General features: G+C 38.3%; 2 protein-coding genes across 2 annotated transcripts in view; both read right to left on the bottom strand.

Moving 5' to 3' along the window:
• Positions 1 to 2,685, bottom strand: part of LOC139118170 (neuropilin-1a-like) — a 9,899-nt gene extending 7,214 nt beyond the window's left edge. The window contains exons 1-2 of the mRNA XM_070681464.1: positions 2,601 to 2,685; positions 1,761 to 1,858 (exon numbers count right to left, since the gene is read on the bottom strand). Coding sequence (XP_070537565.1) covers positions 1,761 to 1,833 — 73 coding nt within the window. The 5' untranslated portion in view covers positions 1,834 to 1,858; positions 2,601 to 2,685. The remainder of the gene's footprint in view (positions 1 to 1,760; positions 1,859 to 2,600) is intronic.
• Positions 2,686 to 14,526: 11,841 nt separating this feature from the next.
• On the bottom strand, positions 14,527 to 110,404 carry LOC139119363 (cadherin-23-like). The gene is made up of 37 exons (XM_070683151.1): positions 110,248 to 110,404; positions 102,862 to 102,959; positions 70,401 to 70,651; positions 69,942 to 70,109; positions 69,380 to 69,467; positions 65,459 to 65,791; positions 64,625 to 64,795; positions 63,475 to 64,092; positions 62,489 to 62,680; positions 61,949 to 62,224; positions 60,765 to 61,040; positions 60,001 to 60,117; positions 59,493 to 59,614; positions 58,940 to 58,998; positions 58,292 to 58,440; positions 57,164 to 57,271; positions 53,218 to 54,041; positions 52,612 to 52,710; positions 51,646 to 51,759; positions 49,799 to 51,136; positions 49,460 to 49,567; positions 36,504 to 36,693; positions 35,264 to 35,358; positions 34,808 to 34,951; positions 34,521 to 34,617; positions 32,646 to 32,933; positions 30,867 to 31,021; positions 27,614 to 27,803; positions 25,912 to 26,120; positions 25,587 to 25,805; positions 25,277 to 25,400; positions 23,867 to 23,997; positions 23,422 to 23,540; positions 22,817 to 22,887; positions 21,988 to 22,102; positions 21,443 to 21,509; positions 14,527 to 16,627 (listed from the first exon to the last, which is right to left on the bottom strand). Exons 2-37 carry the CDS (start codon positions 102,932 to 102,934, stop codon positions 16,277 to 16,279), a joined length of 8,049 nt encoding a protein of 2,682 aa, XP_070539252.1. The 5' UTR covers positions 102,935 to 102,959; positions 110,248 to 110,404; the 3' UTR covers positions 14,527 to 16,276.
• Between the last annotated feature and the right edge of the window lie 19,686 nt (positions 110,405 to 130,090).

The following is a 130,090-nucleotide window of genomic DNA, read 5'->3' on the forward strand; positions in this document are numbered from 1 at the left end:
CGTCGCATTTTCATTGTTCAAGCTGAACCACATGACTGACCACAAATACATAGTAATGGTTTGTTTATGCCCATTAAATATGAATAAGAACTTACAGTATCCTAAAGATCGTAACTTTACAGCCAAAACGTAAATTGTTAAATTTGTACAAAGATCATAATCAATCACAAGATAAAATGGAGCACTTGTGTACCAATTTTAAACACTTTTATCAAAGAATCTGCAGATTTGCAGAATTATTACAGTGAACTCGACAGTGCGTTGCGTATTACACAAGGTCAAAGGCCCCGTTGTCTTTCGCTTGGGAAATTTTCGCAAATTTTGACCGTTTTCTTTGGTTCGTTGATGGTATAATGGAAACTTAACAGAAATCGCCCTGACCATTAACGTTGTTTTATGTGCGCGGACGAGAGAAAGGCCAAATTTAACCGGCCCTGCAAGCCTCGCCTGTTAATTTTTGGTTCTCCTCTCGCCCTTGGCCATAAATAAACGTTATTGTTCAGGGGGTCGCCCTGGCCCTATTTGGTGGCAGTACCTGTGTACAGTAAAGTGCTGAACACTTCTGACGGAAAGAGTTAGAATATTGATACTGAAGGCTTTACATTAGTTTTACCGTGACATGTTTTACTATTTTCCTCTAAATGTTGTTTCAGGAAAATGTGCTCATGTAGTCAACAAAGTCGTTATTTGTAGGGTTACTTTTACCGAGATTTTCCCAGTATTGACCTCTAATGAACGACATACCAAAAAGCATCGCGACAAGCGATCCTCTTGGTGGCCCTCTTTTCCATATGGTTGTTTCTTAGATGATCGCAGCACACAGGCTTGGCTGTCTTAAATCAGGTAGGCCATAAACATCAAACTTGATGAAAACGGCCAAAATTTTCACAGTATAACATTGTGATGGTTGAGTAAGACAGAAGCACTAGCATTTGTATTAAAAATGTTATTAAAGGCGGTGGAGCACGAAATACAAAGAATTTTGCTCAAAATCACTTTTTTCAAAGATTCTTTCAATTTTTAAGTAATGGATATTGTTTTGGGTTCACCTTTTAGCTTGACAGGCAATCTTAAGTTGGATGAGAAAGAAGTGTGAATTTATGCAAATTTATTCAAATCACCCGGTTTCCTTGCTTCACTTTTCTCCAAATTTCAGAATTCCAAAGAATTTACCTCTACACTGGCTGGGGCAAATTTTCTGAAATTTTCACGCTACGTTTTTTAAATACTATTTAACACCAGATATAAATGACTCTATTGCTTGGTAATAAAATTCTTACATTTTGAATAAAAGGCATTTTGATTTTGCTTATCATGATTTTAATCACTCTGTTGAGTATCAGTCTTTCAACCCCTGCCATTCTAGGATGAGGATACATAATGCAAAATAAAACTTGTTTTTTTTTCTCCTAGTATATACGATTGTTTCAAGTAAAATATTAAATTTAAGAAATTAGTATCGTTTTTCACTCAATTTTTATCATTAATACAAAAATTGAGGTTTTCTATAAGCTTATATACCTCTTCATTCTTCGAGTAAACTATTGCTATCATACTACACTTTAGATTCTCTGCTATCTGAAAATATACGAAGTATAAGAGTGCTTCCTTGTCATCTTTGATAAAAATATTGCTTTCAAAAGAATTGTGTCGGCTACGTGCACCTCCACCTTAATCTAAGAGCTTCAAAATGAGCTTATAAGTGATGGATCAGAAGAGTATTGTAAAAATTTGAACAATGGTCGGTTAATTGAACTTACCTCCTATTCTGCAAAGCTTCGACGAATACATCACACAAATGAAGATACATGTTATCCACGTGTCAGTAAACATGTCGGTAAGCTTCACAATATTAAACCTGAAAACACACAAATGAGTCCAATGTGATATACCGAGTTCTGGAGATACTAGTTTCACAAAGTCGCCAGATTGGCGAAAACGACCTCCATGCAAATAGCAATTGTTCCAAACAGGAAACTCGGCTTTACAAGTGATAGGGAACATTATAATAGGTTTTCTTCAGAGTTGTCTTAAATAATACCAAAGTTTAAGGATTTCCGTTTCCAAGGTGTGTTAGTTTCGTCTCGAGACATACTAGTATTATCTTAAAGGTCATGTGAGTTGTGGTCGTTGCAATATTATGTACTTCTTCTAAACTTTCGTTACTCTCTTCGAACGATTCTTCGAATAACAACACAATGACAGTTGCAATATCGTGTCAAACTTTCAATATTTGTTAAATGCCCTATGTCTGTAAAGTGACATTGGATATATTATTACAGAGGAATCTGTCACGTTTCACTGCGTAAAAATTCGCTATTTCAAGCGTTGGTAATGCTAAAAAAGCCTCAGTTGAACGATACTTGTTAATTTCAGCTTGCCAAGGGCTTAACCATTTGACCAGAATATCGAGGTTAAAATGTATCGTAGAAAGAAGAAAGGCACATGTTATAACACGCTTCTATAGTGTGTGTGTGTGTGTGTGCGCACGCGCGCGCGACATTTATACATAATTTAGTGATACTGATTGTCAAATAAAAATACGTGTGAACAATAGCGCTTTACGACACAACTAAAAAAAAGTTAATAGGTAATCGTACCTGGGGTATACAGCAGTATTCGCTTTACCTCTACTGTCTAAGTGACTTTGCAATCATTCGAGTAGAGTTGTGAATTTGATCTCTCTCCGTCAGGACAAAAACATCGACAACAGTCACTTTAATTCTAATTTCCTTGACAAAGGCAGCAATCGCTGAGGATATTGGTCGAGAGAAAACAAGAAGTAAACGCATTCGGCGGAAGAAGAAAAAGAGGAAGAAGTGGAACTCGAACAATAACAATAGGGACCTGGCCTATTGAATTGGGCCCCTAAAGAACAAGAAGAATAAGCTAATTTTAAGCTTTATTGAATAAGAGGAGACTAGAATAGCGTATAGTGTTCCCTTTTAACCATAAACGTGTTATTAAGGGCATACGAAATAAAGGCAAAAAGGCAACGGTCTTTCCACACTTGAATGCATTTGTCAACATTGCATGAAATGTCATTTAAACGTAATTTGCTGGTCGACCACGGCACATGGTCGGACAAGGCTAGGACAGTTCGGTTTAATGTGAACAGCCTTATTGTCAATTTCCAACAGGACTCGATGCTCACCTAAGTGTGCTCACAATCGCAATGTTTTGTGATCCTGTTCGATTAGAATTTGACAACTTCTGACCTGTATCCAACGACTTCATGGCACGTGCTCCTAGGAACGAGGAAACAAATCACAATAGACTCGGTAAAGACAAAAAGGAAATACCTGACGATTGACATGCAAGGCTGGTATCAGCCAAGGGCTGATACCAGGGCATCTAAAATGTTTGTTAAAACGGAATTCTAAATTTAGAAGGGTGACATAGTACAACTCACAGCACAATATGTAATAATTATTCCATACTCTCTTTTTAGCTCACGTGTCCACACGCCTGAGCGTATGTCATAGCGATGTCTGTCTGTCTTTCCTTGTGTGTGTGTGTGTGTGTGTGTGTGTTTACACGATAACTAAAAAACGCCTGAACAGATTCAAGTCAGATTTGGTAGACAGGTACCATATGCTTTTTGCAAGAACTGATTAGATTTTGGCTTGTGTGGCTTACATGTCTATGAAATTTTGCAATATCATATTTTCCATACATGAAGTTTTATAATTAGTCATATAACTTCATAAAATGTGATGAAATCTGCTGCATATACTGATCCGACAGATATCTGACTTTGTTTTAAGGCTTTTAGTAGTGTGAAGTTAGTTAAGTGTTCATTTGCATATTTAATAAACTTAGTAATGAAGTATATAAGTCTGAAATTACGGTACCAAATTTGGTGAAACGTGCTACAGATATTGGTCTGATAAATATCTAATTGTGTTATGAAACATTGAGAACATTGTCAAGTTAATGAAGGGTTCATTTGCATATTTAATGAACTCTGTAATTAGTGATATTACTCTAAAATTACAGCTTTAAATTTAATCAAATGTGCGACAAATGTTGATCTAATGTATATCTAATTGTCCCATGAAGCATTGAGCAGTGTCAAGTTAATTAAGAGCTTGTTTGCATATTGAATAAAGTTTTGTAATTAGTGATTTAACTCTCAGAGTACTTTGGGAAAGTTGATACAACCTGCTACATATAGTGATATAACATATATCTGATTGTTCTGTGAAGCGTACTTCTATTAATGAACCTGTTGTAAAACGGTTATGCACATTCAATTCACATCTGGTTACAGTATGTCCCATGCAATCCACAGGCCAAATGTATACTACTTATGAGTTTGAAATCAAAAGCAATATTATCAATTTTCAAAAACTTTACTCGTCCAAGTTGGTGAAGGTGGTGACTATCAAACCTTTGTAATCGCTTAAAGCCTTTTGTTTCTCCGTACTTCGCTGTTGGCATCTTGCCAACCAGGCAGTGTACTGTGATGGTACCTACCATTATTGCATGTCTCTCCAGGGTTCTACGGAAATTAGAGGGAGAAGTAACAAATAGCAGAAGTAGACTGCTATAGAGAATTAACTCGTTTCTATCTTCCTCAAAACCCTATTTATACAGATTGCGACACAGCTTTTGCTCTTAAAACCATTACTAAGGGTGCCCATCCCATACATGAACACTTTTCGCAGAGAAAACTAGGTCGAATTTCACAGACATATTTCAATGGTCCTACCTACGCTGTTTTCAAATCTACCTCTTAGTAGGCAAAATAAAAAGTCTGCCCATGACCATCTTCGAGAACAACTTAAGTACTTATATTGTAATATCATTTTCTGCCATTTTCCACCTCAAATCGTTTTAAACATTTTGTCCATGAACTTTGACAATCTAACGTTCAGTTTTAAGTAGTAGGGGATATTCGTCTTCCTGAAAGTCAGGTTTTCGCGTTCAGAAAAACGGATGATAAGTAGTTATAATGAATCTGAATATGTTAGACCCGTCAACAGGACACTTCAAGCAGGATCACTTAAATCGAAATATGTGCGAAGTGCACCTTTGCCGCGTAACGACCTTGTATATAGCGGACAGGAAAGTACCAATCGCGTTGATGTTCTGCAGAGATGACGTTTTGTCCATACGAACCAAGATGACTACTCAATTCTTGGTGATGAAGCCTTCGACCGATAAAGCAACGTAAATCTAAATTTACCTACCATTAATCAAGCTTTTGCCTTCTCTCAGTCCAAGATACTCACAGGGCAGCCACACTGTCAACGATTTACGGAAACCGAACTCGCCCTCTCAATGGAACGGATGGCCGCACACTGAAATGAAGCACTAGTCACCCATCACTGACCCCTGGTATACTTACCTACAAGGTTCGTTACCCCACCTATACAGATGCAAATTATGAGTGAAAGTTAACCTATTTAGTAGTTAAGTGAGGTTAAACCCGGTTGTCGTATTATGATGGTGCAAAATTTGAGCGTGGTCACATAATAGTTACGCTGTAGTCAGTTTGCTGAACCCGGGAGTTACCTACAAGTGTAAACGTCGGTCTTGATCAGATTGTTGAAATGTGTTCAACATAATATTTCATTTGATAGTTGGACGTGTCTCATCCTGATATATTTCAGCATTTTTGTAATTTGCATAGACTACAACATTTTATCAGCGCATGCTTGAAAAAAGCATGTCCAAATGCGGATGGATTTTGGCATTGTTTCGAGTAGTCCATGGGCGAGGTACCGAGCATCCACAACGATTTTTGCGAAACATAGATTTTGGGAACCTATATATTCAGCTACCAGAATCTGTTGTCTGCCAAAAATATTGCTGGGTTAAGCTGTGAGGAGCTGTTGTAATATTTAACATAGCGTTATTTAAGAACACTGAAAACTGGAATATCTAAGCGTTAAGGAAAGGCATAGGGAAACTTCAAATACTTAGAGTTACTCATTAGTCTACAGGCTTCATTTTGGTAACCACGACTGACACGGTCAAGGGTAAAGGTCACCATCAAAATTAGGGATGAATGTGATAATTTTGTGATTTTTATACACAGCGCTCATCTAAAGTTTAAGTTTACTGAAAAGTGAATCACCCGAAGAGTCTGTTAACTGGTCAACATAGAATGTGTTATATTACCTTCAAATTGCTTGATTTTTAGTTAATTTGTTCTTGATCTATATAATACAATACAATACAATACAATACAATATATTTATTGTCCCAATTCGGTAATTTAAATTGCGACAGTGACAAAAACAACAATAAATAAGACCGCAGAACAAGATAGAACCACAGGAACGTGACAACTTAAAAGCACTTTAAAACTTTTACTCAAAGCAAATAAAACACATAGGCACAAGAATAAAATTGCCAAGGATTGTTAAAAAGTACTACAAATAGCGAAGTTGTTATACATTGTGAATAGGAAAACAGAACTATTTAACTCTATTAAAAGATCCAACTGTTCTGTTTATAAAATGGTGTTTGATCTTTTGGTTTTTGAAATCGGTACTATACAACGACGACCAGATGGAAGCGGATCGAACTCATGACGTAATGGGTGTTTAAATTTAGCATTGAAGATAGAGTTAGTTAATATCAAAAGACATGAAACTTTGTGCAGATCCCGAAAATATGAAAGTGCATGTTATCGTAAATCAAAATCGAACGTTTGACAAAATTTAAGTATAATTTCATAAAGTTTTGGGTTCAGGCAGTAAAATTACGACTTTACTATTAGGACCATAGGTTAAGGTCAGAGTATAAACCACTTGGTTACATAATAACTGGTGACCTGACCATCATTACCAACAGCAAACTTCGGCAACTTTCAATATCGCCCAAAATATCGAGAGCCACAAAATATTGATTGGAAATTTAATTTCACAACTAGAAAGCATTTGCAAGCAAAAGCGAAGTTCCAGAGACCAGAGCAGGGGAAGAACAAGAGAATGTGTGACAAAGATAGGTGCAGAATGAAAGAGTGCTTTGGATTTTAATATTCAGGGCTGATAGCAGTAAACACCAATACAACTAAAAGCAAGGCAGTCCGGGGAATTATAGTACACAGATTACAAATGCCTACATATACGGTAAAAGCGCAACAGATACATACGGGGGCGACAATGCACGGAAATGTTTATCAGACGACATTCTCGCGAGCCAGAGCAATAATTTTTGCTCCGCTGACCAACGCAAAAATCAATCGCTTGACGGGTAGCGCTGAGTTGTTGCCGTAAAGAGGCGTGTGATTTACGACGATGATCAGACGAGAAGAAACATCGGACCTAGGCCGTTGAAATTGCCACATGCATTTTCATTTGATTAAAAGCACAGACTAAAACAATTTTCATTGCTATGTCGCTGTTTTCACAAGATACTGACCGTTTGATCTTGGAAAGTTGAGTTGCTTTTACGTGCAGCCAACGCATGCCGGAGCATGACAGACAGTACGTTCACTATGAATGCCTGGCTCTGCATGGCAGGGCTGTGTGTTACCGGCGTTAAACGGGCTCCCACCACAGCCCCGCAGACTGATATAGGAAAAACCGCTGGTGACTCCTCAGAAATACGGCGGGCAGTTTCTCCGCCAAAACAGCCGATTTTGAGTCCAAATTTTGCATTGATCATCGTTTTCGAGCACACCCACCTCGCCTAGGTACACGATGTGCCCAGCCGCGCTTGTAAACTTACGGAAACCCTAATTTTCTGTCTCTGTGCGGGCGAAGCGAAATACGCCGCCATTGTTAATGTCATTCAACCCATGAGCATTCGGGCGAAACAGTATAGCGCCACGTACGGCGAGTATTTAGAGAAAAATAAAATCAAAAAGCAACAAAAAACAAAGCGAAAGAAAGCTAGAATTATTAATAACTGAACGCAATATGATAGTTGAGCAATGCCAAATAAAAAATAAATAAATAAACACACAAGAAATGCCCGTAAAACCCGTCTGAGCTGAGCGATGACGTCATAAGCGTGTCGCAATGCATTCTGGGTAATTAAGGTAAAATTTGTGTATAGCATGTTCTATGGTAGTAATACCGGAAATAGAGAGAGAAAGAAAGAAAGAAAGAAAGAAAGAAAGAAGGAAAGTGAGCAAAAACTAACAGTTCTAGAGCTGGTCTCTGGAACTAATTAGGGGCCCAAGCCTACCCGCTGGGCCCCTATTGGTTTCGTAGGAATTCAACTTTCTTCTTCTTCTACTTCTTCTTCTTCTTCCGCTCTTTTTTTGTCGACCTAGAACTCAAACACCGCTTACCGCAAACTTCTAAAACTTGCAGGGCTAATAGGTACCTATGAGATCTCGTGCACCTGGGTATACAAATTTCGATTGGTCACGTGACCTGGCGGCCATATTGGATTTTCCAAAAACCTAAAAATGGCTTCTCCAGAAGACCCAGGGGTCTAGTAGATTCGAAATTTTTTGTATAGCAAGCATGACCTAAGGTCTTCAGAATTGCTAATAAAATCGCATGCGGTCACGTGACCTTGGCCGCCATATTGGATTTTTGAAAAATACCCATTTAATCTTTAAAAATCTTCTTCTCCAGAACCAAAACACCGATTGGACTGAAATTTCACATGTAACATCTTTAGTGTGATCTCTTTCAAGTTTGCGAAAGGCGTTTTGATCGGTCACGTGGTTTGGCCGCCATATTGGATTTTGAGAAAATCGTGATTTAATCTTCAAAAATCTTCTACTCCAGAACCGACACCCTGATTCAACTGAAATTTGACATGTAACATCTTTAGTGTGATCTCTTTCAAGTTTGCGAAAGGCGTTTTGATCGGTCACGTGGTTTGGCCGCCATATTGGATTTTGAGAAAATCGTGATTTAATCTTCAAAAATCTTCTTCTCCAGAACCAACACCCTGATTCGAATGAAATTTGACATGTAACATCTTAAGTGTGATCTCTTTCAAGTTTGCGAAAGGCGTTTTGATCGGTCACGTGGTTTGGCCGCCATATTGGATTTTTCGAAAATCGTGATTTAATCTTCAAAAATCTTCTACTCCAGAACCGACACCCTGATTCAACTGAAATTTGACATGTAACATCTTTAGTGTGATCTCTTTCAAGTTTGCAAAAGGCGTTTTGATCGGTCACTTGGTCTGGCCGCCATATTGGATTTTGCGAAAATCGTGATTTAATCTTTAAAAATCTTCTTCTCCAGAACCAACACACCGATTCGACTGAAATTTGACATGTAACATCTTAAGTGTGATCTCTTTCAAGTTTGCGAAAGGCGTTTTGATCGGTCACGTGGTTTGGCCGCCATATTGGATTTTTGTGAAAATCATGATTTAATCTTTAAAAATCTTCTTCTCCAGAACCAACCCACCGATTTGACTGAAATTTGACATGTAACATCTTAAGTGTGATCTCTTTCAAGTTTGCGAAAGGCGTTTTGATCGGTCACGTGGTTTGGCCGCCATATTGGATTTTGCAAAAATCGTGATTTAATCTTTTAAAATCTTCTTCTCAAGAACAAACACACCGATTCAACTGAAATTTGACATGTATTATCTTAAGTGTGATCTCTTTCAAGTTTGCGAAAGGCGTTTTAATCGGTCACGTGGTCTGGCCGCCATATTGGATTTTTGCGAAAATCGTGATTTAATCTTTAAAAATCTTCTTCTCCAGAACCAACACACCGATTCGACTGAAATTTGACATATAACATCTTAAGTGTGATCTCTTTCAAGTTTGCGAAACGCGTTTTGATCGGTCACTTGGTCTGGCCGCCATATTGGATTTTGCTAAAAATCTGATTTAATTGTTGAAAATCTTCTTCTCCAGAACCAACACACCGATTCGACTGAAATTTGACATGTAACATCTTAAGTGTAATCTCTTTCAAGTTTGCGAAAGGCTTTTTGATCGGTCACATGGTTTGGCCGCCATATTGGATTTTGCAAAAATCATGATTTAATCTTTAAAATCTTCTACTCCAGAACCAATACACAGATTCGATTGAAATTTGACATGAAACATCTTTAGTGTGATCTCTTTCAAGTTTGCGAAAGGCCTTTTGATCGGTCACGTGGTTTGGCCGCCATATTGGATTTTTCGAAATCGTGATTTAATCTTTAAAAATCTTCTTCTCCCGAACAAACATAGAATGACTGAAATTTTGCATATACCATCTTTAAAGTGATGTGTTTCAAGTTTGTGAAATAGGTTTTGATCGGTCTCGTGGTTTGGCCGCCATATTTGATTTTCCGTGAAATATTAAATTCCAAGTGAAACGTACAGTAACTATTAGATGATGTTCAAAATCCTACTTTTTCAAGCTCGAATTTTGCACATAATATCATTCTTGCAAGATTTTTCAACCATGTTCACCGCTTGGGCCCCGCCAACGCTGCTTGCAGCTTTAATTATAATGGATGCTGCCGAAAAATATGCAAGACATTGGACTGCAGTTGAGGCAGGTGATGTGGAATGCCTCTCTGACTGGCTGAGCAAAGTCAGAGATAAATTAAAATCACGTATTTCACATTTCCGTTCTCACAGTAAAGATGTAAATACTTCCTCAGTATTTGATTACCCATCTGTCAAAGCATGCGTCGATGCTTTACACAAAGAATATGTTGTAGTTCCTGCAGACAAAGCTTCAAACAACATTACATTTGTCTGTAGGAATTACAACCAATTTCAGTATTAGACAGCGAAGCCACTGCAGTGAACTGCAATAAAACTACTCACACCGATTAGTTTCAGCTATAGCCAGCTTGGAAAGTCGACAACATTGTATGTACCACGCAGGCAGTTTGTCTTAGGAAGTTGAAGTAAACAAGATTTGTAAATGGACCAGTGCATGATAATGTTACATTGTATCTTAACCTTGAACACAGGGTGCCAATCGTAAACTCTCATTTACAACCCCAGACAGAGCTAGTTTTGCCTTTGGACAAGCAGAATCTTTGTCTGTATCAAATAACCTTGATCAACAATATAGTGGCCACGGGTGTAACAGAAACTGCCCAGTTAAACACTACACGCCAATCTGCCTGCTGGCTATAGCTGAAACTAATTAGTGTAAGCAGTAGTTCACTGCAGTAGCTTCGCTGTCTAATACTGAAAGTAGTTGTATTATATCCAGTGTATAATAGATGAATTAAACCTTCATTCAGATAAGAGTAATACAACCTACACTCTTTCCTCCCTCACTGATGAAAACATTTTTTCAAACCATTCATCTGTGCTCAATGAATTCGGCATTCCTTTGAAAGAGAAGGACAAAAAACTGCCTATGTTGTATTGGATACCTAAACTGCACAAGAACCCTTACAAACAACGTTTTATTGAAGTATCAAGCAATAGCGCTACCAAACATCTGTCACAATTATTGACTATAATTTTAACCGCCATCAAAAATGGTCTTTTTCGATATTGTGACAAAAGTTATGAAACAAGTGGGTTGAACCAAATGCGGATACTAAAAAATTCGTAGGAATTGTTGCTTGATTTAAAAGTCAAGAAAAACAAGTTCAGCTCAATCCGAACAATTGACTTTTCCACATTATACACCACATTTCCCCAAGATAAACTTAAAACAAGGCTGTCATCTCTTGTTAAACAAACTTTTCTGCTTAAAAATGGCAGTAGAAGGTACCAATACATTACCATCAAACATAGGTTAGGTTCTTTCAGTAACAATATGGATGCCCAGCATAAATACACAGAAGAAGAAATTATTAAAATGCTTAAATTCTTAATCGACAACATATTTGTTAAGTTTGGCGGTATGACATTTCAACAATCTATTGGCATACCAATGGGTACAAATCGTGCACCCCTTAATTCTTGCTGACTTATTTAAATATGCATATGAAGCAGAGTTCCTATCTCTCTACAAAGCAGGGTCTAAAAACTTGCAAGGCGTTTTAACAACACGCACAGATATATTGATGATCTGATTAGTCTAGACAATCCAGACATATCAAATTACTTACATCATATTTATCCTGTGAGTTGGAAATCACTGAAACAACAGTGGGTAGGAACTCTGCTTCATATCTTGATATGTTCCTTAGTGAGTACAAATGGGCTACACACTAAGCTGTATGGCAAAAGGGATGATTAGAATTTGAAATCATAAATTATCCCCACTTGCCAAGTAATATTACGTCTGCACCTGCTTATGGTGTGTACGTGTCTCAACTTCTCAGGTATTGTAGGACTTGTGATTCCTACTCTGATTTTCAACTGAGACATAGCTTATTGGCATCAAAATTAGTGAGACAGGGATACATAACAAAAAGACTCATTAGGGCTTTCAAAAAGTTCTACGGTCGATATGACGACATTGTGACCAAATATGACACCTCGGTCACTCAAATGATTAGCGACAGCATTTCCGGCTTTGACTTATTACAGTGATTCATATCCTGTATCATTTTATACAATATTTAGACAATTTTGGGACCAATCCTGACGGGTATAGCATGCTAGTAGGGTACGCTTACCCATTCCGGACACCTGGTACCACCACTTACTATCAGTGATTCAGGATGGTCCTACGTAAATTTGTAAATCACGAATGTCCCATGGACCTTGTTATGTATTACTTTGAATGAAAATGTTTATTGGAACAGTTTTATGTCATATTTTTACAAATATGTGGCCAAGGATGCTGTGTATTTTCCACCCGATCGTACCATGTATTACACAGTTGCTTATTTACTTTTTATTTTGTTAAACTTTGTTTAACGAGGGTAGCCTGGTAAGCTTCAGTAGAGACCTTCCCCAGGGCCCTCGTTTAGTTATTAACATCAAATTATGTTACCATAATGAACATCCACAAAATTAAGAAAACTATAATATATCTGCATTAAGGTAAGGTTTGAAAATGATTTTATTAAGTACCTGATAATTTAGTACGGAATACTGGTTATGCATTGATTACGTGATTTTTCAAGTTCAAATTCAAGATCACCTTCAAACTTGGAGGTAAAAATGGTGTATATCAATTTGACACACTTGCCTCACTCTAGGTTGCTAGGAGTTGATGATCGCAAAATAAGATAACTCCCTTTTTGGAGATTGTAGGTTTTTTAAAAAACCGCAAGAAGTCTACTGGTTGTCTTTGGTCCGAAAATAGTATCGATGATACTTTGCGCAGATAGTGATCAAAATATAGGTTGATTTGAGCATAGACTGCAGAGAATACGATTTGAGTGACTTATACTATCATATGCAAAGCGCATTCACTCTCCCAGAAGCCAGAAATGTGAACAGCGCAAGAAGTTCTGCAAGCATGTTTTTTGCTTCTTTGAAAACAATTTATAGCACTTTTTATGAGGACTTCTTGAAGTTTTAACAGCAGGCGATTATGATTTCATCAGTACCTTCAGCTGTTTAGGCTCTGAGACGTGCTAACCTTTTGAACAACACAAAATGCAATAAATCACTAGGAAAGACAGACAAATAAACAGAAAATCGGAGAGATTGCAGAGGAGTGTTACAAGATCTACAAGATGAGAGATCATGAAATCTATTGTTAATACATTGTATTATCAATTCGATTGCTTTCTCGGCATCTCTTACAGCTCTTCTGTTTGCTTTGATGTTTGTGTTATACTTTCATTTCGAATTGGTTTACCTTGCCCTTCCTCAAATGTCACCCCACAAAATACCAGTTTATTTTGACAACCTGAAATATCCTCTTTCATACTCTCTTCGAGTTTCTGTTCAGAAGTGTATTCTTGTAATAACTTCAAGACAGATTAAGCTATACATCTTACTTGATCTCTATGGTTGTCTGATCACCGGGGGGCACAGTGCTGAAATTATTCTTAACTACCAGGACTTTGATGAACATTACATAATTTTGACACTTTTTAGAATTTTTAGGAACTGAGTGTGCCTTGTCCCTCCTTTCGACCATTTATTTTGATATCTTCCAACTATGTAATATGCACTTTGTAGTTTCTTATCACAGCTTGCACATCCCTTTCATGATTAGGCAACCATCTGGCTCCACTAGCATTAGCTGGTCTGACAACATTGATGAGCTTCACCAGTTCTTGGAAAAGTAGACGAGTTCAAGGGGAATACTTGTAAAATTTGTACAAGATGTGTAGAAATTCCTGCATGGTAGTCAAGTTGTATTACCAGAGTTTGAGTTTTCCGACATGCAGAAATTCATGTTCAACTTGAGATTGACATGTGAATGATACGTGATAAAATCCGTTTATACTCCTACGGATGTGTAAAGTGAGACAAGTAGTTAGTGTTAGAAAGTGGTGTCCGTCTCAAGGAAGCAGAGGCGAGTACTCGGCCGTATGAGGGCGTTTTGGGGCACACAAACAAAATAATCTCCGCCGGCGCGGACAAAAAGTTCCCAAAATGGCTGACTTTTCTCGTTTTATCTCTCGAAATTAAAAAAACTGGCTTTGCAGATTTAGTCTAAATTGACGTATATAAAATTGACGTGTTTTCGACATAGAGCCACCTAGCAGGTAAAGTTTTTGATGAAATAAATGGATAGGTAGGTAAGCTATAATCCAGTCAAACAAAGAGTGTTCCATTTTTTCCCCATTTATTTGTTGTCATCAGCAAAAATGCTTAATATGCTTCTCAAAATATAAGTAAAAATTCGCTCACAGAAATCTGAGAGAATAATATTCCAGTATTTTTAATGGTATTGTTTCTCATCAACCTTGCTGGGTAATTATCTATCTTAAGAATGTTATTATGGAAAGAAACCAGTCCGTACAGATCTGGTAATATCCCCTTAAACCTACAATTGAAAATCTTTGTAAACAATAAAATGTTATTCAGAGCTTTCCACACTTCATTTGAGAGGTTATGACGCGGGTCGTTTTTACATACCTAGCAGAATATCAAAGGGAGAAAAACATATAACAATATTACATCTTGCCTGTAAGCGTACCTCAACATCTTTCCATAACTTTAAAATAACATCAGCTTCGAGAAATAGATGCAACAGGCTTTCTTCAAAGTTTCCACAGAAAGTACATTTTTCAGAATTTGTCTTCCCTCAGATCTTCAGAAATTTTTATGATGTACGAATTCTACTAATAATTCTGAACTGGACATTACGCAAAGTACAATCCTTTGTTATGATAAACGGAAGAGCAGAATGTACCTGGGAATCAAAGTTACCAACGACGTTCCCATTTCTGCATACATCTCATTGGATTATTATCGGAAAATATCTTAAGTAATATAGTATGTATAACTCTATTTACACGACCCCTTCTAAAATGCGTTTCGGTAATCATCATCTTCAACAAGATCCGATTGACGAATCTTTTTTAGCCACGATTTTGGAATAGGATTTATCAAGCCTATATATTTACGCCGGTCTGGTGTAAAATATATCGATATAAAACTCTCTAAAGGACAAAAGAAATCCACTGTCATCCACCAGAGCGACTAGATACTGTAGATACGTGACCCATCTATCGTACCACTTGCGATAAAGCACACTACTATTACTGACTGTCACTTCTTGGTTAAACCATATGCATCTTGACAAAAAGTTGTCATGTGACTAGCAGGGCAAAGTTTTGGACCAATTGACTGATACAAAATTATTATGGATGTTTTTGGTAAGCAAAATGCAAGAGGCACGGCCAAAGGAGCTTTAAGCGCTGATTCAGACCACGGGCTGATATAAGGCAGCGCATGCCCAGTACAGCTTTCAAAGGTACCTCGAAGATTTAGGGTTAGACGATTAGTGAGCACATTTGGTAAATATGGTAAACAAAAGTAAAATTATCAACAAGTTATACTGTAAAGTGAAAAATATCCCTGTGGACAAAAGATGATAAAGGGTAAATAGCTGAAAAATACTAGTATACAAAAATCAAGCTGAAGACTACACGAGAAACGAATTCCTAGGATATAAATACCACAAGCATCGAGTGGAAAGAAGTGAAAATCATACGCTTGATAAAAACGATAAAAACAAGTCTGAAGGCATAAAATGTGAGGGTACATAATTCTGTAACTCTTGAAGTATATAAAAATATATTCAATTAATGTAAATTGTATTGAGATATAATATCACCGTGGGGAGTAGACATTAACCAACATTGTCAAGCGGTTGAAAATCTTGAGCGAGAGCGCCTGAACAATTTCTAAAGTTATTAAATTTCCTCGGATCATATCTCGTTGCCCTGCACCGAGGATGCAATAATACTAGTAATGCAATAATAACATTCGCTACATCCAATTTAGTATTGCTTTTTCGTCTCGTGAGTAATACTGAAAGTGGTCCTGCCTCTTGTATCGATATACGGGATACTACGCGGAGAAGTCACGGGAAGGGCTGCCAATTTCGGACTCAGATATTCCGAAAGGATTCGTCTGTGTCGACGTTTCGACAGATGCCATCGTTAAGTAATTATCTGGCTCTGTATACACCATATCCTGTTCGGCTGGAATCTGCTCGTAAGCGCCCTCAACGTCTCCTACATCGAGGTAGTCAGACTCGGCAGTCAACTCACCATCTGTGTTCCTGTTGCCGGCATACCAGGGCCTGTGCACGTATCGTTCCGTCATCTCTGACGTTTTTCCACCGTCTTGGTCTTTGTATTTTGCACCTTTCTTGTTTTTAGTAGCTGCCCGCATGACCAACCATTCGTAGAAGCCGAGCTGGCGAATGAAACCAAAGGAATTGAAAAAACGATATTAAGACCGGTTATCTTTCCTCGTGCACGAAATATGATCGTTGTAATATTCCGCCTCCAGGGCATCACTGACTTCGAAATTTAAAATAAATATTTACACACATCATCGACACGTGCAAAATGCACCGTTACTGTTAAACTTGAATTCTAGTCCGGACCAGAATTCCCTTGTCAACAATAACAATCAAGTTTACAAATGTACAGACTGACTTGACAAGCTGAATACTGTGTATCTGGTTTGAAGAGTAGAACAAGAAACTGAAATTTAAAAACAATGAAAAAATCATCAAAAGTTACAGCTACTGGCCTCTCAAATATACATTTATGTATTAAAAGTGCCTTGAGAAACTTACTACTTTTTCATATCATCATCATCATAAAAACCCCGACAGTCCGATTATCTGATCCAGAGACGTACAGTTGCAGTGTACCGAAGTGACATGGTTTCACTAGCGAAAAAAACACTCGTCCAATTTGCCTCCCAGGTTTAGAGATTTAGCGAGCAAACACTTGCCATATGTTACAAAGCAGGATAGAATTATTTCGTCGTTTCAAAGTAACCGACAAAATGTCAAAAGGGAGCTATTTCATTAATTGATATTTTACTGTGATTGGTTGCACTACACATGTCACTCGAGGGTATCCTTTGTTAAGGAACCAAATACTGAGTATTTCTACGTTCTTTATACAGTATATCCAAATGCTGGCGATGTGTGAATTCATGTCCTACAAGCGAAAAACAATTCTCATTCTTCTTCTTCTTCTAATTATTATTATTATTATTATTATTATTATTATTATTATTATTATTACAAGTTTAGGGGCTATAAGTATTATATAGAAATCTAAAAACAGTTCATTGAAGCTGTGGGACTTCTGAAAAAAAGGTGTTGTTACTCCTGAATGGTTGCCATGGAAACATCTCACATTAAAATGAGTGTGATTTTTTGGTGTGCTAACAAGAAAACCCCTTATTATCAATTTTTTACATCATTTAATAGTTCTTTAATAGGAATTAGGGAAAAAGTAACATTTTCAATCCCAAAATAGTTACTATGGCAACGCGAAACATTAAAATAAGTCTGGCATTTGTGTTCTCTGACCCGAACTCCCCACTAGATAATTTTCATTCAATCAAAGTAACTTTTCATGGGATATTAGAAAAACTGAAATTTTCAACACCTAAAATGGTTACCATGGAAACATGGGGCATCAAAATCGATATCATATTTGGTCTTTTCAACCCAAAATACCCTTATGGTGAAATTTTCACGGAAATTGAACCTATTATTATTCGTGTTATTATTTCTATATAATACTTTATTAATTGTACTTGGGCCTCAGCCCAAGTACATTTGTTTTCATTCCGTGGGAAAAAACTGTAAGGTATAACCATTTCTGGCTGAGACCAGGGAGAGCAAAACGTATTGGCTTCATCTTTCTTGGCATAATAAATGGCGTAATGATGTTAACTGAATGGAAGTGCTGCTCTCAGCCAGTCTTGAATAAGTGAGATGTGAATATAAATGCTTCTCTATCTGAGTTTTTGCCACAAAATCTTCTGAATATAATAAAAATGTGCATCGAAATGCAACAATTAATGCACCCTCCGTTTACTAGGCGATGGCACGACCCTTGCTACACCCACTGGACGAGCCAAAGTGGGAGGGGTAATTTCGGTTTGGTCGAACAGGAGGGCTCGAGACCAGAATTTAACATTTAAACTTGAAACATGTTTAATCACTGACAAGATGTGGATTAGTGTTAATCAAAGAGAAAGGAAAGGTTTTATATCCCGGACACAATGAAAAACATTACGACTGGAAACTGTACCCCCGGTTGGGAATAGTAATGCCCACAGCGATGGAGAACACTTATCCTTGAGCTGAGAAAACCAGACCATCATTTCGAAATAGAGCTGCAGATTCGAGAAGCTCGTTAAAAATAGCTAGGTACACCCCATAAAGGGGTGGTTTCGAGTCTTGAGGGCAAATTTCGCCTCCTTCATTTAGAAATCGTACGTTTGTTTTTTCCAGGGGAACACATCATTTGACACAAAATTTGCATGAAAAGGGGTCGCTAGTAAGCACGTAGTCAAATCTGGCATAAGAAACAATATGAAATGTTGGGTAAAGCCAGTCCAAAATAAACTGATTTGAACTTTTGTGTTTTGTAATTTATACCACTGCAGTAACATGACTTTTTTTGACAACATCACACAATGTAATACGTTTTGAAACTGAATACTCCGACGTATTCTGTGTCCCCTTTGCTAAAAAATACGGTATGCCGATTACCATGTAAGGAGATGATGACGTCAAGACAGATTTGTAGTGCGTTTGGTCTTGGATGGTGCACGAAGTTTTGTCGAGGTAGCTTGTGTATTTATTTCCTAAATGGGAGATATTAGGGTCGATCTAAAAGAAGGCCGAAAAATGTTATGATACTCTAAGCGAGCTGAACTCCAATGCGAATGGTTGGATAATTTGGAGGATGTCTAGACTGATCTCGTCTCATTAAGATTATTTGGCGGTCAGTATTGAATTTCAACTGCGTCACAAGTTTGCGTCGAACGGCCAACGAACGATATTTTAGAAATCTGGAGACATGGCACATCGCAGTTTTATTTTAGTATTTTATATTTTACAAAAGATGCAAGAAGCAATGATTTTGTTGAAAATTCTGAGAAAAATATAGGAAGATTTGATCGCGAACACATTTTCACTTGGGGGTCAACTAGCCCTGCGTACGATGCTGTGTGTTCCGCTACAGCTAACCGCCCCGCTCACCACAGCCCTGCAAAGACCCGTACGTTGGGTCGGTGACTTCAAATCCATTTTGGGACTTGACGTAAAAAGCCAAATTACTGCCGAAATTCAGAGTTCTTGGGCCCAAGTCGTATCCCAGCCTACCTCAGCTACTCGATCGCTTCCAAAAATGACAGTCTTTATTCACTTCTCGTAAATAACCGTCGATGTCGGCAACTCTCTCGCTGGCCCTGCGTACGATGCTGTGTGTTAGCTGTAGCACACAGCATCGTACGCAGGGCTAGGGGTCAACATGGGTCGCAGCCATGTTGCCTCAAAACTTATTTCTGTCTGCACTCAAAACTCAAAAATGTCGCATATGAACCTGAAAAATCGATGTAATTTTGTCAAACTTCGGCGAAATTTCAGCCTATAGACAAAATTTCATCTAGGTAAGGTAAATTTACTGAAATTTGATCGACAAATAATCCTGAGCTTGAATGTGACAGCTCGCCTTCTCCGGGAAGTCATGCATCCGGCCAGCTGCCCATATGGCCGGGTGCATGAGATTGTTTTCAAGCGACGGCGGCAGACCGTACGGGGCTCTGGATATGCGCCGGTGTAGCTGTAATAACTGTTCCGTTGTGTTTAATCACCATGGACGAAGTCCGAGGGGACTTATAGGTTTGGTCATGTCCGTGCGTCCGTCCGTCCGTTCACGCCTAGTACCCAACCCCATACAGATGCACGTCGATTTGTTTCACACTGCTATCAAATTTGGCCGTGTTAGAGGACTTTTTAGTTTACACCTCCATAGACTCCCATGTATAAGGCAGTTCTCCATAGACTCGCATGTATGATGCCAAGAAAAAAAAATTTAGTTTCTCATCGTATTCATATTGCCTAAAGGATGCAGTGACAGTTTTTTTGTCCCCACGGATAAAGTCCAGGGGGCTTATAGATTGGCTCATATCCGTCCGTGAGTCCATCAGTGAGTCCATCGGTTCACACAGATATCTCAGACATTTTGACAAAATATCATGTGACCTTGGTGACCTTTGACCTCAAATATACATTATTGTCCATAACTCAGTAACCACAAGTGCTAAACCTTTCATATTTGGTATGATGGGACACCTTATGATGCCACATACTGTACCCCATTAATTATGTGCATATCTAATTGTGAGCGAGCCAATAGAGCAAGAGGTCTGATTTCTGGTATATAGGGATAAGTTAACAATATAATTTGTTTGACAAAACTTCACGTGACCTCAATGACCTTTGACCTCAAATATACATATTTGTCCACAACTCAGTAACCACAAGTGCTACATCCTTCATATTTGGTATGATAAGACACCTTATGACACCACATATTGTACCTCATTAATTATGCGCATATATAATTTTGAGCGCGCCAATAGAGCTAGAGGTCTGATTTTTGGTATATAGGAATAACTTAGCAATACAATTATTTTGACAAAATGTCACGTGACCTCGATGACCTTTGACCTCAAATATATATATTTGTCCACAACTCAGTAACCACAAGTGCTACACCCTTCATAAATGGTATGATGGGACACCTTATGACACCACATATTGTACCTCATTAATTATGCGCATATCTAATTCTGAGCAAGCCAATAGAGCTGGATGTCCGATTTTTGGTATATAGGGATAACTATAGGGTAGAAATCTAAATATGCCCATCTAAATATTAGACATCTACCATCGAGAACAAAAGAAATTTGCTGTAATTTGAATATTTAAGGAGTTTAAGCAATTCCCGCTATAAATAAAGAACCCCTGCCTCAAACTCCACAAAAGTTGCTAGACATATTTTGCCGTTGTCATGCCATTGCTTCGTTTAATAACCAGTTAATCAAATGCCTCATTGACAGGAGGAAATTCAAGACCATATTTGAATAGTAGTATATATTGTCCTCAAAATTACCCTATCAAGGCCCAAGTACTCATTGCCTTCAGCAATACTGCCTTGTTATTATATTATTTATTATTATTATTACCTTTTTCGACTTCTTTGGCTTGGTTGGCATCAGGCCAGATGCCTTTAGACTGGCACGCAGAGAGGCGCTGTAAGAATGAAAATGTAAACATAGTCGGTATCTCAATCGATATTGAGGGACGAAATTTTACAGACCAAAACCATTTCTCGTTCATTGGTACGTCTGATCGAAAATGTATCGTTATGTTTTCTTCCATTCTGTTGGAAATAGTTCATACAAAGTAGTCAAGCCAACGTCATTATCGCGGTCGCGTTGTCGTTATCATTGTTCGCCACCAATGTCCTCGTCGTCACAACAACAACTGTCTATAGGTCTTTAATCATTATGTCAAGGTCATCAACCCATATAATAGCAATGCTCATATAAATTCTTGCAGACAAGAATATTAAAATTTGGGCAAACATATTTAACATTTCAATAGCCTTTCTCAGGGTCATACAATGGGAAGCTAAAGTTGCTAGTCTCTGTAGTTGATCGGTGTCATTTGCACAACAACAACAGTTACTTAAACAATGTTGACAAAAAAGGACAACCATCGAACTCACTTTTTCCCCCTGTAGATGGTTGCTACTAAGATGACCAGTAAGAATAAAAGAGTTGATACCGCTGACAAGGCAATGATGGCGACCAGTGCAACACTAGACAGATCGTTATCTCTTCCTGTGAATTGTTCACCAAATAGTAATACGTCATAATTTCATAAAATTACTTATTTGTAACGGTATTTCCCTGAAGGGAACAAAGTCAATTTTTTCAAGCTATTTAAAATGAAAAGTTGTTTGTGTTGCTGGACAACTGAAAAACTTTGAAATGCTGTCAACTGCACACAGCCTAAACCCCGCTTGCTGCCAGGGAAGACTAAGCATTCAGCGAAACATTTTGGTGTCTACCCAAAAATCAAGTTCAGTGTACAACTAACGCTGCATTTAGGCTGTTGCACTAAGACGTTTTGCAAGCTTTTGTTACGAAATCTTAATCGCTGATGCCTTGCATAGCAGCTTTCCCTTTAACACGAAGTGGCAACATTTCTTTGTCATCGAAAAGGAAGTCGGAATGGGAAATGTTTATTTTGTATAAATCATAAATAAAACCAGCATTCAGCAAAGGGGTAAATTTAGATATTTTTATGCATCGTCATTATTTTCAGTGACTTCATACAAGTATTCCAGGCATTCTTGATAGCCATGTACAGGTCTAAATATGCAATATGTTATCTTACATAACATATGCTATCTTAGCAGAACCGATTACCAGGAATTCATCATGTGTTCTACAACCTCATGCACCATGGCAAATTTGCAAGTTTACGAACAAAATGACTTGTCTTGTAATGGTAATAAGAATATCGACATGAGGACATATACAATATCTTACCTGAAGGAAGCGTCGTTGAAGAAGGTGGTGCAGTTACAACTTGGAAAACCTCAACAACGACAAAACATGTGCTAAAGAAAAGAGGGGAATATGAGAACAAATATACGATCATACAAGACACATCGAAGGCCGGCTTGACAAAGTGAACGAGTCCGATATTACGTGTCACCAGAGAGGTGAAAGACATCTCTACCTGCAAGTGTTGCGTAGTTTTATTTTGTCGCATTTTCATAAACCCAGTATTATGGAAGTGCGCGTATCCATAACTTGTCACATTTTCAGTACTCTTGAGTTGTGTACATAAGGCGTAAACGTCACTGACTTAGGTTGTTACCGAAGCAAAAGTCACGGTGGCAATTTTCATTGTTAACAAAATAACTGACCGCTAAGCTTACTTCGTCCTGGATGTTAATACCGACACAGAATTTTAATTCACTTAAACATTTTGAAGCTCGCAGATATGTCTTATTATTACATCTATGACAAATCGGGCTGTATCTTTGGATTGTTGTTACGTAGCAGAGTAAACTGCTAAGCTGCTTTTTGAAATGGTCAATTTATTAGTGCGGCAATGCGCATGTCATAGAAAATTCTTAAACGCTTACCCTTTGCCATGGAGTGGATCCGGTGTGCTGACACTGATCGTCAAGTTGTAAGTACGAACGTCAAGGACATTCTGAACTTGAATATCAACAACGGAGTCTCCGATTATTCCAAATGAATTCTGGGAAAAGCAAAAAAATGTACGCGGTTACCAAAGTGCTGGCGGAATTTGTATGCATCAAATTGTGACAAATAGAATGATGTGATAAAAACAGCATACGCTGCAGGCCCCAACAGCCAATCTTCAAAGGAATTCACCTGTTTTCCTTTGCATCTGTTTGAATGAGAAGAGATACACATATGTGGAGACAGATCTACCTTACGCACAATTTTGTGAAATTCCAATGATGCTATAAAGTTGTTCGAAGCAATTACAAGTTCTAATTAATCGTCAAGAGACTCGCACCACGGATATTATCTTGCGATTTTGCACATGTATATACATACCCGATCGTTTCCACTTGTGATAGCATAAGTCAAGGCTGGAATGGGCTTCAAGGAATTAAAATTTTCTTCCAAGGAGATGTTCAGCAGCGTTCCAGGAGAAGTGTCCTCAGGAATAGATACTTGGTACACATCTTTGATTGGTTTGTGAGATACCAACACAGGTAATTATCGGTAAGAAAAATTGACAATGTAGTTTGCGTAAGCAGAGTTAGGTTTCATTATTTGCCTTTCAATGAGAATCCGGCCAAAATTAAGTATATCTTTCCGGTAACTCTGACCTACCCTTGAGTTACTTAAACCCCTCAGGGCCGACCGTGAACGTTGCCCCGCAACTTAAAACACCACGCATGATTTCGCCAAATTTTGCTCTTTGAGAAATCGTGCTCCATTGAAAATAACAAGAAAAGTTCCTTTCTGATCTACCCAATTTCTCGAATCCATATTAACGTATAGAATGAACCTTAAGGACAGTATCTTCAATTCGTTGTGTTCTGTTATGTAATCAACACCACGATCATTCAGTCAATTTATTTCCTGTTCAGTGTACAAGTTTTCACTTTAAACTTTAGTCACTTCCGATAACATCAGCATTTTCCTGGAGAAACGAACACACCCGCTGGCTGTAATTAGGCAGCGTAACTTTTACGAGACTTTTGTGTCAGATAAAAACATCATATCATGTGATCTGTTCACACATTTCGGTATACCCGTCACGGAAATGGCGATCTGAAGAGAAAAGGCCTGGTGACGTTTATAATACATACTTCATTGGTTTACCTCTTGTGGCGGTTCATTTTGAAGCCCATAGAGTAAATAAAGTTTTCATCGTTTTTTTGGGGGGTGTGAAAACTTAATTTTTCTTCTTAGAGTAAACGTTCATTTCTTAAATACAGCAGTATTTTGATTTACTTGGGTTTTACAGTGAAGACGCAGAGGCCATCGAGTAAGGAGCGCCCTCAAGCGACAGATTTTCGTTCTGAACTTAAGTGTTGTACTTAAAAATACTTTTTGAGACCCCCTGTTACAAAAGGACAAACAAAACTAACCCCCCCCCCCCCGAAAAAAACAACAACCAAAAAACCCAACAACAACAAAACTCACTGGAGCAACCCCAGGAAATTTCAACTGCTGTGATTGAGCGATTCGAGAACTACAACTTCCGACAGATAGATGAATTTTGATAAAGTATAAAATAGCTGAACCTCACTTAGGTCCTTAAAATGCGAGAAAAAACATCAATCATGTGAGATCTCACTCAAATGAGCCACGCGTAAAATTGCAACCACGGGAAAACACTCGCCTATATCTGGTTGATGTTACCACTGACCCATAGCTGATAATCAGCTGTGGTGGCCGTTCACAGTGAACAGTTAGTGAAATTGGCGAGTAAGCTTAGATCTCGTCACTTACCTTGACCACAAACCGGTGTGTAATCAAATGTAAACAGGATTGTCAGCCAGGTTACTGCAAGACCTCTCCAATTTTGTGAACTGGTAGCAACCAATGGTTGTCGGTTTTCTGCTATCACCAGTAACTGGAATTAAAGACAAATAGATTTTCTGCAATTCTCGTTTCCCTATGTGTGCAATGGACGCTACAACAGGACGACAGTGAAACAGAGGTCCCGGATGGAAAGGCAAGGAGATGAACAGACAGATAGATATTTTGAAAGACAGGGTACCGTTGGGTAATTTAGTAATCATAAATAGTAGAAGACTACCTCAATTGACACAGTTGAAGCTCCGACAATCCTATAGAGAGCATCCTTCGTTGTAATGTTACCGCTGAAATCATCAATTGCAAAGAGATCATTCGGTTGTTCAACCTTGACCCTATCGACTTTAGCTTCTCCAAGGAAACTGAAGGAACATTCTGTGTTAGGACCGAAGTCGGCATCCGTGGCATTGATAGTTGTGACGAAAGACCCTGGCATGGAATCCTATAAAAATAAAGAACGATGAATGACAAAAAGGATCGAAACTGTCTCAGGAAGAAAGTACGAAATATTTAGGAAGATACTATCATACTTCTATCTCATCAATTACCTGGGATATAACCGCCGTCCCCTGCGGCGGCAGCTCAGGAGCGTTATCATTGACATCATCAATAGTGATCGTTAAATTTGCAGTCGCAGACTTCGGATCCACGGTGCGGTCATGGGCTACTAAAAGCATGTGCACAGAGTCGACGATTTCACGGTCTAGACTGCTTGCCACCTTTATCAGACCAGTCGTGCTATCAATTGAAAAGAAACCTGGAAACGCAAAATATAAGGTGGCATGTCAGAAACAGTGTTTTTCATCTGGAGTATGATAATTTCATTCATGTAAGATGGATCTGCATACATTTGCCATTATTTCCTTAATATACAAATTGTGTGCAATGCAATCACTGTAATTTGGCTAATATTTGACTTAAATATAATGCTGTGGTACATGTACGGATGAATGAATTACGTTTATATAATTTGATAGTTTTGAGCCAAAAACTGTGCATTAAAGGCCGCACACTAGGTAAAGACTGTATTAACTTGCATGATACCTGAAACCCGGGTCCTTGCCGGACAAACTCGGGTGACAAACAGAAAACTTTTAATCCCCCAAGGTGTGAATGTTCCATTGTTATGTTTATCTTATCCAGCTGGTGCCATTTTAGTGCCATTGTAGGAAAGGCAGGTCTGTGAAATTGATCCTCTGATAACTAAGTAGGGAAGTAGGGTATTCCTAAGTTAATGGAGCTTTCCCGTAATGAGTAGTCATTATTTTATTTGATAGGAGAAAGCATCTTCAATAATTTTGAACAGAAAAGATATCTTTGTTGTATTTTTGTGTGTAAAGAAAATTAGACTTATTCTTAAAGAACCCGTGATTTCGATGATATCATTAATGTATGTAATTTTCTTATTACTCAAAGTCAATGCGTCCATAAATGGATTTTTGTGCATTGAATAAAATATATGCAAATACAGAATAAACATAAATAAATAACTCAATAAAAGGCCAGTAGAAAAATAAATATAAAACTACATATTAAACTACACATAAAAAATGATTCAATAACATGTATCGAATATGACCTCCCTGTGATGTACATTGAGGTTTACTATATTTGGTAGAGCTTTGTGAAGTGATTTGCATAAATGTGGTCGATTTGTGTTAGCTAATGAGCATGTTATCTGGTAGACCCGTGTTCACTTATTAGCATACATTTTGTGGAGCTGTGTTGGCTAATTAGCATATCCCTTGGCTGGCAAAGTTAGGTTTAATTTTGTTTTAATGAATACTCCTTTAGTATGGTTAAGGAAGTAAAACAAGATAGATAATGAACGAAAATATTTTCAAAGAGAGCGTCTCGCCCACCACATAGCACCACCTGACACTTTTTAGGAATCTAACATACCATTACATTGATATGATATTGTATAAAACTGCCACTAGGCCAAAGTAATTGAATTCTTTGTTTTGCGTCCACTCTAAATGGAAAAAGGTACGCGTCTAAGCGGCTGAAAAACACATACAAGAAATAAACACAATGTAATTTGATTGCAGCAAATAAAATAATTGTAACAAAATTTTAGTTCAGAAAAGCTAAGCGGTCATGTCCTAAAATTTCCTATTTAAATACACTGTGTGTGTTTTTCATGAAAACCTTAAAAACCTAGGCGGGTGGGGACGCAAAACAAAGAATTTAATTACTTTGGCCTTATGTTAAGCATGTAGTCATGAGTTTGATGGAATACGGGCTCACCATCTTCATTTCCACCCAGAATCCGGTACACTACCTCGGCATTTGGTCCGTGGTCGTCGTCGATGGCCTTGGGTGGGTTTGGAGAGGTGTTGATGTCACTACCAACTGGCTCGTTCTCAGGTACTGTGGCACTGTAGACGTCGGACTCAAACTGTGGTGGGTGGTTCACTTCGGTGATATTAACTTCCACCTAAAACGGGCAAAGTAATTGATAGCAGTGTATTTTAGCGTATGACCAACTCTTCTGGATCAGGAGTTGCATAATAGATTCAATTGACACTGAATTGTTCTATTTTGGGGCAAACGAAACTGACGAAATACTTGATTAGAATATAAAATGTTGACACAGAATAAGCAACGAGACTATACAACCTCTTTAAGCAATAACTCTTGCTGTGTAATATCATATGCCAGATTGAATTTAAAGGGACACTGTAGCTGTGTGACATGTTGCAGTAAGGGCATATATTAGATATGACTGGTGCTGTATCATCACTTACTGTTTGTAGAGTGTCGCTCTTGAAGCTTTTAGCATGGTTAAGGTTTAATACACCTCAGGGATAGATGTTCGGATTCTAAAATTTTATACTACTTTGATGGTATGCTGCTTGCATTGGTTTGTTTTTAAGCTTGTGGAGTAAAATTTCACCCGAAAGGGAAAACCGATTTTTGAAAGGTTATGCAAATTACCTGTCACGTGATAGGTATGTAAACAATGGTGACACTATGATAACCAAAATGTTCTTCTATATCTAGGCTTTCCGAAAATATATAATTTACGGGGATTCTGAGCTTATTCAACACTAGAGAATTGTTAGTTTATAAAGGTTAATTTCTTGTCTTGGAACCTTAAACAATAACGCATAATGATCACTTAACAAAGAAAAATACCGTCAATGACGCTGTACCTTCTCTAATGTGTGGCCAGGTCAGGTAATTGGTTGTTGGCATGGAGTTGTTGGTAAATAGTTGATGATGTAGGAGCATGAGGTGGGATATGGACCCAAAGAACCCAAAAGATGATTAAATACATCAATCAAAAAAATTCTAAGCTACAGTATAACTGCCTAAAGATAGTTCAATGTGGGAAAAAGTTAAATAATTCAGAAATAAGAATTCACAGTCCAAAATAGTAATGACGCACTTCCTTACTGACCCGAGTGCATGAGAAATACACAACCTGGCATCTTTAAATTAAATGTATACCAAGTGATCATTTTAAGTCACTTTTAACTGTTTTTAATGGATTTTCCAAAGAGTCCTGTGAAAATGATGAAAAACGCTTATCTGGTCTTGTGTTTGTATAACCTCATGGCTGATAATTGTCATAGTATTGAAAAAAAATTGAAAGTGAAGAAATTACTGTTTTTAATAGGCATATTTTCCTTGAAATACATGACCGTGTAAAGAATATATGCTAAAAGTGTTTAAGAGTAAATTGCTTTTTAAAAAATAATTAATCTGTGACCAAAGGATTTTTATTCTCTGAGTTTACAAATTCAAACATTGCAATTTGTTCAATCATCTTGTGCAGTGCAAAATTTATAAAATGACTGAAAAACAAAAAAAATTGGCAGAATTACAGTCTTTGTGATGTAAAATTATGGGTTGACATCACGATAACTGTTAATCTGTTTGAAGTACTAATATACTATAATTTAAAAAAGAAAAGTTCATGCAGAAACTCTAAAATATATTGTCAGCAATGTAGTGTTAATTTTGACTTTACATCAAAATATGCCTTTCCTGGATACCAAATATATAGGGCGAAATATTAAAATCAGCCATGTTCAGCAAAATCCACACAACAGCATTGATCCTTTTCTAATTTGATTTGATTTGCTCATGTTATCCTTGTATGACAGTCAGTACAATATGGAACTTGAACACAACACAGTGAATAAGTATGCTGAAATGAAATGGTGTAGCTGCATCCACATGCAGCAATAGGAGTGCCTTTGTCTCTCACCCCTCATTTCCAACCTTTCTCATCCCTGAAAAAATAGTTTGGTCTAATATTTATAATGTTAATAATTTCTGTATTTGTTAAAATGTGCGCATCTCAAAAACTTTTGATCATAAACATTTTCATTGTTTTTTATAGCTGACCAGTCAGTTAACCTGTTTATATTGAATATTTGCGCATTTTTCCGCAGTATTTGACATTTTCTGAATACCTTCTTATTCAGTTTGTCATTTTCTAAAAGTTTAAATGCTCCATTGTGTGGTCAAGCTTTCCACAAGCATCAAATGTGGTACTTCATATAGGAGGGTCTGCCTCTAGAGGGCGGGCATCATGAATAGTGTTTGTTGGTTAATTCCTCCACGTAAACTTCTGATTGTACTGTAAACATTGAACATGGCCGACGTCCGATTTTCCTGTCTAAAACTTTCACTCATTTTCGTTCATATGACTCTGAAACTCCAGGAAACGATTGGGAAGAAAGGGTTATCTTGAAATATTGAGGTACTCGCCGATATTTTGCAAAATTAAATGAGAAAAAATGCAAGGAAAATGCTGACAGGCTTACACAATGACAGTTTTCAGACTCGGAGGCATATGATCATCTCTGCAGATTATGCAACAGGCCAAGATCACGTGAGGCCATGAGGGGATATCCACGCAACTCAGTACCAAACACTAGCGCTCACAGAGTGAGCAAACACAAAGTGAGTACCCCTAACGTCAGCTCAGTAGTCTGTAATAGATTGTAGTCAACTAAGAAACCTTGGAGAAAGGCTTAACACTGTGGCTATGCCGCTAAGTCCCTTTTGATTTTTGTCATAGCTCAAAATCGTTCTCCCACACCTCAACCTGAGCCATGAACACCCCCACCAGTTTATGATATGACCCATCACAATGGCATGACGTCAACGGATCTTGACAGACGGAAGTCTTGACAGGCGGAAGTACTTGACAGCAGCATACTGGTTTTCAACTCTAATACCTTCTCTGTCTATAAATAGACACGAGAAGGTAAAAACTGTTAAATCATAAACAAAGTCGATAATCTGAGCGCATTGTTCAGAACCTCTTTTTAGCTTTGGTATACTTCCCCACAACTTACATCTAGCGTCGCGCTCCGATTTTTCGTTAAAGTAATAATTAAAACATTTTTGGATCGGAGTCCTTTCACAGTTAAAGAAGCAGTAGGGCTTTAACTGAAAATCAGAGTATGTCGTTATACATGAGTTTTGTAGAAGTCTACCAAAACTACGGAGAGGTTCTACACAAAAAACCCGCAGTACTTACAATAGCTATGTCACTCAAGCGCTCCTGTCCATCGTCCATGACTCTGACAGTCAGAAGACACGTACCAGCGGGTTCTTCGTATAAGACACGGGTATGTTTCAGAACTCCGGTGGTCTCATCGATATTAAAAAGATCTAGTCCACACTTGTCCGTTCCTACAATACAAAACATTAGGTAAACTACCTGTCCATATTTGTAATTCAAACTAAAACTGGGGAACTCATAGAGAATTAATTCATTCTCAGAGCTATATGGAAGAATTCATTGAATCGTCGGCGATCACGTGCTTCTTAGGCGACAAATTGAAAACATCGTCTTCCCCGACGAAGTTTTCTTCTTTTTGTGTAAGTGATTTTTCACTGTACCATATAAACGTTCTTCCGTTTTTCTGAAATGAAGGTGGTTTACCAGCTATTGAGAAGAATTTGAAAGTTTCTAATATTTTCTAAAAGACAGAACAAAACACTTCTCTGAATACAAGGCACTGAAACGCGAGTAAAATTTTCTGTTGGATGCCAACTTTTTCAGAAAGGTTTTTCTCGACTGTTCGTTTACAAACAATTTTTACTGTCAATTGAGTGCGGTAATATTAACCCGTTTTAATGTTTTGTGCGACAGAAGAAGATCTCGCTTGCAGACCGCGAACTCAAGTTTGCGCTTTTATTATTTTCGAGGCTCATGGCTAAGGGACCGTCTCAGATTGTCGCATAAGCTCAAGAAAAGAAATTTCTTCTTTTAGATAACCCCTCCCTAAACCGAAGTTCAAAAATGCGAAATGTTGATGTCTGCCTGAGAGAACAATATACTGTGAATTATGCGTCTCGTCAAGACCGCAGAATTCAGTGCTGTTTCATCGACACTGTGAGAGTGAAATGACCAGCTGTGGTTAGAGCAGGCAGACACTTCCAGCACATTTAAAATGATACTTTTATCTCTATCTTTATAATTTGACGAATGAAAGGTTTAGGACACAATGTTACTGTTGGTAAATTGTATTTTGGACGCGAACGAGCTAGAAACAATGACTGTATAATTTGTTAGCGCGAGTGTGCAGTTTTTATAAACACAAAGAACTTGTGATCACAAAATAAAAGTGAGAAAGTGAAGTTAAGTAATTGAATACAGGTCAAACCCCCTGCTCGTAAACAAATGAATTTCGCTCTTACGAACTAATGCAACAATCTGAGACTTTCCCTAACTTTGTGCACACGATAGTGCAGATGCAGATTTGAGGTCTAGCAAGCGAGAGTATAGAAGTACATGTCCAAAACTCTCTAATACACAGTAAATTTTCATCAAACTGAGTTTATTACGTCTGCTGTGCCCTGGACGTTGACTGTTTCTAAGCGACAAACACAAGCTCGGAACCCATGTGAAACAGTCGACCTGCTAAATCTTATATTCTGTTTATTTCGATCATAAAAATTAACTCGCTTTTCCGGTGCCTACATATGTGCCATGAACGGTACAGTTAGTATTGTTTGATACATAGAGGCTGAGAGCGCCGATCAGCGTACGCTGTTTGTACATTGCACGAGTCAAGTAGTTGAGGATATAGCCTCGTTTGAAAAAGTTACTATGTCTAGTCAAAACTACTTTCTACGTTTGAAAAAATCATGAACTTCCAAGGAGAACTTAATAAGGTCATTTTAAGGCATTGAAAAAACTTTGTAAAAAATAAGAATTATATAGGAAAACTTAATATGGCCATTTTAAGTCCTTGACAAAATTTTGTATAGATCAAAATACAATAACTCTTCATGTTCCATAAATACCTACCTATGATTGTGTATGTAAGATCGGCATTCCTCCCACTGTCATCGTCTGTTGCCGAAACCTGAAGAACAGAGCTGCCTGGAGTGGAGTCTTTAGCCAATGATACAGTGTAAGGCTGCCCTGTAAAGTGAGGCGAGTTGTCATTGTAATCGATGACCAAAACCTCGATGCGAAGTGTTTCTGACGTTCGGGATGACGGTAATCCTTTGTCCACGGCGATCACAGCAATATCATATTTCTCCTGAGTCTCGTAGTCCATATCTTGGTTCGTCCGGATCGACCCTGATAATGCTGGAATCATTGTCAACATTTATTAACACGATTAATTCAGCGTGTATCGTCGTGAATACAAGTATGATTATCTGCCATTATCATAACTTGTGTCAAAGTCATCAATAATTATTCAACAAGGACAGCCTTGCTTCAGGTGCAGCCTACAGAGCTATTCATCGAAAAAGCTTTTCCGGGAGCAATTTTTGAGGGCAGGGGAAATTTTAATTTTGCTTGGGCAGGGGACATATTTTTAGGTGTCAGGGGAGCAAATTTTAGGTTTCTCTGTCGGGCTGGGCAGATATTGGTTGATTGTCCTGGGGACCAGGGCTTGGCGAAAATGAGGAGAGGGGGAAGCTACTTTTAAAACGGGGACAGGAAAAGTTGAGCCATGGTGTTTCTGATAGAAGGCCACTGCAGTATGTGTCTGCATGCGAATTTTAATTTTCAGGGGAATTTTTTTCACAGGGCAGGGGAAAATCGACAGGTTTTTCATCTCAGAGTAGGGTAGCTTCATGTCTGCAGGGGAAATGGAATGACAAATATTGAGGGGAACTTTTACAAGGGCAGGGGAAATCTGCAATTTTTTTTCGCCACATGGTAGGCGAGCTTCAAAAATTGACAGTGGGGAGGGGAAACAGGCAAAATAAGTGGGGGAGTGGGAAAAAATGAAGTTTGAGTGCAGGAGGGTAAGTTGACAAAAATTTAGTGGGAGGGCAAATTATGAACAGCTAATTAATTAACCTCATGACTTAAATTAATCAGTTCACATTACTTGTCATGCAAATATATCTTATCATAGTAAAGACCCCCTTTAAAAGTGCATTGTTCGTTGGCTGCATCTGTTGCATTTGTTGGCAATGCTGTGTTTAACAGAAGCGTTCACTAAATAGGCAAATCAATTTGTCGTAATTTTATTCTATTAATTGCAATAACAAATTTTTAACTGTCAATTTACAACTTTTGAATTCCGTCAGTATATGGTTGTGTTATGAGCATGCTGCCTGAAAGTCGACAGGAAGTATTTTTTTACAAAGCTTTGTCGTGTTGCTTGTGTTCAACTTAACCTGCAGTAGTACGAGATCTCGCTAAGCATACAGTAAAAGCGAGACATATGCCAGAATGGTAAATATCCAAAGCGTTCTGATGAGACAAAATAGTATTGCATTGCATTTGGCGTAAACGAATCGTGAAAGTCATGGCGTACATGTCGTGCAAAACAGATGTATGAGCGGATCATTTGCCAGAAATAGTATGAGACTTTTGTTTTCATTGTAATAGATGTTAAGGAATTGTGGAAGATCCCGTTCGTATTTAAATAATTATGATACACTATACTCTCGTACTACTCTACTAATCATAAAATTGAGCGTTGTTCGTGGCTAAGAAAATTCAATGCGGTATTCATGCAGAGTACATCAGGTATAGGATTGACGGTATCCATTATAATTTTTCAGATCTTTGACCTTCATCACGTAAGCAATATGGAAGTCGTAAAATAAAGTGTGTTCTAGGGCGAGAAAGGAAGAACTTAAAGTAAAAGAGCATTTAAGGAGGAGAACCATAGACCTTAAAAACGTTTAAGGTCTATGGGAGAACTAAGCTTACCATCGATTTGAAAATAACCATCCGCGTCATCAATGAGTTCAAATTCGATTTCAGCGTTTTGTCCACTGTCGTCATCTGTAGCTCTGACAAATGCCACCTGAACAATACAACAGACGGAGAAACTGTCAATCAGCAGTACCGGTAGGAAACAAAGATGTGGCTAATCGATGGCTCATCGATGATGTACGGAATACATGTGTATTCATTCATTTGTAACGTATACGTTGCTACCCTGTTTTGATTGCTTGGTTAGCATAGAATTCAGAAAGTTAATCAGTGCTACTTACTTCGGTGCCATTTAGGACGTTCTCTTGCACGACGACATTTGATGAATCTGTGGTAATGTTCGGCGCATTATCATTGTCGTCAACTATTGGTATGAAAATTTGAGTCGTTGAGTTAAGACGGTCGTCCTCCCCCATGTCTTGTGCCTTAATAGAGGAGAACAGATTGAATTGATGATGATTAGGGGTTAGAGTTAGGGTTAGATTGAATTGATGATGATTAGGGGTTAGAGTTAGGGTTAGGGTTCAGTTACTATATTTAGTCTAGTTCCTTCACGAGAGTTCTTTTTGCCAATGGTTGAGCAGAAAATAAAAATGAACCACCGTTCACATTGAACAAATGAGGTCAAAATGGTCTTGAATGTGTCCTTTAATGAAACTTCTGTCGCAGGGAATTCAATTTCGAAGCCGATTGTGAACCAACGAACGAATAATAATGCAATGGACGATAATATTTACCATAATTGTTAATATGTAATGATCCACCATCTCTCTATCGACCTCTGAAATGACTGAGATGACACCCGTGTCACTGTCGACATTAAACTTCGCATCTGAAAGGGCAAGATGAATACCAATGAGATAACTTATGATAGCGAGAGTAACATCACGAATAGATTTTTGCCCATAGCATGGTGCTCTCCATAGTAACATTGATGGTGTCTATGATTAAGGCGGGGATATTATCAAGCATACCTTCATTAACCTCCAGTATCATGCGTTACTGAACAAAGACTCCTGAATCCAAGCGTAGTCATAACATTTAATCTACAAATCGCCAGGCTTGCACTTACAAATGAAATAATTTCTGAACACACAGACAGCTTTATTTGTAGTTAATTTCCATTAGCTGTAACTTTTGTCATTTTTAAAATTTTGTTTTTTCTGTGTATCATCTGCAGTTTCTGGTTTGAATCCCTGAACTATGGAGAAATTCCTAATATTTAGCTCATAAATATACCCTATATGAGTATGTTGTATTCAGGTCCGGACTAGAATATATTTATCAGCAATAACAATGGTCATTTCACGTATACAGGCTGCGTTGGCAAACAGGACACCGGGCATTGGTCATGATGATCGGATAATAGTAAAATTGTGTAGTTGATACATTGAAAGAGAGTAGTGAAAAATTAGTCAAAAGTTACAGCTCATGTCCCTTTAATATTGTGCATTACATGCTCAATAATGCTAGAATGTCATTTAATCAGTTGGCGCTAACTTGGCCTTCCTTTTACGCATGCGCCAAGTGCACTACACTTTATGCGTAGGAAAGCAGCGCATTGAACACAAATGCGTCAAAAGCGGGTGATATCATCACATTGAACGTACAAGCGTTTCGTCAACCATATTGTATCATTTTCTCCATATGCAATGTTACTGTATCTCAGCCATTCTGAATAGTCGCAAAATAGATGAGCTGTTATGACGCTGAATATTAAATATGACTGATATAATACTACGCATGATGCATTATTAACCATTTCTAAATTAATGAGCATTTAAATTGTACTGGATTTTTGTAATATCATTTCTATAACAATGAGCGATTCCATCGGCTACCACTGTACCGCTTAATGTGAGGGATTTCCCGATAAGGTAAGCTACTTTTACAACATATCTGGCCAAATTACGTTCTAAAATATTTCACTTGCAAGTAATAGTGACTGTATGATCACGAGGAGTGACCCAGGCTGACCTTCATTGCCGTCGATTATGCTGTATTGTATCTGGCCGTTGTGACCGCTGTCTTCATCATTTGCTTGCACGGTAAGGAAAGTATCATTCAAATGGTTCTCCCTGAGGCCACCAGCAACCACGTGATATAGCTCATCCGGGTACTCGAAGTATGGCGGGTTGTCATTGACATCTTCGACTGTGATTGTTACCTTCAACGATACAAAGTGAACAACCCAATGTTTACACAAAGGTTATTTTTTGCTTTGTGTGTTTGCCTTATTTTCTTTGACTACCCTATATAATAATCCAGTCATAATAATGAACTCTATGAAGCTAATCTTACCATTAAGGTAGAACACGCCTCAGGGACAGATATTCGGACTCTCAAACTTTTACCATTCTTTTCTGGTCTACCAGTTGTGGGGATTCATTTTAAAGCTCTTGGTGTAAGAAAACTCTTCATCGGCTTAGTTTTTCGAAATTCGAAAATTTTATTTTTCTTCATAGAGTTAACTCAGGGATGGGGGGCCATTTTGAATTTTAAATATTGGTAAATCCTGGATTATTTGTTTCTGTAGTACTAAGATTTTCACGACAACCCCAAATTTTTATTCTTGATTTGGAAAGAGAGTGACTGAAAGATTCATCAAGGAAAGTTTGAGCAAAACTTTTAAATCTCTCACTTACGAGGCGCATACTACCTTAAATTCTCGGTGATTACCCCTTATGGATATGTGCTATAAGAACCCAATATTATTATTATTATTGTACTTGGGCCTCAGCCCAAGTACATTTGTTTTCATTCCGTGGGAAAAAACTCTGTAAGGTATAACCATTTCTGGCTGAGACCAGGGAGGGCAAAATGTCTTGGCTTCATCTTTCTAACTTAATGGAAGTGCTGCTCTCAGCCAGTCATGAATAAGTGAGATGTGAATATAAATGCTTCTCTATCTGAGTTTTGCCACAAAATCTTCTGAATATAATCAAAATGTGCATCGAAATGCAACAATTAATGCACCCTCCGTTTCCTAAGCGATGGCACGACCCTTTCTACACCCACTGGACGAGCCAAAGTGGGAGGGGTAATTTTAGTTTGGTCGAACAGGAGGGCTCGAGACCAGAATTTAACATTTAAACTTGAAACATGTTTAATCACTGACAAGATGTGGACTAGTGTTAATCAAAGTGAAAGTTTGAAAAGGAAAAGTTTTATATCCCGGACACAATGAAAAACATTACGACTGGAAACTGTACCCCCAGTTGAGAATAGTAATGCCCACAGCGATGGAGAACACTTATCCTTGAGCTGAGAAAACCAGACCATCATTTCGAAATAGAGCTGCAGATTCGAGAAGCTCGTTAAAAATAGCTAGGTACACCCCATAAAGGGGTGGTTTCGAGTTTTGAGGGCAAATTTCGCCTCCTTCATATAGAAATCGTACGTTTGTTTTTCCAGGAGAACACACAATTTGACACAAAATTTGCATGTAAAGGGGTCGCCAGTAAGTACGTGGTCAAATCTGGCATAAGAAACAATATGAAATGTTGGGTAAAGCCAGTCCAAAATAAACTGATTTGAACTTTTGTGTTTTGTAATTTATACCACTGCAGTAACATTACCTTTTTTTGACAACATCACACAATGTAATACGTTTTGAAACTGAATACTCCGACGTATTCTGTGTCTCCTTTGCTACAAAATACGGTATGCCGATTACCATGTAAGGAGATGATGACGTCAAGACAGATTTGTAGTGCGTTTGGTCCTGGATGGTGCACGAAGTTTTGTCGAGGTAGCTTGTGTATTTGTTTCCTAAATGGGAGAGATTAGGGTCGATCTAAACGAAGGCCGAAGAATGTTATGATACTCTAAGCGAGCTGAACTCTAACGCGAATGGTTGGATAATTTGGAGGATGTCTTGAACCGGGGTCTAGAATGATCTCGTCTCATTAAGATTATTTGGCGGTCAGTATTGAATTTCAACTGCGTCACAAGTTTGCGAAATGAGTATTGCGTCGAACGGTCAACGAACGATGTTTTAGAAATCTGGAGACATGGCACATCGCATTTTTATTTTAGTATTTTATATTTTACAAAAGATTTAAGAAGCAATGATTTTGTCGAAAATTCTGAAAAAAATATAGGAAGATTTGATCGCGAACACATTTTCACTTGGGGTCAACTAGCCTTACGTACGATGCTGTGTGTCACAAGTTCCGCTACAGCTAATCGCCCCGCTCACCACAGCCCTGCAAAGACCCGTACGTAGGGTCGGTGACTTCAAATCTATTTTGGGACTTCACGTAAAAAGCCAAATTACTGCCGAAATTCAGCGTTCTTGGGCCCAAGTCGTATCCCAGCCTACCTCAGCTACTCGATCGCTTCCAAAAATGACAGTCTTTTATTCACTTCTCGTAAATAACCGTCGATGTCGGCAACTCTCTCGCTAGCCCTGCGTACGATGCTGTGTGTTAGCTGTAGCACATAGCATCGTACGCAGGGCTAGGGGTCAACCGGATGCGCTATTTTGCGGGTTGCGGGTTGTGGGCATGAAAAAATGTGTGTTTTTTGATATCATTTTCGCCCTTCTCACACTTCAGATTAGTTCAACCGCCGATAAAGCACAATTTTCGAAATCGTTTTCAACAATGTTTCAAATAATTTTATTGTGGTGAACACGATTATAGTCCTAGGAAACTTTTCAAAGTCACGCTGGATCAAATGCTTGAAGGGGGCATACCGGCATGGAGCGACTATCATACTGCAGGTGCAAGTCATACGTTCATGATATTAGGAGATAAATTATTGAGAGCTGCAGAACACAAACTCATCCAAAAATATTCCTATTAGATCGATTCCTGAAAAAAAGGCAACGCACCGGCGTGTTTTTCCCACTGAAATTCTCGCGTAAAATGTTAGCAGAATGTCGTTCTCTGAGGTTGCGACCTCGCTTGAACCGAAACGGCAAAGTAAACTAAGTCCTTTGTTGTACGTCTTTTTCTTTTTAAAGATTTCATGAAAAATACACGGCATTTACAATACACATCACTTCTACGCTTTTTTAAGTCAAATCTTTCCTTATGCATTGCATTTAACTAGGCATTGTTTAATTTTCTGTATGAGTTGCCCTGGAACCGAATTGTGAATGGATACATTACAAAGAATTTACTTCCTATGGCCTGATACTAGAAATGTAACAATTTTGATTCCGCGATAAGTGGCGACATTTCCGAGGCGTGATTTTTTTTTTGTCAGTCTGGTATTACGTATATTTCTCACTCACATCCATGGCAAGAAAGAAAATTGATTCAGATCCCTAATTATTTGTAATGGCCAGGCAGCTCGGAATAAATAAATTGGTCCTCGGAATCGCCGCTTTTAGTTTAGCAGATTTTGATTTTTTTCAGAAACATAACGTATTTTCACCCATTTGGTTTGGTCTGTTATAGCATCTTTAGTCCAAAAAAGCAAGTTTACAGCATTGATGTTTTCAACAGCCTTCAAATATACAGTATTACGTTAAAATACACCATATAGTAGTGTTTCATTAATTTTAACCATCTTGACCTGATGGTGAAATATGGACTTTGCAGGAAAAGGGATACTGTACGATAGACCTGATCATCATTATTTATAATAGACACATTCTAAAGGTTTTATTTCTTATATACTATTTGCCATATTACATATATTAGAAATCAAGCCATAATTCTAAAAACCCGCAGCCCGTAGCCCGCAACCCGCACTTTAGCAGATACCGGGGTCAACATGGGGTCGCAGCCATGTTGCCTCAAAACTTATTTCTGTCTGCACTCAAAACTCAAAAATGTCGGATATGAACCTGAAAAATCGATGCAATTTCGTCAAAATTCGGCGAAATTTCAGCCTATAGACAAAATTTCATCTAGGTAAGGTAAATTTACTGAAATTTGATCGACAAATAATCCTGAGCTTGAACGTGACAGCTCGCCTTCTCCAGCTGCCCATACACAGTTGCCCATATGGCCAGGTTTATGAGATTGTTTTCAAGCGAGCGAGCCAATAGAGCTAGAGGTCTGATTTTTGGTATATAGGAATAACTTAGCAATACAATTATTTTGACAAAATGTCACGTGACCTCAATGACCTTTGACCTCAAATAGATATATTTGTCCACAACTCAGTAACCACAAGTGCTACACCCTTCATATTTGGTATGATGGGACACCTACACCACATATTGTACCTCATTAATTATGCGCATATCTAATTCTGAGCAAGCCAATAGAGCTGGATGTCCGATTTTTTGTATATAGGGATAACTATAGGGTAGAAATCTAAATATGCCCATCTAAATATTAGACATCTACCATCGAGAACAAAAGAAATTTGCTGTAATTTGAATATTTAAGGAGTTTAAGCAATTTTCACTATAAATAAAGAACCCCTGCCTCAAACTCCACAAAAGTTGCTACACATATTTTGCCGTTGTCATGCCATTGCTTCGTTTAATAACCAGTTAATCAAATGCCTAATTGACAGGAGGAAATTCAAGACCATATTTGAATAGTAGTATATATTGTCCTCAAAATTACTCTATCACGGCCCAAGTACTCATTGCCTTCAGCAATACTGCCTTGTTATTATTATTATTATTATTATTATTATTATTATTATTATTGTACTTGGGCCTCAGCCCAAGTACATTTGTTTTCATTCCGTGGGAAAAAACTCTGTAAGGTATAACCATTTCTGGCTGAGACCAGGGAGGGCAAAATGTATTGGCTTCATCTTTCTTGGCATAATAAATGGCGTAATGATGTTAACTGAATGGAAGTGCTGCTCTCAGCCAGTCTTGAATAAGTGAGATGTGAATATTAATGCTTCTCTATCTGAGTTTTTGCCACAAAATCTTCTGAATATAATCAAAATGTGCATCGAAATGCAACAATTAATGCACCCTCCGTTTACTAGGCGATGGCACGACCCTTGCTACACCCACTGGACGAGCCAAAGTGGGAGGGGTAATTTCGGTTTGGTCGAACAGGAGGGCTCGAGACCAGAATTTAACATTTAAACTTGAAACATGTTTAATCACTGACAAGATGTGGACTAGTGTTAATCAAAGAGAAAGTTTGAAAAGGAAAGGTTTTATATCCCGGACACAATGAAAAACATTACGACTGGAAACTGTACCCCCGGTTGAGAATAGTAACGCCCACAGCGATGGAGAACACTTATCCTTGAGCTGAGAAAACCAGACCATCATTTCGAAATAGAGCTGCAGATTCGAGAAGCTCGTTAAAAATAGCTAGGTACACCCCATAAAGGGGTGGTTTCGAGTCTTGAGGGCAAATTTCGCCTCCTTCATATAGAAATCGTACGTTTGTTTTTCCAGGAGAACACACATTTGACACAAAATTTGCATGAAAAGGGGTCGCCAGTAAGCACGTGGTCAAATCTGGCATAAGAAACAATATGAAATGTTGGGTAAAGCCAGTCCAAAATAAACTGATTTGAACTTTTGTGTTTTGTAATTTATACCACTGCAGTAACATGACTTTTTTTTGACAACATCACACAATGTAATACGTTTTGAAACTGAATATTCCGACGTATTCTGTGTCCCCTTTGCTAAAAAATACGGTATGCCGATTACCATGTAAGGAGATGATGACGTCAAGACAGATTTGTAGTGCGTTTGGTCTTGGATGGTGCATGGTGCACGAAGTTTTGTCGAGGTAGCTTGTGTATTTAATTCCTAAATGGGAGATATTAGGATCGATCTAAAAGGCCGAAAAATGTTATGATACTCTAAGCGAGCTGAACTCCAATGCGAATGGTTGGATAATTTGGAGGATGTCTAGACTGATCTCGTCTCATTTATTTGGCGGTCAGTATTGAATTTCAACTGCGTCACAAGTTTGTGTCGAACGGTCAACGAACGATATTTTAGAAATCTGGAGACATGGCACATCGCAGTTTTATTTCAGTATTTTATATTTTACAAAAGATGTAAGAAGCAATGATTTTGTTGAAAATTCTGAAAAAAATATAGGAAGATTTGATCGCGAACACATTTTCACTTGGGGGTCAACTAGCCCTGCGTACGATGCTGTGTGTTCCGCTACAGCTAACCGCCCCGCTCACCACAGCCCTGCAAAGACCCGTACGTTGGGTCGGTGACTTCAAATCCATTTTGGGACTTGACGTAAAAAGCCAAATTACTGCCGAAATTCAGCGTTCTTGGGCCCAAGTCGTATCCCAGCCTACCTCAGCTACTCGATCGCTTCCAAAAATGACAGTCTTTTATTCACTTCTCGTAAATAACCGTCGATGTCGGCAACTCTCTCGCTGGCCCTGCGTACGATGCTGTGTGTTAGCTGTAGCACATAGCATCGTACGCAGGGCTAGGGGTCAACATGGGGTCGCAGCCATGTTGCCTCAAAACTTTTTCTGTCTGCACTCAAAACTCAAAAATGTCGCATATGAACCTGAAAAATCGATGTAATTTTGTCAAACTTCGGCGAAATTTCAGCCTATAGACAAAATTTTATCTAGGTAAGGTAAATTTACTGAAATTTGATCGACAAATAATCCTGAGCTTTGAACGTGACAGCTCGCCTTCTCCGGGAAGTCATGCATCCGGCCACAGTCGCTCGAGAGCTATTCAGTTCTGGGACTATTCGCCCCATAGACGAGTATACAGAAGCGAGAAATACCTCGCTTCTGTATACTCGTCTATGGGGCGAATAGTCCCAGAGCTGAATAGCTCTCGAGCGACTGTGATCCGGCCAGCTGCCCATATGGCCGGGTGCATGAGATTGTTTTCAAGCGACGGCGGCAGACCGTACGGGGCTCTGGATATGAACCTACCGCCGGTGTAGCTGTAATAACTGTTGCGTTGTTTTTAATCACCACGGACGAAGTCCGAGGGGACTTATAGGTTTGGTCATGTCCGTGCGTCCGTCCGTCCGTTCACGCCTACAGTACCCAACCCCATACAGATGCACGTCGATTTGTTTCACAATGCTATCAAATTTGGCCGTGTTAGAGGACTTTTTAGTTTACACCTCCATAGACTCCCATGTATAAGGCAGTTCTCCATAGACTCGCATGTATGATGCCAAGAAAAATAAAAATTTAGTTTCTCATCGTATTCATATTGCCTAAAGGATGCAGTGACACAGTTTTTTTGTCCCCACGGATAAAGTCCAGGGGGCTTATAGATTGGCTCATATCCGTCAGTGAGTGCATCAGTGAGTCCATCGGTTCACGCAGATATCTCAGACATTTTGACAAAATATCATGTGACCTTGGTGACCTTTGACCTCAAATATACATTATTGTCCATGACTCAGTAACCACAAGTGCTAAACCTTTCATATTTGGTATGATGGGACACCTTATGATGCCACATATTGTACCCCATTAATTATGTGCATATCTAATTATGAGCGAGCCAATAGAGCAAGAGGTCTGATTTCTGGTATATAGGGATGAGTTAACAATATAATTTGTTTGACAAACTTCACGTGACCTCAATGACCTTTGACCTCAAATATACATATTTGTCCACAACTCAGTAACCACAAGTGCTACACCCTTCATATTTGGTATGAAAGGACACCTTATGACACCATATATTGTACCCCATTAATTATGTGCATATCTTATTTTGAGCGAGCCAATAGAGCTAGAGGTCTGATTTTTGGTATATAGGAATAACTTAGCAATACAATTATTATGACAAAATGTGACGTGACCTCAATGACCTTTGACCTCAAATATATATATTTGTCCACAACTCAGTAACCACAAGTGCTACATCCTTCATATTTGGTATGATAAGACACCTTATGACACCACATATTGTACCTCATTAATTATGCACATATATAATTTTGAGCGCGCCAATAGAGCTGGAGGTCTGATTTTTGGTATATAGGAATAACTTAGCAATACAATTATTTTGACAAAATGTCACGTGACCTCGATGACCTTTGACCTCAAATATATATATTTGTCCACAACTCAGTAACCACAAGTGCTACACCCTTCATAAATGGTATGATGGGACACCTTATGACACCACATATTGTACCTCATTAATTATGCACATATCTAATTCTGAGCAAGCCAATAGAGCTGGATGTCCGATTTTTGGTATATAGGGATAACTATAGGGTAGAAATCTAAATATGCCCATCTAAATATTAGACATCTACCATCGAGAACAAAAGAAATTTGCTGTAATTTGAATATTTAAGAAGTTTAAGCAATTCCCGCTATAAATAAAGAACCCCTGCCTCAAACTCCACAAAAGTTGCTAGACATATTTTGCCGTTGTCATGCCATTGCTTCGTTTAATAACCAGTTAATCAAATGCCTCATTGACAGGAGGAAATTCAAGACCATATTTGAATAGTAGTATATATTGTCCTCAAAATTACTCTATCACGGCCCAAGTACTCATTGCCTTCAGCAATACTGCCTTGTTATTATTATTATTATTATTATTATTATTATTGTACTTGGGCCTCAGCCCAAGTACATTTGTTTTCATTCCGTGGGAAAAAAATGTAAGGTATAACCATTTCTGGCTGAGACCAGGGAGGGCAAAATGTATTGGCTTCATCTTCCTTGGCATAATAAATGGCGTAATGATGTTAACTGAATGGGAGTGCTGCTCTCAGCCAGTCTTGAATAAGTGAGATGTGAATATAAATGCTTCTCTATCTGAGTTTTTGCCATAAAATCTTCTGAATATAATCAAAATGTGCATCGAAATGCAACAATTGATGCACCCTCCGTTTCCTAGGCGATGGCACGACCCTTGCTACACCCACTGGACGAGCCAAAGTGGGAGAGGTAATTTCGGTTTGGTCGAACAGGAGGGCTCGAGACCAGAATTTAACATTTAAACTTGAAACATGTTTAATCACTGACAAGATGTGGATTAGTGTTAATCAAAGAGAAAGTTTGAAAAGGAAAGGTTTTATATCCCGGACACAATGAAAAACATTACGACTGGAAACTGTACCCCCGGTTGAGAATAGTAATGCCCACAGCGATGGAGTACACTTATCCTTGAGCTGAGAAAACCAGACCATCATTTCAAAATAGAGCTGCAGATTCGAGAAGCTCGTTAAAAATAGCTAGGTACACCCCATAAGGGGTGGTTTCGAGTCTTGAGGGCAAATTTCGCCTCCTTCATTTAGAAATCGTACGTTTGTTTTTCCAGGGGAACACATCATTTGACACAAAATTTGCATGAAAAGGGGTCGCCAGTAAGTACGTGGTCAAATCTGGCATAAGAAACAATATGAAATGTTGGGTAAAGCCAGTCCAAAATAAACTGATTTGAACTTTTGTGTTTTGTAATTTATACCACTGCAGTAACATGACTTTTTTTTGACAACATCACACAATGTAATACGTTTTGAAACTGAATACTCCGACGTACTCTGTGTCCCCTTTGCTAAAAAATACGGTATGCCGATTACCATGTAAGGAGATGATGACGTCAAGACAGATTTGTAGTGCGTTTGGTCTTGGATGGTGCACGAAGTTTTGTCGAGGTAGCTTGTGTATTTATTTCCTAAATGGGAGATATTAGGGTCGATCTAAAAGAAGGCCGAAGAATGTTATGATACTCTAAGCGAGCTGAACTCCAATGCGAATGGTTGGATAATTTGGAGGATGTCTAGACTGATCTCGTCTCATTAAGATTATTTGGCGGTCAGTATTGAATTTCAACTGCGTCACAAGTTTGCGAAATGAGTATTCCGTCGAACGGTCAACGAACGATATTTTAGAAATCTGGAGACATGGCACATCGCAGTTTTATTTAGTATTTTATATTTTACAAAGATGTAAGAAGCAATGATTTTGTTGAAAATTCTGAAAAAAAATATAGGAAGATTTGATCGCGAACACATTTTCACTTGGGGGTCAACTAGCCCTGCGTACGATGCTGTGTGTTCCGCTACAGCTAATCGCCCCGCTCACCACAGCCCTGCAAAGACCCGTACGTTGGGTCGGTGACTTCAAATCCATTTTGGGACTTGACGTAAAAAGCCAAATTACTGCCGAAATTCAGCGTTCTTGGGCCCAAGTCGTATCCCAGCCTACCTCAGCTACTCGATCGCTTCAAAAAATGACAGTCTTTTATTCACTGTAGCACATAGCATCGTACGCAGGGCTAGGGGTCAACATGGGGTCGCAGCCTTGTTGCCTCAAAACGTATTTCTGTCTGCACTCAAAACTCAAAATGTCGCATATGAACCTGAAAAATCGATGTAATTTTGTCAAACTTCGGCGAAATTTCAGCCTATAGACAAAATTTCATCTAGGTAAGGTAAATTTACTGAAATTTGATCGACAAATAATCCTGAGCTTGAACGTGACAGCTCGCCTTCTCCGGGAAGTCATGCATCCGGCCAGCTGCCCATATGGCCGGGTGCATGAGATTGTTTTCAAGCGACGGCGGCAGACCGTACGGGGCTCTGGATATGAACCTACCGCCGGTGTAGCTGTAATAACTGTTGCGTTGTTTTTAATCACCATGGACGAAGTCCGAGGGGACTTATAGGTTTGGTCATGTCCGTGCGTCCGTCCGTCCGTTCACGCCTAGTACCCAACCCCATACAGATGCACGTCGATTTGTTTCACAATGCTATCAAATTTGGCCGTGTTAGAGGACTTTTTAGTTTACACCTCCATAGACTCCCATGTATAAGGCAGTTCTCCATAGACTCGCATGTATGATGCCAAGAAAAATAAAAATTTAGTTTCTCATCGTATTCATATTGCCTAAAGGATGCAGTGACACAGTTTTTTTGTCCCCACGGATAAAGTCCAGGGGGCTTATAGATTGCCTCATATCCGTCCGTGAGTCCATCAGTGAGTCCATCAGTTCACGCAGATATCTCAGATATTTTGACAAAATATCATGTGACCTTGGTGACCTTTGACCTCAAATATACATTATTGTCCATAACTCAGTAACCACAAGTGCTAAACCTTTCATATTTGGTATGATGGGACACCTTATGACGCCACATATTGTACCCAATTAATTATGTGCATATCTAATTATGAGCGAGCCAATAGAGCTAGAGGTCTGATTTTGGTATATAGGGATAAGTTAACAATATAATTTGTTTGACAAAACTTCACATGACCTCAATGACCTTTGACCTCAAATATACATATTTGTCCACAACTCAGTAACCACAAGTGCTACACCCTTCATATTTGGTATGATAGGACACCTTATGACACCATATATTGTATCTCATTAATTATGTGCATATCTTATTTTGAGCGAGCCAATAGAGCTAGAGGTCTGATTTTTGGTATATAGGAATAACTTAGCAATACAATTATTATGACAAAATGTGACGTGTCCTCAATGACCTTTGACCTCAAATATATATATTTGTCCACAACTCAGTAACCACAAGTGCTACATCCTTCATATTTGGTATGATAAGACACCTTATGACACCACATATTGTACCTTATTAATTATGCGCATATATAATTTTGGCGCGCCGATAGAGCTAGAGGTCTGATTTTTGGTATATAGGAATAACTTAGCAATACAATTATTTTGACAAAATGTCACGTGACCTCGATGACCTTTGACCTCAAATATATATATCTGTCCACAACTCAGTAACCACAAGTGCTACACCCTTCATAAATGGTATGATGGGACACCTTATGACACCACATATTGTACCTTATTAATTATGCACATATCTAATTCTGAGCAAGCCAATAGAGCTGGATGTCCGATTTTTGGTATATAGGGATAACTATAGGGTAGAAATCTAAATATGCCCATCTAAATATTAGACATCTACCATCGAGAACAAAAGAAATTTGCTGTAATTTGAATATTTAAGGAGTTTAAGCAATTTCCACTATAAATAAAGAACCCCTGCCTCAAACTCCACAAAAGTTGCTAGACATATTTTGCCGTTGTCATGCCATTGCTTCGTTTAATAACCAGTTAATCAAATGCCTCATTGACAGGAGGAAATTCAAGACCATATTTGAATAGTAGTATATATTGTCCTCAAAATTACTCTATCACTGCCCAAGTACTCATTGCCTTCAGCAATACTGCCTTGTTATTATTATTATTACATTTGTTCAGTAGTGAGCCCTTAGTCTATACGTCTGTCCGCCTGGTTTTCAGTTGGTGTGTCGATCTGTTTGCCTCCTGCCAGTCCTCAGTACGCAAAGGGCGAATATTTTCCTACTCTCTTCCTGTAAATATGTCTCTCCACCTAAAACCTATCTATTCCAGCCTGTCCGTCCGCTAATCTAAGTCTGGCTGCCACTGTATGTATGAAGGCGTGACAGTGTACAAAAGAACAATATGGGATACGTGTCGTCTAGAATCGAAAATAGAAATATCGATACCATCGTCTACATTAAAAATAGGAATATCGATCGTTTTGATATTCTTGACAAAGTTTCACGAAACGTTGATTAGTGCCATGATATAATAGGATCAAGTCTTATCTGAAAACGTGGACAATGTTGGATGGCACTGTCGATAATATCTTATTTCGATACTATATGATGTTTATTCGATGTCATAGATATATGCAATTTGGCGCTGTTCCTTTTGGCTGTTTATATAGAGCTATAATCCTGGTCAGTCATTGTTTTTGTCCCTGGCTATGAAAAATCCTCATGAGTTTTGATTTTGAATTGGACTGTTTGTATTTATATCACACAACAAAATTATGCAATGTTGAAAGTGGTTCAGAAGCCCACTTGCGATATTTGATCAGGAGCCCACGTGAGTGATAGTGGTTTGCCAATCATAAACCAGGTGTGTAAATAAGGTGTAGATAATGCACCTATGGATGTAGCACCCATGGTGCGCACATGGTGTATGAGTGGTAAACAGATTAAGTACCCGTGGTTTATAGTGCTGTACTTAAAGTGTACTCAAGACGTGGTCTACTCACTGTTGTAAATGCCAGACCTTCGGCGATGTATTCACTCTCTGCAAATACATTGAAGATGACTTGTGGGTTGATTTCTCTGTCCAGTGGACTGGTCAATGTAATGACACCCTTTTTAAAAGTAAAACAAAAGATATTGAATATCAAATATTGGGTTCTCATCACAAGTGACAAAACGGTCTAGCAAGCAGACGATTGCAAAAATCAAAGCATGGTCAAGATTTTTCTTCCAGGAAAATAAAGAATTATTAGGACAACGTCAGATAAATTCGAAGTTTCCGAACTATCGACTAACCCCCTTTGCCTTCTGAAAAAAGTAGACTGAATGACAGAATTACCCACCGATGTACTGTTGATGTGTATTCCTGGAATATCGAAGGGCAGCTTGTAGGTAATACCTGATGAGTTCAGAACTCGAACGGTTCCCAGATCTGCGATGACATTTTCGGTCACTCTGAACTCGTAGTCCTCAACATCAAAGGCTAATGTTTTTAATGGATGTTCTAAAACAATGACCACGATGGCACGGTCGAACTGTGCCGGGGAAACATCGTTTCTTGCGGTTATGTTGAAGGTTATCAACTCGCTGTTTGTAAGTTTGTCCCGATTCACCCTGACAACTCCACTTGAATCGATTGAAAACGTTTGGCTGTGCTCTGCATCATCGACAGAAAAGGCAACTTTCCCGTTCTCCCCCGAGTCGGGATCAGAAGCGGAGACGATGGTGGCGATCGTTCCATTTCTTAACTTACTGCTTCTAACAAGCAGAGTAGATGTGTACTCCGTCTTGCTGAACTTTGGAATATTGTCATTAACATCATCGATGACAATTCGTACAGTAGCCGTTGAAGACAGCCTGACGTCACCGTTGTCTGTCGCCATGACAACAAGATTGTACGAGTCTACGTTTTCTCTGTCCAGCTGAAGTCTTGTTGTTACTATTCCCGTCATTGGATCTATGACAAATTCTTGCGCGCTGTCAAGGGCATAGGTAACCCTGCCATTGTCGCCCGTGTCCGCGTCACTAGCTGTGACAGAGATGACTTGAAAAGCCAGGGTAGCGTTCTCTACGACATGCGCACTGTAGAAGAGTTCAGTAAACAAGGGCGAATTGTCATTGACGTCGGTCACATTTATAAGAACATGGACAGCATTATCCAGAACGTGGAGGCCTTGGTCTCGCACAATTATTTCAAGATCATAAAATTCTGTAGTTTCTCTGTCCAAATGACCGAGCACGGAGAGTTCACCAGTGTGTAAATCCACCTTAAACTTGCCTTGGCTACCTTCACTAATAAAGTATAGTAAAGCTGCATTGAGACCCTCATCGGCATCCGTAGCATTGATGGAGGTTATCGACGTTCCAGGTTGCGTCGCCTCAGAAAGCTGAAGGCTTAAATTCGGGTGTGAAAACAACGGTTTGTTGTCGTTGTAGTCTGTGATGTAGATGATCAAGGGAACGCTGTTCCACTGACCACCTGCATCACCATTCATGTCTCGTGCCGTCAAGGTTAAGCTGTACATCTTGGTCGTCTCATAATCAAGGTTGTTGTTCTCACTAGTCTTAACTGTTCCAGTTTCAGGGTCAATCGTGAATTGTTCGTGACCTTGTCCGGACAGAGAGAATGCTATCTCAGCGTTTGTGCCAATGTCTTTGTCGGTTGCTCTGATAGGTGGTTGCTGAAACGATAAAACTTTGTATCATTTTGATGTTGTCGAGGAGAAGCCATGTGTTATGGATATTTTGAAGGCATGGATGGAAAAGCAAATTTCAATTTCAAATGTATGGATTTACCCTGAATGATATTGAGCTGCCGATGCCAAGTTCAGAGCTGAAAACTTCCAAGGCGATTGAACATCAGTATTGAACCCTCTCCAAATCGACTGCAGTAGCTGGAATTTGAGAATGCACGATACTTCTTGAAGGTTTTTTTCGCATTGTACAAAGTTTGAAAATGTATATTCATCGCAGACGTTTCTGTATTGCATTATATCTCAGGTGATATTCTTGATATCGAGCACCGTGGCTTAGTCAGCGAAACGACTTACTAAGGGGAGCAAAATACTAGTAAGCAAGCAGATAAATCTGCTGCACGCCGAAAAGATGCAAATTTGGCCTCAACATGATTTTAGTTGTGAAAAAGGCTCTGTCACCCTACTACTTTTATGACCATGTGCGCAATACTTACTACAAACACAGTCTGGGCACTGGTGGCGTCTTCTCGAATCTCTGCGCTGTACGAGGTTTCTGGAAACTCAGGTGCGTTGTCGTTCACATCTTCCACACGAAGTTCAATATACACCTGCCAAGTGGAACCACATTGAAGCCTTGGTAATGTTACAGAAAATGTCAATCACAGTTTTGTGCGCATCTTGATTCACAAGCAGCATTTCTACAGAATGCATGATATATAGGTTACACCAGAGCAAGACTTGTCTCTACATTCAAACGCTTTTTTGGCAGGTATCGCAAGCTGGTAGATAAATACAATATCTCTCTTCGACAAATGATCACTGATGGCATCGGTGACATTGGGCCTTAGTTAGTGACCACTACCTATCTGACTTACAGATTGATATATGGCGGGTGCCACATGTGGGGCAGGATGCGCTTACTATTTTCGAAACACCTGACATCACTTCTTGGTCTTTTGGCCAGAGGTCCATATATCTTTCTTTCATGAATTTGACTTTGTTTGTACCTTCTATTTACTGTCTGTCCTGTGCTGTTTTGTGTCTATGTTTACAACTATTGTCTTACAAATTTTGACCTAGTGTTATTGGATTATGGATTGGTATGATTGCGATTATATGTCTGCATGTGGAACCACCTCGTCAAATGTAGAGTTCCTTATCCACCTTACTGCTCCCCATTCCCCCATTTTCCCTCTCGATGTCTTTCTCTAGAAATTGATACAATCACTTCATACTGCATCTTTAAAAATAGACACTCGTTCATTCATCCGACCATTTGCCCGTTTGACAGACAGACATTGATATAGACAGATATTGACAGAGGTAATTACATTTACAATAAAGACATTCCAGATAATTATCTTTCTTCAAGCAAATTAGATACAAGATGTAATACTACGCTTCATAAGAAAATCGTACTGCTATTTCTAAAAGAGGGCGTTTTCAGCTTTTGAACTCACCTCAGTGCTTGTCAGACAGTGGTTGTCGAGGGCAAACACGTAAAACCCATAATCGTCCCTCTCCTCTCTGTCAAGTGTCTGCGTCGTCCTAACCACTCCCTGAAAGGTGAAAGGAATGTTACAAATGAGAATTAACGAACTCACAAACGCGAGTGAAACATGAGTAAAGAAAAGTAGTTTTGTTTACGCAATATAAGCTTAGCGTATACTTGGTAAGGTTTTTCATACGATTGCTTTAAGAAAGCTTAAGGACAAGAGGTTACTTTTGCATTGTTGTAATAATTAAATGTAGTTATGTCATATCATATTACAGAATTGTCAATATCAGTTAATTTTGTGACGTCACCTCAAGATTATTACTGATAATGTATCAATTTATCAAGCATTCTCGCCCCAGATGTTTTCTACTTACCAAAACTATAAAATAATAGCAATATTGTAACCCCTACGGGCCCTTAATGGACTCAAGCAAGCTTTGCACTCCATAATGTAATCGGATTTGCCTCGTATATTATAGTTTTGCAAAAGTTCATAAAAGTGTATAAAACGGCGAAAGGTCTAAGGTACTGTATGCCTTGTAATAGCGTTGTAATGATCACTACTGACCGACGTTTCATTGACGGCGAAACTGAAGTTATTATAGTTATCGGCTTTAAATATTCTGTAGGTATATTCCACGTCATCGCTCTCAGGAAGTCTAACGTCGGCTACAAAGGATCCGACTGCTGCGTCTTCCGGCAGTGAAAGCCGTAACCTAGTGGTTTCATTGCTCGTTACAGTTGGTCTGACAAACAGTGGTACTACATCCAGGAATATTGTGCCACGCGTGCTCGTCGCCCCGTCACTCACTGCTATCGGTATGGCAACGTTCTCATTCTCGACCAGGTAGCCGTCTTCTTTCAACAATTTCCTGTTGAGGGTGCCTGTCAGAATTACTCGACCAGTTTTGCTTTCAACTGACACCAGGTTCGAGAAGTACTTCAGGGAGCTTTGGTCAGATGAGAGAGAATAATTCAGGTCGTCGTTTTGATCTGGATCTGCAGCCGTTAAAGTCGTTATCAGTGTCCCAACTGGAGAATATTCCATAACTTTGGGATAATAAGGCGTATTATGGAAAACAGGATTGTTGTCATTAATGTCCTCGACATGAATAGTGATATCAAGAACAGACCGGGACGCACGTCCTGTCAAAGTGATTCCAAGTTGGTAATTCTCGCGAGATTCTCTGTCGAAACTTCCAAGTGTTGTGTTCAATTGACCCGTCTTTGTGTCCAATTTGAAGAAGACACTGTCAGCGGTATTTTTCAGCCCGTATTCCAGAACAGATTCTGGATTTCTGACCAGAGATCGTATCTCCATAATTGGGTTTATCACTTTCTCTTCCTCCAAGAACCACATAGTCTGACTTCCTCTATCGAGTACAATATACTCTGTGTGGACAGCAAAGAAACTGTTAGTTCTTGTGTCAGCGGAAACAGCTAGTCTTTTAATGGAGCTGGCAAAGCGCTATATAACATTGCTCAATTTATGAATTATTAATTATGTTAATTTTCAACACTGAGGCAAAGTACAACATTCATTTGTTCTTTCTCGTTACATGCCGGAAAATGCCAAGAGAGTTTGACCGGTTAAGAAGGGCTTGACTACGCAGTTTCTGCGTAGTGAAGCTTCATTACGTATTCATGGTGACCCCTGGCCAGCTGTCAATAACTTTGGGGGCTTTTGTCTTTTGGCCTGCTTTGCATATGCGTCGTTGGACACGACCTGCCAATCACCCAGGTAGCAATTAAACTATTAATTGACTGTTTACCGACCCAATTAACACTATCCAGCAGTATCAGTCATATTTTAATCGCGTGGCCCGGGTGGGCACAACGTAGGAACGCGTGTATTTCTATGTGTACGTTTCACTTGTGGTGTTGTTTGTACCATCGTGTGTTTGAAGTCCTTGTTTCACCTACAGCATTACCTTCAAGGTGACAGGCTTACTATTAATGTTCAGTATCATTGCACCGAGTTCTACCCACGGTGAAAACCACCTGTTTTGCCTACTAATTACTGCCCGTCGCTGCCCGTCCTGATTGTAGCCTATCTATAGCTACAGTAATCACATAAATCATTTATCAGTTTTGATATATACTCCTTAATTGTAAGTTTGATCAAAATCGAGACCACATTCAAGGGCTATGCAACTGTCCATGTACGCACACACAGTGACAAGAAGGCGGCAAACACCTACTCACCAAGCACATCGAATCGGCGAAAAGAAGCATAAAAAAGCCAGGCTCATTGCCAAAACAAACGCGCCAAGTGCTAACAAAAACCCATACCAAGCGGCCCTTTTCAGGGCCACCAAATACTCCAAAAAGGGAACTACCATAAAATACGATAAAATGACATAGAACACACAAACACTTAAAAGAAATAACAAAAATCGTACACATAACAAACAACTGAAACACAAGATTAAATACAAAATAAACAATCACCATAACGTAACAGAAAACATGGCCGTGGAAATAAATCAGCTATTTCCAAAGAAAAGCCGACAACAACATGAAATTCAACAACAACCTATCATCGCTCAAACTATGAAACTCCGAAAAATAGTACTACGCAAAAGCCTTAAAATTAATTCGGACACCAACAATACCAAACAGAATAAAACCACCTCAGGATTTCAACAAATAAAGTCGTAAAATGTGACTACGCTACATTGTGAGACACAAACAATCGCAACAACACCAATTCAAAGAAAAGTCAAATTGAACTCCACGAACAACAAAAAAACCAAAAACTTGAAAGCTATCTGAAGCTTCTAAACTCGCACTTCTAGAGATACCCTTTCAAACAAGGAAACAAAACATGTCGCGTACCAAAAGAATCGCGATAAACCAGCTTGCAAACATTGGACAAATTTTGGGAAAATAACCCTTCGACAAGGGTCGGTTTTTCGTTATTGTCAACACAAACGATTACGTACTCGAATGCGAAAGGCAATTACGTAACACTCAGTATTATACACAACAAGCCAGAACAAACAGTAAACAAAGTAAATGAACTATTAATTAAAATGTACGAGAACAAGCACATCAACCAGGATACTTGTAAGTATCTTGATCCAATAAACATAAAATCCGTACCCCGCAGTGGTACTTATTGCCTAAAAATTCACAAACCTCCGCAAAAATCTAAAAGACACACCAGTCAAAACAAAATTTACCGAAGTAAAGAAATATAGAACAAACAAACCGAACCACCAAACGGACTCACAACGTGACCAAAATTAATATACTTGCCTCGCTAATCGGAAAGCAAGACCACTAAAATGCATTAAAATAATTTTCACAAACACAAACTAAGGAAAGAATCTACACTGCGACTGATGAGAAACCACACTCGGGTTTCGAAATGCAAGCGTCAAAGGGCGACTCTATCAACTTTTGTAACAACATAGGTCCGGCTGCGTCTCGCCATAAGCTTTCCCAACACAAACAAAACATTACCGTATACACTAATCCAAACTTCTCTACAAATATCCAAAGCGAAACAAACATTTCATTAACACAAACAATCGGATAAATGTAGGAACACATTTTCGAAACGAATCAAACACAAACTCGACACAAAAACATTTAGGATAGTTAGGTGGGGAGCCTGTTTCACATTTTTTATATCTCGCTATACTGTCTATGATTCTAAAAATAAAGTCATCTGCCACTTTTTCTGTATACGCGGTTTGGCAAAACTCATCTCTTCAATCGAAAGTCGGGCGATTTCATGGTTCTTTGGGGCACTTAAGTGTACGTCGAGCTTAAGGAATGTAGTTACATTCGCGATGTTTTATTCGAAAATTATTTATTCCTTCAAGGGCAAATGCACATAATTTATGCTGTTGGAAAAATGCACATAATTTATGCTGTTGGAAATACTGGCCGCTCATAAACAAGACAATAAACTCAATATATGTGCATCTTTACTTATATTGTCAAAGTACCACCGACACCCACAAAAAATCAAATGGTTCAGTCCAGGTATTTGCAACTCTGCCATCCGACTGGTCAACAGGAAATCAACCATAGGTGTCTTTTGGCACGCGTATACGCCAGTCACCTAGGCGACGGTAATCTGCACCACTTATCACCATCGGGAAGGTACTCCTCCCCATATACCACTGGTGATCCCACCCTCAAGGCACTGCGTCATTCGACCAAGCATTGTTATTGTAATTTCCTGCATAAAATTAACAGCGAGGTCAACCGGTCAAACTCTCTTGGCATTTTCTCTCATGGTTAGATTCATTTTTCCTCTATACTAGTAACTTTGAATCAAATATATGTCAAATAATCATGCACTGCTAGATTGAAAATGATATATATATATAATATATATATATATATATATATATATATAATATAGACTCAATAGTGTAGCCGATAGTCTGCATACCTTTTTACAAGAAATCTCATTCAATTTTCATCTATGTGAAAAAGGAAACTGCACAAATTGAGAAAAAAATGTTTACAAAGTCGTCTGATTTGCTTTTACCTACCATGTTCGCATCTCTTTCCGATGTAGTTATCTCGACAGTAACATACGTAATCGGCAGACCCAGAAACACAAATCCCATCATTCTGGCAGGGCTTACCATAACAGTAGTCTGAAATAAAATGACGTTATAGACTAGAAAACTATTCTGCTCATTTAAACATGTGAATAAAATGGATTTTTGGTATATATATATATATATATATATAATATATATATATAAAACTATTTCTATATATATAGATAGATAAAAGCCATATTTGCTCTTTCGTTTTGCTTTTTTACTACAGTGTGCCAGCTTGCTCCAGTTGAAACCAATTAGTGTAAACAGTTTAATTTCTAATTCTGAAAAAGGTTGTATATTGTGTATCACTTGGTTGCTTGTCAGATCGGCAAGGCTGATATTTCGATTTTGAAAGGGTGCCAGGAAGACGAGAGCCACAAAACTGTTTCATAAGTAAGCTTACCTGGCTTATCCACTACATCCTGGCCAGCAGGTACACACAAATGTGGTCTCGGGAATAATAGACACAGCATTATGTCACATTATAAAATCAAATTCTATATCCTAGATCCGGTTACGTTGCATTCAGAAATAAAGTAGCAATTGTTTTAATTAAGGTAGTACGCGCCTTGGAGACAGATATTCGCACTCTAAAAGTTTACAATTCTTTTCTGATCTACCACTTGTGGGGCGCATTTTACAAAGCTTTTGGAGTACGAAAGATTTTCATTCTCTTCGATTTTTGAAAATCGCAAATTTTATCATTCTCCATAGAGTTAACACGGGAATGGCGGCCATTTTTAATTGCAAATATCGGTAAATATTAGGTAATTTGTTTCTCTAGTACCAAACTTTGCACGGTGACCCCTGTCTTTATTCTTGATTCGGTAAGTCGAGTGTTGAAAGTTCAATTGAGGAAAGTTTGCGCAAAAATTCAAGTTTTTTACGTTCGAGGTGCATACTACCTTAATGTGTGCATCAGTCCGATCAATTTAGGCGGAATTTCTCTATTACTATGGTGCAAGAAATGACTCTGCTATGTACAACCACTGCACATTTGCATGTGCGAAATAGGGTCTCATATAAAATTAAACGTCACGAGTAATTGTGAGACATTATTCCCATTACCTTTCTGACGTGTCACATTTGATGTCATGTAATTCAAGATGCCGTTCATGCTCAGATGAGACGTCGCACTTTCAACAGCGCTCTCTATGGCAGATTCGGTGGCATTGTCATGCAACACGATATTCATTACCACAACAATTGATCCCGGCCTGAAATTATATATCGACGATTATTATTGTCAAGCCTCGTTCAGATCTGTCGAAATTACTCCTTGACCCGGACGTTTTTTCATTAAATTAAAAAACAAACAAACAAACAAACAAACAAACAAAAACATTTGATACAAAACTCTTACCCAGATCGATGTCATTTTGAATGACAAACTTACAAACTTGAAAGCATCCTCAAGCATTAAAATGTTAATTCCGTGTCCTTTATTTTGCGCAGAAATAATTCATCTACCACAATTATATCGCTTTCTTAACAACGAATTCTCACAGAAGGTACAGTGTTTCCGCATGTGTTTCCTCGACATCAACGATTACAAAACCAAACTCTGCTACAATCTATACAATAAACCTTGGACTGTATCAGCATCAGTAGCGCTAACTCTTATCTCAGTAGTGTCGGACAGTTTGCGAAAGTTATAACTCACGTCGACAAAGATTATTGAAATCAGGTCGTGGGCTGACAAACATTTATACTCACCGAAATTCTGTTATTTCAACTCTTTCGAAGTCACTATTGTTAGCATAAAGCTGACTTATCTGAAGGATAACAAAAGTATACATATGCAAGATTGACATTGACAGTTGAACACGTGAAGGGTATGTCATTACATTAATTGTAAAGTGCAGTGAAGTAAAGTGAATTTTATTTCACAATAAATATATAGACATAATATATGCATGTGCATGTTCGAAAGATCTTAGATCTAGTAAGGATTACGGAAATAGTTCTCGATGAACTAGTCGGGTCCGTATCGGGTGCATTCATAACAAATGCTGGGGATTCACTGATTTTGAAATAAAGGTGTCGCCACATAATGCCACATAATGCCACAGGGTCTCACTACGTGCCTTAGGTGTATATCGCCTCATAACGCCATAGTTGTTATACACGTTTGCTTGGCAATCGCCGTTATGTTCCCTAGCATTGTTCCCTGTAAAGGAACTAATTTCCAGACCATGTGGTATGAAGGAACAATCCAATAATTATTATCTGAGGGGGATATAAATCAATTCAATAAAAGCTACCTCACCTCTCCGATAATGTCTTTTTCTAGTTGTTTGAATTTTGGTGATGTCCGATCGGCCAGTTCTTCAGAGTATTCAGCATTCTCCAGTGTGAACGACATGGGAACTGAATTTTCTTGTTTGCCATCTAAGAAAATGGAATGAATCGATATATAGGCCACCTAGACCTCTGAGTAGTGATTTTATTTCAAGTTTTTGAGATAAGTGTTGATTTTTGGACTTTCTTTAAAAAATATCTCCTTTATAAAAGCCGCATTGATCAGTCACATCCAGACATAAACTTTACGTGCCGTCAATGTGAATATTAGTGAGTGGCTGACAGTAAGCTGTGTGATGAGGTAAACCTCCCTTGAGTAATTGGATAAAATATCATGATCAAAATTAAACACAATAATTTTATCATTTGTCTTCACAAAGTATTTTGAAAACCTCTCCATAGAAATGAATTCATCTACATTTTTAAAATTGCGTCAGATGTTTAAAGTTTCGGGAACATTCTCGTTTTGTACAAACCTGATTTCTGCCAACACTGCTCAGCATCTCCCGATGGACAGTTACAGAAATAGCCGGCAGAAGAACTGATGCAAGTGGTACTCCCTGGACACGGGTCGGATGCACAATAATCGAGAGCTGGAACCGAAAATGAACGCTATATTACTGGAGAGTTTCAGAGGTAGACAATTAGTTTATCTTTGTAAGTTAAGTTAAAGGTAAAGAAACGGTTCGGAAATTTCAATATGAAGCAAGCTAACAATAAACTCTGTCTGGTACGATATAGCAGCTTGAAGCGCCATGAAACACGACGACACATGCCAGTATCATATAGGACTGATTACCGCCAATTAGGTGTACTGTAAGATGTATGTTGTAACCAAAGTTAGAGTAAATTTTGTCTGTACTTATAATTGATGAAATGTATGAGATGACATGATATGGCATCGTATGGGTGAAACGACTTGAAAGCATGACATGACATGGTATTTATGATGAGGTACGATACCATATGATACAATATAAGATAATTTGATGTGATATGATATGTAGTGCCATATGATATGATATAAGTTAAATTGATGTAACGGTGATGTGATATGGTATGATTATGATATGATATGATATGATATGATATGATATGATATGATATGATATGATATGGTATGACATAATTAATACATAGTAAACAAATCTTTAGTGTCGTTGAGTGACACTTTTTATTATTTAGCGTAAAATACCATCAAGAATGCACATAAATCATTGACCCGCGCTACAAGCCCTACCTGTACTATTAACAACAGTTTTTGATCTAGAGCTTTCAAAGGTATTGCCACCGATGTTCACCACAGTTTTCACACTTATTTCGTAGAGTGTCTCCGGAACAAGCTGTTCTAATGTGACCTTTGGTGAGGTAGCATCGATCTCAACATAGTCACCACCAGTTTTCTTCTGAATTGAGACTCTGAAGAAATCATACTTGGACCAACCAACTTGAAACCACAATTGAATACTGTCTGAATCGAAGTCGATTACATCAATCCATAATGGCGGCTCGGGATCTGTCAGTTCAAAGATAATTCGGAGAGAGAGAGAGAGAGAGAGAGAGAGAGAGAGAGAGAGCTCTAGTACTGTGGAATACATATGATCAAGTCACTCAGTTTTCCTTTATCCATAGATTATTTAGAAGTTTGATAAATTATGTTTGTGTTGGAGGCAACATTTTGAGGTTAGCTCAGAGTGCTTTTTTCAGTAAGAAATATTTTACTTTTTTTTGATAAACAAAGATTGCATCTCTGAGTAATAATCTTCAAGGAAATGGCTGCTCTGATCATCCACCATGACATATCACTTACCAGGTCATCTTTTTTATTCGCGTCGAAACAAACAGAATTAATTCAGAGTTGTTCTCAATGCTTTGTTGCGAAATGACTGGGTATCTTGAAGGTGTTATCAGTGATACTTTTGTAAGCTCCTTCCTTGTTGCTTTGTAGTGAGAATTTCGCCTTATTTATAATATTGGAAAGTCTTCACTTAAGTGGCTTTCCTAGAATCTCTCTCTCTCTCTCTCTCTCTCTCTCTCTCTCTCTCTCTCTCTCTCTCTCTCACACACACACACACACACACACACACACACAAAACCAAAGCCATAGCCTTTCAAGGCCATGACAGAAACTTACTTTTTACTGACAAAAGAGCTCCGCCATCACATAAAACAACGAAACGGTTAAAAAGCTAAAGAGAGACTTCTGAACTGAAATTCAGAATGGCCATATCTCTCGGTTAAGTATCTCTGCAAAATTGTATCATCTATTATATCACGAAAATAGGACAGTGGAGTGCATAGATGATTCGACATGATTCAATACATGCGGTCGACCAGAAAATACTTTCAATACCGAAAAAGCTATCTTCGAGACGCAGTCTACATATATGTCCTGCATAGAGAATGTAATGTTCACTACCTTACCGGTAACAAACTGGACTTCGTTGCTTGTATTGCTTCCAATAACAGTGTTTCCAGTAACAGATACCATGTATTGCGTACCAGGCCTCAAATCCATTAATATCACGGTCGAGTGGGAGGATAAAGAGTACAACATTTGGGTTTCTCCGTCGGCAGTGTATCTGACCTGGTAGTCTAGAATTTCCACTTGACGGCCATTTTGAAACTGATCTTGCCATGCAATGGTTGCACTTCTCGAGGTGGAGTTTACAATTCGCAGATTTATAGAATACGCAAAATCTAAAGTGAAAAAATTTAAACACAGCTACATAGAATTTGTCAATTGTTCGATAAATAAGGGATCTATTTGCTTCCGACGGGTGGTGCATTGTTAAATACTCCCTCGTACAGAGACATTTCTGATATAGGAAAATAAAAGATGAACAGGCAAGGCTTTTGTTGCTGTCAAACAAATGGAATATGACAACAACGCTTTTAATACCAAGCCATTGCAGCCATAGCCTGCACAGTATATCGAACCTACATAATGTTAATAGTACATACCAGGTATGTGCGTAGTGTCTGTCGTCACTGATTCACTGGTTGTCACTCGCTCAGGCAGTCTAGTAGTTTGTTCTGTGGAAAGCCGTAGACGACTGCTTCCAGGTTGGTCATATACTGCTGTCGTAGCATCATATCGACCAGGTGTGGTGTACACATATCTTTCATCGCGAGTAGAAACGCTATCCGTGCTTGCTGGAATGACAAGTGTTGAGTTTCCGAGAGAATATTCCATGCCATCAAGGCAAAACATTTCAAAATATGTTTGCATGCGCAAAGATTAACAAGTTTAGGAGGATTTTACGATGTGTAAGTTTATAGTTTATGGAAAATCTTCAACTAACATGAAACGTTAAAAATATGATGAGGTAATTGTCTCTGGCTAAAATTAAAAGAAAATCATTCATGCTTGTTTGATTATAGGTTGAATTTCATTTTTAAAAGAAAATGTCAGATACTATTAATAAATCGTTGTAATCAATTAGACCAAATGTACATTCATTTCCGTTTCATAGAAATCACGAATACATACACACATATGTAAACTGCATATGTATGTATGTATGTATGTATGTATGTATGTATGTATGTATGTATGTATGTATGTATGTATGTATGTATGTATGTATGTATGTATGTATGTATGTATGTATGTATGTATGTATGTATGTATGTATGTATGTGTGTATGTATGAATGTTAGAGTCCTAAAGATATAATACCGTGTACATTTCATGAAAAAACAACTTATTTTCATCGAAGGAATTTCGGTCACAACTCTATGCATGGCGTAAAAATATGCTATTAAAATGGTACTTATAGAAATGTTTTGAAACAGGTTTTTCAGTCTAGATTATAACAATTTTGTTGAACGCAAGGCACATCGCGTTCAATATATTTGCTGTGACTGTAGTTGACAAATATGCCAATTTTCACGCATTATTCGGTCGATGAGTGAGAATGTCCTGCGATAGCGAGTAAAATACTAACCAATTAAATTTTTGGTTGTGCCTACTATTGGTGACGTCATCACTCTCATTGATTGTTTAGTAGACTCTTCAACAGGCTGGGTCGTTGTTTCGTGTAAAGCTTCAGTATTTCTCGTCTCAGATGGAGTTGGACTTCTCACTACGTTTTGATCTTGGGTAGAAACTATCATCGGTGCAGTTGGCGTTCCGTTTGAATCATGGGTAGTCTCTGGCATGGGTTGCGTCATTACTCGAATAGGATCATTGGTGGTCATATCTATTGGTTGAGTTGACGTTGCAATTGAATCATGGGAAGTCCCTGCCTCTGGCGGATTTGACGTCCACATGAAATCGGGGGTAGTCCCTAACATTGGTCGAGCTGATGTTCCAATTGGATCATGGGTAGTCCCTAACATTGGTCGAGCTGATGTTCCAATTTGATCATGGGTAGTTTCTACCATTGGTTGAGCTGATGTTCCAAATTGATCATGGGTCGATCCAACCATTGGTCGTGCTGATGTTCCAAATGGATCATGGGTAGTTCTTATCATTGGTCGTGCTGATGTTCCCATTGGATAATGGGTAGTTCCTACCATTGGTTTAGCTGATGTTCCAAATTGATCATGGGTAGATCCTACCACTGAATCAATAAAAGAGTATTCACATTACGGAAATATGATTATACTAGAGAAGACGGACTCTCGTGATCCAAGGATCTATAGGAACTGATACCCTTATGTTGAAAAAGATTTCATATTGTTTTAAATAAATTTATGAAACTGATGAAATACTTATATCTGCATTGTGATCTCAATTTGAATATTGAAACATTTAAAAGCCTTTGGTTTTATGATTGTAGCCAATAGCGTTCTTGTTTTTATGAAAGCGCCTATATACATGTAGTATGATATGATCGGTGAATTTTCACAACAAATGTGCAACAAACGCCCAAATATACGAATGGCTGAAATATCTTGAAGGTATCCTGTACCAGTATATATATATATATATATATATATATATATATATATATATATATATATATATATATATATATATATATATATATTCTTTCGCGTAATTCGTTAGCCATGGGGGGAGTAAGATATTAGACAACTCATTTCACATTATCATTTCAAATCGTGAATTTGTTATTTATTTTAAAAACTTACCAGAGCAAATCGGTATATGTGCACTCCAGGTGCCATCGTTACAGGATATTGAACTTGAACCCTCTATTTCGTATCCGCTGCTACAAACGAAAGTCACATCCGAGCCGTGAGAAAAGTCTGGTGAACCAGTCTGTCGACCATTGGTAGGAGTACCAGGGTCCACACAGCCCTCTGAAATGGGCATTTGATGTGATGTTATGCGTAACATATATATGTAGAGGTAAAATGTTAATATTGCTCCTTTGCGACTTTATTACAAAATGTTCATGAATTTATTTCCAAACTAATTTAATGGCATCTTTGCTTGTAAAAACATGTTTATCGACTCTTCTTTGCATTGCACTTGTAAAAGTTACATGTATGAGTTTAATTCTGATGTACAAAGAATATCTTGGAGTGAGACCATAACATGGCTATGAACATTCAATGCCTACTCAGCCAAATAACATGAACGCTGTGATAAACTGACCATGAGTATGCTTTCTTTTTGTGCGAGTTTCATTAACCATATATTATTTTGAGTAATTTTGCTATTGTGTAAAAAATCTGTTTCTGACTGGGTCTGAATACTGGTATAGACTGGTTGGCGGAGCTCTAGAACTGAAACTAACACAAAGAAGATATTTTGACATCACATTCCCTTTAGTGCAGTTAAGAGTACCAAAGGTCATCGAAATCGTCTGTTCAAAGTAAAGGGAGCACCATTTTATCATCGTTCAATGAAATTTGGTGGCGTTACTTCAAATTAAACCGCGCGATATCTCCCGAGAGCAAGCAAAAAGTCAAATCTCGAGTTTGTGCATCTGAAAAATAAATCGTTAGAATAAAAGTTACCTAAACACTGCAAAGTGATATCGTAAAGATGAGTGCATCGCGAATCAACGACACCGTACCCATCATGGCTGCAGTCTACCAGAGCTGCCTCGGTACCGTTGCACTGGACATTATCTAGCAGAATTGGCGTCGTGTCTGGGGCGGGATAGATCGATCGAGTCCACTCGGCGCTCTGATACCCAAGCTGTCGACACACGACTTTCCCTTCTTTTTCCAAGTTCCAGCTGGTTCCAAAACTGCATATTGACCCCCACTGGCCCTGTAGGAAAATCTCTACTCGTCCTTCTTTCTGGGAACCAGAGACCGGATTGACCAAACGTAAACTGCCTTCGTCTTTTTTTTTTAGAGAGAGAGAGAGAGAGAGAGAGAGAGAGAGAGAGAGAGAGAGAGAGAGAGAAATTAATTCTTCCGGGTTGAATATAGTAACTAAAAATTTTACCGTATTCCTCCGATTCTAAAACCCCGCCCGTTTATAACACCCCCAGGTTTATTTTATCGATTCGTAATTGGCCATTAGTTCGTTTATAACACCCCCAGAGGGTACACCCAAATTCTGACTTGAACAATAGAGCCATTGTCATGTAATGAGACAAGGATATCCTAGACACCTACGTTGCTTATCAAAGTCACAAATAAGTGCCAAAGTGAAGTATCAAACCTCAAAACAAGCACACTATTGTTGGCGTTTGGAACGTGTCAATCGGGAACGGTTCTATTGTTCCTGGCGATAAAATCCCACTTGGATTTCGCTACGTAAATGAACATTAAAAGAGTTGGATTTTTGAGCGTCTCGATCTAGTACAATGCCGTCTTTTCGTCACTGTCCTTTTGTTACCGTCAAAATAAGCAGATTTTTTAACATCTTGATCAAGTACGAATCGAATATTTCGATGCCATTTGGCTACCATAACATGAACATTACGATAGTCGGGTTTTTGAACATGTCGATCAAGTACGATTTGCTCATTTCACGTGTTGAAAAAATCGTTCCTTTCCACGGGTATCGCGAATGCGCTCGACGGACTCGAATTGAAGACAAAATGATTTCCGAGGAGATTCCTGTACTCGATGACGACTTATCAAATGAAGCCGTGGGACTCGTGTTTGATTACGAGGGGGAATATGACGATATAGACTTCGATGGGTTTGACTTCGATGAAGAGGACAATTGTATCGACAAACGCGACATCCGAAGTTTCTTCCGCGCATGAACTGAAAATTCTTTGAATTTCTTCAAAGTTCGTTAATGTTTTATCAATTTTGTACATAGTTTTTTCTCATGTAATAAAGGTATTTATTGTTTGAACGGCATTTCTTGTTTGTGTGTGTCCTTTTCCTGAGCTAGTCCCGGCAATGAGTAGGCGATAGTGTACAGATTTTCAAGATTATGCATGCTTTCGAAGCCTTGCGAGGGGAAAATACCCAACTTCATAAACGGCCCTATACACTTACAGTTAGAACAAAACCGTGCATATTCGTACCATATTCCGAACAGTTGATCATAGATGACTGAATTCCACATCAAGAGACATTTCGTTCATCCATACAAGTAATAAAAAAAAAATTCAAAGATTTATTGCAAAAAATTCAATTCATCGAATTGTAAGCAAATTGGCGTAGCAATCTTTCGTCTCGGCCAGCCGATGCTTCAACACTTTATCAGTTCGAGCCCAAAGGTACGAGTGTAGTGATACATAGCGGCCGCCGCGTTGTATGCATAGAATAAAGGGAAGTTGGGCAACGAAATGGCCGTTATACGCACCCATCACCGAGTTCGGAGGCCGATTTCCTTCACAATAAGCCTCAATTATTCACTAAACCAGCATCGATGGCCTCCAATACATCTTAGAATTCATACCTACTAGCGTCTTTGCGTCAAAAACGATCTTCTGTCTGTAATAAAGGAAAATGAGGGCAACTCCACACATCGGCTCTACTAAGATAGTTTAATATGGTGAATAAAAGCACCATTGCATTTATTTTGTGTGGAATACATGGCGAGACACCGGTGAATCGACAGTGCTTTGACCCTAGTCATGTGATCTGGGTCCCGTTAAACCGGTTTGTTGATTGAATGATTCTTCTTAACGGTGTTTCGGAACCAAAAATGGGATTCCTTCATCACTCACTCTTTTGTTTTGTATTCCTTCCGCTTGGTTGTGAGATAAAGTCATCTTTGTCCTCGAAGAGGAGAAGCCAGATTCGTTATTGAGAGAGTTAGCCACTATTGACTGACTCTATAGTGAGCGATCCGGTGTGTGGTGTCATATTATAATTGACATGACCAAGCATCGACCGGAGTTTCTGGACGCTTATAAGGATTTTTGTTTTAGGGTATATTTTGAGCGTTGGTAGTGCTCGTTATGTCAACAGTAAATGTTGTACTAATCTGAAAACGATTAGAAAAAATCCCCTTAGCATGGAGACGAAATAGTTTTTGCTCAGGAACTTTTCTTCAACAACGGAAACATCAAAAGAGGGTGTATCGATGAGGAACAATAATTTGCATGTAAAATGGATTATTTGTGCTGTGTTTTAAACGTTATGTAACGATAAGCACGGTCTCTTTTGATTTCGCTCTCCAAGATATGACGTCTGCACTTTGTCTGTACCGATTTCAGCCATTCCAACAAACTCGTTTGAAACTCGGTAACAAGTTGTGAACTGAATTTGCTCACGTGTTTTACAACAGGTACATTAATAGTACTACGCTTCACAGAACAATAAGATATATGTTATATCACTATATGTAGCAGGTTTTATCAACTTCGCACAGTACTCTCAGAGTTAAATCACTAATTACAAAACTTTATTTGATATGCAAATGAGCTGTTAATTAACTTGACACTGCTAAATGCTTCATGGGAAAATTAGATATCCATAAGATCAACATATGTAGCACGTTTCATTAAATTTAATGCTGTAATTTTAGAGTAATATCACTAATTACAAAGTTCATTGAATATGCAAATGAGCCCTAAATTAACTTGACACTGTTCAATATTTCATAGCATAATTAAATATTTATTAGATCAATATCTATTGCACGTTTCACCAAATTTGGTGCCGTAATTTAGAGCTATATACCTAATTACAAAGTTTATTAAATATGCAAATGAACCCTTAATTAACTTCACATAACTAAATGCTTTACAACAGTTAGATATCTATCGGATCAGTATATGCAGCAGTTTTCATCATATTTGATGCAGTTATTCAGGAGTAATAAGACTAATTATAAAAATTCATGAAATATGTAAATGAGCTATTTATTAACTTGACAGTACTGCTCAATGCTTCTCAGTACAATTGGATATTTATCAGATCAACATCTGTAGCAAGTTCCACCAAATTTAATGCTGTAATTTTGGAGTAATATCACTAATTACAAAGTTCATTAAATATGCAAATGAACCCTTAATTAATTCCACACAACTAAATGCTTTACACCACAATTAGATATTTGTCGGATCAGTATCTGCAGCAGATTTCATCACAATTTTGGAGTTATATGACTAATTAAAAAAACTTCGTAAAATATGCAAATGACCTATTTGTTAACCTGACACTGCAAAATGCTTCTCAGTACAAGTAGATATTTATCAGAACAATATCTGTACCCGATTTCACAGACTTTGGTGCTGTAATTTCAGAGTTATATACCTAATTACAAAGTTCATTAAATATGCAAATAAACCCCTTAATCAACTTCACACTACTAAATGCTTTACACCACAGTTAGATATCAGTCGGATCAGTATCCACTTGATTCACAGTGTCGTTTGTTCCGGTTATCAGAATGATGGATGACTCTAATTTAATGTCTGTTGTCGCTTTGCTTATTTAGAAACACTAATTTCTGTTTCCGCTGAAAAGTTTGCAAAGTACACTATTCATTGAAAGTTTAAAATTTACTCGTACCTCCTCTAATGCAACCATCGAGAAAGGAAATGTCGTCAATTGCAATATCACTTTTGTATCCATCACCTGTCACTCCTTGAACTATGACCTGAAGAGAGAGAGAGAGAGAGAGAGAGAGAGAGAGAGAGAGAGAGAGAGAGAGAGAGAGAGAGAGAGAGAGAGAGAGAGAGATCAGTACGGTCAAAGGTAAAAACCTGTAGTCATATACTATTGCATCAAATAAATTTCTTTCTCCTTTTACGCATGTAACTCTATATTTGTTATTTATTTATTTATTCATTATTTATGTATCAGTAATGATTGACGTCATATTTAAATGACGCCCTCTTTATGCAAAGGGTCAATTGTCGTTACCATATAGATATATTTACCTACTCGCATAACATGCTTGTGACTTCCCTATGAAAAAGGGAAAGGTAGGTACAACGAGAAGTAATAATTTTGTGCAAGCCATTGATAGTTCTTTCACATTTTCCTCATCGTGTTTTGTTGTCATTCATTGCATGTTAAGATTATACCCATAGCCGGGGAATACAACGTGAGTTAAAGTATACAGTAATACCTGAAATGGTCTCGTTACATTATAGAATGACACGCTGCCTCGATTCCAAGAATTCCCTTGATTTCCGGTCTTATACCACACACTGTTTTCATTTGTCTCACCTTCGTACCTAAAGAGTATTTGCAGGTTGCCGATATCGGTTCCATACATGTGATAGTAGAATACCATCTATTGATAGAAAACATTGTTAAAGCATATCGAGATATCGAGAGTTCGACCATTTTGTTATCCGGAGATTTACTTTTGTAGCATATTTACTTTAAAAACGGAACTTTCTTTTTGCAGCCAAAAACCAGTGTGGCGCTCTTTATAAAATGTGAAATTTTTTTTATCGACAAATGGGAAAGTGGTGTATAGCTTGAAACAATCGACATCAACAAGCGATAGGGCTATTGTCTCGAGACTATTGCATAGTAAGACAACTGACTACAAATCAACAATGGAATTGAGACCACTTACAGTGCAGGGATCACTTAATGATGGGTTAATGGGAGAGCTGACTAGTCTTGCCGTCTTTTCATAGTTACTCGAAGCCTCGATGTATAGGTACTGCCCACTTCCACCACTTCCCTGTGTATGGTCAGAACTAGGTCCAGTGCTGCCGCTTGGCGTGTTGCCAGACTGCAACGTCCAGTCAAAGTAGTCATCGTCAAGTTGCTGCCACTGGCACAGGGAATGGTCAAAGTCACATGGGGTGGGGTATTCATACGCTATGGGAAAAGGGAAACACACCTGAATGCATTTCAGAACTGTTTAAAAATGAAAACCTGTCTCTTATAGGGCTATATATAAACGAGAAGTCACGTCGTCGAAGTTCATTTGGTAACTTTAGCATTCAGTGTTTCAAAAATACAAGGACTATTTTAATTTGATCTTCTTATATGCTTATATGCTTGGTCTTTGTATACATTCATGGGATTTGTGTATGTTCATTCTTGAGGTTTCCTTTCTCCTTCAGGAAGAAATAAACCCGTAGCCTAGACGGATAGTTTTGGTAAACTGCCGAAACGCGAAAAAGCTACACATTACTGCTAATCTGTTTGTTTGACCGAAATACTTCAGGATACTACCTGTGTAAACACCTACAGGACGTTAGATGACCAACAACATGTAAATGATTAATATCTCTATTGACTTTGGTCCAATCGGCGTGAGGTTCAATTAACCAGTTCCCAGCGATAACAGTGTGTTGCGATAACTCCCGTTTGCGAGGCGCTATATTTACACAATGTTGGTGCCACGGGCACCCAGCCCCTAAAAACTGCCAATAATTGACTTTAGCACATAGTGCAAGTATCAGAGTGTCATTGGCAACATCCGTTTTGGACCACTGTGAATGGAGTGGTTTTGCACATGATTTTAAAAATCGGCCGTGCTTTCCGTTTTTCTGTCCTCGCCTACACTGTCCTCTCCTTTTACAGCTACCAACAAAACCAAACGTACTTAAACAAAATTTCAATTCAGCATATTTTGAGGGATGCACACGTGTCACCATCATCATCCTCGATCCAAGGGGGGATGGGGTCATGGCAAGGCGGCCGGAAACGATTGCCTCTCCAGAAAACACAAAGGTGGATCTCCAAACGCATATGTAGATCCCTAGATCTAGTCTTGTGAACGAGTCTGTACACAAGAGCCTGGACATTTTAACCCATCAGATTTTATTTTACAGAACTTAAAATCTTGGGTATGTCTATTTTCGATAGAACTACTGCTTGCGGGTTCAAAAGTAGTGATGTGATGGGTGAGTAGTTTCTACTGGCACTTAGGGAGCGTTCAATTATTATGCCCGGGGGTGGGCCGGCAAAATCTTCCTGCGCATCAGTCACAATAAGTGAACCCCCCTACCCGTTGCACCAAAAATTGATGACCCCCTCTTAAGATGACAAAAATTTCATGACCCCCCCACCAATTGCTTGAGTAAAGCTGCACACACAGACACATCTGGAGGGGGGGGGGCGATATAATCCAAAAAAAATTCTCTTTTTTTTCTCTCCAAATGACCCCTCTTACAAACTCACAAGGTGTCAATGTTCAAATTTTCCTTTCTGACTTGCTATTATTTTGAAATTACCCCTCAAAGGGATCGGGCAGAAATTACAGGTGGATCGAAATATTTTTGCGCAAGCGTGTGTGTTCAAAATTTTGATATCTGGATTAAATTGATAATCAGCTGTTGATAATGTTGATTAACTATGCATGGTAGTCTATGAGAAAATTATGTAATACTTTTTCAGTTCAAAACTAGCAAAATCGATGCATTATGGACATTTGATAATTGAAATAAATGTACTTATTGGAATAGGGTTGTTACAACTAGTAAGTGTACAAAATATTTGACTTTGGAATTTCACCAAAAATGTTAATCAACTATACATGGGAGTCTATGATAAAACTGTGAATGATTTTTTTTCAATGAAAAACTTGTCATACTTGTGCATAAACAGACGTTGGGTATTAAACATAATTGTACTTGATTAGAATATGATGGTTAAAGGTGTACCTTACGTGTACAAGAAATCTGATTTTGGAATTTCACTGAAAATGTTCATCCACTGTACATTGGAGTCTAAGAAGAAACTATGAATAATTTTTCCCTATACAAAACAAGCCAACACTGTGTATTTATAGACGTTTGATAATTCATTTACTTAGACTAGGATGGCTAAAAGTTGATATGTGTGCAAGAAATTGGATTTTGGAATTTCACCGAAATGTTGATTCACTATACATTGGAGTCTATGAGAAAACAATGAATATATTTTTTACAATGCTAAACTAACTTAATCTGTGCTTTTATAGGTGTTTGAGAATTGATACAAATGTACTTGATTCGAATAGAGTATTTGAAAGTTCAGATGTGGATAACAATTGTGATATTGGCATTTCACCTAAAAGTATAATTTCACTTTTCATGGTATTAGTAGTCTACAGGAACTGTTAAATAATTTCCCTGACAAAGCTTGCTATATTTCTAATATGTAAGTAGTAGGAATTGTTCACTGCCCCAGTGAGCTCCATTTACAGTAAGACAAGCCTCAGAGTTGCCAAGGCAAGATGTTTATGTGACAGATAATGATACTTTTGTTCAGATTTACAGTAAATGACTTCAGAGAATGAAATCATGCAGCAAATCATTTTTGTTTCCCAGAATATTTCTGAACACGGAAACTGCTTTTTGACGGGACGGATACTTATGAAAAGTAAGTGACCCCCGTCCCTTCTGTTTGAAAAATACATGGCCCCCACCTTTGCAGTTTTCAAATTTAATGTGACCCCCTGGATTTTGCCGGCCCAACCCCTGCTTTAATAACTGAATGCTCCCTTACTTGCCGCATGAGAGTGTATTTTACTTTCGCCTTCCATATGTGGCGATCTGTGCGACTGCTGATCCTTTCAGTTGTATCAATATGAAGTTGATTCAAAATTACTTGCAGAGTTTTGGACCCCTACCCACAAACCACCACTGTAACATTAATTGTTCGCTTCCCGTAAGACACGTATAGAGCTTGTGTGAACACACGTGATCTGAAATGTCACATTGTCTGTGTGTCCTTTGTTTGTGTTTGACTGCCACTAAAACGGAATCATGTGATCCAAATTCAGAGAAAAACATTTTAGTCTGTTTAGTTTGGCATAGACTGCCAGTTACTAGTTTTTTTCAATGGATGTGACCCCTACGGAATTGTTAATTGTTTTTCGAATTATCTCTACATCAAAAGTGACCGATTAGATTGAAATTCAAAAATATGTGGTTGATGGTTGAATATATGGTTGATGGCTGGTGCATAGGAAGAGTAATTTTACATGATCTATTTTTAAGCTAACCATCCATACGTGATCCATATGTATGTCAGCAGCGTCCGTTTCAGTGTTCCAGAGAAATAGCCTACGTAGCTAGACATCACAAAGCGTCCATTATAAAGACCAACCTTTGCTAAGAGGTCATATCCTCATTGTAGTCACTTATTCTATTTTTGCTATTCACAACGTTCTAAAGAGTGTCTGCCTCATTTCCCTAGTCAGCCTGAGTGGCTGATCAACAGGCTAGTAGCTATAACTTTTGATGGTTTTTAGTCCCCGAGGACACTGTCCGGGAGGGGGGACTTATAGGTTTGGTCATGTCCGTCCGTGCATCCGTCCTTTCACGCAGATATCTCAGAGATGCCTGGAGTGATTTCATTCAAACTTGTAGCTGTGGGTCCATAGCTGTGACGGGATTCATGCCTTTTACGGGCTGGTTTTGACTTTTACGATTTTAACCCCGCCACCACAGCTATGGGATATTCCATAGACTAGCGTCCATGTTCCGCCGCAAGCACCCTTTGCGAAAGTTTGTTCGACGATATTTCGAACAATTTTCCATCCAAATTACAAATTGCCAACACTCATCGACAGCTTGGTTATTAGGGACTCACCAGACCAGAAATCCGCTCAAAATTCACTGAAATATCGCTTTTTTCTAAGTTTGCGCGACATGACCACACGGAGACCGCCATTTTGCTAGCGTAAAACTGTTGGTCGAGGATCCCTGCAGTACGTCACTACAGTGACGTAGCTGTGACCTCTCAACTTCTGAACACAAACTGAGAGATTCATCGTATGCTATCGATGACCGTCGTTCGTCTTATGGACATTCCCAGTCTCACAAAACTGAAACCAAACTTTTACTTGGGGGAAAAAGTTCAGTCCTAGGATATATGATTATTCGTGGCGCGCCGCGCGGATGCTGGCTGTAAGTTAGTTTGTGTTCAGAAGTTGAGAGGTCACAGCTACGTCACTGTAGTGACGTACTGCAGGGATCCTCGACCAACAGTTTTACGCTAGCAAAATGGCGGTCTCCGTGTAGTCATGTCGCGCAAACTTAGAAAAAAGGCGATATTTCAGTGAATTTTGAGCGGATTTCTGGTCTGGTGAGTCCCTAATAACCAAGCTGTCGATGAGCGTTGGCAATTTGTAATTTGGATGGAAAATTGTTCGAAATATCGTCGAACAAACTTGCGCAAAGGGTGCTTGCGGCGGAACATTGACGCTAGTCTATGGAATATCCCATAGCTGTGGTGGCGGGGTTAAAATCGTAAAAGTCAAAACCAGCCCGTAAAAGGCATGAATCCCGTCTGAAAACACCACAGCTATGGACCCACAGCTATCAAACTTGGTACAAGGATTACTTCATATGTCATACATATGCACATTGATTTGTTTTGTGATACGATCCAATATGGCCGCTGTGCGGCCATTTTGTTACGATTTTTTCATGTATGGGGCCATAACTCAGGCACATCTCAACCGATTTCATTCAAAGTTGGCGCAAGGACATTGACCTTTATCATACATATGGACGTCAATTTGTTTCACGATATGATCCAATATGGCCACATGGCGGCCATTTTGTTGCAATTTTTTCATGTACAGAGCCATAAATCAGGCTCGTTTCAACTGATTTTTTTTTCAAAATTAGTACAAGGACATTGACCTTAGTATGTCATGCATATCCTCATTGATTTGTTTTGTGATACGACCCAATATGGCCGCATGGCGGCCATTTTGTTACGAATTTTTCATGTATGGAGCCATAACTCAGGCACATCTCAACCGATTGTATTCAAAGTTGGTACAAGGACATTGACCTATATCATACATATGCACGTCAATTTTGTCACGATATGACCCAATATTGCCACATGGCGGCCATTTTGTTACAATTTTTCCATGTCCTTATCCATAACTCAGACATGTATCATCGGATTTTATTCAAAGTTGGTACAAGGACATTGACCTATGTCATAAATATGCATGTCAATTGGTTTCATAATTCGATGCAATATGGCGGCCTTGAGGCCATTTTGACATGATTTTTTCATGTCCTGAGCCATAATTTGGATATGTATCAACTGATTTTTTTTAAAAGTTGGTACAAGGACATTGACCTATGTCATAAATATGCATGTCTATCAAATTTCATGAAACTTGGTACAGATGTTAAGCTCACATTGCTTTAACAGTGAAAAAGACATTTATCAGTGTCAAGTTAATTAATTTGTAATTGCATATGTAATGAACTTTCCTAATTAGAGTGATATATCCACAAATACTGCCTTAAATTTGATGAAACTTGGTATGTACAGGTTTTGATCTCATAGTGTTGTAATTACAAATCAGTGACACTTAGTGGTATCATTTATATATATAAATTAATTGCTAGTTTGTATTTACATAATAGATTTTTGTTTTTAGGATGAATGTCCAAAGTACTGCATCAAACTTTATGAAATATTGTACCGGTGATAATCTGTCAGTGTTAGGATAGGATGCAAAAGTGTTTGGCAGCATCCTGTCGATTAAGTACTAATCGATTCATTTCAATGACCTTTTGTAATTAGTATGGCGTCTTACATTGGTTTTATGTTTTCACCACCATGAAACTCATTTGTGGCCATTAAGCCCCATCTGTATCGCAGTATTTTTAATCACCTAATTAATGAAGAGGACTCTTTCCTCTCAGAGGACTTCAGTACCCATTAACAAGTAGGGACTGTGTCATTGTCAATGACTTGTTTTTCTACTGTTTTTAATATAAATTACAAGTTCTTGTTTTATTCCCTGAAGCATGATATTGAAACATTAATTATCTTGTCAACACAGTGCCTATACGTGAAAATGCACTGTTATTGATTACATTTGAATTCTAGTCCGCACCAACATACATGTGCCAACAATAACGATGCAATCTAAATGTGTACTGGCTGAGTTGACAAGCTCAACACAGTGTGCCTCAACTTGCTTTAGGGAGTAGAGTAGAACAGAACGAAAAACAGTTCCCACTTTACGAAAAGTTGAGGTGAAATGAGTTTTTTTCTTAAAAATCATGGAATCAATTTTGTTCTTTTCAAACTTTCAAAGAAAAGTGCTTGAAAATCCTATTACAAATTAATGTGGTTTCATTTTTCTATTTTTCTATGAAAAAAGAGAGTCCACCTTGATACAAATATGGCCATGTAACATTTTCTGATGAAAAATGAGACCCGAGAAATTACTGCACATGAAATTCATTTTTTTCCAAGCAAAAGTCCACAAAACACATATGTGATTAGCAGTACTTGCCTTATATGATAAAAAATTTCAATTTCAGAGTAAGGTGATTCAGTTTGTCAACCATTGTTGAAAAATTGCAACAATTATACTCTGTTCAAAATCTCAACTATAGTTGACAATGCTTCAAAGTCAACTGATCTGATTAAACACTACTCATTGTACTCAGTTCCAAATCTGAACAATTGTTGACGATACTTCACATGGTGAACTGGTCTGCTCTAATGCCAATGGCCATACTCAGTTATGACTGTTTAGACATTTCCTTAATTGAATCACCATGACTAGAGGACAATATGTGTAAATATAGAATGTGTGCAAAGATAAAGGTGATAGTGAAATTCTTTCTGGAAAAAAATGAAAGTGAAAGGCATTAATTACATTCAATTACAATTCATAACCATTTATTGACATATATAAGAATTTACATTTCAATGAGTACATGTAGTAGTAATTTACATTACAAAAAATATTCACATATACAATTTACATTATGTTTAGAGAGCATCTGATTTGAAAGAAAAGTCAATGTTTGTGTTACATTAGGTACAAATATATTCAAACAAAATATATCTTAAAATTACAGTTATAATTTGCCATACTTACTGTATACACTAGACTACCGATTGAATGCTTTTCTACACTGAACCATTAGGCTGCATTGACAAACAGCTCTGGAGGGGGGGGGGATTCCCAAATAAGTTCTCAGATTTTTTCAAATACCCCCTAACAAATTTTAAATTAAAATTACAATGTGTTCAAGCCCCTCCCCTCCCTTCTGACTTGCTATAATTTTTAGTCACTCCCAAAGGAAGGCAAAATGTGGCCAATATAAGCTTTGTCTGAAAATATCAAATCATAATGCATGTGAGGCTATTGGGCAAATTATTACAATTTGTTCCCATAAAAACAAGCTATATCTTTACATTTATATTGTGTGATAATTCATTTAAATGTACTTTGCTTGAATTGGCGGGCAAAAAGTGCATGTGTACAAGAAATGTTGATCCCTTTACATTGGAGTCTATGACAAAACTGTGAATAATTTTTTCCTAATTTAAAACTGCAATATTGGTACATATATGGACCTGAATAATTGACATAATTATACTTGATTAGAAGATTGAAGTACAATGTATATGTGCTTATGAGTACATGAAATTTCATCTACTCATATTCATAAGTACATATAACTATGTCACGCAGCAAATGGAAATGGCTGGAAATGAAAGTGCCAGAAGGTATTTTGAAAGGAATTTGATATTCAATAAATTTTCAAGTCTCCCACCCTTTGCAATGTCAATTTTTTTATGATCCCCCTGGCATGTTTTAAATTTTTTCAAGTCTTCCCTGAAATCTCCTGCCCTTCACCTCCAGAGGTGTTTGTGAATGCAGCCTTAAGTTTAAAGTTCAACCCTTCCACCTTACAATTAGCAAATCATTATTTTTGCAACGTTACAACAATTTACCAATATTTAGTAGTAATGCTTTCAACAAATTCTCAACAGATAATACATTGTATATACATGCTACTGCAATGTAATTGACTGGTAAAAAGCAGTTGATATACCATATACATAGTTCTTAGCAATTGAATGCAAATTTTTAGTGTCTTTGAATTATCATTGTAAGTTGATGGTCCTGATACATGATGATGAACCTTACACTGGGTGGCCACAAAGTAAAGTGTAGCACTGGAGACCTACATGTACTATACTATTTTAAATTGAAAGACAGAGTTTAACATCATACTACAAGTGACCTTGCAGCCAGCCTATATAGCCCTACACAGAAGTGTCAGAGGAAAATGAAAACCTAATCATGTAAGAACACATCTGATACAGAATAAAATGTAATCATGTTGATTGATATGAAGAGGCTTAGTCATTACATACAGATACATGTATATGTAGCATCACGCTTAAATAAAAAAATACTAAAGTAACTTATGGATGTGGATTGTAAAAAAATTATAATAATTTGGAAGGAAATTGATGAACAAGTCTTTGAACACATACACCCCCTCTTGTTAAACTGATAAAAACTTCAAAAGGTTTTAAAAGATGAGGAAAATGTACAGTTGTGAATGACAACAAAATGCACTGCAGAGTGCCCTGTGTGGAGTCTCCATAAACAATTAAATTTCCAATCTGTTTATTAGTCCCTACAGTACATGTATGGAAATACATGTTGTGTGCTAAAACATTTTATGTGACTTTGTAGTTGCCACAGAAACCTATGAAGTCACGGAGGTGAAAAGAATGTGATTGTTAGAGTTGCATTGTTGTCCAAATTGTTGCTTCAGTACTACTAATGTTGAATTCAGGTCAGCATAGATAGCTATTTTTGACCCCTAACTGTATTGAGAAAGTGTTAGATTAAATTATTCTTCAAGCATTTAATACTTAAATTGCTGTCTACAAGAGAGAACACATTGTCTCCAATCTACTGTCACAATATCCTTGCCATGTTACAACAATTAAAAACATCCAACTACACTTGGCTCCTTCAGTTCAAGCCTGAGAAAAACAATAGCCATCTAACGAAGCAAATACAGCAAATGATCTGTTGAAATATTGTGGCTGCTTAAGGACTGATGTAAAAAAGTGTTAAGTTAACCCTTTTCCTGCCAGACAGTATAACTTCCCATCAACAAGTCAGTAAAAAGTGGTATTGAGCCAAAACATGACGTATTTTCACACACTTGGCTTGGTATGTTACAGCATCTTTGGTAAAAAAAAATCAAGTTTATAGAATAATTTTAACATAATACTGTACATGTAAAGGCAGTTGAAGACATAAATTCAATTTATGTCTTCAACTGCCTTTACATGTACAGTATTATGTTAAATACACCATATGGATATGTTGTGTTTCATTAATTTTAACCATCTTGACCTGGTGGTGAAATATGCACTTGGCAGGAAAAGGGTTAATGTAATATCAATTTTCAGAATTGAATAATTTCTGCATGTTTATCATGGCCCATTTGAAAAATGTTGAAGATTCAAAGCAATGGCCTTTTCTATTTAAATTTCATTTTTTTATAAAAGTATATCAATGCTCTCTTTTGACAGTAAGCATACATGTATCAAAGTAAACATGATTTCATCTTTTGTTTTGGTTTACAGAGTTGAAATAAAAAATAATTCAATCATATATGTGAGTTGTACATGTACATGTATAGGGTCCTATCTCAGCCACCAGCAATTAATCAGATTGTGAACAAAATATTGCACATTAGTACTCTGCCATTTGAATGAAATCAGTTTCAAAATGTGTAACAACAGATCTTGACAAGCTAAAAACCCACAAAAACTAGACTGAATTGACGTCTGAAACTGTACGTAATTAATATTGCCAAACAAATTCCTGTTATAACTGCTACGGTACATGTACATTCTTTTATAATGATGCAAAATACACATCACATAAAAAAGCTACATGTATTTAACTACATGTTATACAAGTATGAGCTAAAGACACCCCTTAGAGGCCTTGTTTCAATATTCAAAGCAACTGAACCAGTATTTTGTCTGGGGAATTTCTCGTATCTTTGACCATGACTTCAATCTTACTGTACATGTATCAAAAGATGTCAATTTGAATTTTGTTTGCTACATGTATCCATTCTAAAACCAAATTGGAGGAAGGAAAAGGAAAACTCTGTGACAATGTTCTTAAATCAATGAAGTTGAAAGCTTCAAACATTTTTGAGTATTTGTAGAATCTACCTAAACTATAGTCCCTTGATTTTCTTTGACATATGATGTAGCTTTTCCGTCAAGGGTTTGACTACTTACTCCTCAATATGGTCTTGAAGTCTTGGCAAGTATTCTGGGTCCCATCCGTTTTGTTTCCGTCATCAATCTCCTCTAACAACTCTACACACAATGAAGTACTGTTCATGTGCCCATGTAATTCTTCAGCCTCTATTGTGTTGTTGGTGTCCTTCTCATGGCAATGATCTACAATCAAAGATAATAAAACACACATATTAGTTGAGCCATACAAACCAAGTAGCATACAAAATATGTATTGACATGTAATTGAAAGAAAAAACAAAAATATTTAAATTCACTATGTACCATGTGTATAATTACTCTCATTTTTCAGTACTTTACACCAGAACATTGTCAGCTCAATTCTGGCTGTCTTCACATTCATGACCATTTCATAGAAAATATCATGACCCCTATGTGACTATGCTTCTATTTTTTGTTTTTGGTGAGGGGTCCAAGGGAAAGTAGATTCAGCAGTTTAGTGAAGGTGTAATGAGTTGTTTGTCTTAAAGAAAGTTACACTGGCATTTCAGTACAGTATTATAGCTGGCTGTCACATGTACCTGTACAGTGTAGTTTTCACTTACTCTTTCATTTAAAACTCCAGAATTGCCTTTGCAATTAAAAACAGAGTATGAAAGACCTACTTATTAATACTATAGTGTTCAGCATCAAATGTACATGTATGTGTGACTGGTACACAACTGTACAGGTACTATTTAAGTCTCTTTATATTTGTCAGTTCACATTTAATTCATTTGGCTCTAATCATTTAAATATAATTAATGGGAAGCTCTTTTGTTAGTGTTAAATGAATTTACAAAATATAAAATTTGTATATGCGAAAGATAATGTGGTACTTGGTGAAAATACAGGCAATTATTCAGAATGCAATTAGTTTCACAAACTTGTGGTATGTAGGAACATGTAAGAGTAGTGTTAGTTATCAAATGATTGGATTTGTTTGAATGGCCAAGTTCTTGTCAGTTTTCTCAGGAAATTGCAAACTGTACACTACTTTACATTGATAGTTTGCATCAACATGGCCTAATTAAATTTGAGGTTTAAAAGATACAAATTTTGTGCATGTCTCTGAAAAACCAATGAACTCAGTAAACTTATATGTACTTATAGGTTTTCCTAACACAAGGCTAGACGACCTTCAATGCTGGCAAAATTCTGGTGCCACAATGATGACTCTGACTCTGTGAGCTGGAAAATTTCAGTGAAATCCTAATATATTTCATATTTAAATACAAGATATTGGCAATGGGAGAAGTGGGCCTGAGGAACGCACATGCATGTACTGTAGAAACAGAGGTGCAATGTTAAAAGAAAATGTACCTGTCGGGAAATGAAAATATGTTAGTTTGATTGACATATACATTTAATTTATGATTATCCGATATACAACTAGTTTATTTACGGACACCTTCCAAGCCTCATGCAATTACGTTTACACCTTGTAATTGTGCATAGAAAGACCACCCTGCTATCACACCTGACCAAGACTTAAATAAGACTTATGAATTTTAATATATGTAAATGTGACTTACACAACACACATGTATATAAACCCATAGATTTTGTGAATAAAGTAGGACTTCTTAGTTATGTTCAAATGCAACACCTCGTATTGGCTTGTCTGTACGTCCTCCCATCACAGCCGTAATTTCCCTTCGCCACATTTTATGGTGCCGAGACCAGGATCCAGAGTGATTTGACCAAACCAAGCGTCAACCAAGCATGGCAGGGAAGAACCAAGACCAACCCGTGATGGATGTCCAGCAAGCTACCAAGAGAAGATCGAGCAACCGAGGCCAGATGACAAAACAGTTGCAGAAAGCTGACGGAATTCTACAGAAAGGTGAGCCTCAACAGAGCGACCTAGACCTGTTAACAGCAACTATATCCAACATAGAAAAAAGAACGAAAACTCTCGAAGATCTAGACGAATTAATCCTACAAGCGACCGAAGACGAAGAAACCTATGAACAGTTATTCGAAGAAGCAGATGACTATCACATTCAAATCAACGAGCACTTGGTCCGATACAAGCTGTTCCTCGAAAGATCGACGACTGCAGCCGAGAGAGCCACACAACCAACCGCCTCAGCAGATACAGTATCCATAGCGTCAATCACCCCATCAACACAAAGACGACAGGTAAATCTACCGAAACTCCAATTGCCAACTTTCAACGGTGACTGTTTGAAGTGGACGACATTCATCGACACTTTTAAAGCAGCCGTTGATGACGACCCAACACTGGAAGACATACAGAAGTTCCAGTACCTGTCAGCACAGCTAGTCGGTGAAGCAGCTCGCACCATAGAAGGGCTCCAGCTGACGAATGCAAATTACACAGAAGCAATGCAGCTACTGAAAAACAGGTATGGACAAACACATAAAATCATTTCATGTCATATGAAGGCGTTATGGAGTTTACCAATGCCAAGTACCAACACCGAAAGTATCCGTGTTTTTTATGACTCACTGGAAAAACACACCAGGGGTCTGAAAGCACTGGGTAAATCAGAAGATAGTTATGGCGAACTGCTTGTACCAATCGTGTTTGAAAAGTTACCACCAAGTGTAAAGACCCAAATCTCCCGTGCTCACGGCGACGCCGCCTGGACGATTCAGGAACTGAAAGATGCCATACACAAAGAGATTCAAGCAAACCAAGCAGCTTCAGATATCGAAAACATGAGGGAAACCAGTGACATCCCAATATCAACAGCGACATCATTTCATATCGGAACCAAACCAATGCCGAAGAAATCCTGTATTTTTTGTCATGGGCCACATCCGTCAGGCAGGTGCACTACAGTTACCGATCGTAATAAACGCATCGAAGTTCTATCAAGAAATAAATCGTGCTTCAACTGCTTCGGCCCAAGACACAGGAGCACCGACTGCTGGAGCAAATTCTCGTGTCGAAACTGCGGTAAGAAACACCACACATCCATTTGTGATCAAGCCAAACAGCATGAGAAGAGCCACAACGGAAATGGTGAGAAGAACGTGACACATGTCAAATTAACACCTACACAAGGCCCTGTATTGCTGAAAACAACCAGAGGGACGGTGTCTTCAGAAATCCGATCAATTTCCGTGAATGTCTTGCTTGATGAAGGGGCGCAACGTACATTCATAACTGAAGAAACAGCACGCAGTTTAAGTATTCGAGATGAAGACTGCCAGAACGAACATCTCAACGTGGGTTCATTCGGAAATGAAGACACGGGTATACGAGCAATCAAAGCTACAGATATCAAACTGAAGACAAAGGCAGGCGACATTACCATGCGAACATTGATAGTACCGAAGATCAGTTCACCAGTACGAAACCATGTACATGCAGCTGTAAATAAACACCTATATTTACAGCAATTGCCACTCGCTCCACAAGTACAGTCAGGTACGTTTGAAATTGACATGCTGATCGGGGCAGATTACTACTGGTCCATCGTAGAAGATCACATTGTCAGAGGCGATGGCCCAACAGCAGTAGCATCAAAACTCGGCTATCTACTTTCGGGACCCACCAAACTAAACAACGTGTCCGTCATGAACACCACAATAATGAGAGTACTGGCCGACACCGAACACGAACAAGATCTAACGTCAAAGTACTGGGAACTAGAGACAATTGGGATATCGATTCCCGAAGAGAAAGATGCAAAGAAATATTTTTGAAGAGTACCGTGACAGCAAGATAAAACGCGATGGTAACAAGTACGTCGCAAGTCTGCCATGGAAAGAAGATCACGCTACACTTCCGACAAACTTCGCGCTCGCCAAAACCAGAACCAGAGCAATGGTAAGACGATTAACACCTGAATTACGCAACGTGTACGATTCTATCATCAGAGAACAATTGAACCGTGATTTTATCGAGAAAGTTGAGAACGATGACCCATCACACGGACATTATATCCCACACCATCCAGTTGAGAAAAAATCGTCTACAACACCAGTCAGAATCGTTTACAACTGCAGCGCGAAATATCGTGACCAACCAAGCCTGAATGACTGCCTAGAACCGGGACCACCAATCACAAATGATATGGTAGAAATTCTACTTCGCTTCCGTGTCAACCAGATCGCAATCTCCAGTGACATTGAAAAGGCGTTCCTGAATGTCAGCCTAGCAGATGAAGACAGAGAATACACCAAATTCTTCTGGTTGACAAACCCAGATGACCCCGAAAGCGACTTCGCAGTATACCGATTCAAAGTTGTCCTGTTCGGGTCCACCAGCTCACCATTCATGCTAAATGCAGTCATCAAAACCCACCTAGAAAACCAATCCTGTGACATTGCAGATGATATGAAGCAGAATATATACGTAGACAATATGCTCAGTGGAGAAAGAACAACGGCAGATGCTATACATTACTACAGAAAATCGTCGGAAACTATGCACGCCGCTGGATTCAACCTGAGATCATGGGCGACGAATAATCCAACACTGCGTAACATTATGGAAGAAGATAATACTGCAGACAGTTCGAAGCAAGTGAACGTACTCGGGTTACGTTGGAACCCACGACAAGATACTATCCGCTACGCAGATGATGAAGAAAAACACAATGACAACCGGGACGAACTGATTACAAAACGCGTAATCGTGCAATATACATCACGCCTGTTTGATCCACTGGGATATTTGTCACCAGTCCATGTCACAGCGAAAGCGTTCATCCAGAAACTGTGGAAATCAAACCTCTCTTGGGACATTCCCCTCCCCGAACAACTAGCAGACGAATGGCAGAAGATTCGTCACGAATTTGAACAAGTCAAGAAAACAACTCTAAACCGACAATACTTCGAAGATGACGATACAGAAGACCGAGCCTACGAGCTGCACGTCTTCGCCGATGCCAGTAAAACCACAGCATATGGAGCAGCAGTCTACTTGAAGAGAGGAAATCAGACCGCATTAGTTATAGCTAAAACCCGTGTTAACCCAATTCAAGAACTGTCACTACCAAGACTGGAACTCATGGCAGCAGTTATAGCTACCCGACTATCAAGATCAGTACAGAAAGCCCTAACAAACATAAACATCACCAAACGTGTACTCTGGTCCGATAGTCAAATAGCGATACACTGGATACGCAGTGTGAAGAAACTACCAGTGTTTGTCGACAACAGAGTTCGCGAAATTCGTGCCGAACAATTTCAAGAAATCAAGTACTGTCCCACAGCCGATAACCCTGCAGACCTCCTAACAAGAGGAATCAGAGCTAATGATCTCACGACTTCGGAACTGTGGTGGAAGGGTCCCCCGTGGCTATCTACTGGAAATTGGCCGAAATGCGAACTTTTCGATGAAACAACCGATCAAACAACCGCTCTTCTAGAAACCAACACATCAGAACCAGAAGCGGAGAAACGAAACCGAGTTTCCCCCGATGAAAGAAGATCTGCCGACATCGGAAACATCATCGACATCAACAAATTCCAATCGCTACCTAAACTGTTACGAATAACGGCATATGTTACCAGATTCGTATCCAATTTGAAGACTGACCGAAACGCACGCAGCGTCGGCAACATCACAGCCAAAGAACTTGCTGACGCCGAAATTCTATGGATACACTCCGTACAACATAAAGCGTATGGAAAAGAAAAAGGCGAACTGAAGTCTCAAAACAACTTCGCATTAGCCAGACAACTGAAGCTCTTCGTAGATGACAAAGATGTCATACGCTGCGGCGGTCGAATACACAACGCACCGGTAGAATATGACGCAAAATTTCCGATTTTGCTACCACCGTACCACAAGTTCAGCGAACTCGTTATTGAACGTACGCATGCGCGGACACTTCACTCGGGCGTAGAATCATGCGTAACATTAATTCGTCAGAAATATTGGATTCCGAAAATCCGATCGAGAGTGAAGTCTGTGCTGTTCCGATGTATCACGTGCAAGAAACTCCACGGGAAATCATACGAAGTACCTGTGACACCACCACTTCCAGCGTGTCGAATAAACCAAGCCCCACCATTCTCTGTAACCGGACTTGACTATACAGGAGCGCTGTATATCAAACGGTATGATAACAGCAAGGCTAAAGCATATATTAGTCTTTTCACGTGCGCTGTAACCCGTGCAATACACCTAGAAGTGGTACCCGACCTAACTCCGACCACGTTCTTACGAGCATTTCGACGATTTGCAGCCAGGCGATCGTACCCTCGAAAAGTAATGTCGGACAATCAAAGCGCCTTTCTCGTTGCAAGTGATGAAATCCGAAAACTCTTCACTGACAGAAACGTAAAGACCTTCATGTCTGGAAAGGGAATCGAATGGGTTTTCAACCCAAAACGCGCTCCTAACTTCGGAGGCTTCTACGAAAGACTAATCGGTATGACAAAAAACTGTCTACGGAAAGTACTGGGTCGCACCTTCGTATCCATGGACGAACTGCAGACTATAGTCAACGAAATAGAGGCAGTGCTAAACGATCGGCCATTGACGTACGTTTCCTCCGATCTCACAGATCCGCAACCACTAACACCTGCGCATTTACTCCATGGACGCATGTTAACACCTCTTCCGCAGCCGACGATCGACACGGATGAAATAACCGATCCGGATTTCGCGCCAATCACACCTAGCGAAGTCAACAAACGCGCTGAGTACCTGGCCAGTCTACACCAAACATTCTGGAGAAGATGGTCATCAGAATACATTACAGCACTCAGAGAACGTCACCACAACAAGAAAAACAACACAACTGCTAATCGAATCAAAATTGGTGACGTAGTACTGGTACACAATGATAACCAGAAACGGCTTTTCTGGAACCTTGCTGTCGTCGAACAGCTACACATCGGCAATGACGGACTTGTCAGATCAGCGGATATTCGAATGAAATCCGGGAAAACTAGCCGTCCAATCTACAAGCTCTACCCGCTTGAACTGTCAACCGCGGAAGATGAACTAGAACCGGACAACAATGCCGTTGAAAAAACTACTACTGAAGCTGAAGAGCAAACACAGACACGCCCCCGGAGAACAGCCGCTGCAATCGCGAGATTGAAAATTCAGGACAGTACAGAGAACTAACTGCTATGAACAATGCATAATCAAAAACGAAAAAGAGTATTTTAAAATGACTGAAAAATCGATACACAAAAGAGAATAATTTTATTGTAGTAAAATATATCGTGACTTAGTAAAAGTGAACAAAAGGAACTCTCAACTTGCTAAACGATCACGCCCGCCCTTATGACTTTTGCGCCACCCAGAGAATGTCGGGAAATGAAATATGTTAGTTTGATTGACATATACATTTAATTTATGATTATCCGATATACAACTAGTTTATTTACTGACACCTTCCAAACCTCATGCAATTCACGTTTACACCTTGTAATTGTGTATAGAAAGACCACCCTGCAATCACACCTGACCAAGACTTAAATAAGACTTATGAATTTTAATATATGTAAATGTGACTTACACAACACACATGTATATAAACCCATAGATTTTGTGAATAAAGTAGGACTTCTTAGTTAGTGTTCAAAAGCAACACCTCGTATCGGCTTGTCTATACGTCCTCCCATCACAGCCGTAATTTCCCTTCGCCACAGTACCTTATGGTAATTTTGAATATTATACCATGTATGTCTGTATAATTCACCATTGCAGTGTTCTCCCCAGAAATTTCTGAAACAGGGTCGGCTAATTTGCATAACAATAATTATGTAAATTTTATGTTAATTATGCAATACAAATGTCACTTCATAGCATCAGAAAAAATCCCACAATAAAAGGATAAAGTAAAATCTTTTCTGCACTTTAAGCACTTCATATATTAGGGGCGGCGTCAAAAGATCGATGTTTGAAAAAAAACTTAATTGCTTAAGTTTGGGGGTGGGGGGTTTTTGGCCAAATTAATTTCTGTGCAGTCAAAAACGATTTACGTCTTTTTGGCAAATTTTACGATTTCAAGGCTGTTTGTACGCTAAAACCGATCGAGTCACCTGTATTTTTGCTACTTTATAATGGTTTTCAATTTTTATTTAATTCAATGGTACATTGGTACGTCGTTTGAAAGAATTAGTACAGGGTATGAGTTCGCAATGTTTTTCAATTTAGGTCAGTTAAGTTAAAAGGGGGGGTGGGGGGGTCTGAGGCCAAACTTAAGCAATTAAGTTAGATTTATTATATTGAACTTTTGACGTTGCCCTTACATCCATATTTTCATTCAAAGTCTTCCAGTTCTTTCTAGAATAACATTCAAAATCAGACGTTTTATGTGATCCTCTGTAGTGTTACTACCGGTACATGTTTGTCTGTAGCCAGATTGCTATTCTTAAAACCATGGACGTCTTTTTAAACGTCCATGGCAAACAGTCACACGGAAAAGTTCATACGGGACTGAATATTGCACTTACAATTCGGAGTCAGGGGAGCATGCCTGCAGAGAAATATGTTGACTTTAAAACTCAATTCATAATAAAGAGAAGCCCGAAAATATTGATACCAGGTATTTTCAAGAACAAGATTTGAAATTGCATCGACTTCTACTTCGACAAACGAACGAAACTTTGACAACTGCGTAGCGTCGGCCGCGGCCGTGCACTGTGTGGAGCACACTTGAACACACGCGACCTTTGAACCTATACTGTATACCCTAACCGTACATACATAGCTGCTGTATTCAGATGATCACACGAATGATTATTTTAACTCATGTAGTTCCTTTTTATTTCATTTCATGGTGCCTTGAATATTGTAAAACGGGTCATGGGTTTTGAAACTGGATCAAGTGCAATTGTTTCATAAAGTCAATCGAACAAATCCATGCAAGTTACGAATGCGTGACACGAGGTGACACACATGGCTTCAACGTCATGTTGACGTACACAGATCTAGAAATGGGTAACTCGGACACGCAACGATGTGAACACGCGGCAGTACCATACATATTTGCATCTGATTTTTGTCTCAATCAATCGTACGATTTCAGCCACTTCTGATCGAAATCACTTTTCCTGACCTTCGGATTCTTACCAGTGCGAGACATTGGTGGCAACGGCAGTTCAACCAGTTGCCTATAGATGCTTTGACCATCGAACTACCTCCATGCTTTGACTGAGTGCAAAGATGCAACACTGAGCCTTCATGCCTTTCGTTGAGTATACTCCATGTCCGTTGTATAAAATGGCCGTTATCTGTACGATCGGCAGCGTAACACGTTTCATGCTTTTTGAATTTAAGTTTCATCCGTCTGAGCCGATGTTCATTTGCAATACGGCCGGCCTATTTATTCTCCTCACAGACAAGCGGACAAGCGCGACTTTGGGTGCTTTGCACCCGATAACCCTGCCTCATTGTGTGTAAAACACCTAAAGCATCGACATGAAAGGAGAACAGTCTAACCATTTCACACATTTTGGCGATGGAATAAACCTTTTAATCATCTGGCACGTCGTGTTATCGCCACATTAGAACCGTTTCACACTTGATACGCTCGCTGAAATAAAAGTGACAAAATCGCCGCCGAGAAACAATAGGTCTTCAGCCACATTTAAAGAGAATCAGCGGACATGAAACAGGTCGGCATGAAAAATAAAGGATCGGGCGAAAAAATAAAGGATCGGGCGAAAAAATAAAGGATCGGGGCCGATCCTGTTAAACGGCCTGGGGAGAACACTGCATTGAGGGCGATGCTGAAGTAATGGAAATGGAAATGTTTACAGATGAATGTCTGTTGATCAAATGGACATGCCTAAAATTACAAAGTGTCCCTTGGCATAATACATTTCAAAGTAACAACCCCCTCCCCCCCTCGCCCAAGGACTCCTCCCTTGCTATTTGAAGATTGAGCTTTACTGGTCAATGTTTGTTTGATTTGAACCACGGAACTATAAAAAGGGTGTTTGGATAAAGATTACAAACTTGACATACCTTTGTATAGGCATGGAAGAGTGTGTGAATGAGATACCTCCACTACACTACATTCCTGGCCGGCCGCAACAGTGAACCGAAGTGGTCAAATTCCTGAGATGAACAAGTGTGTCGGTTATACATACACGCTGTTTAAAGTCACGATTCGACTGTGGTCAAAAATACATGTTGTGTAAGGTGCTTGAGTCTAAAGCCGGCTGTTTTTTCTGCAACTGCACGCCATTATCCATGACATGGATAAGCAGTTACATCACGCACAGTTCACTGCATAAGCTGTCGCCTTGAAGACTGGTCGAATAAATGTTGAATTATGCGAATCTTTGACGATGGTATGATACGCAGCACGGTCCCTCCACAAAATCGTGCACGCAGCCACTGTACATGACCGCAGTCCCTCCAAGCTCCACAAAAACCGTGACATGACTTGTGTGTTCCGCCGGTTTCTGTCTGTGTGTCGAGGTTCGGTTCATATTTACCTTTTACCTTAGTGAAGGTCAAGGGTCGGGTAGTCCATTGTAAAAAGGGAAGGGCAGTAGGGTACAGGTCTTGTACTGCCTGTTAAGCGTTAGGTGTGCTTTTCTCTCTTGAGTATAATTCTATTGTATATCACTTACAATCACTACTGTGTTTTCGTCCTGTGATATAGTTTCAGCTTTAAGATTGCAATATTTTTTCTTGCGGCATGGCACAAGGAACTGACCCCTACCTATTTTAATAGTATATACAGTTACGTCAGAACACAACCAGCTTACATGTACATACCAACAAAGAATGCACAGCTGCACTCAAGGACAAAGAAAAAGCGGCTGCGGCGCTTCTTTTGACCGTGAGAGAAGGAGCGAGATGTCTCAACCATGCCGAAAATGCGATGTTTGACTTCGTTTGCTACACCAGGTCACCGATCGTTACTGCACCGGCACACGGCAGGTACTTTTTCCCTTCAATGGAGGTAATCCCCGGAGGTAATCCCAGCGCGTTGGACGATCTGCCTCAAATCATGAACGAACGTTGTGCTTCTCGCGGCTAATAACAGCAGAAGCTTTACAAAGGAATGCAATGCAACAATCTGCAATTGAGACGAGAAGGAATACCCGACAAGCTGTAAACAAAACATCGGATGAAACAGTTGAAGGTATAGGCCTAGGTCATCTATTTTGAAGTTAACAAGGGGTCAAACATTGCACACGTATGGTGCAAGGAGAAACTCATCATTTACACGGGGGGGGGGGGTGCGGTTTGAGGTGTACCCATCTAAGTTGAGCTTGACGTTTCCAAAATGTTGAGTAAAAAGGGGGTACCTTTAAGATACCTCACTAATAATATTATAAGCAACATATGCTCACTCTAGCAATTTTGCATTTTACTTTTATGAACCAATTAGTGTCAGTGACATCCAAAAACATTAAGGGACACTGTTGCATGAATATTCTAATGCCATAAAATTGTAGGTAAATAATTTACTCCTTGTCAAGGGTTTGAACAAATTAAGATGAACACTTTGATAGTTTGTCAGGCAATGTATGTTTATATGCTGCATATATTCATTCTATTTCAAACTAACAACAGCTTGGTAATTTTACTCCAGTGATGTGAACATGGAGCAACATATGCTCACTCTAGCAATTTTGCATTTACTTTTATGAACCAATTAGTGTCAGTGACATCCAAAAACATTAAGGGACACTGTTGCATGAATATTCTAATGCCATAAAATTGTAGGAAAATAATTTACTCCTTGTCAAGGGTTGAACAAATTAAGATGAACACTTTGATAGTTTGTCAGGCCAATGTATGTTTATATGCTGCATATAATTCATTCTATTTCAAACTAACAACAGCTTGGTAATTTTACTCCAGTGATGTGAACAATGGTGGTTGTCATTACAATCGATATATTAATGCTTGTCATAAATTATTGGAAATTTTGACCCATTGTCATAGCAAGCATACTAAATATTTGTAACTGCATTGGTGTTAATTGAAACACGAGGCCTCAAATGGAAAATAATAAGTTAAAACACTGGAAAATGTTTTTACAGGTGTACAGGGACACAGATGGGTTGAGATAGACGCGCATTATTTATGTCTTTACATTGCAACAGGCATGAACGTGCATACATATGCACATCATAGTCCTGTATGTACATATTACATGTACATAGATGTATATTCACATATATATACTGTGCAAATGTGTTAATAGACATGTGTACAGACAGACAATGAGAAGACAATGATAGAGTGACTGCGTACAGGCATACAGTGTAGCTCTGAAAAATTTTGCAAGTTTTTCTGTGCAGCACACTTGCATACATAGACAATCCGCGCACCTACACACATACACACACAAATGTATATATATATATATATATATATATGTGTGTGTGTGTGTGTGTGTGTGTGTGTGTGTGTGTGTGTGTGTGATTCCTTAAAACATCTCCTTTGGGAGAATAGCCATTGTAAAATCTGAGGTCTTCTCGGAAGGAAAAAGGCAAACAGGACAGCACATGTCAAACCAACTTGAACCGAATTCGGGGAACGTGGGTTCAATCCTACATGGGTAATTTTTTCAAGCCCCCCCCAAAAATATACAGTGTAGAGACACTCAGATGTAGTTGTTGGACTTTTCTCATTAATTTTCTACATGAAATTTCCTCACTACACAACACTGGGGAAACTGCTATATTACAGAACACCTTCACTTTCATGCAGTACAGAAAGACAAACTGATGACAATGATGGGAGGGAGTTTATACAGGCATACATTTACAAGTAGCTCTAAGAAATCTTGCAGATTTTCTGTGTAATTAACAGAGAACACACAAGCTGATATACAAACACAAGCATATAGACTGTACATTACCAAAACTGGGGAAACTGTTTAACTTGAAAGAGATACAAGAACTTAATTTACAAAAAGGTTTTTGCTGTAGTAGATGTAATGTACAGTCTATATATATGCATGTGTTTGCATGTTTGCATTTATAGATGCATCGGTATCTGTTGCACACCGTAATACACTATTTAAACATGTATGTAAAATGCGATATATATATATATACTCACACATACATACACCACATGTATACAATGTACACATATACAGACAATGTACACATGCATCAGTATCTGCTGCACATACACATGTACATAGACAAGAAGCACAGACAGACATGATGGAGGGACTGTGCACAGACATACATATAGCTATATATATATATATATATATATATATATATATATATATATATATATATTATATATATATATATATATATATATATATATATATTATATATATATATATATATATATATTCACACGTACGTACACTGCTTACATGTATGTACCAGTATATGTGTACGTGTAAACATTCAATGTACACATGCGTCAGTATCAATGAACATACAGGATCCTCCATCATTGTCATCTATATATCTGTATGTACTGTGTTTTTTTGTACATGAGTATGCACAGACTAATGTGTATGTATATGAATTTATGTAATCAGGTACGTGTATGTCCATATGTCCACGGGCTTGATGTCTGCATAAGTGAATGCGTGTATGTACAATACGCAAACATGTACATCCGTTGTAACTGCTTTAATAATGTATGTATCCTACCCATGTACTTTGACTGTACACCTGTACAGATGTATTTAAATACACCATCTAATTATTTTACATTTTCTGCCCAATAGAAACTCCCAAGTGCTGTAACTTTTAGGATTTTTTCTACATCTTTTCTTATGTCACTTATTGTTCTAACCCGGTCTCAGAGAATGTTGAGACACTCACATTTTAGCTTGTCTGCACAGCATTTGTACATGTACTGTTTTGGGCTAGTAATGCTAACTTATGATTTTTCTAATTTTTTTTATATTGTTTGTCAATTGCTACTGCATATTCTAACTCAAAAGAATGTTGAAACACCCACTATTTAGCTTGTCAACATAGCATCTATATTTGTAAAATACAATGTTATTAATTACATTTGAATTCTAGTCCGGACCAGAATTCAGTTGTCAACAATGGCAATGCAGTTTATACATGTACAAGCTGAATTGACAGGCTTAAAACCCTGCACGCAAACGTACTTATGGGAGTAAGACAAGACAATCTGGCTGAAATTTGGTAAAAGTCATCAACATTTAGCATTTCTAGGCCTTTAATGTTTACATTTGAATTCTAGTCTGCACCAGAATTCACTCTTCAATAATACACTTTTCACATGTACATTTTCAGTTAAACATGCGTGTTCAGGCTGAAATGACAAGCTAAATACTGTGTATCTTAATACCTTAGGAATAGAACATTGCAATAAAAAAGAAGAATAGTAAAAAACCATCACAATTTACAGTTTCTGTACTTGAAATTTATCTTCTGATTGAATATGAAAACACCTGGTGATCAAAAGATAGAAGTTTCAAATACTGATATATTATTGGATGGCACTGTATATATGTAGATTTATCCATGTTTGTAAAGAATTTAAGAGAATGTAATTACATATTTTGTAACATTCTTTGAAACCACCTTTGTGACAATTTTTCAAACTTTTTCCTTTATATTCTTTGATATCACTTTCCATTCAGGTGTGGACAAATATATAATTGTTCAAAGGTCAAATGAGAAGTCTGTGTCAAATCAGACATTATTATTATTAGACTTTGACACACAGAGGATAGATTACTGTTTTTGCACACGATAATTGGGAGGGTGGAACTTTGTCAAGCAAAAACACTTCAAGGGTCACGCTTTTGTGTAGCATCACTTTGAAAAGATTTGCCATCCATAGTAATTTCAGTCCAGTCTTTAAAAAGATACAAATGTATGTTGTTAATATTTTCTATGTATTTCCAATGATTTTCTATAAATGTATGCAGCCCTGTAAATGTGCATAAATCTTAATAGTCCTATGTGTTTGTAGTTTGTATGATCTTATTTCTGTCAATTTTAATTAAAAAATACATTTATTTTAACTAGAAATGCATTATCTCTCCCGTTATATGTATTCAATAGTGTAAGCACTATTTTTATTTTAAAGTTATTTATGCACTGCTACACTCGGTAAAACCACAATACTCACCAGTAAATTTTGTTTCATTTGAAAGTGAATAGGTGACATTAGCTTAAGTTCAACTCCACGCCGCCCTGGAAGATATCCCATAATGCATTGCTGTAAGTCCAACGCTTAAACTGGAAATCGGCTCATTTGGCGTCAAGACACCAAGGCGAGCGGATCGGCTTCTCTCATCCAGTCTTGCCGCATATGACAAGCAATTGCGATAATGACAAATGCCTTATTCCGAAAATTAGTAAATGACATGCTGTACTCCATCCCCACTTCAGTGACACACATTTCCTAGTCAGTAATGACAATGGGGCTGCTGGGGTACACCAGGCCTCCCACAGTATCACGCGGCGTACACAAGTATCAGGTTGTTATAGGGAATTCGAAGCAAGCAGCTTTTCTCACAGAAACAAGTTTCATAATGTACTCAGTAAAACGTTGTCAGGTACATGCAACATGAAAAGTGACTGAAGGTCGAAGTGACTAAGGCACCGGGATTGATCTGACCACAAACAACGACAAGAGGGTGTCAGTGTTCTCCCCAGGCCGTTTAACAGGATCGGCCCCGATCCTTTATTTTTTTCGCCCGATCCTTTATTTTTTCGCCCGATCCTTTATTTTTCATGCCGACCCTGTTTCATGTCCGCTGATTCTCTTTAAATGTGGCTGAAGACCTATTGTTTCTCGGCGGCGATTTTGTCACTTTTATTTCAGCGAGCGTATCAAGTGTGGAAACGGTTCTAATGTGGCGATAACACGACGTGCCAGATTCCATCGCCAAAATGTGTGAAATGGTTAGACTGTTCTCCTTTCATGTCGATGCTTTAGGTGTTTTACACACAATGAGGCAGGGTTATCGGGTGCAAAGCACCCAAAGTCGCGCTTGTCCGCTTGTCTGTGAGGAGAATAAATAGGCCGGCCGTATTGCAAATGAACATCGGCTCAGACGGATGAAACTTAAATTCAAAAAGCATGAAACGTGTTACGCTGCCGATCGTACAGATAACGGCCATTTTATACAACGGACATGGAGTATACTCAACGAAAGGCATGAAGGCTCAGTGTTGCATCTTTGCACTCAGTCAAAGCATGGAGGTAGTTCGATGGTCAAAGCATCTATAGGCAACTGGTTGAACTGCCGTTGCCACCAATGTCTCGCACTGGTAAGAATCCGAAGGTCAGGAAAAGTGATTTCGATCAGAAGTGGCTGAAATCGTACGATTGATTGAGACAAAAATCAGATGCAAAAATGTATGGTACTGCCGCGTGTTCACATCGTTGCGTGTCCGAGTTACCCATTTCTAGATCTGTGTACGTCAACATGACGTTGAAGCCATGTGTGTCCCCTCGTGTCACGCATTCGTAACTTGCATGGATTTGTTCGATTGACTTTATGAAACAATTGCACTTGATCCAGTTTCAAAACCCATGACCCGTTTTACAATATTCAAGGCACCATGAAATGAAATAAAAAGGAACTACATGAGTTAAAATAATCATTCGTGTGATCATCTGAATACAGCAGCTATGTACGTACGGTTAGGGTATACAGGATAGGTTCAAAGGTCGCGTGTGTTCAAGTGTGCTCCACACAGTGCACGGCCGCGGCCGACGCTACGCAGTTGTCAAAGTTTCGTTCGTTTGTCGAAGTAGAAGTCGATGCAATTTCAAATCTTGTTCTTGAAAATACCTGGTATCAATATTTTCGGGCTTCTCTTTATTATGAATTGAGTTTTAAAGTCAACATATTTCTCTGCAGGCATGCTCCCCTGACTCCGAATTGTAAGTGCAATATTCAGTCCCGTATGAACTTTTCCGTGTGACTGTTTTGCCATGGACGTTTAAAAAAGACGTCCATGGTTTTAGAATAGCAATCTGGCTACAGACAAACATGTACCGGTAGTAACAGAGGATCACATAAAACGTCTGATTTTGAATGTTATTCTAGAAAGAACTGGAAGACTTTGAATGAAAATATGGATGTAATATATGAAGTGCTTAAAGTGCAGAAAAGATTTTACTTTATCCTTTTATTGTGGGATTTTTTCTGATGCTATGAAGTGACATTTGTATTGCATAATTAACATAAAATTTACATAGTTATTGTTATGCAAATTAGCCGACCCTGTTTCAGAAATTTCTGGGGAGAACACTGGGTGTGAATACTTGGGTCGAAACGGACAGGGGTCGAGGTTACAGTACCTGCTGCCCCGGCCCCAAGCTGCAGGCCTGGCTATGTTTACATAAGGCGTCCACATTTTAGAAAATCACTAAAAGTAGGCAGAAATAAAGCCCCTTACATCAAAATGCTAGGGGTCGATAGGGGTCGGCTGACAGTTTGACACATTTCGTACCATTTAGAGTCGAATAATACTACATTGGGTTGACCATACGAATTTTATCAAAAAACGTCTTTGGAAAAGTGAATGCGTGGGATGTTTGACCAAACTTTACAAAGCATCAATTTTTCGATCCAAAAATTCATGCATAAAACTAATGAAAATTCGTAAAAAATACCACTACCCCTGTACATCAGGCAATAAAACATCGCTGGTGTGAAAAAAAAATAATCACAATCATACCAATCCATAATCCAATAACACTAGGTCAAAATTTGTAAGACAATAGTTGTAAACATAGACACAAAACAGCACAGAACAGACAGTAAATAGACGGTACAAACAAAGACAAATCCATGAAAGAAAGATATATGGACCTCTGGCCAAAAGACCAAGAAGTGATGTCAGGTGTTTCGAAAATAGTAAGCGCATCCTGCCCCACATGTGGCACCCGCCATATATCAATCTGTAAGTCAGATAGGTAGTGGTCACTAACTAAGGCCCAATGTCACCGATGCCATCAGTGATCATTTGTCGAAGAGAGATATTGTATTTATCTACCAGCTTGCGATACCTGCCAAAAAAGCGTTTGAATGTAGAGACAAGTCTTGCTCTGGTGTAACCTTGATTTAACAGTTTGAAGAGAGATGGCCATGTCTCTCTACAAAATCACCATATGAACTGCATGCTCTTGCATATCGTATAAGCTGGGAAATGTATACCCCATAAGCAGGTGAGAGTGGAATATTACTGATGAGGTGTGGAAAATTAATTATACTAAAGTTGAAATCATCTCTCTTGTCATATAGCCTAGTAGAAAGGTGACCATTGGAGTCAAATTCAAGTAAAATGTCCAGATATGAAGCAGAAGAGGCCGTTTCTGTAGTTTCTTTAATCTCCAATTCTGGAGGATAAATCATAGCGAGATATTTACTGAATTCAGAGTTATTCAATGAAATAACATCGTCTATGTATCTAAATGTTAGGTTGAAAGTACGAGCTACAGAGACCTTTTTCTGCTTGATAAGGTTCTGGATAATGAGAACAGAAATAAGTCGGCAAGTAAGGGAGCACAGTTAGTGCCCATGGGAATTCCTATACACTGTTGGAAAATGTGTCCTCCAAATTCAACAATATGTTGTCAATGAGGAAATCAAGCATACTGATAATGTCTTTCTCGGTATAAAACACTTTAGCGTTAGTTGTATTTTTAACAAAATATGTAGAATTATACCCTAATACCACATATTTGTAACGGCGTGAACCGTTTTTGTAGAAAAATGCTTGGTTGATGATGTTTTTCAAGCGTTCTTTCAATTTATCATGTGGTATTGTGGTATACAATGTGGAAAAATCGAAAGTTTTAATAGATGTTATTTTTGAAACAGATCTTGATTTCAAATTTTCCAAGAGTTCCTTCGAATTTTTAATATCCACATTTGATTTATACCACTCCGAGAAAAGACAACATCACAGTATGATTGAAGTCCCCGTTTAACAGTACAAAGAACAGAAGTCAGTATCTTCGATAACTCTGTTGTTGAACATTTTGAAGATCCTGCGATAAACCTAGCTTTGTAAGGTGTTTTTGTGGAGCTTTGGTATCCAGTATAAGCTAGGCAACTTATTATGGTCATCCTTTGTTGTAATATTAAAATTATCCATGAATGACTTATGGTTTGCCAAAATTTCAGATTTGTTGAACATTGATTGTCTGTAAGTGGAGTTGGTTGAGGTCTTAGTTACACCAAGTTCGTCTATAAGACATTCAAAATAATACTTCTTACAGACAAATACAATGTTATTGGCAGCTTTATCAGCAGGGACGACAACATATTTGTCATGGATATCATTCAAACACTTAACAGCATCAGGATCTTTAAATATAGAATAGGGTCTTCTGCAAACATGTGATCTTAGTCGACCAATACGGCCACGCACTATTTTCCTCACAGATTTGACCCATTCTGACAGTGTGTCCAACTCTACATCCTCCCTTTTAGCCCATTTCCTGGCATAATCTTCAACTGAGTCCATAATGATCTTAAATTGTGGTTCCAGTTGATCCTGCGAGGTTCTCTGAACTTGGGTCCACAAGATAATATCTTACGAAGGTGGTGATGTTCAACCAAGTTCAGATCACCAGTGATGACATGGCCAACTGGAGTATATTTGAAGGAGATGTAGAGCAGTCACAGGATGCTGGTGTTTGAAGGAATTCATCAATTTTTAAGTGCCGCAATGCCTTATTGTAATTGAATATTTTATTGGAGATTGTCTTGGTGTATTGATATGACAGAATAGGTACAGACTGGTTCTTAAAGTATACAGGTATAGTTGATGTACCTTGAAATGAGTTTGAAAGTTGAAAATGAGTTTACTAGAAAATACATAGTGGCTCTGAAAATTAGTTTGAAAATTTAGCGTATTTACCGATATATCACTAGATGCTATCATTTGTGAAGGGAAGATGAAGTGGTGAATTCTGGGATATCTTCCAGGGTGGCGTGGTTCAACTCAGAGCTAACAATAGCATAGGCACGGTGAGCTTCAAAATGTCAACTAAAGTTGAACTTGAACTTCAAAGTGAACAAAAGTTGGGTTACAGTAGGCACGGTTGGATTCCAAATGTCAACAAAAGTTGAACTTGAACTTCAAAGTGAACAAAACTTGAGTTACCGTAGGCACGGTTGGATTCCAAATATCAACAAAAGTTGAACTTGAACTTCAAAGTGAACAAAAGTTGAGATGGCGAGGGTAATTGTACCATGGGCTTTCTTTCATACACTTTTGTCAGCTGACAAGCTTATTGGACAGAAATTTTGTAAAAATGCACAAAATAGAGGAGTTGATTCATTTAATATCCAGTTTTAGCAAATTATAATGAAAAATGAGAGAAAATAATTGTAGTCAATTGTATAAGAGGATTTTTTCTTTAAAATCTGCAAACTACCTTGAGCAATTTGATGCATGCAAGTTTTCTTTTGCAAAAATGTAAGTACAGGTGCGTTTCATTATTTAAAAAAATTATTTCAGAGAAAATTAATGAGGTGTGTTGGTATCTAAAATGTGCAAATTCATTTGTCAGTTTTTTCCTTCATTTTCATGCCATTCACAAGAGGTAAATTTATGTACATCACCAAATAATTTTTTTCTCTGTGAAAATGGAAATTGTATCTTTGTGTCAAAATATGGCAGTCTTGTCAAATGCAAAGAAAAATTAAAGTTATTTAACACAAGTTTTAGATTTCGCAATTTGGAGATAAATTATCCAAAACAAGCAATCAAATGCCGCTACTTTTCCATTTTTCACATGAAATTGAGAAAAACCTGACTTTTTCGTAAAGTGGGAACTCTTTTTCGTTCTGTTGAGAGTAGAACAAGAGGCTGTACTTGACATTGGAAACAAAAAAGTGAAAAAGTCATCAAATGTTACAGCTTCTGGTTCAGTAATCTTGTAATAAATGCTCGTATTTGTCAGCAGTACTTGACAATTTTGATTGAAAGACTTGGAATAGTTATACGGAAGGCGCTAGGCTTTATATGAGTTTACTGTGACTTTTTAAAATTTTCATCTGAATGTTGATTCAGGAAAATGTGCTCATGTAATGTTGTTAAAAATTTATAACTTGTAGGGTTATCTTTTACTGGGATTTCCCTTGTATTGATCTCTCAAACGGACATACCAAACACCATCGTAACAAGCGGCCCCTCTAGTGGTCCCCTGTTCCATATGGTGGTTTCTTGGGTGACCGCTGCACACAGGTTCGGCTGTGTTAAATCAAGTAGACCATCAACACCAAAGTTGATGAGAATGGCCAAAACCTTCATAGTATAACAATGTGATGGTTGAGTAAGACAGCAACACTAGCATTTGTATTACAAAATGTCACTTAAGGCGGCGCTGCACGTAATACAGCGTATTTTGCTAAAAACCACCTGTTTGCAAAGATTCATTCAATTTTAAGTAATGTGTTAACCCATGATTGAAATACTGGTTGGATTCAACTTTTACTAGTCAAGCAGTTTTCAGTTGGGCGAGAAAGAAGTGTAAATTTATGCAAATGTATGCAAATCACCCGATTTCCTGGCTTCTCTTTTCTCCCAATTTCAAGATTTCAAAAGAATTTAACTCCAGTCTGGCTGGGTCAAATTTTCTGAAATTTTCACGTTATGTTCTTTAAACACTATTTAAAACAATTATTTTGTTTGGCAATAAAGTTCTTTCCTTTTGAATAAGAGCTATTTTAATTTTGCTTATCATGATTTTAATCACTTATACGTATCAGTCTTTTAAACCATGCCATTTTAGAATGTAGATAATGTAAAATAAAATAGTCAGTTTTTCTACGTATACTCTTTGTTCAAGTGAAATATTAAACTTCAGAAAATAGTGTCTTTTTTCACTTGAATTAAATCATATCATTAATACCAAAATATATACTCCTTCCTTCTTCGAGTAAACTATTGCTACCATACTAAACTTTAGATTCTTTACTTGTTTAAAATATTAAGTATGAGAAGAGGGCTTCGTTGTCATCTTTGATGAAAAATATTGCTTTGAAAAAAAACTGTGTTAGTTACATGCACGTGCAGCTCCACTTTAATTTAAGAGTTTCAAAATAAACCCATACAAGTGGTGGAACAGAAAGGTATTGTAAAAATTTGAACTGTGATCCGTTAATTAAACTTACCTGCTATTCTGCATAGCTGCGACGTATACATCAAATAAATGACGATACATGTCATCCACTTGTCAGTAAACATGTCGGTACGCTTCAAAATACTGAACCTGAAAACACCGAAATGAGTCCAATGTGAGAAGAGTTTAACTGAGTTCTGGAGATACTAGTTTCACAAAGTCGCCAGAGTTGCGAAAACGCCTTCCATGCAAATACTTTCACAACGAGCAATTGTTCCAAACAGGAAACTCGGCTTTACAAGTGATCCGGGTCATTACAATAGGCTTTTTTCAGAGTTGTCTTATGTAATACCAAATATCCGTTTCCAAGATGTATTAATTCCGTCATGTGAGTTGTAGTCGTTGCAATATTATGTACTTCCTCTAAACTGTCGTTACTCTCTTCGAACGATTCTTCGAATAACAACGCAACGACAGCTGCAATATCGTGTCAAACTCGCACAATTTCTTAAATCCCCTATGTCTTGAAAGTGACAATGGATATTTCATTACAATGGAATCTGTCACGTTTCACCGCGTCAATAGTCGCTATTTCAAAAGTTGGTAATACTGAAAATAGCCTCAGTTGAACGATACTTGTTTAATTTCAGCTATCTTAGGGCTCAACCATTTGATCAGAATATCGAGGTTAAAATGTATCGTAGAAAGAAGAAAGGCACATCTTATGACACGCGCTTCTTTTAGTTTTTGTTTGGTGTGTTTGTTTGTTTGTTGTTTGTTTGTTTGTGTACATGTGTGTCTATGTATGTGTGTTTATGTGCATATTTTTACATCATTTAGTGGTACTGATCGCCTTGGTCAACTCAACTTAAATACGTGTGAACAAAAGCGCTTTCCGACACAACTGAAAAAAGTTCAGAGGTCATCCTGCTGGTTGGAGAGCAGTATACGCTAGCAATCTCTGCTAAGTGACTTTGCAATCATTCGAGTAGAGTTGTGAATCTCATCTCTCTCAGTCAGAACAAAAAAATCGATGAAAGTCACTCCAATGTTAATTTCCTTGACAAGGGCAGCGTTGACTGAGGATATTGATCGAGAGAAAACAAGAAGTAAACGCATTCCAATCTCTTGACGTTCAGTTAATTTTTGCAATGGGCATGAGCGAGTAACCTGAAAACTGTAACCCCGCCTGATGGGACAAAGTCGCTCCTTTTTTATTTTTTTCCCATGATGACAATAATAATAATAATTAAAATAAATATAATAATAATAATAATAATAATAATAATAATAATAATAATAATAATAGTAAGAAGAATTAGAAGAAGAAGATTAAAGCTGAAAACTTACATCTTCAAGAGAGCATTTTCATTGTAACTCTAAGCGCCACTGAGCATTGTTTAACTTTGGATATTAGGCGCTATACAAATTTTCTAGATAGATAGATAGAAGTACTTGCACTGATAATACGCTATGCAAAATTTGAGCTTCAAATGGTCTTTTGGTTTTTGAAAACAACAATTTTGAACGTTATCTCATGCTTTTTGTAGGTTTCGCTGGTAATCGTTGTTTTTCGCAAAAACCAATACGGCCGCCAAACCATGTAAATGATAGAAATTCTTTTTGCAAACTTGATATAGTATGACACTTAAGATGAAACAAGTGAAATTTCAAATTATATCGTGCGTTGATTCCGAAGATTTTTTAAAGATTAAATTGGCAATTTTTCCAAAATCCAACATGGCCACCAAACCATGTGACCGATTCAAATGCCTTTCACAAAATTGAAAGTGCTCACACTACGAATGATACGAGTAAAATTCCAGCTCAATAATCAGTGTGCTTGTTCTGTGAAGAAGATTTTTAAAGATTAAATTGGGATTTTTGCAAAATCCAATATGGTGGCCAAACCACATGAGGGGAACGCTCCATTAACTTGTACGTACCCGAGTAACCCGAGTTGGTTATCAGAGGATTAATCTCTATGTCAACATATGCGAACAGATTATCTTTTAGTGTAAACAAAACATTAGCACTGCCGGAACTACTTTTAGCATGGCCCATGCCGTGACGGCTCTTGTCCGGCACTCATGATTTCCGACCAGCGTTAAAAGTGCCGTCCAGCACTTGCTGTTACTTTGAGGTCATCATTTAGTTCATAAAATTGCATGAAGAGTTTACAAAAACGATGGTACTATAGAATCCCTTTCAAATAAAATGCTGTTTAAACAATACTAGCAGTTAATTAACGTACGCTGATTTTGCATTCGAAAATCTATTTTTGTATGAGAAAGTACGGTAGCGAAAATCAGCACAACAAAACAGGACTTCAGCACAACAAAACAGGACTTTTACTAAAACGTACTCTTTCAATTTCAGTTCAGACTCACATTGCGGAAAGGTGCATGCAATGTAATGAAAGTCACGAGCAAACTTTGGTGTCAACGGATCCAGTCTTTGAATTATCAATGAACACTCACTTATTTTTCTGGTCAAAAGCCAAAGGCTACTTGTCCATCGCAACAAGCCTCTCTGTTTGAATCCGCGTGTTCATTTTTAGCCGGATGCCGGCCAAATTGACCGGCTACTTCCGTATTTTGGCCGGCTACTTCTCAGCAATGTTTCGCTCTCTAGCCCCGAAATTCTGGTTTTGATAACAATATTTTGATATTTGTTGTCTTGCAAGCCGGAGATAACATTTCAGAAGTGCCTATGTGGCTATATGTAATCTAGCAATTTACGCGGTGAACTTGTTGCTATCTAGTATCAGCCTGTAGTACCGCGATCTGCGAACGTGTACTGTACTGGGAATCGCTCTCGAGGTCATCCTTGCTTTCCCGACTACAGCCCGAATTATTCCGACGTTCCATTGGACTGACGTTACGCCCACCAATAGCCGGCCATTTCCGAATAAAGCCGACGTTTGTTTCTCTCAAACGCGAAAGAGAAGAAAGTCTCAAACGCGGAAGAGAAAGTCGACGCTTCAGAGCTTTTGTTTTCTACGTATGAGTAGGGCCTTGTCTGATGGGTAGGTTTTTGATCAAATGTAAAGCGACCAAAAGTTACTGAGTCTCATTTGTCATACTTTTGAAACGCCACGTCAATCCATCCATAGTCGATCATAGATCTACATCGCGTTTCGTGGAGGGGCCGTGGTTTAAGCGGAAGGGAAAGTCTACGCGGGAGTCTACGCTTGAAAACTTTGATTTTCTGCGTAAGAGTAGGACTTTGTCTGTTGGTTGGCGGAGGTTTTAGATCAAATCTAAATAAACAAACAATTACTTGGTCTCATTTTTCGTACTTTTGAAACGCTACGTCGATCACAGTGTAAACTTTCAGGTCGACCACAGTCCCTCTATCCACCGGTCTGGAAACGCCTATTGTAAAAGGTGTCAATCACCTGGATCGCACAGCCAACCGCGATACGAGGGCAGTCACGTGATAATGCGTAGCTTGGGTTTGTCCTGCATGCCACAGTCCCCGATTGTGTGTACGCTTTTCTCGAATTTTTCGCTGTTTTTTGGCTCTCTTAAGTGTTCTCTGCGTCTATCTACGACACGAAGACAGAAATTATCATATCCTGAAACCGGTGTTTGTTTTTCGTGATCCTTCTCCCATCGTAAATGATGATAGTGTGCGATAATTTCTTGGGTTGATCGCTGCGAGTGTGTTGACGCATGGATGTCTATTTTTTACATCCATGGTTGACGTAGCACAAGCAACGGCTGGAATCACACCGGAAAATTTGTCGTCGCTTTCTCTTGCAATGCTAATATTCAGTGCCTCCAAATATGATCTAAATATGTTTTCTGTGTAATATTCTGTGAAATCATGTCTGTTAACTGAGCAGAATAGGAAAGACAACTGCAGAAATGCATGGATAGAGGGACTGTGGGTCGACCGATATTGCATTATGTGTAAGCTTACTGTGTCACAATCGACTAGTCGACTGCAGGTTGTGTTGTACACATACGGTGTCGTACAGGTTGACGTTGGGTGTCGTCAATTTGGAATTTTATCAAACATGAACCTGGAATTTAGCTCTCTTTTTCAATTATATTCAACATCACCAAAATCAATGGTAAGCTCGCGAATTCGTTTATTGTGAAATTAATACCGTGAATTAAATCACTGAAAATTGTGCCGTCCGCCGACCGGCCTCGTTAACTGCCTCTACTATATCTCCTTTCTTATAATATGTACGAGTGGCCATACTGTTTACAGACGGATCAGGCTTGCAATTCATTGACTTAAATTCGCTCTATAGGAGATGTAACGTCACAGGATACGCGCAGCTCTTGGAGTCCTTACTCAGTCCATGGAGGTAGCTACTACCTCCATGCTCAGTCATTACGTTGTTTGCAAGTGCAAGAAAAATCTCGTGGAAAGAACGTTCCATGCTGTTCTGATCACATTTGCATATATGACAATGCGCGTTACTGAAGTGAAGCGTCCGAAAATAGGAAACTTGAATGAAAGTGAACGAAGAACGATATTTTGTTTCACCATATTTCTAAAACTTAGTTTAGAGCCTAAATTAAAGAATAAACTAGATTACTTGCATTGAAAAAAGGGCAGTTCACTTTTTCCTGTCAACATAGTTCCATGTGCAAGCATATATGTGTGCCCGTGGTACTGAGTGAGTCGTTACAGCCCTGACGTTCCTATCATAGCACCAGCTCGATAAGATAATCGCAACAATGGAAAATTAACACCTTGGGGATTAAAAGTCTTCTGTTTGTCACCCGAGTTGGCAGGCAGCAACTCGGGTTTCAGGTACCATCAAAGTTAATGGAGCCTTCCCCTAATGACGTGACCGATCCAATGCCTATAACATACTTGAAACCGATCACACTAAGGATAATATGACTAATTTTTCGGTTCAATCGGTGTTTTGGTTCTGGAGAAGATGATTTTTGAATATTCCATTTTTTTTTCTCGAAAATCCAATATGGCGGCCAAGGTCACATGACCGCCAGAGATTTTATTTGCAAATTTTAAAGCCCTGCTTGCTATACAATAAAATTCAAATTTACCAGACCTCTTTGTCATCAGGAAAAGCCATTTTTAAATTTAGAAAAATCCGATAAGGCCTCTAGGTCACATGACCGATCAAAATTAGAAGGGTCAGGAGCACGAGTACTCATAGGTACCTATTAGCCCTGCAAGTTTGAGAAGTTTGCGTTCAGCGGTTACTTTACCCCTCAGTTACCGTGGTTTAAGAGATCTAGTGACAAACAAACGGCGGAAGAAGAAAACGAAGAAGTAGAACTCGAGCAATAACAATAGGGGCTCAGTCGATTGGCTGGGACCCCTAAAGGAGAAGAAGACTGAGCTAATTTTAAGCTTTAGTACAACCACAGTCCCTCCACCCACACTGTGGTACAACGCAACACCACCTTAGGGAGTATGTTTCTTGTCCTTGACCAACCTCAGATATGAATTGTTTTCCACAAGGGAGAATGTGGCCCATCTTTTTGTTTCAGGTCTGCTAATATTCGCACGACTCGTCTTAATATGTCGCAAGGAAAGATTTGTTTGAGATACAGAGATTTGCACGAGTTCTGAAAAAATGTCGGCCGCCACAAACGGAAAATATGAATGGTTGTAACACATCAAGATAGAGTAGAACACAACGCAGTTATTGCGTCAAGGACTCTTTTTACCCATGCGTCTTTCCATTTCTTTAATGCCTATTGACTGACAAAAGCTTGCAGGGCATTCTGTCGATAAACAAGTACTGCGCACCAGAGTATGAAACAAGAAGTTGTGGTATTTGTTCTTGCAATCAAACAATGAACCCGGAAATGTTCTTTGAACCGTCGGCAAATGTAGGGTTCTATATTAAGCTTGCTGACTTCTAGCTTCAAAATTCATTGGTGATAATATTATCGCATTTTGCGGAATAAGGTGTAAACAATAATGTATTGAATGAATGGAGACTAGAATAAGTATAGTGTTCCCTTTAACAATAAAAGTGCTACTACGGGCATACCAACTAAAGGCAACGATCTTTGTCACACTTGAATGCATTTGTCAACATTGCTTGACATGTCATTTCATCATAATTTTCTGGTCGACCACGGCCCATGATCGGACAAGGCTAGGACAGTTCGGTTCAATGTGAACAGACTTGTTGTCAATTTCCAACAGGACTCAATGTTCACCTAAGTGTGCTCACAATCTGCAGACCCTGTCCCAATATGCAGGTACTTATGTACACATTAACGACGCAATGTTTTGCGATCTTGTTTGACTAGAATTTGACATCTTCTGACCTATATCTAACCACTTCATGACATGTTCCCCGAGGAACGAGGAAACTCGTCACAATAGACCAGGTAAAGACAATAATGAAATACCTGACGATTGACATGCAAGGCTTGCATTAGCCAAGAGCCGATACCAGGCCATCCAAATTGTTTGTTAAAAAAGAATTCTAAATTTAGAAGGGTGACACAGTACAACTCACAGAATGTAATAATTATTCCACACACTCTCTTTTAATATTATGTTCCCTGCGATCCACAGACCAAATGCGCATTACTCATGAGTTTGAAATTCCAACGAAATATTGTCAATCTTCAAAATCTTCACTCAATTTGGTGAAGATGGTGACTCTCTTCTTTGTAATAGCTTAAAGCCTTTTGTTTCTCCGTACTTCGCTGTTGGCATCTTGCCAACCAGGAAGTGTACTGTAATGGCAGCTGCTATTATTGCGTGTCCCTCCAGGGTTCTACGGGAATTTGACGGAGAAGCAACGCGTAGCAGAAGTAGGCCGTTACGGAAAGAATAAACTGTCGTTTCTATCTTCCTCAAAACCCAATTTATACAGTTTGCGACACTGCCTTCGCTCTTGAAACCATGAGTAAGGGTGCTAGTCACATGCACGAACACTTTCCGCTGGGAAAATTAGGTCGAATTTCACAGACATCCTTGCGTTTAAATGGTGCTACATACGCTGTTTTCAAATCTGTCTCTTACTGGGCGAAATAAAAAGACTGCCCATGATCATCTTCAAGAACGACTTAAGTACAGATATTGTAATATCATTTTCTGCCATTTCCCACCTCAATTTGTTTTAATTTTGTCGATGAACTTTGACCAAATAATCTAACATTCATTTTCCAGTAGTAGGGGATATTCGTCTTCCTGAAAGCCAGTTTTCCGCGTTCGGAAAACGGATGATAAGTCTTTACAACAAGTCTAGATGTGTGAGACCGTCAACAGGACACTTCAAGCAGCGGTCACTTCAATCGAAATATGAGCGAAGTGCACCTTTAACGACCTTGAATATAGACGGACAGGAAAGTACAATCGTGTTGATGTCCTTGCACAGATGAAGTGTTGTCCATACGAACCAGGGTGACGATTAGAATCTTAGTGACGAGGCCTTCAACCGATAAAACAACGTATTTTAAATATCTAAATTACATACCATTAATCAATTTTTGCCTTCTCTCGGTCCAGGGCGGCCACACTGTCAACGATTTACGGAAACCAAACTCGCCCTTCAACAGAACGGATGGCGGCACACTGAAATGAAGCACTAGTCACCCATCACTGGCCTCTGGTATACTTACCTACAAGGTTCGTAACCCCATCTATACATATGCAAATTATGAGTGAAAGTTAACCTATTCAGTCGTTAAGTGAGGTTAAACCCAGTTGTCGTATTATGACGGTGCAAAATTTCAGCGTGGTCACGCAATGGTTACCAACAAAGATGTAGTCAGTTTGCTGAACCCAGGAGTTAGCTACAAGTGTAAACGTCGGTATTGGTCAGATTGCTGAAAATAGCTGAATGTTTCATTTGATATTCGGACGTGTCTCACCCTGTTACTTTTCAGCATATTTGTAATTAGCGTAGAAGACTATAACATTTTGTCAGAGCATGCTTGAATAAAGCATACCCAAATGCGGATGGATTTTGGTATTGTTTCGAGTAGTCCATGGGCGAGGTACCGAGCACCCACAACGATTTTTGCAAACATATAATATGGGATACCTATATATCCGGCTACCAGAATCAGGTTGTCTGCAATTTAATAGTGTTGGGTGTGGCCGTGAGGAGTTTTTGTCATGTTTAACATAGCGTTACTTTAGAACACTGAAAAAATGGAGGAAAAAATGGAATAGCTCAGCCTTCACGAAGGCATAGATAAATTTTCAAATACGTAAAGTAACTCGTTCTACAAGCTTCGTTTTAGTAACCACGACTGACAAGGTCAAGGGTAAAGGTCACCGTCAAAATTAGAGATGAATGTGATAATTTTGTGATTTTCTTACACAGTATTCACCTAAAGTTTATGTTTATTGAACTGTAAATCGCCCGACGAATCTGTTCACTGGTCAACATAGAATGTGTTATGTTACCTTCAAGTTGGTTGATTTTAAGTCGACTTGTTCTTGAGATATACGATACAATACAATATCTTTATTGTCCCATTTTGGGCAATTAAAATTGCGAGAGTTACAAAAACAACAATAAATAAGACCGCAGAATAAGATACAACCACAGGAACGTGACAAATTAAATGCACTTTAAAAATTTTACTCAAAGGAAATAAAAACTAATAGGCGCAAGAATAAAATTCCCAAGGATTGTTAAAAAAAGTACTGGAAATAGCGAAGTTGTGATACACAGTGAATAGAAAAAAAGAACTATTAACTCTATTAAAGATCCAATTGCTCTGTTAATAAAAAGGTGTGTTGATCTGTTGGTTTCTAAAATCGGAACTTTAAAACGACGACCAGACGGAAGCGGATCGAACTCATGACGTAATGGGTGTTGAAATTTAGCATTCAAGATAGAGTTGAGAAGGCGCTGCACGTAACACAGAGTATTTTGCGCAAAAATCATTTACTGCCAATATCCATCCAATTTTAATTAATTTGTTAACCAAAGATTAAAATATTGGTTGGGTTCACCTTTTAGCTTGTCAAGCAGTCGTAAGGTGCGTGATAAAGAAGTGTTAATTTATGCAAATGTATGCAAATCATCCGATTTCCTGCCTTCTCATTTCTCTCGATTTCAAAATTTCCAAAGAATTTAACTCCATTTTGCCTGTGTTAAATTTTCTGAAATGTTCATATCATGTTCTTAAAATCCTATTTATTAACTTTGGTAATCATTTTTAATCACCTTTGGAGTGTTAGTCTTTCAAGCCATGCCATTTTAGAATGAGGATAGATAATGAAAAATAAAATAGTCGTTTTCTCCTACATATACTCTTCTTTCAAGTGAAATATTACATTTAAGAAAATAGTATCAAGTTTTTTACTTAAATTAATTTTTATCATTAATACCAAAATCGAGTTTTATCCTAAATATACACCCCGTTCATCCTTCGAGTAAACTTTTGCTACCATACTAACTTTAGATTCTCTGCTTTTTAAAAATATTTAGTATGAGGGGTTTCCTTGTCATCTTAAATGAAAAATATTGCTTTGGAAAAAAATGTGTCGACAACGTACAGCTCCACCTTAATATCAAAAGACATGAAACATTTTGCAAATTCCCAAAAAATGAAAGTACAAGTTATCTTAAATCAAAATCGAGCGCTTAACAAAATTTAAGTACAATTTCATACAATTTTGAGTTCAGGCAGTAAAACGACGACTTTACTGTTAGGGCCTTAGGTCAAGGTCAAAGTAGAAAGCTTGAAATTTTTCATTTTGTAAAACATGTCAACTTACATTTTCTTACATATATATATAGCCAAGGATGCTGTGTATTTGTCATTAGATTGTGCCATGTATTACACAGTTACTTACTTAGTGTGGTATGATTAATATCAAATTATGTTACCATAACGACTGATATATGAAATTCAATATTTTTTATAGGCATCCAAAAAATAGGAAAATGTAATATATCTACATAAAGGTAGGGTATGAAAATGATTTTAATAAGTACCTACTAATTTAGTATCGAATACAGGTAATGCATCAATGCATAACCAGAATTCAGTACTAAATTTTGTACAAAACCATGTACAAAAGCATAATAAACCTAACTTGATTAGGAGATTTTTCAGATCAAAGTTCAAGATCACCTTCAAACTCGAAGCTGAATATCAAATATCCCAATTTCATAATGGTGTATATCAATTGGGCACTCTTGCCTCAGTCTAGGTTGCTAAGAGTTAATGATCACAAAATAACTCCCTTCTCGGAGATTGTAAGATTTATCAAAAAAAGGAAAGTCCACTGGTTGTGTTTAGTCCGAAAATAGTGAAAATGATACTGTGCTCTCATATTGATCACAAATAGCTTGATTTGAGCATAGACTGCAGAAAATACGATTTGAGTGAGTTGTACTATGACATGCAAAGCGCATTCACTCTCCTAGAAGCCAGAACTATGAAAAACGCCAGAAGTCCTGCAGGCATGTTTTTACTTCTTTTCCAACAATTTATGGCACTTTTTATGAAGTCTTCTTGACGATTTAGCAGCGGGGATCATCAGCACCTTTAGGTGTTTAGGTGCTGAGACGTGTTCAACCACTTGAACAACACAGAATGCAATAAATGAGGAAGAAAGATAGAAACAAAGATAAAACCGGAGAGATTACAGCGAGGAGTGTTATAAACACTGGTCGAAAACATTTGTACAATAATAATTGTACAATAATAATAATGCTCGAAAATCAGTGGTTTCAGCATTGCAGCCTCTTTGTTATGTGATCTTACGTAAAAACTTTTCCTTGCTGCGTTAGGCCTAACTTAATCAATTTGATAACAAGCTTGAATAGTGTAGATATTTAAAATTCTGTTAACGCACTCAGAGAGAGAGAGAGAGAGAGAGAGAGAGAGAGAGAGAGAGAGAGAGAGAGAGAGAGAGAGAGAGAGAGAGAGAGAGGGGGAGGGAGGGAGATATATACGATACAGATGTCCTTGTTGGAAATTACAGTCCTTTGTTCTAAACCATAGCATTACAAATAATAACGTAAATTACTTCAAGTACAAAGTAATAGTATTTGTTATTTAAGTTTTATGCATCCTGCAATCCTCAGGCAGAAGTGAAAGGGCTTTCAGCTCTTTACTGCGTCTGGTATGTGTTAAATTATAGTCGGCAGGTGATTAAACTGCTTGTGGACATACATTGTTTGATCGTTTGGTTTACGATACGGATAAACTTGCCGTCATTTTAATTACATGTCTTGTCTAAGAAGTTTGTTGTTTCTGGTTTGTGTCAATGTTGATCCCATGTCATGCAATACCTTTGTGATTTCCTTTTTCATCTTTTCTGCCTTGCTTGCCTTGGTATTCTTGAGTACACCAAGCCCGTCGTCCTGGTAAAAGCCGGATTTATCATATTTCTTGGCGAATTGATTGGTGCATATATCCTTACATCAAAAGGCAACACATATCTCAACACATCTCAACAATACCCAGTGATAAGGGCATCTTTGATAAATAAAAATATCACAACAACAAAGCGTTGAAGGCAAGCAGATACACAGATCAAGTTGAACATGTCAAGACTAACAAATCAACGAGGAGAAGCAATAACAGGAAACAAAACATCATGTAGTTCAACCCCCTTTTAGTAAAAACATTGAAACTAACATCGGCAAGAAATTTCTCCAACTTGTTGGTAAACACTTTGCATAGGGGCCCAAGCTTTCAATAGGAACACAATTAAAGTGAGTTACAGCTGTATGAAGAATATGACTAGTGTAATCAAGTCGCATAATAAGAGCATAATCACCGGAGGCCAGCTTAAAGATCGACCGGCTGATCGCAATTGAAAGGTAGTTATCAAGTCAAAGGCATCGTATACAGGCCAAGATATCAACGACAGTCAACAAGGAGGTTTACATCGGCCTCACTTTAAGACGCTCCTCGCTAATCACAATAATATAGAAATAATATAGAGTTGTCGAAGTTTATTTGGAACTTAAAAGACAAGGACCATGTCTTTGAAGTCTCGTGGTCAATTATTGACAAAGGTTCGAGTTACTCTAACATAAGCAAGCGATAAATCTTTGTATATCAGAAAAGCTGCATATTACAATGCTGACAAATCTACACTGTTAAACTAACAATCTGAGTTGGTTTCAAAATGTCGCCACCGAAACAAATATTATTTAGCAAATTTTAACGCCACCTAGAAACAGAATGGAACGTCCCACAAAATAAATCAGAGTATAGAGCTAAAAACCCTTTCACTTCTGTCTGAGGATTGCAGGATGCATGAAACTTAACAGCTATAACTACTCTGTACTTGAAGAAATTTGTGACCTTTTCAGAGAGAGAGAGAGAGAGAGAGAGAGAGAGAGAGAGAGAGGGAGGGAGAGAGAGTCACTTTGAGAGCGGTAAGTTTAAGTAAGTTTATGTACAAAGGACAAATATGGATATTTGTAGTAGTAGTAGTAGTAGTAGTAGTAGTAGTAGTAGTAGTTTTCAAATCATCGTTTATTCACTATATACACAAAATTGTACAAAGACTAAAAATATCAGAAAACGGAAACCGATTTCCAAAAAAAGGAGAAATCTGAAAGGGAGAATCTGCGGTATACAATGAATTTACAAATATTTACAATGTTAGTACAGAAAAATTCAAAAATCCGTGAGATCGAGAAGACGAAATCGCAATGACGAAAGATACTTGAGCTACGTGGACAGATATCGATGATAAGCGAGTGAAAATTCCAGTATATAGTTCAACACTACCTATTGGAGAAAACAGAACTTATGTTGTTAGGTGTATGTATATGACCTTCCGTCAGACTTTTAACCGATCCGAAGATCCCGTAAGGAGTACGGTGCCCAGGGTTAGAAGTCGACAACGACCAGGAAATAAGGAATTGTCGGTATAAACGTGCGCAGGAAAAAGACAGGAACATGAAAGAAACCAAGGTTAAAGTAAATCATTAATGACAAGGACTCCATTATCATTTACTCTACAAAGGGTGTCATTAGTCGTCCAAGTGTTCTTGAAAATGGCAAGTCGATTGATAAGTTATGATGCAAAAATTCTATTTGAATCGGCGATGTACGAAAAGTTTTCGAAATTTGTTTTAAAATTTTTTTAAAAATTTAAAAAATACTAAAGTTATCACGTGGTAATTTTCCCGCGACTCTTTGATTGTTTCTTAAGATTAAATAAGATCACACCATGGAATATCCCGTTCTCGATTGTTCTCATTGAAATCTTCACCAATAATTAATTAAACTATCGCACTATCTCTTATCTGCTTCTCGTACGATCTGAGTCAGGGACGCTTCAAGATAAAATCTCTACAGGGAAGGGCGTTACACTTGTAGCTTCATGATCAGATGCTTCATAAAGACCGTCAGGAAGTTGGACAGACTGTCGAACAATGCGCAATATAATTAAAAAGCTGGGGGAAGCCAACAATAGTGAAAAAGACCTGTTACCTTCTTCAATAACGGGCGTCTACCACAAATAAAAAATTGTAGTGAGTAGATTGCACGGCTGCGTATTACCATGCAAAAACTACTGAAGTTGTCTCGAAAATATCACCAGAAGAAAGGTAAGCGATGGAAACCAGTAATCGAGCCATAGGGTGCAGTATTGCCACTTTAACAGAGCAGATGGTCTCCATGAACAAAGCGTTAAGTCGTCTAAAGGAAACTAGTAGACGGGAAGTCAAGGACTCCATTCAAAGGGAACCACCAGTCTATAGAGGCAGAACTGTCCAGGATGCAAAGGAACAGTGCATCCGATGTTTAAAAATTGGCGACAGTGCCGCTAAATGTAGAACAATACAAAACTCAACGAGCTGATGGTCAGACATGTTATTCTTGTGGCCGCATTGGTCAGATTGCCGAAAATTGTAGGAATTTACGTACGAAACAAAGGCCTAATTTAAACGCATAAGGCCTAGTCGTAATGTTTTAAAGGAACCATGTTACGGCGATGGCATTAAGAATGATAAAAAAGTAATAAGGCTCAAACATTTGGAAGTATTTACAAAAAAACAAGAGACTGTGGATATTTTAGGGTCTCAAAATAGTGAATTAATCAATGATAATGATATTTCTGTACCTATTTGTCAACGAAAGGTGTATGGGTTAATTGATACGGGGGCCCATAACAGTAACATCTACTTAGTCAACACTTGATTAACTTTGGAATGAAACAATAGCCTATACATATATAATCAATTATTCTGGCTCCACAAAACTTGACAATGTAACTTAAGTGACTACTGTTCCTAGAAGTCTACATTTTATCAAAAGAATATCATAAACACTAAAAAGCGTTGGTTGCTATGCCGAGTCAGCAGAATAATTATGTACTTCTTAAAACCTTTTTCACATTTAAGTATTTTGAATTTCATTTCTTACCCAATCGAGTAGTTTTCATACTTTTTAGTCAATGTACGATTAAGTCCTGTGATGTATTTTACATGATCTTGTACGCCCTGAAAATTTTTATTTTAAATGTGAAGTTTTGATGTGTAAGAGCAGTCGTTAGTCCCATCTGACTGTGTATCAATAAGCTCCATTCACTTTAACCTTACCCAGTTTCTGTGTAGCAGCTTCCTGTTAATACCTCTCCTCGAGCTAATTCCCTGGCTCAAGTTGACAACTGTAAAGAAATAGTAGCAACTTCTGTTTTGACAACTTTAATACTGCGCACAAGACTCCATCCCATTCCATAAAGGTAATTCTAATTTAATACATATTGGCATAAATAGCCCACTAACTGTTGCAACTTATCAATATTTACAAATTTCTCCCTTTCCTTACAGAAGTCCTGTCGAACTGCAATATTTTAAAGGGATTCCATTGCATCATGATCCAGAATAATTCGTCTAAAGGAAACTAGTAGACGGGAAGTCAAGGACTCCATTCAAAGGGAACCACCAGTCTATAGAGGCAGAACTGTCCAGGATGCAAAGGAACAGTGCATCCGATGTTTAAAAATTGGCGACAGTGCCGCTAAATGTAGAACAATACAAAACTCAACGAGCTGATGGTCAGACATGTTATTCTTGTGGCCGCATTGGTCAGATTGCCGAAAATTGTAGGAATTTACGTACGAAACAAAGGCCTAATTTAAACGCATAAGGCCTAGTTGTTATGTTTTAAAGGAACCATGTTACGGCGATGGCATTAAGAATGATAAAAAAGTAATAAGGCTCAAACATTTGGAAGTATTTACAAAAAAACAAGAGACTGTGGACATTTTAGGGTCTCAAAATAATGAATTAATCAATGATAATGATATTTCTGTACCTATTTGTCAACGAAAGGTGTATGGGTTAATTGATACGGGGGCCCATAACAGTAACATCTACTTAGTCAACACTTGATTAACTTTGGAATGAAACAATAGCCTATACATATATAATCAATTATTCTGGCTCCACAAAACTTGACAATGTAACTTAAGTGACTACAATTCCTAGAAGTCTACATTTTATCACAAAAATATCATAAACACTAAAAAGCGTTGGTTGCTATGCCGAGTCAGCAGAATAATTATGTACTTCTTAAAACCTTTTTCACATTTAAGTATTTTGAATTTCATTTCTTATCCAATCGAGTAGTTTTCATACTTTTTAGCCAATGTACGATTAAGTCCTGTGATGTATTTTACATGATCTTGTACGCCCTGAAATTTTTTAAATTAAATGTGAAGTTTTGATGTGTAAGAGCAGTCGTTAGTCCCATCTGACTGTGTATCAATAAGCTCCATTCACTTTAACCTTACCCAGTTTCTGTGTAGCAGCTTCCTGTTAATACCTCTCTTCGAGCTAATTTCCTGGCTCAAGTTGACAACTGTAAAGAAATAGTAGCAACTTCTGTTTTGACAACTTTAATACTGCGCACAAGACTCCATCCCATTCCATAAAGGTAATTCTAATTTAATACATATTGGCATAAATAGCCCACTAACTGTTGCAACTTATCAATATTTACAAATTTCTCCCTTTCCTTACAGAAGTCCTGTCGAACTGCAATATTTTAAAGGGATTCCATTGCATCATGATCCAGCAAAATATGATATACAATACAGCACATGATCACCCCTCTCGATTGCCAAAAAACCCTTCAGCTATGGTACCACTACAAACGAAACTGACACCGGAGAAGCCTGCACTATTTCAGCACATCGTCAACACTGAGGGACCATATCAACGGGTATGTATGTATAGTAATGTTGTCATGGCCTGTCACCAATATAGTTGAAAAGTTATTTTCAAATGGTTTGTCCAAGTTCTCGCTAATAAGCAGTATTATTCATGTTCACACTTTTTCATAAAAGCACCGATTCAATTTTACCAGTCAAACATTTTGACTGAAGGGACATCATCTCACTTTTGCTGGTTTTCCAGTATTTTTTGCTATGAAGTCAACAAATTTCTTCTTCTTCTGCTCCCCGCATAATCTTAAAATTCCCAGCAAGTCATGGCACATTTTTGAAAACTATAGTTACTGTTGAAAATTTTATTTCAGTCCCAGCTTGAATTCTATTCTGGAAAACAAGAATGTTAAGATCATGCACATATTGTCCGTGTTGAGAAGCAATACTTAACATTCTATCTTATTCAGGATACAGTAATCTATTTCTTTCAGGTGAATATCGTGACAATTGTTGGAGACCTCGGCACTCACAATGTAAGTTCAATCACAACCACGCAATAACATCTTTATAACTTCCGATCAAATTGCAAGTATAAAACTTGCTCTTTTGGGATCCGACGTTTAAAACATCAACACTGACAACACCTACTGCACTACTGACATCTCTGTACGCTTTTTTGACAGTAAAAAGAGACTTACCAGGACATCTGACTCCAAGATAGATATAACAACAAGTGTCTAATTTGGCTGCAGCTCAACGACACTTACAAGCTCAATACAGTTTCTGGCGACAAACAATCTGCAAGTCCCTTTATCAAAGTTTACAGCACATGCAAAAAACATATAAATGCAAGTATCTAAAATTAGCTGTAATTAATGACACTTACAAACTCAATAAAGATTCTGGCAACATATAATCTGCAAGCTGTTTTATCATAGTTTACTTCACATGCAAAAAACTACTACCTCATTACCCTCTAGATGTCAACTCCATCAATTGCCAACACTGTAAAATGCATTGCAAACCCTCTGAACTAACACATACAATTGCAACGCATATCTCCATGAAGACCACAACAAACTTACATATTCCTTCGCATGTCTTGACATCCCCATTTCCTGACCATGGCCACCAGGACACTGACCTCAATAAGGCTACAATTCAACATAGACAGTATTACATTCTCTGACCTTGATTATAACATTTTATCTGTTATTTTCACGAGACAAAATTACATTTCTTGTCCTTTATTATAACATGTATATGTTATTACCTCGACCACCACCACACCACCACCTGTACAACTTTATTTCACTCTGCCTCTCCTGTTCAAAGAGTTAAGAAGTCTAAAAGAAACAAGTCATCGTTGATGACACAGTCCCCACTTGTTAATATGTGCTTTGATTACAGGTCCTCAGAGAGGATAGAGTCCTCTTCATTAGGTCTGTGATAAAAATACTTTTGAATAAATTTGCTTGATACATGTCTGAGTTGTAGTTCAGGACATGAAAAAATCGTAATAAAATGGCCACATGGTGGCCATATTGGATCGAATCACAAACAAATCAATGTGCATATATATGACACAGGTCAATGTCCTTGTACCAACTTTGATTAAAATTGGTTGAAATATGCCTGACTTATGGCTTTGTACATGAAAAAATCATAACAAAATGGCCGCACAGGATCGTATCACAAAACAAATTTACATGCATATGTATGACATTGGTCAATCTCCTTGTACCAACTTTGAATAAATTAGCTTGGTACATGTCTGAGTTATGGTTCTGGACATGAAAAAACGTAATAAAATGGCCACACGGCGGCCATATTGGATCGTATCACAAAACAAGTCAATGTGCATATGTATGACATTGGTCGATGTCCTTGTACCAAGTTTGAAAAAAATTGGTTGAGATATGCCTGAGTTATGGCTCTGTACATGAAAAAATCATGACAAAATGGCCGCACGGTGGCCATATTGGATCATATCACAAAACAAATTGATGTGCATAGCTATGACATAGGTCATTGTCCTTGTACCAACTTTGAATAAAATCTGTAGAAACATGCCTGAGTAATGGCTCTGTACATAAAAAAATCGTAATAAATTGGCCGCCTGGCGGCCATATTGGATCGTATCACAAAACAAAGTGACGTGCATATGTATGACATAGGTCAATGTCCTTGTACCAATTTTGAATAAAATCGGTTGAGATATGCCTGAGTTATGGCTCTGTACATAAAAAATCGTAACAAAATGGCCGCACGGCGGCCATATTGGATCGTATCACAAAAAGAATTGACGTGCATATCTATGATATTGGTCAATGTCCTTGTACCAGCTTTGAATAAAATCAGTTGAAACATGCCTGAATTATGGCTCTGTACATGAAAAAATCGTAATAAAATGGCCGCCTGGCAGCCATATTGGATCGTATCACAAAACAAATCGACGTGCATCTGTACGACATATGAAGTAATCCTTGTACCAAGTTTGAATGAAATTGCTTCAGGCATCTCTGAGATATCTGCGTGAACGGACGGACGCACAGACGCACGCACGCACGGACATGACCAAACCTATAAGTCCCCCCGGACGGTGTCCGTGGCGACTAACAAGCTTAAGTAGACGGGAAGTCAAGGACTCCATTCAAAGACCAACACCAGTCTACAGAGGCAGAACTATCCGGGATGCAAAGGAACAGTGCATCCGATGTTTGAAAATTGGCCACATTGCCGCTAAATATAGAACAATACAAACTCAACGAGCTGATGGTCAGACGTGTTATTCTTGTCGCCGCATTGGTCAGAATCCCGAAAATTGTAGGAATTTACGTACGAAACAAAGGCCTAATTTAAATGCATAAGGCCTAGTCGTAATGTTTTAAAGGAACCATGTTACGGCGATGGCATTAAGAACGATAAAAAAGTATTAAGGCTTAACCATTTGGAAGTATTTACAAAAAAACAAGACACTGTGCACATTTTAGGGTCCCAAAATAATGAATTAATCAACAATAATGTTATTTCAGTTCCTATTTGTCTACGTGATACGGGGCTCATTTAACAGTTGGGTTGGAGGAGTCATTCAATTTGGCAACTTATATTACATTCACTTCAGAATCGGAGGTGTTTATAATTTTAACCGCAGGGAAAGAAAACTTGAATGTAATTGTGATGTTGGAAGTACCAGCATTTATTGCTGAGGAACATGTCAAGTTACGTATCACACCAGTGAGACGTGAGCTTCACTGGTTGCCTATCCATGCTAGAATTAATTTCAAAATTCTTCTTTTTGTGTATAAAATTTTGCATGATCAAGCACCTGCTTATCTTTCTGATCTTATCACAGTTCACGTTCCTAAACGGTTTACACGCTCAGCGTTCACACCAATTTTGGAGCCGGTGAACTGGGAACAGAAACATTTTGGTTACCGTTCTTTTTCTAATGCTGCTCCCACTTTATGGAATGCCTTACCAAAAGAAATTAGATTGTCACCATCTGTTGCCTCTTTTAAAACATCTCTGAAAACATATCTCTTCAGAAAGTACTGTAATGATTAAGTCATCGTTTTGATGTTCGTATCATGTTGCATTGTAGAGTTTGTATTTTTAACAGAATATTTTAATGTACTTGTTGTATTTTATCCAGAGCATTTTTATGGTACTTTTATTATTATTGTATTTTCATCTTGTATTTTATTGTAAAGCGGTTTGATATTTTATTAATGGAAATCGCTGTAGAAAAATATTATTATTATTATTATTATTATTTATATTGTCAAAGGGTTACAAAGTGTATTGGGTATGGATTTCTTAAAGTGATGTCAAGTAGTGATCGATGTTATTTCTCTAAAGATACAACTGTGAGGTAAAGTAACTTTAAGAGTAGCCAAGGACATAACAGTGCCACCAAAATGTGAATTTATCGCTCCAGTTAGAGTGGTTTTTGATTAGCGTAAGGGAATAGTTGGCTTTACAATTCAAAGAATTCACAGGTAACGCTTGATATAGTTGTAGCTAGGTGTTTATACATTCATGGAGCTACCAATCTAACCGCAAAGCAACACTGATATGGTTACATCTACTTAGTCAACACTTGATGATTAACTTTGGAATAACATAGCTCATACATATACAATCAATTATTCTGGCTACTCAAATCTGGACAATGTAAGTTTAGTGACTACTGTTCCTAGAAGTCTACATTTTATCACAAAAATATCATAAACACTAAAAAGCGTTGGTTGGTATGCCGAGTCAGCAGAATAATTATGTACTTCTTAAAACCTTTTTCACATTTAAGTATTTTGAATTTCATTTCTTATCCAATCGAGTAGTTTTCATACTTTTTAGTCAATGTACGATTACTTCCTGTTAAGTATTTTACATGATCATGTACGTCCTGAAAATATGTATATTCAATGTGAATTTTGATGTGTAAGAGCAGTCGTACATCCAATCTCACTGCCTATCTATAAACTTCATTCACTTTAACCTTACCACGTCTCTGAGAAGCAGCGTCCTGTTAATACCTCTTGTCGATCTAATTCCCTGACTCAAGTCAGCACCTGTGTTGACAACTTTAATATTTTAATACTGCGCACAAGACTCAGTCCCATTCCACAAATGGTAATTCTAATTTAATACACATTGGCATAATTAGCTCACTAACTACCGCAACTTACAAATATTTACAAGTTTTCCCTTTTTCTTGCAGAAGCCCTGTCAAATTGCAATATTTAAAGGGATTCCATCGTGGCATGACCCAACAAAACTGATATACAATACAGCACATGATCATCCTTCTCGATTGCAAAAAAGCCTTTATCTATGACACCACTACAAACAAAACTGACACTGGAGAAGGCTACACTATTACAGCACATCATCAATACGGATATTTTTCAATCGGATTCGAACCCACAACATACGGCATCAGTCGCCTAGCTGAGAGGCCTGAGACAGAACCAGTCGGCTAAATCTCCACTCCCAAAAAAGAGTGGTTCAATAGCCGGCTAAGTTGTTACATTTTTCTGACTGAGACCTTTCAACACGTTGTAGAGTTCGTGAAGCACTCACGCACGCATGCTCACTATCATACATCGCACATACACACTTTATCGAAGCGAAGAAACGAATTTCATCGCTTTAACTGGGCGAACGATAACCTCGGGGACAATTCTGTCCACCAGCAGTGTTACCGACCCAGGATAGAAAATACGGATAGTTTTCAATCGGATTCGAACCCACAACATACGGCATCAGTCGCCTAGCTGAGAGGCCTGAGACAGAACCAGTCGGCTAAATCTCCACTCCCAAAAAGAGTGGTTCAATAGCCGGCTAAGTTGTTACATTTTTCTGACTAAGACCTTTCAACATGTTGTAGAGTTCGTGAAGCACTCACGCACGCATGCTCACTATCATACATCGCACATACGCACTTTATCGAAGTGAAGAAACGAATTTCATCGCTTTAACTGGGCGAACGATAACCTCGGGGACAATTCTGTCCACCAGCAGTGTTACCGACCCAGGATAGAAAATACGGATAGTTTTCAATCAGATTCGAACCCACAACATACGGCATCAGTCGCCTAGCTGAGAGGCCTGAGACAGAACCAGTCGGCTAAATCTCCACTCCCCAAAAGAGTGGTTCATAGCCAGCTAAGTTGTTACATTTTTCTGACTGAGACCTTTCAACACGTTGTAGAGTTCGTGAAGCACTCACGCACGCATGCTCACTATCATACATCGCACATACACACTTTATCGAAGCGAAGAAACGAATTTCATCGCTTTAACTGGGCGAACGATAACCTCAGGGACAATTCTGTCCACCAGCAGTGTTACCGACCCAGGATAGAAAATACGGATAGTTTTCAATCGGATTCGAACCCACAACATACGGCATCAGTCGCCTAGCTGAGAGGCCTGAGACAGAACCAGTCGGCTAAATCTCCACTCCCAAAAAATAGTGGTTCAATAGCCGGCTAAGTTGTTACATTTTTCTGACTGAGACCTTTCAACACGTTGTAGAGTTCGTGAAGCACTCACGCACGCATGCTCACTATCATACATCGCACATACACACTTTATCGAAGCGAAGAAACGAATTTCATCGCTTTAACTGGGCGAACGATAACCTCGGGGACAATTCTGTCCACCAGCAGTGTTACTGACCCAGGATAGAAAATACGGATAGTTTTCAATCGGATTCGAACCCACAACATACGGCATCAGTCGCCTAGCTGAGAGGCCTGAGACAGAACTAGTCGGCTAAATCTCCACTCCCAAAAAAGAGTGGTTCAATAGCCGGCTAAGTTGTTACATTTTTCTGACTGAGACCTTTCAACACGCACGCATGCTCACTATCATACATCGCACATACACACTTTATCGAAGCGAAGAAACGAATTTCATCGCTTCAACTGGGCGAACGATAACCTCGGGGACAATTCTGTCCACCAGCAGTGTTACCGACCCAGGATAGAAAATACGAAATAGAAAATAGAAAATATCAACTCTGAGGTCACCATATCAACTGGTATGTGTGTATGCAGTTATGTTATCATGGCCTGTCACCAATATAGTTGAAAAGTTATTTTCAAATGGTTTGTCTAAGTTTTAGTAATTTGCAGTATTATTCATGTCCATACTTTCTTTCTAAAAAGCATCGATTCATTTTACCAATCAAATTTTTTGACTAAAGGGATACCATTTCCCTTTTTGCTTGTTTTCCAGGATTACTTTCTATGACATCAACAAAACATTTCTTCTTCTGCTCCCCGCAGAATCCTAAAATACCCAGCTAATCATGACACATCTAAATTTAAGACTATAGTTATTGTTGAAAAATTTATTCAAGTCCTAGCTTGAATGCAATTCTGGAAAACAATAATGTTAAGATCATGAACACATTGGCCGTGTTGAGAAGCTATACTTAACATTTTATCTTATTCAGGATACATTAATCTATATTTTTAGGTGAATACCATCACAACTGTTGGAGACCAAGCCACTCACAATGTAAGTTCTATCACAACCATGCAGTAACATCTTTATAACTTCCGATCAAACTGCAAGTATAAAACTTGCTTTTGGGGGATCGGACATTCAAAGAGTCAACACTGACAACACCTACTACTTTACTGACATCTCTGTACGCTTTTTGGCAGTTAAAAGAAACTTACCACAATACCTGACACCATAACAGCAAGTACACATCTAATTTGGCTGCAGCTAACGACACTTACCAGCTCAATACATTTTCTGGCAACATAAAATCTGCAAGTTCCTTTATCAAACTTTACTGCACATGAAAAAACTACTCGCTCATTACCATCTAGATGTCAACTCCAACAAGTGCCAACACTGTAAGGTGCAATGCAAGCCCTCTAAACTAACACATACAGTTACAACGCACATCTCCATGAGAACCACAACAAACCATTTTCTAAACTTACATATTCCTGCACATGTCTTCACATCATTATTTCCTGATCATGGCTACCGGAACAACGACCTCAATAAGGCTACAAATCGACATAGACACCATTACATTCTTTGTCCTTGATTATAACTTTGTATCTGTTATTTCCAAGACCAACACCACATCGCCACCTTTACAACCTTATCACACACTGCCTCTCCTGCTCACCCTCCACTTGATAATGCCACAGCATCAACTGCTAAGCCAGCCTCTGACAACGACCTCGCACAGGAGCTTCCCGGCAACACTTATCTTATTCAGGATAAAGTTACTATTTTTCTCAGGTGAATGCAACTGAAGACCAGTGCACTCACACTGAAAGTTCTAGCACAACCAAGCAGAAACATCTTTATAACTGAAAGTATAAAACTTGCTCTTTGAGATCGGACATCCATTATCAAAGTTTACTGCATATGCAAAAAACTACTCCCTCATTAAACTCTAGATGTCAACTCCCACAAGTGCCAATACTGTAAAATGCAATGCAAGCCCTCTAAACTAACAGCTACAATTATAACACACATCTCAATGAAGACTCCAACAAACCAAATACTAAACTTACATATTCCTGCGCATGTCTTGACATCCTCGTTTCCTGACCATGGCCACCAGGACACTAACTTCAATAAGGCTACAAATCGGCATAGACACCATTACATTCTTTGTCCTTGATTATTACATTGTATCTGTTATTTCCTCTACCTACACCACACCGCCACCTGTACAACCTTATCTCACATAGCCTCTCAAAAAGAGACTTACCACGACACCTGACTCCAAGATAGGATATAACAGCAAGTATCTCCACTTGGGCTGCAGTTATTGACACTTATACCAGTTAGCTCCTCTGGTAGTATACTTTGACACTGGCAGTGGAGCTAAGAGACGACTTATAAATATATCTGACCTGGCTTTCGACCTTGGCCCGGGTTATTGCGAATCATTATTGGGAATTTACTGCTTTACTGGTGAGGACTGCAACTGCTGTTTTAAGGGTAAGGGGAAGATTCTTCCAATAAAGAAGTTAGACAAAAAACCAAGATATCATGAATTTTTTGCTCGACTGGGTGATAATTTGGAAGTAGATGATGAGCTTGTTGATGGTCTGGAACAGTTTGTGTGCTACATGTATGGTTTCCCAAGAATGCAGAGTGTGAATGCTGTTCGAGCTGTAATGCTGAAGAAGATGGTTGGTGAAGGTGAGCTTATCACGAGGAAATCTAAGGTAGATCTGTCCAAGATACCACCTTGCAAACAGTCACTAATCCCACACATTAAACGTGCAAACTACCATGTAGCACAGTGGAAAATGGCACACATCCCCATACCTGACATCCCTCCTCCGATTGCCCATGGATGGACAAGGAGGCCAGGAGAACTCATCGAACCAGTCTGGACTGAAGGAGCTATCCTTCCTACTCTTCTAGAAGAAATCATAGAACGTGATGTTGCGGAAGTGTTGCCAGAAGCTACGGAGTCAGAAGAAGATGACACTATGGATATGGATTCTGATATTTCAGATTTGGAAGACTCCGATAGTGACTGGTAAAAGCTAATTGTAATTTGCCAGACAGAAGTATGTGCAAGCAGGAAGCAATCGCAAACCATAAAAAGTGACCATATACAATTACATTACGTTAACATTGTAATAATGGCGAAAAATACTTGCTTTACAGAATGGTAATCTGTTCTTTTCCATTTTTTTGGACAGAAGACAAAAAAGTTGTAAGCAGAAAGTGATAAACTGCCACAATATAAATTCTTATTCATCTTTTTTGTTTTGTTTTTACTGTTAACCTTTGATATACTTCGAATTTAGCTTTACATAGTAGTTAGAATAGACGTGTATTCATTTTGGTCTGAAAAATTTTGGCCAAACCCCCCTCCTTTGGAGCCATTTTGACACTACTTTATTATGAAAACTTCAGAATGAAAACATTTGGTAAAGTGTTCTTGTTTTTTCATACCAAAGTTCTCATTTTATTGATGTTTTAAAATGATTAAGTTTTTCGTTTGCTGTTATGTTCCGTATTAGGGGAGACTTTAATGGAAAATTAACCACTTTGGCAGCCATTTTGGACACCATTTTGAATGCCATTTTTAATTGAGATTATGCAAATGGGGCAAGTTTGTTGTCAATAAATGTCTTTTGATCCAACTAATCCAATCCAATTGAAATTATTGTTTGTTATGTGTTTGCTGAGTTTTTATAAGACATTTAAATTAAAAAAAGCCATTTTGGCGGCCATCTTGGACGCCATTTTGAATATATAATTAGAAAATGCAATTATTTAGGCGTATAAACATTTATTGTGCCCTGACACATTCGTCTCACTAAGGTTTTTTTAATATTAAGTCCTTTATATGAAGTTTTAATGCAATTTACTGAAAACCCCCTGTTTCGGGCGGCCATTTTGGACGCCATCTTGAATATCCGGCTTGCAGCCACTTTTTGTTTTTGGGAACATCTCGATTGTGTTTTTGGGTCGTCTAAGGAACCTAAAAAAGTTGATTGGTTTAGTTCTGGGGGGGTGCAAAGGGGGTGGTCCTAGCTCCCCGAGTATTACCAACTCAATATAGTTGCTGGCAACATACAATCTGCAAGTTCCTTTATCAAAGTTTACTGCACATGGAAAAAATACTCCCTCATTACCCTCTAGATTTGAACTCCATCAAGTGCCAACACTGTAAATGACAGCATGTGGAACATGTGGTAAAGTTTAAAATTAAAACATAACTGCAATATCTATTGAAAAACGTGAAAATTTTCAGTTCATATCTTGGTTTTAACCTGAGCAATGCTTGCCTAACTTGAGCTCCTAGAGGTTCGCGAGAAATCAGTATTAGCTCCCGACATGTTGTTGAATGCAGTTGAAACTTTGTGGAAATTAGTTAGTTCACCTTCATGAAGAGTACTTTGCTCATCCATAATCAGCAAGGAAAGTTTTACATGCGTTTGGGTTTTCCGACATGCAGAAATTCTTGTTCAGCTTGAGATTGATGTTGTGAATGGCTGAATTTTCCCGTTTTTTCTCTCGAAAATCAAATAAATACACTTGCTTCGGAGATATAGCTTGTATTGAAGTATATTGATGTGTTTATGACACGGAACCACCTAGCGGGTAAATGTTTGGATGAGATGGATGGACAGGTAGGTAAGCTATAATCCAGTCAAAGAGTGTTACATTCATACTACAAGACATTTAGCTAGGAAAGAACCATACCTCTTACTTACTTGTAAGGTCAATGACCTGATTGACCTAATATTAATCCAAAGTACAGAAAATGGTATGTTTTGTTGCTTTTTGTGCCCTGTCTGAACCTTCTTCCAATATTGGCGCATTTTTTTGTGGAGAGGACTGTCATGCGGATTGCTTTGAGTACCCATGAATATAGTCCATGAAGTAAAATAATACCTGAGTTTGGGTTTTCTAACCTGAGCAATGCTTACCTAACTTGAGCTTCAGACTTGAAAGCTTCGTGAGAAATCAGTTTTAGCTCCAAATATCTGATTCATTGTCAGTGGAAACTTTGTGGAGATTAGTTAGTTGACTGTCATGTGGAGTACTTTGGTTAGCCATAATCAGCAAGGAAAGTATTACCTGACTTTTAGTTTTCCGACATGCAGAAATTCATGTTCAACTTGAGATTGAAATGTGAATGATACTTGATAAAATCCGTTTATATTCCTACGGATGTTGAAAGTAAGACGAGGAGT

Source organism: Ptychodera flava, chromosome 19 (assembly GCF_041260155.1).
Source record: "Ptychodera flava strain L36383 chromosome 19, AS_Pfla_20210202, whole genome shotgun sequence".
NCBI lineage: Eukaryota > Metazoa > Hemichordata > Enteropneusta > Ptychoderidae > Ptychodera > Ptychodera flava.

Bases quoted from the DNA above. Each gene is read 5' to 3' on its own strand.
- LOC139119363 (XM_070683151.1), bottom strand. From the start codon at position 102,934: ATGTTTACTGACAAGTGGATGACATGTATCGTCATTTATTTGATGTAT. The intron at 35,359-36,503 runs GTCAGCCTGGGT...TTGCCCTTTCAG, and splicing joins CATAATCGACGGCAATGAAG to ATGCGAAGTTTAATGTCGAC. The intron at 26,121-27,613 runs GTGAGCCCGTAT...TTGCGTTTCCAG, and splicing joins TCTGGGTGGAAATGAAGATG to GTTTCTTTTCAATTGATAGC.